The sequence below is a fragment of the Phoenix dactylifera genome, chromosome 13 (genome assembly GCF_009389715.1).
Source record: "Phoenix dactylifera cultivar Barhee BC4 chromosome 13, palm_55x_up_171113_PBpolish2nd_filt_p, whole genome shotgun sequence".
Lineage (NCBI taxonomy): Eukaryota > Viridiplantae > Streptophyta > Magnoliopsida > Arecales > Arecaceae > Phoenix > Phoenix dactylifera.
Window position 1 is genome coordinate 8,346,905 of NC_052404.1, and position 113,612 is coordinate 8,460,516.

Sequence of the window (113,612 nt, forward strand, 5' to 3'; positions counted from 1 at the left end):
GTATAAATCTCTTTCCGACTGCCACGTGGCTGTCTCAGAGCCACGAATCTCTCTTACATTTGAGGCAAAGAAGCACTAGTGGACATTTTATTAAACCCCTTTAAGCTCCGAGAATCTCTAGTTTTAGCAATTGGGCCACTCGCCGACATAACCCCCACCTGCGCGTGTAACTCCAACTTTTTGTAGGGGTATTTTCGTCCATAAGGGGTATAAATATGGGCACTTGAGCTCCAACTGCCCTGTATCGCCAAAGATTGGTAAATATAAAAAAAAGCTCTCGTCGGCTCTTCTTCGAGTTTCCGGCGACCGGAAAACGAAATCCGGCTGTGAATGACGAAGATACACCCAAACGCCTCCTCCGCAGTGGCATGCTCGAGACCGGAGTTCTCCGGCGGATGCTGCTGCTGCGGCGGATTACCGGAGACGACGGTTCTGACGGTCTGGCGTAAGTCGCTGCTCTTCAACGGGAAGGGGTTCACGGTCTTCGATGCGAAGGGCAACCTCGTCTTCCGAGTCGATAACTACGCGTCGGGAAGGAAGGAGGGTATCGTCCTCATGGATGCCGCTGGCAAGCCGCTCCTTAGCATCCGGCGAAAGGTAGATCACCGTCGCCGATCTCCAAATCTGGAGCAACTATTAGATGATGGATCTCTTGATCGGATATTGTTCTATTTTCGAATATTTATCTGGAATAGATTTTATTATTTTGTTTCTTAATTTGAAAAAAAGGAGATGGATTTCGGTGGTTTGATTAGGAGAGCAAAAGGATCGAAGGTTTCCGTTCAAAATGTTTTTATTTTCAGTCATCCTTCTTGTTCTTTACAACCTGCGGTGCTTGTTTTTCAAATCAAATTTTCTTTATAATTTTCTTTTTTCTTTTTTCTTTTTTTAAGAACAAGAAGGTGGATATATCAGACATGGGGAACATGTACTTGTTTTCGTTCTAGAAGTTTCTAGTTTTCGAAAATTTAATTTTTCTGTATATTTTTGTAATTGAAGTCAAATAACTGAAACTGAGTGAAAAAAAAATGTTTACGAAACTAAAAACTCGGCTGACTCGGTGGGGCGCACACGTGCAGAGGCTGAGCCTGGGCGACCACTGGCTGATCTACGACGGCGAGGAGGCGGCGAACCCGCGGTTCTCGGCGCGGAAGCACGTGAATCTCCTCCACTCCAAGGCGCTGGCGCACGTGACCCCGTGCCGCGGCGGCGGCGGCGCCAAGGGCTGCGTCGCGGCCCACTACGAGATCGGGGGGTCCTACTCGCAGCGGTGCTGCGTGGTCTACGACGAGCAGCGACGGCGGCTGGCGGGGATCAGGCGGAAGGAGGCCGTCGGAGACGTTGCATTCGGCGTCGATGTCTTCCGCCTCATCGTCGAGCCGGGCTTCGACGCCTCCGTCGCCATGGCCATCGTCATCCTTCTCGACCAAATGTTCAGCTCTCGAGGCTCGCTGCTCAAAGGCTAGTGGAGGTTGCTGTGTCGGAATTGTTTTCTTGGTGTTTTTTTTTTCTGAATGATGTTCTCTTGGTTGTTGGTGCTGCTCGTTAGCATCCATCTCAGAAAAAATATGAATATTGGCTTGTGGTGCTGTGTGGATTTGCCAGAAAAAATAGAAATTTTGGGTGGTGTCACAGGGTCGAAATATGAATATATGGTGCCTTTTATGGGGTAGCTAGGTTTTGTTTTTAATGAACTGAATTGTCATACGATGTGAATAGTTGTGTTTTTTTATTAATTTCATTAATAGAAAAACATAAACTTTTTTTTTTTTTTTTTTGTTACACCGGCGACATACATTCATTAGTGCGAGTATTACCTAAAAGATCAGAAAACAAAAAAAACGATAAAAAAAATAAGACAGAGGAGCCACCCACTCTGCTATATTGTTAGGCTCTCTATAAACATGACTAACCTAATAGAAGGTGCATTCGCCTAAGAGGCGGTTAATATCAAGCATTATTAATAGGTTGGGACAAATCCACAAGATAAATAATGAATCCGAGGGCCATCAGGCTGAACAAAAAAATACCGAAACAATAACTAGATGGATCAAGTAAGTATAATAAAGAAAAGAATTTTCATGTATCAAAATAAAAAAAAGGAAAAGACTTATAACATACAAAGGGTGCATAAAACAAAATAAGTTTGTTAGCAGAGATAGGATTTTTTTAATCAATATTTGATGCATAAATATTTCTTAGTTGCAATCGCAAATCATTTTCGATGATCCAATCATAATTGCTTTTCAACCATGAGCCAATTATATTTTACATATCCAATCATAATCAATTTTCGACTAACCAGGTCGTGCAATTATAGCCATCTTACCATCATTGCCGTATTTAATCTCCACACAGCAGATCCGAAGACGACCAAGTTCCCAAAAAGAAAAAAACAGCATGTAAAACAAGCAAGATAGCATACGATAACATGACAACCTTTTCTTGCAAACCTGACCGGTAGACATCAAAATTAAGTTCAATACAAAGTTGATGAAGAGCAGAGAGAGAAGAGAGCTACGAAGCACCCAGATTAATTAGCCAACATTGGAAGCTCCTTAATACCGGCAACAGTTTGTCTAGTTCGAGTTAAGCCTAGCCTTAGCCTGGTCCTCGCCATGGATTATGGCTGTTCGAACCAAACCCGATGTGAGAGAATCATCTAGTGCGATTTGGCTTTGTTGGCTTCCTCATACCGTGCCTCTTAATCCTTTCTGTCCAAGCTCTTTTGGGATCTCCCTTAACCCTCTTTTACTTGGCCGCATGCATGGTATGCGTTGAGTTCTATTTCCTGTTCAAAAATGTGTTCAAGTTTGAAGGGATGATGATGGATGGAGTTTGCGATGATGATGATGGAACGGGAAGTGAGTGAGCGATGGTGATGACGGGAGGTGGAAGGAACATGGAGCGTCGTCACCGCTTTGGATTACACCAACATTGTTGTCGGAGCCGGGCCATGATTATGCCATGGACATATTGGAGATGTTAGCCTCCATCTCCATCTAGACACCCATGGATTTTTTTTTTTTTTGGAATGAAAAGATCTAAATTATGCAGGGAGATTCTTTGCCACATCCATCCACTTTTAGGGGCAGGAGTTCGAAAAAACAGTGTCACTCGGGGTTTTTGTTTTTTGGTGCAACAGTGGCTCACACTCGACAGGTGTAAATACGGCTAACAATATCAGAAAATAAAAGACTACATAAGAGCACAGACAATGACACGTGGTTCGCCCAGTTCTCTAGCGTAATAAGTTGCATAGGAGGCAACTTAGTATGCAGCACCATTTGTCTTTCTATATACATGTATAGCTTGATTGGACTCACAATCCTCTAGCAATCTGCAGACATTATAGAGCAGCGGCCTTCCCTCCGCACCACGTTCCCGACCCCGAATTTAGGACAAATGCAATGAGCAGTATTTAGACACCTTATTATAGCAAGGACATGGGATGGGTTCGTTCCACAGGGATACTGCTTTTGGACTGTGTTCAAATTTTATGCCGCCTCCATTGCAAATAGAGCTAGGATATGGCATGGTAGCATGGAAAGACTTTATTTCAACTATGTAGTATATTGATACTACACCGTTGTGGCAATACCTAGAATGGCACTCTATTAACAGTTCCTCGTCTCTATTTTTCTTTTAGAGAAACATGAAGCTAATTCTGGAAAAATATGTTAAAAAAAAAGTTGAAGCTAATTAACTTGAATTAGATACCGAGCAGGTGCTTGCAAGTAGAGGTGGCAATCCAATCAGATTGGATCGAATGTGGATCGGATTAAAAAAATTTCAATTCAAACCCAATTTATTTATTAAACATGTTAAAATTTTACATCTGAATCTGACATATTTATTAAACAAGTAACCTGGCTCGACCCAACCTACATAATCTATTTATTAAACAAATCAAGACAGATTAAACGAGTTAAACAGATTTTTAAAAGATTAAATATATTTAAACAATTTAAATAAATTAAGCAGATCTGGTTAAATAAGTCATAAATAAATCAAGCAGATTCTAAATAAATTAAACAAGTTGATCAAATTATGACCTAACTTAATTATTAAATAAGTAAAAATAAATTAAATAGATTAAAGATTTAAATATGAATTCAATTTATCAATAAATAGGTTTAGATGGTCCGCATTTTAAATCTACTTATGTTAAATCAAAATCTACTTAAAACAGGCCGTCCGTGTATCAGATGTGGGTCAAATCAAAAATTTATCAATTCAAACCCAACCTATTTATTAAACAAGTCAAAATTTCATATCTGAATCTGACATATTTATTAAACAGATAATCTAGTCCGATTCGACCCACATAACTTATTTATTAAACAAATTAAATCAGATTAAACAAGTTAAACGAATTTTTAAATAAATTCAATGAATCAAATTATGATCTAATCTAATAATTAAATAAATAAAAATATATTAAATAGATCAAAGATTTAAATTTGAATTTAATTCATCAGTAAATAGGGTTAGATGAGTTGATCTGCTAACGTTCCAAATCTGCTTATGTTAAATCAAAATTTACTTAAAAGGAGATCGTCCGTGGATCATCAGATTGATCACAGATTGCCTCCCTAGCTGCAAGTTTGTGACGTGCCGGCTTTGGAGCAGGAGGATAAGCTAGAAATTAATTCAATATCGAGCGTGTTTAATATTATAATACAACAATATTAGGCCACGCGGCCCAAGGTTTGAGAGCAGCGTCGTTGTCGTCTCCAGACGCTTCTACTCGCTTTCCGCCATGCCTCTTTTATTGGAACCGGCGATGCGCCCCTTGCTTCCTCCCCAAACCGACGGCGAACATCTACCCCACCGACTTCTTCTCCCATTAAATACTTCAGCTTTCTGGAGAGTGGAGTCCTTCTCGTCTGCTCCTCCTTAGAGGTCTACTGTAAACTACATCGCGTCTAGAGCAAGACCTCGAGAAATTTCTCAAGGTATCGATTTTTTTTTTTAATTGAAAATTCGGGTAGGGGTTTTGATCAAGCTCTTGTACTCTCTCCTGCTGATCTTTCTTTCTCTCTCTTTTTTTTTCTTCCCATTTTTAATGAGTTTGGTGTTATTTTTTAGAGCTTTGGAGGAGATGGATAGCTCGGAGTTCTCATGGAAATTGGCGGACCACCCGAAGCTTCCAAAAGGGAAGACGGTGGCCGTCGTGGTTTTGGATGGATGGGGCGAAGCCAATCCCGACAAGTACAACTGCATTCATGTCGCCGAGACGCCGACCATGGATTCGCTCAAGAAGGTATCAATTCTTTGAGATATATTTCTATTCCGTGTTTGATTTTATTGGTTTAGTTGGTTAGCGTCCATGGAGTAATTTAACATTCGCCTCCCTTGCACTTGTGCATCTGCTTCTAGTATGGCGAGCTTATCATTCTTCTGTTCTCTTAAGGTTGATTGATCTATCTGGCTTTCATTTTGATCTGAATAATCTTAGCTTCATTATTTGGTCGGATAAGAGAATATCAACTGCTAATACAGTGCCACTTCTTGGTGAATTTTCCATGTGTCTTTTCATCATACAGCACGAGGGTTTCTTCAAATTTAGGTTTTTATTGGATATATTTTGCCTCACATGATATGGCAGCGTAGTAGTTGCTAATAGATGTCCCCATGAACCTTGTTGGGTTAGTTATCCGGTGGTTTAGACACTCAATTGTTGTCCAGTACTTACTATCTCATGTTTGATTTTTAACGTGTCAAACGAATTTATGCCATTCATCATGTTGTTAGTTGACATGGAAATGAAGGTCTTCGCCATTTCTGCTTATATTTTGTTTGAGGATCTTTGAACATATTAGATGTGGGCGCTTTTTGCGGAAGGAAAACATTTTAAATTGGTAATGGAGACACTTCCAGGATGAGTTAACAGTGCAAGTGGGCTTGAGAAGGTGTATGAACGAGGTCAGTAAGGATGAGTTAACAGTGCAAGTGGGCTTGAGAAGGTGTATGAACGAGGTCAGTAAGATTGGGTAACCTTGGTTACAGAAAGCTCTCTTTTTCATGTCCAGACCTTGGATATGTTGGTGCCTTGAGGTTGTGTTGCTTCTATTCTTCTGTATACAGCTGCTGATGAAGTAGCTGACCAACTTTCTAAGGAAAGTTGGATAGAGGTGGTGGTGGTGGTGATGCGAGAAATTCCCTCTCTTGATGTGGTTGTAACATCAATCCTTTTTGGTTACTCAACTTGCTGTCATCTGTTTTTTTTTTTTTTTGTGGTACTATTAACTAAATGCCTTAATTATCTGGCAAAAGAAAAATGCTCAGGTGCAAGTTAAATTGTCATTCATGTTGCTTATGGATGCAACTAATATCATTCATCAGTTACCTATGCATAATAGAGTTTTATAAACACACTCCATTTTTTTGTAGGGTTCTCCAGAGAGATGGAGGTTGATAAAGGCTCATGGCACAGCAGTGGGACTGCCTACCGAAGATGACATGGGTAACAGTGAGGTTGGTCACAATGCACTAGGTGCAGGGCGAATTTATGCCCAGGGGTAAAGTGCTCGTCTCACAATGTGTTTCACTTTTAGGACTTCTTTGTATTACATTTTTAGAACTTTTTGCTTGGTATATGAATTTATGTTAATTGCATTTGTTGTACTGAATCCTGATTTTTTTTTCTTTGGAACCAAATTATATCAGTACCAGGGCACTCTAATAAAGTAAACTTCTGTTTGGTTCTGCTTCTTTCTATGTATGTATGTACGGGTGTGCTGAGGAAGATGGGCTTGATGCAAATTATTATGAAATGGGAAAGCAAATATGGTATGCAATTTCGAAGTAGAACAAATGTGTGGCAATTTATTTTGGTGATTCTTGGGTGTGTGTTGAGGAAGATGGGCTAGTAGTGGGTTGGATGGAAATCATATGAGGAATACATCCCTTTTGGTTTTAGTTAACGCTTCTCAGCAATTTTCTGTTATATATCAAAAGTTAGACTTGAGGGATATTATGTTTTCATTCTGTGCCTCCTTGATGGGGAAGTTTGTTGTATTTGATTTATATTTCTGAGGGAAAGGCAATAAAAATGGAAGGAAGGTTATTTTTAGTTTCCGCTTCAATACATGGACAATCCTCTTCTTGTTTTCTTAGATGCTTTTAGGTTGATCACTTCGTCCCTTCAACTGAAATCTTGTTTATTTGTGGTTGGAAGTATAGGATGTCTTTGAACCACTCAATATTTGGTGGTCTCTAGGAGAGCCTAAATATCATACAAGTGACCTAATTTCTAAGAGTTTGTAACAAACAATTTTGGATGTCTAAATAAGAGATTAGCAGGTTGTAAGAACAAGTTGTGTTCCTCTAGTGCTATATAATGAATTGTTATGAGTCCTTTTTCTGGTTTCTTGCCACATATTTACTTCATCAAGACAAATATACTGTCTCAGAGCTTGTTTTTTGGGATCAAAACATGCCCCAATTTTAGGTCATTTATTTCTTCTCTCGTATCAAATCTCGTCAAATTTCTGTTCAAGTAGGGTGTTTACCTGCTTTTCTTACTTTATTTTGTATCAAAAACGTTTATATAGATTTACAAAGATAAATTTGACTGGTCATTTTCTTTCAGATGATTTAAGTCAGCTAAATCAAAAGCATTGTATTCCTTCCTGCAGATTGGCATATGGAACATGGATTTGCATCAGTGCTTAATGAGTCATTTTCTGCTTTTTCTCATTGATTCTGCTGCTATTGGATTTCTTTCAAAACTTATTATTTTTTTAATGCTGCACTAACTGGGATGAACATTCTTTTAACTGCAGTGCTAAACTTGTGGATCTTGCACTTGCCTCTGGAAAAATATATGAAGGAGAAGGTTTTAAATACATTCGAGAATGTTTTGATCAAGGTACTTTGCATCTCATTGGTTTATTGAGCGATGGGGGTGTCCACTCACGGCTTGATCAGCTACAGGTATAGATTAGATATTCTTAGTTCTTGTTTGAATACCTGCTTTGATGATTTTCAATAGCTGATAACCTTTTCTTTTGCAGTTGCTACTAAAAGGAGTCAGCGAGCATGGTGCCAAAAGAATCCGTGTCCATATCCTCACTGATGGTCGTGATGTTTTGGATGGTTCTAGTGTAGGCTTTGTAGAAACACTAGAGAATGACCTTTCAAAGTTACGGGAGAAAGGTGTTGATGCACAAATTGCATCTGGTGGGGGCAGGATGTACGTTACCATGGACCGCTATGAGGTATTTGTGCAATTCTCTTTTCAGAATGATTATGTATTCCTGGTTCATGAGAATATTGTTGGATGCAAAAAATGCAGTGTTTCATTTACTAATTTCTTGTTCAGTCTGTCTGCAATTCTTACATCTCAAGAAAACATCAATTGTAGGGTGTCTAGCATTGGAAAAAGGTTGAAATCATGTTCAACTTCTCATCTCTTCACACGCACGCGCGCGCGCACACAGAGAAAGGGGGGTGGGGGGGTGGGGAGATTACAATGCTGTTGGTATGATGCAAAATGGATCCTGCCGTTGCATGATGGTGGCCATCTAAATTGATGAATCATAATGTTATCATGATCTGAAATTGTGTGCATGTAAATCAAATTGTCAAAAATAGGACAGCTTTCAATAATGAGATGATGCTTTGATGCATTTTATATTTTGGTAGCAACTAGATGAGTCAAAAGTTGCTTCATATGTTATTTAAAATGTGGAGATCATATGATGTTGATTCTTGATATTTATGGTTAGCACTGATTTTCTCACACTACATCTTTTTTCCTTTTCTTTCTTCTTTGTTTTTTCCACTTCAATGTCTTTGTTTGCACCATAGTGTTCTTGCCTGTCTTCATCTAGGATTGAATCACATTTTTTTAATCACTGCTTGGCTATGTAATCTTTGTTTCTCTTGACAATCAATCTTAATAACAGTTCCTTCTATTTTGGGTGGTGCACCCATTTTGGCAAATCTTTAGAAACTCATTATTCCTAAATGCTTCTAGTGTTTTTGAAATACCTTCTTCCCTACATCTGCACCCACAACTGTTCCAACCCTGCAACTGCTCCAGCACCTGCTAAGTAGTCAATGGAGGTTTTTGGCGATTTGCTTCACATATCAAGTTTTTGCATTTGAATAATAGCCAAAGAAATTTCTGGATGTTATGTTTACTTTGTATAGAATGATTTTTGCAGAATGACTGGGAGGTTGTGAAGCGCGGTTGGGATGCTCAGGTTCTTGGTGAAGCACCATACAAGTTTCAAAGTGCTCTTGAAGCAGTGAAAAAGTTGAGGGAGGATCCCAAGGCCAATGATCAGTATTTGCCCCCTTTTGTTATAGTTGATGAGAGTGGCAAGGCAGTTGGACCAATAATGGATGGTGATGCTGTTGTAACATTCAACTTCCGAGCAGATCGTATGGTTATGATTGCTAAGGCTCTGGAGTATGAGAATTTTGACAAATTTGATCGTGTAAAATTCCCAAAGATTCGATATGCTGGAATGCTTCAGTATGATGGTGAATTGAAGCTTCCAAGCCACTATCTTGTTTCTCCTCCAGAGATTGAGAGGACATCTGGTGAATACTTAGCGCACAATGGCATCCGTACTTTTGCTTGCAGGTAATTGTTATGTTAACTTTGACAGACTTGTTCTTTTTGTTTTTTACTAGAAAGGTGGAAAGCCAGCCGAATAATATTTTTTTTATACTGAGCGGAGATTCCGACGGGAAGAAGTTGAAAGCCCCTACTCCTAACAAGTTGGAAAGATAAGCATTCGCTTTATTAGCCAAAGCCGGGACCGGTATAGAGAGATTTATATAGGCCTTGTGAGGAAAAGATTGAGATAGGACTCGCCATAACCCAATTTTAGAGTCGACGCATTCCCTTTATTTCCATGAATTATTGTATTTTGCAAACTTTATTTCCCTTTATCTTGCTTTTTAGTTTGGTTGCTTGTATAGCTGCCCATTTCGTTAATTAATTTGAATGTATGGCATTTAACTACCATCTTTAGTTGGCAAAAGTCTTTGTAGAAGATAATCAAAATTAAATCTTTCAAAGATTTTTATCCCAAACAAGCTTATGTTAAATGTTTTTACAATCTTTTGGGATCCTGAAAAATGCAGTGTAGACTATTGATTAAGTTGATGAGTTGAGGTCCTATGTTGGTTCGTGCCATTATGTTTATTCGTTGTTTTTTTTTTTTGAATGTTATTTGTGTTCTTAGTAAATATTATTGGGATAAATAATCCGTATCATCTATGGCACTTCTATCCAAGTCTGCAGTACCGAAACTGGCACTCGTGCTGTTTGGCCGACGGTAAGGTATGGTATGGTACCATGTCGCATGGTTTGCCGTACCGGTCCGTACCGGCCGATACGTATCGGTCCGGCCTGGGACTGGTACCGAATCAGCGTGGAATCCGGTACTGGTAGTTTATTGTTGGAGAATCGGTACGGACCGGTATGGGCCCAGTACGGACCGGTACGGGTCGCCACCGGTACGCCGACCAGTACCGGTACGGCGGACCTTGCCATGTCGTCTTGTCCCTGTATGTACCGAAAAAGAAAAACCAGAGGGGGAGAGGGAGAAGGAGAAGGAGAGAGAGGGAGAGGGAGAGAGAGAGGGCTCGGAAGCTCTCCAGTGGTCCACAAGCCCCGTTGGGTAGTGCCTTGTTTCGAACAAAACAAAGTCTCGGATGGGGGGGAGGGGGAGAGGGAGGGGGAGAGAGAGATACCGGGAGAGCAAGGGGGAGGGAGATACCGGGAGAGAGAGAGGGAAAGGGAAACCCTCCTCTCCTCCGATCATCCGCAGACTCTATTGGACAAAGCCGAGCATTGTTTCGAACGGAATAGGGGCTCGACCCTTTTTTTTAAAATTTTTTTTTCTCTTCTTTAAGTGAGAGAGGGGGCTCGGCCCTATGCCACTTCACTTAAAGAAGTGAAAATTTTTTTTGAAAAAATGAGTCAAGCTCTTATTTTGTTCAAAACAGGACTCGGCACTGCAGCATGGAACCTGTGGACGACTGGAGGAGAGGAGGGCTTCCGAGCCCCCTCTCTCCCTCTCTTGACATTTCTCTCTCTCCCCATCCCTCTCCCTCTTTCTTCCCCCCTCCCTCTCTCTCGTTATCTCTTTCCCTCTCTCTCTTTCGCTCCGTGGCTGGTTTCTTGTTTTGCTTGCTGGAACCGTCCTGGTCCGCTACCGGTACAAGCGCGGCATGCCCCGTGCCGGATGGTTCGGGATGGTTCCTCCGTCCTTGCTTCTATCCTTAGTAGCAGTGCGGTGATTGAAGAAAATTCAAGTGATAATTCATCTCCCTAGCCTCCGCTTCCTGCACAAATCCTAAACATATGCTTACTGCAGGGACACAAGTAAGAATATCTAACCTGGCCATGTGGAAGATACTTAATTGTCTGTTGCCACCACCTGTTTTTCTCTGTGTGCTTTTACAGATGGTGCAGAGAATGTCTTGTAAGTCGCTGCAGCCATGTAAAACCTTGGTAAAACATTACTAGAATATTCATTACATGGTGAATTATATGAGACATGATATCTTGTTTAAAATATAAATCTTCCTTGTTAGAACCAGAACAATTTCTTCTTAGCTACCTTGCTTGGATTTTTCTTTAATAAATCAACAAACAATTCTTGTTGCTAAGAGTAGATTTCTCATCTACATCCTCTGCGTGGTCTAAGTGGATTTTTTATTGAATTTTGGCACCTTGGTCAGCCAATAAGAAGACAACTGATCTGTGCAATAAGTCAATAAGGCATTCATTTTATTTTATTTTATTTCCAAATTTCCTTCCTGGGTAGGATATCTCATTGTTGTTCAATATTTTTTCATTTGACTTATATTACTGGTTTCTGAGTTTCAAATTACTGTGCACTAAGTTCCTTAAACTTTCATACTCTGCTGCTAAAGTGTGTATTCCGTGTTGAATTTGTGAATCTGGATTTTAATGTTAAATTTTATAATATTTGCTATTCTAAACTGAAATGCTGAACATAAATTATTGTTTAGAATTACCTTTGCTATAATTGTTTATCATTTTCAGTACATCATTGAAGGCACCAAAGTTTAGTCGTGCCTTTTTATCCCAATTATCTATTTATGATGTTGCTTTTATATGTATTATTAGTATGAGCACATTTTAATCTTATTTTATATTTTGTGTAATAGTGAGACTGTCAAGTTTGGTCATGTCACCTTTTTCTGGAATGGAAACCGGTCAGGATACTTCAATCCAAACATGGAAGAATATGTAGAAATTCCAAGTGATTGTGGGATCACATTCAATGTTCAACCAAAGATGAAGGCCTTTGAAATTGCTGAAAAGGCTAGGGATGCTATCCTAAGCTGCAAGTTCCACCAGGTAATGCGTTGGCTGTTAAAAGAAAAAGGATTTCAATGATATAGCCATTATTTAGTAATCCATAAATATATGTAGGTCCGTGTCAACCTACCTAATGGAGATATGGTGGGTCATACTGGTGACATTGAAGCCACCATTGTTGGTTGCAAGGCTGCTGATGAAGCTGTGAAGGTAATGTTTGATATTGCAACTCACTTCTAATACTTTTGTTCAATTTGCAATGGTTGTATTTCAGACTTTTAAGGCCGTATACCTCGAACTGATCCTGCATTCAGTTTTTATTTCTCTGGCCTTTACAAAGGTATATAAGATGGGAGAAGGAGAAAGCAATCGATGTGTCTATTTATCAACTTGACCTGGTTTTACTATTGATTTTACGTGTGGTCCTTATTTCAATTTTATCTCTTGCGGCATTTCACAAAATTTCAAGTGAACATTGATAAGATTAACCTGTTTGGGTAGTGTTTGGGCTTCAAGTTACATTAATCGATGAGCTTCTGCAACCAAGAAGTGATAGGATTTTCTGGATTTGTTCCAGTGATGTATGTCAGCAAACTGACAAACCAACGCAAGCTTTATGACACAGCTCAGGATACTAATGGAAACAATAGAAAATGTGAAATCTTCGGAGCAAAAAAAAGAAGGAAAAAGAAAAGGATATCTTCCAAAAAATTAAATTGGAGCAAGTTTTGGCCTAAAAAGAATTTAGTGGTTTAGGATTCACTGAAATAATAATACAGAATCTCATTCAAAATTTAAGAAATCCAAATCAGATTAAGAAATCTGTAATATTATCCTCCCATGGGAGAACTTTCAGTGGAGTAGGGAAGTTCATCTTCCAACCTGTCTGTCCATTTGAATGGAGAGAGTTATGGTTTTGGGTGGATGAATAGTGGATGAATAGTGTCATTAGGATCTAACTTTAAGTAATGATTATCTGTCTTCCTGGTACATGCCATTTTGGTAAGTGCTGCTTAATATTTTTTGGTATTCTTTTCCATATAATATTCTGATTGTTGCTTATAAGAAAGAGGCTGTCTTTTGCAGTTATATCAATGTAATTTAGACAGGTCACCCCTGAATGAATACCTGACTCTTCCATCATATTGTCAGAAAGAGTCTTATTGGGTTTATTCTGGTGGATCTTTTTTGGCAAAATACCCATTTTTGAGTATGACAATCCAGATTCCTTTCAGGTGATACTGGATGCTGTAGAGCAAGTGGGTGGAATCTATGTTGTCACTGCTGATCATGGGAATGCTGAAGACATGGTGAAAAGGAACAAATCTGGCCAACCGCTGCTCGACAAAAATGGAAATATTCAAATCCTCACTTCCCATACAGTTCAACCAGTATGCATACTGACGTCTTAATTTTATTCTTCCTTGCATCATCGCCATGATCATCTGAATGAATAAACTATAATTGTTAGAGGTTGTTTTTATCTGATCATGGCTGTCATCATTGTCTGCATGTCTAGATTAAACTTTTGGATTTATGTTTCACTTGTGTCAACATCACTTCCAATATTTATACCAATGGACGTGTTTCATTTATGAAAATGTCCAAGGTGCATGGCATAAAATTGCACAGGCCGCTTATGTTTTTAGGATGTCCATATGTTCTAGGAAAAGGTCTACTTTTTGTTGCTTCATGATTGTAGCCTGCAAAAATGCCAACTACACTTCAGTTGTTATGGTTACTATGAATTGAATTATTTGACCATTAATGAGGAGGCCATTAGCTAGTTGCCCGGTTCACCTTGAATCTTTGACTTACGATATCTTTACCTGTTCTATTAGTTCAAGTTTTGATATTGTTTACCTCATGTATGTTATGATTCTGTTAAAAGAGTTTTCAATGGATGTTTGAGCATCCTGTCTTCTAGCTACAGATTTTAATTTCTGTTGGAAACTTCTTAAGGATTGTCTGCATAATATTGTTGACCTAATCACCAGTTTAAGGAGCAAGTATATGAAGAGATGTCTCTTTTGCTATATCCAGCATATGTATTACTTTATATTATTAAATGAGTCATCTGTCAATCTGTTATCACATGTAACTTGTAAGTTCAGTTAACCTGCTATTTCAGTTTACGATTGTGACTAGATAGAAATATGAATGTGGAAATTTTATTTGCTCTAAATTACTGGTACTTCATTACTTTGGCTACCTTGGGGGAGGTTCAATGATTGATTGCTTTCATCTTGTTGTTATGTTTCCTTAAAAGCTTTATATATTTTTCATATGTAAATTAACTGTTTGCACCTTTTGTTATGGACGCACGCATTTACTGTATGAAATGTCTGGTCGATCCATTTGACAGTCCAGGAGATTAAAAAAAAAAAATTTATCTTACCAATGCTTATTGGAATGCTTGTAGTATTTTTCTTCTTATGCTCCGACTTGTGGTAGCTCTGATTTATATAGCAGTGCTCATATATTATTCTGCTATGCGCGGAAGAGCTGGCCATTTTAGTACCAGTTTAAATCGGTCCGAACTGGAATCGTACCGATCTAGCAGGCGACCGGTACGCCTGCCGGTACCAGCATGGCGAACTTTGCTTGATACAATGATTCTATTACGAGTAACACTATCCGTCATCTCCCAACCCCCTCAACCCTCTCCCTCCCCCCCAATCCCCCACCCCAAAAAGAATCTTGTCCTACATGACATTTCTGACCATAATTTCTCTGAGTATTGTTCTTCTCATCACACAGCTGTCATGCGGATAGCATACGGTTTTGAGTGTCAAGAGCTTCAACAGTCAGTTAATTCTGATAATTGCTGAGAATCCCCTAGTCCAATATTGTCACCTACTTTTTATGTAGGTGGGACCTCTTAGGTGAGTGGCTTTGGCGATCTGGCCACTTCCAAAAAAGAAGCGGATCCAGTATAAATGGTTGAAACCTCAAGACACATTTACCCATTGATTAAATAAGAATTCAACTCTGAGAAACACACACACACACACACGCACAGGGGAGCGCACTGAATGGGAGCATCTGTTCTTTGTTTCTCCCTATGGAACCAGCATTAGTCGAGGTGAATGGGAGCAACCAAAGACGATAATTGTTTAAACTGCTATTGTTTGTATTACTCTCAAAAGATGTTAGGGAAGTGCAGTTCAGCCTTCTACGTTCTGCTGATTGAGATGGCAAAGGCTCGTTACTGGAGACTGAAAAAAGTGCTTTTTCTAATCTATTCTTTGCCCAGTGGTACACATAAAGCCGTAACTATCTAATGTTGCCACCATCAACAGAAACCTTGTGGGTTTCATGTTTTGTGATTATTTATTATTATCTTTTGAACTTTTCAATTTTTTTCGCTGTCATTGTTTTGGAAAACTTGTATTTGTTAGGTTTATCTAGTATCACTGATATATTTAAATAATCTTTTCCTTTTAGAACTGTTAAGCCCTTTGTCTTTGTTTCAGGCAACGGTTATTAATCTTTTTCTTAGTTAATCTGAGGTACTTGAGGCTTGTTATTGCCTCTATTTCAAAACCTTTCTCATAAACTCATCATCTGTCGAAATTTTGCAGGTTCCAATTGCCATTGGAGGCCCCGGGCTTGCTCCAGAAGTCAGATTCCGCAAGGATTTGCCCACTGCTGGCCTTGCTAATGTTGCTGCCACCGTGATGAATCTCCACGGCTTCGAGGCCCCCAGTGACTACGAGCCTACTCTCATTGAAGTTGACTGATCTAAGATCCGGTGCCTCATTGTGTCGAGGAGAGGTTAAATAATTTTTGTAATTGGGATCTGCGAATTACTTTGAATTAAGATGCTGGTGTAGAAGATACTTGATGTTGCCGTCAAGTTTGCCTGATGCTTGCTTTATTATCATCGTCGTCTTTCAGGAATATCATGACGACTCTCATGTCTCAACATGCATGCTTGCATGCATAAATGCATGTAAATGTTTTGAGAACCCTGAAGTGTTGTGAAAAATTCAGACATTTTAAAACCATTAAAACGGAAAAATCATGCTTAAGAAACGACAACAATAATAATAATAAAGGGATACTTATCATTTTCCTTCCATTTTATGACCCTACCAAATATTTTCATGCTATACTTAAAGGTCCGGTCGCTCCTGAGAGGAGATTGCAAGAACGCAACACCACCGGAGATCCACATGATTAAAGACATGGTTTCTGGATGGCAGTACAGGTCGCTAAAAGATGGTAGCAGCAGTTAGGAACCTTGTAAGCGTAACAAACCTTGTTTTATACCAAATGTGGGTTCGCTTTAGCAACCCTCATTTGACAAAGATTTCTATCAACAGCAACCTGCGACAAGTTATGATATCCCACGAACAACAAAAAAAATAAAATAGTGCACACCATTAATGGTGGGACATAAGGTTAACCTGCATTGATAGATCCATTTGCAAAGACATACGATACGATTCTTCCGAGTGCTGCCCCAAAACCAGAAATGCGAAAGCTGGAGATCACCTGAAACTCTCACATTGTAAACCCCGGTGTAACAAGACTGGCTTTCTAATTTCTCATGCCCGAATTAAAAAGATGTTATCTAAAGATTAAACAACATATTTAGGATGGTTGGCATCCAGTGAGATCAAACAAATCGCAAACAGAGTTGAAATCGTTATACTGTAAAACATGTCAAACATAAATTTGAAAAAAATAAGCTAACAGCTACTCCAGACATGCATTCTCTCTAGACGTGTTAAACTGCGGTTACAAGAAACACGTTCATGTTCTCAAGGAAATCGTTGAGACTTGAGATAGTTATTACATTTACAGGTGAAACATGAGAATATAAGCTGGGATTACCCAAAAACAATGACACGGCCCAAATACAAGAAAAACTGGATGTGGAAATAAAGTTTTCCTCAAACCAGACCCGGCTTCTACACCTGGTTGAGGGGAATAGTTGATGGCAACCTATCTCCACCATGACCTGGAACAGTGCTCGGCATTATCTAGGCTTCGTCTCACTTGATTTGCTGCTCCTAAACGTTGAGAGAGAGAAGAATGACCTAGAAGCTGGAAGTAAAGAAAGTGGGGAAATTACCTACAAGAATGAAAAGCTGCGCCCAATATTAATATAAATAAGAATACTTATACTGGTCCATTGCAACACAACTTACCCTTAGTTGAGGTGGCCGTCACTGGAACATGCCCTTCGCGCGACTTGTCAGATCTAAGAGATGTAAAACTTCTTGCACTTGATTGAGCTGATCGAACCATTATCCAAGCATTAAAAGCAATAAATGCACCAGCAAATGGTTAGCATATAATTGATTCAACATGTTTTTTGATTTATGGTTCACATGAATGAAATTAATCCGCTCAACCCTGTTTTAGCTCAAGGCTCCACCTAAAGTAGGACGCAGATTGATGGTTGGCAACAAATTGCTCTACTGCAAGTTGAGCTAACTAGACGACTTTGGTAGATCAGGATTATCAATTTAGAATACCAAAAACATGTAAATGTTTATATTATTCATCTGCTATAGGTACGGGATATGGGGAATGTAGCTAATACTTTGAGGAAAATCTCTACCACCATAACATAAATTACTTTGGCCGCCTGTCCATGAGCCCCTGAGCCACCTATCCATGAGTTTTATGGTACAATTCAACCTTAAACAAATACACCCCTTGCTTCAGTGCTTAATCTTCAAGAGACAATTAAGGCTGTAAGCAAAACAGGGGAACACTTAAGAAAACAAAGGAAACAGAAGTGTGCGATACAAATATAGGAGGATACTTTTCAATATAGTTCAATGAAACATAATGACTCAGATTAGATGTCATCATGGCCATCCGTTTTTCTTGTTAGGGGGATCACAAGTGCTCAACACTATTGTAAGCATGGAAAATCTGACGTAAGTGCATTATAACTAGTAAGTAGATAATTGTTTTAAAGAAAAGAATATTGCATTATCTGGTTTTTGTAAGAGTATGTACCGCTTTAAAACGTCCACCAGTAAGGAGAATAGGATAACACCATTGGGTCTCAGTATCTTACTCTGTTTAGGGACAAGTCTATATTTGGTACTTTATAATATTAAAATAAAGTGGTGATATTTTTAATGGAAATCAAGTATACCTGATAAGATGTCATGCATCCCAAGGAAGTCCGCAGTCCTTCTGCTAGAATTCCCACCATCAAGACTTTCACCTAACATGGTCTTCAGCTGGCCATAGCCCTTGCCAAGGCCAGCTTTCCTTGACAAGGAATCCAAATTCTTCTTGTTTGCAGCTTTAGGTTCTTCTGGATCATCCTCTCCTTCAGAGAAAACTGACGGGCTTGCCCAACCAGTCGCATTTGCTTCTTTACTCTTTCGAGCAAATTTTAAGAGCCTTTTCAACCCCTTGGGAGCATCCTTTTGATAGACGAAGGCAGGAGGGTTCTCAGCATTTCCCCATTCAATGATCTCTGGTTCACTACTGTCAGCTTGCAGCATTTGTGATAGCGAATGATGTACCCGGGGGCTTGATGATGTCACTGGGGCAAGCCCAGGTGACGCGCTGATTTCTGACATGTCATTGTCCCATTTAGCAGACACTTCCTGATGCTCTACTTCCACCCATGCAGCTGATGAGATGCCCATATCCTCATCAGGTTCAATCTCAGGAGCAGGAGGTTCTACCGGGCTCTGGAAGCCATTGTCTAATACAGCTAATATCTGTTTTGAGTTTTCTGTTTTTTCAAGAATCAAATCACTATCTAGTGAATTTTCTAGACTTGCATCAACATCATTTGCTGGTTGGGCAAGATCAAGCTCTAGTACCCTAGTGGTTGACTCATCTGTCAGAGGAGCAGACTCCTTTTCTTCAGTTTGAGTAAGATTTCCACTGTTTTTTGCAGAATCATCCGATAGAGAAACTTTAGTTTTGATTGTCGCTGAGCCAGTACCAGGGCCAATTCCAGTTCCTTTTCTCAAGAAGGGTTTTGACTCCAGTGGTACTACACTGCTCTTCTTTGTGACCTTGTTGTAGAAACTTGGTTTGGCTGATATACAATGAGAGACATCTCCAGTAGCTGCTGGACTTCGGGCTTTCGCAACTTTGGTAGTTTTTGTCATTGCTTTCTTCTTCTCTTCTTGACTTTTCATAATTGGTTTGGCATCAGCTGGGGATCCCTTCCTGCCTTTCTGTACCAGTCTTTCTGTTTTGGGGCTTGGTTGAGTCTGTAAAGGTGTTGACTGTGGCTTTCTGCGGTTTGGTGTGGTATTGCTTGGAATCATCCTAGGAGAGGTTTTAGTTGGTTGTGATGCATTAGCTTTCAGGGAAGATCCAGACGACCGCGAGTTACGTGAAGTTGGCAAGGGTGATGATTTTGGTGAAGCTTTTCTTGGACCTGCTGGTTTTGAAACTTCCTTCTTGACTAACACAGGCGAAGAAGACAAATTTCTTCGTGGTCTTTGAGAATTACTTGAATCATGTTTCCCTATGATGCCTCCAGCTTTTGAGGCCATCACTGCTTTGCTCTGTTCAAGAGTTTCCTGCATCACTTTAAATTGGCCTTCCCTTGCTGCACTCTTTCCAGCATTCTCAGCTCGACGTTTTTCATCTCTTTTCTCCTTGTACTGACTACACAACCCCCCTCTCTGCTCACAGGCAACATCCTGGTATCCAACTGTACAAGTAGTAGTCTCTTGGTATCTTCCAGGCTTGCTTTCCATCATTTTCATCAACATCTGATTAAGCTCTGCTTCTTTATGTTGATTCCATTCAGCAGAGGCTGCTGCTCGGTCACTAATTTCCTCAGGTTGGGATTTTACTAAATCAGAAGGATTATTCTTTGGAGGGGATGCCATCTTCACCACTTCCGATGGTTCCCTATCCTGAGGGTTTTCATCTGGATTCAAGCTTTCTGAGAAATTGGATTCCACCTTCACTTCAGTCAATTTCTTTTCCTCTGCCTCAGTAGCTAAATCAATGGAAGTGTTTTGGGATCCAGTGTTTGTGGCACTTTGCTGCGAGCTATGGTTAAAAGAATTGCCCATGCCTGCACTCCATCTTCTTAATACAGACTTATTGGTACTAATAGAAACTCCTGAAGCTCTCCTTTGAATATCCAAATTCTGATCTTTTTGTCTGCTCTCAAAGAGATTGATAGCATCCTGAACACTTATCCTTCCTACCGTGTTGTCAGATTTCCTCTGTGGTTGGTCAGATTCATCTTCACTGTTGTTCCTATCAGCATCCCTGTTAAATGGAATTCTTTCCCTGACAGGAAAGTAACTAAGACTCTTAATGGTAAGTGCAGTAGACCTTCGAGATCCAGATCTTCCTATTTGGATTCGTCGCATGGGGGAAGCAGACCTCCTAGGTGATGCAGATCTTATAAGAGGCCTGCTTCTTTCAACACAAGTCCGATCTTCATCACTAGAGTCAGATGATTCCTCACTTTCTGTTGAGCCTTGACGCTCAGCTTGGGCAATTTTTGCTGGGGAGGCACCGTCGCTGAAAGGTTTTGTTATATCAATTTGTTGGCTTGGCTGACAAATCGCTCCAGTAATATCTTCACAGTTATTTGTTGTATCTTCTGAATGTGTTGTCTGTTCAACTGTAGGCTCTGACAGTTGGTCCTTCGGAATGATAGCCAAATACTTCAACAATGAATTCCTGATTACCATTAAACAAAAAGGATCAACTTGGTAAACCACCAAAAAATAAGTTTAAGAACAATAAGGAAAAGTTACAAGCAACAAAATATGATATTATGCACCCAAAAATGGGTGCAATGTTTTAAAATTAGATGAGAGGTCAAAAGATTAAAAATATTTTTGTCAAACTTTGAAACTGCAAGCAAGAGAGTTAAAAAAATAAAATAAAATAAAAAAAGGAAACTTGAGGAATAGACAGCCTGGTCATCAGCTATATGCCCGATAGGTTAAACCTTTATTAACAGACTACAGGTAAAATTATGCACCAACTTTATGACAACATACCTCAAATCTACTGCTTGAAAATGGCGAGCAAATGCCTCTAGATCAGATATCTGTTTAATGGACAAAGTGGTGCCTGCAGCTCGGTCAAAAGAGGCTGCCAGCTCTTCTCTTAGTACTGTGAACCTTAAGTTGATTGCTCGCAACAACTCATTCCTGGCAGTATGCATCTTAGTAGCTGAGTTACAATTAAGCCAAGAACAGCATCCAACAGAAAATAGGAAAAACTAGAGATCTTACTTTGTAGCATCTGATGACATTGTTTCAACATTTATCTGCGGATGGAGACAAAAATAAGCTTTGAGCAACCATATGCTAATTTTCTGTGTTAAATTCTGGAATAGCGCAAACAGTAACTAAACCAAAAAAGGCAATATGGAGAAAGGTGATTACTTTCTGTGTTAGTCCCACCTCATCCAAGCAGCCATCTGTCAGGACAGAAGAAAATGGCATTTTGAGAAACAAAATGAAAAAACTTGTAAAAATGACCACTAAATATGACCTAAAGCACTAGAAATGGGAATGTAGAAGGAAGAAACATAACAAACAAGGTATGTCATCATGCTAAAATTATGCAGCAAATTAACTCATTAAATATTTTTATAATATGTAGCAGTATGCAGATAGCTCTTATGTAAGCAGTATCGTACGGTTTATGCAGTTCAACCATTAACCAAAGAAAGAGCATGAACATAAAATAAAGGCAGGGAAGGCAAATATGTAAAATTTTGGATAATCGTGGGGGGGAAAAAAGAAGCATGCAGTTACCCACTCAATGTTGGTGACAACTACAGGAATATTTTCTGCTTTTTTAAAAAAAAAACAGAAAAATGGCAGTTTGAAATGCATTAAATGTTTTAAAGAGAAGGTAAAAAGACAGAACTTGGATTTAATCTGTAAACAATTTAGACAAAGTTTTCTGTGCAAAGGGCAATGAAGATTAAATAGGATCAAAATTAAATGAGATGGCTCAAGCTTAATTGAGCTGAGCTCAAGGAAGCCAAGCCTAGCTCTAGTTCAGCTCATTTGTTAATCAAGCAAGCCACAAACCAAATGAAAGCAGGGTCATGAAAAGCTTGCTCTGATCATCCAGTAAGACACATTGATATGTATTTTTTTAATTCTCAGTCAAATGTATCCTATTGGTTGCCTCAATAATTGTCGTCCTTTTATATATTTTTTTCTCAAAGCATCCTTCTCCTTCTCTTTTTTCGATTTTTGGCTCTGAAACAAACAAGACATGCAAAAGAAAACCAATACATACATACATACATACATATATAAATATACACACACACACATACAGAAAACAACCAAGCTTTGCTAATGATACAGGTAGAAGAAAGTAGCAGAGTTCCAAATATAAAATAGCTTGTGGAAACCAGTGCCTATGGTGGGTTAAATTGATCAAGCCATGCATAGTCATACAGTGTCACGATGTTATGTATGTCGATGGTGTAACCAAAATTAGTTCAAAGAGGCCCTTCAGAAGATACCTGCTGTTTGGCTTCCAGGATGATCCTGATAAAGGGGCATATGTTAGAGCTTCGCCGATTGATATTTGGAAAAAAGGAACAGAAAAATGACATTACCTTAACATATAGAGAAAGATGAAATCTTCTGGTATCCTCCAACTGTGACATCTCATTTTCAATTGCATTGACAGATTTTAACATCTCAGGCAAATTGACAATATGTAAGAATCTGAAAAACAAAAATGATGATAATCAGCATGACTACAAAGAAGAATATATATATTATATACTATATATACATACATATAACATCTCTATCAATATAAATACCTCCCTAGAGTGGACTTGGTGAACCACGATGAACCCTTGAGGCTTTCGACTGGTTGTAGTTGGAAGCTTTGACTGGATGACTTAGATTGACATCCTTTTGCTTCTGGCAAATGCAATGCTAGCTGATCCAAAGGACCAGAAGCTAGTTTTTCTGTATTGCCCTTGCTGCAAACAAGTGCCTCATATCTGCAGCTTGGAGTTAAAAAGAAAAAAGAATTAAATATTACATAAGGAAACTCTTAATCCATGTAAATATAAGGTGATAGTGAGACCTAAGGTACATTTTTCAAATGGCAGTCATTCTTAATATAATCTTGGGTTTAGCCACTTTTTCTTGGTGACAGTCATCAAAAACTTGCATGCAACAAAACTCAAACTCTTCTTCATGCAGTGTGTGTGTACATGCCTGTTTCTGCTAATTGGTTAAATTCAATTAAGAAATGGAAGAAAGGTAAATATGATAATAAAATAAAAGCATTTAACCAGGAAAAATATGGGAAATACAGTTGGCCATGTATCACCTGTTTTGGTTTGATGATATCCGGAAGACAGCGTAATCCAGCACTGTGTTTGCAGTTATCTCTCCCTCCATCTTGTTATGTCACTCTAAGAACAATTAATTCTTCTGGCACTCTTCCCTTGATGTCCTAAAGAGTTTCCATTTCAGAGGATGACTTCATGAGCACCAGATATGTGCATATCTCCAGCAAGCTTCCAGTAAGGCGGCCCCAGCAAAACTGTGAGCATCAACAGCATAAGCTGCAATAAATCTGCAGTGACTTGCCAGTAGTAAGGAGCATTTATCAGATCTCATATAGAGAAAGAAAACTTCAGATAGATGCAAGGAGGTTTGAAGATAAAAATGCTTCTAAAAAACAAGTAATTTTATCCTGATATATTTAAATCATCCTAAAATATAATATGCTGCCCCAGTTTATTCAATGTCTGAACAGAACTAGCACAGCCAAATAAAAAGCAAATCCCTCCTACATTTACCATCGATGTTACATCGTCCAAGTGAATACTTTCAAAAAAACTGTGTACAAAACAAGACTTTCCCCATAAACAGTTAAATAATGTTATAACCCATTATCAGAGAGAGAGAGACATTGGGGCCGCGGCGGAGGGGGGGGCGGGGGGGGGGGGGGGGGGGGGTGTTTAAAACGCATTGCCTTAAATGTTGTAATTTAAAACAAGCATTAACGCCCTCAAATATGCCTTAAGTTAGATTAATCTTCTTCAAGAACTGAAATTTGGAAGGAAAGATTATATACGTAAACACGCACATACAGACATATTATTATTTTAAGCACCCTAGCAAAAGTGAAGCTTGCTACCATCATTTCTAGCTCAAGTTTATCATCCAAGAAGAAAAAAAGAAAGAAATTCAGTTCCACAAAAACCGCAAATCAGGCTCATTTGGAGAAAAAGGAAGAAGAAGAAGAAGAATCTTCATTAGCACCGCAAGCAAAATCTCTCCTTTCAGTTCAAACCAATCACATAATAAAAGTGCTCCGGAACATCTTCATTAGCTCCAATAAATCAAGAACCCCAAATCAAACTACTTCACGAAGATTTCTCTAAATTATAAAGAAAAGACATAACCGATCTTAAGTCTAGCAAATGAAACATCATTTCAAAACAACACGGTTAAATAAAAGTTGAAGAATTGGTGCCTAACAAACAAACCAAACGATGGAACCTTCAATTCCAAGCCAAGCGAAGCTTCAGATCTCCCACATTTCGAGCCATATGAAGTCATAACCACGGCACACAATCTGAGGAGCAAACAGCTAAAATCATCAAACCACACATCTCAAGCCCCCGCAACACGAAAAACCTTCGAAGCACCATTACTCAAACCCAAATCCACAACCAAAACCCACGGTAAAATAAGTACAATTTCAAACTTCTATCCCAAAAAACAACGTACAAGTCGAAGCTCGGAAGAAGCTCCAAAGAAACCTATCCTTCAAAATCCCCAGACATCAAGCTAACAGCTCCTATCCAGAGCAAAACAACCCACCAATCTCCAACTTCTGGAACCATTTGCACTCGAATCTCCCCCCAAGTTCGCACTCGAAACAAGCATATTATCCAAAAGAACCCGACAAAAGCAAAGACAAACCCCAGATCCAGCATACATTGCCCGATTAGGTCCCGCACTCAGAACCATGATCAACTTTTTACTCAGAAAGCGAGCCTCTTTGTGCTCCATTCAAATTCCCACACGCTCTGGAAGAAAAGAAAAAACAAGCAAACGAGATCACAAAACCCCAGAAGACGAGCAACGCGAAGATTACCAGATCTAATCCGGGACGAAACCCTAGCAACAGCTCCTCATCCGCTCTTCCCAAGGAATAAAATAAGCCACTGTCAGGCGAAAAAGCAAAGCGAGAGAACGAGAGAGAGAGAAAGGAGGTGAGGAAATAGAGGAGTACGGGCGACAGTACATGGGGAGCGAGTGCCGGATGACGCTTTTGCCACGGTATCTTGTGACATTTGCGGGGATGCCATCGAGCGTAGCGCGAACGCTTGTTAAATCTCGAGCGCCACGTCGGTGGGTCTTCTCTTTTGGTTGACGAAAATGCCCTCCGTTTTGTTTTTTTAACCGAAACGTCGCTTTTACGTGGTGGCCCGCGGCTGCTGGAGAAAACGACCGGAGAGCGTTTGCCTACGCAAAGGTCAGCCAACGAAGCAAGAGGAATATCAGGGAGATCATCAAATATCACCAAATTATTGATTGAAGAATAATATCATAGTTTTGACTGATGATGAATATGGGTGTTATGAAGCCTAAGTTCTTTTTCCCCCTAAAGATAGGGAGAGAGACTACATATTAACCTATACTATAATTATCCATGTTTAGATTTTTGCAAGGCATCCATGTATCCTTTTGGAATATGTAGATTGAGTTCTTTGAATTTCAATCTTCTTTTGCCTTGGGAATCCATGTATTTAGGTAAGATGCATATTTAAATTTGTCAATATCAATCTTTGAATCGGCATACTGGATTATTCCTTAAGAGAAGGTAAATAAACAAGCTAAGTTCATGGATCATCACAAGGGTGCTTAGTAACTAATATTGCATGAAAAATATTAGTTGTAAATATATTTTCAACATTTTGCTTATTTATCATATAAATTCCCAAATGTTCGTCCATGCTAATTAAATTTAGTACATATATATTTGGTGTATTTATGTACGTAACCAGACAAATGGTAATGAGTCCTTGTATCAATATTTTATTGAGCATGGTTAGTTAAACTAGTCAATAAAGCAAAGAATCATCTCAATTATTTGGGATATATTTTATGCTCCATTCTCACAGTTGCTTCTATCATAGATACATCATTTAGCAATGCTATCATTTTCAAACCCAATTCATAGATTATGTTACATCACTATATTTACCTACTCTTGGGTTTTTTTTCAACACTTTCCTATTTTTTTATAAAAAATTGTTGCTCTCGTTGTAGAACAAAAATATGGTCAAGGAGGAAAACTGAATTTGATTTGTGATATTGAATGAAACTCGCACTTTTTTGTTTGATCTATACATAGTATCTTTTTTTGGTGAAGTATCATATTTTTTGTTGATATTTACTTTGCTAAACTTGATATGCAAACATGCCTTATTCACGCCTTAGACCTATATGTGTGTGTTTGCGCGCGCACACATATATAAGATGAATCACCTTAAAGTAAAACTATATAAAATAAAGGGAATTATGATCTATTTTTTAAAAATATATCTTAGAAGTCTAGAGATCAACCACCTAGAAGCTTAAGAGGTTCGATCTTTTTCCTTTTGCCCTCAAATTATTGATGAAATGAATTTTCTTATCCTCGGCTCCAATTTATTTCTTTACGACCTTATTGCACCCTAAAGATATAAGTTTCAATAAGCACATAAAAATTGCTTTCAAAAGTGAGTTGGACCACAACTCTCTACTTCCTCAAAGAATGTCTGCATTTGATATTGGTAAATTCACAAGGGATAAATTATAATTTGATAATAAACAATTTCAGAGCTTCTGTTATATTAAATCAAGAAGTACAACAAAATGCGATCTCTGATGCATAATAAATCCTACTCCTATCTGTCAATCATGCCATTCTCAACCACAACCATAAGCACAAATATAAATATAGCAAATGGGGAGGGGGTTACTCTAAGGAGAAAAAAGATTGAAATACAACATTTCAATGGCTATGCAATAGCTATGGTCACAATAATTTTAAATCATTATAATATTATTATATATAAAAAGATTAAAAAATAAAATTTATTCCAAGATAGAATTATTTATATATGATTATAGCAAGCACCAAAACATATTCTTTTGGTCCAACATTATACTGTCATTCTAACAAATATAGGCACTCATAGGTCCCATTTAATGCTCTATAATATACTATCAAGTATAGGCATGATATTGATATATCCCAAAGATCACATGAAGAAAGTTTATAAAAGCTTCGTATAAGTTGAAAAATATTTTTGGAAAGAATAATAATTAAGAAAGAGCATTTTTCTCGTTAGTAGTTGAAACAGGAAGTTTTTGGAGTTGAAATAAGATAGGAAATGTTGACAAGCTAGCTACGAGAAATTCTAATCCATCACCGCCCATCCAAACATGGGTAAATACACAAGACAGTGTAAAATTACCAGAAACTCGATGGCAAAAGCTAGGAGACCATTAGATCGAAAATTATCAGAGTCACATCACCAACAATTGGATGGTTGGATGGACAACTAAACATGAACAAAAATCATATGTGGCAAATTTCTTGTTTTGTTATATTTCCTCTAACACCTATCTTATAGAAGAAACTCAAAAGTCAAACAAAAATAAAACTCCTGCTACTAATAGAGTCCGTCAATCTCGTAACTTAAAAAAAAAATAAATGCGAGATGATTAATTACTTAGTATGTATTTGATTAAAAAACATATTCAGAAAATTACGTAATAATTTACCTAAAAGTATGTATTAGATTACTGCTAGTTGTGTATCAGATAAGTTAACAGTATGCATCAAAAAATCGACAAACATGCATCATCGACTATACAGTGTGTATTGATGAATATGATATTCTAAAAACTATATATTAATTTATTTAAAAGTATGTATTAGATTGCTAGATGACTAATTCGTTAAGTGTATACTATCTGTGTACTGTATTGACGAATATTATGTTCTAAAAATTATATATTAATTTATCTAAATATATATATATTAACTTATTAAATAACTAGTTTAGTTAATATATATTATTTAATTATATAATATTTATTATATATATTTTTTTAAAATCATGGAGCTGATGCCACGGTCTCTCACCTGCCTGCGTCTACGACGGGCGCGATCTCTGGTCCCTCGAAAGCCAAAGAGATGTCCACCCGCTTTAAGCCAAAGAGATGTCCCCCGGGGGGGGCATTTTGGTCATTACAACTGGACCAGATAAGACGCTTCGCCGGAGGGGCATTTTTGGGATGACGGAACGAAATGTGGTATGTTCCCGGAATCGGCGTTGCCTCGACTTCCCAGAATACACGGCCATCAATTCTGGATTCTCTTCCCATAATGCCCCTGACGTGGGGGAGCCCATGTGCTTTTCTTAAAAGTTCGTTTGGAGATCAGGCTGGGTATTGGTTGTTGGCATGTGGTTGCACGGCAAATGCCCGCACAAAGCGCAAGCACGGTCATCGGACGCTTGACATGTGAAATACCGGTTTAGATTTCTGCAGTTTTAGGTGAGAGGGGCATTCATTCTAGAAAGAGATCGAATAGGAAAGCATCTTGGAGATTCTATTTTTTTTAATAAAAAAGTAAATAATTTATACAATTTTATTATAAATACAACTAAATAAGATCGGAGGACAATAAATCTTGTTTCCGACCTACAAGATGCCTCTAGAGTAACTTGCCACATATTAAACCACCCTGTCCTCAGTTTGTCTCTCTAAACATATTTTCTTCTATTTAATATTATTTTATATTTAGCCTTGCGTTGTATAAAAAATATTTTAATGATGTGCTCATGTAATATTTCCATTTTGTATATATTTACATCTGTTTTATTACGTATAATTAGTTAATTACTTTCATTTTGTTCACAAATATGGTTATGGTTTTGTATGGTATATGTTTTGTATAGAAGTTTAAAGCCTAAATGGTAACCTAATCATCAAAAACAAGAGGTAAGAATAAACTTTTAATGATAAAGAGCATAAGCAAAAAAAAAAAAAAAACCAGCAAATCCAGAGGATGGTTGCCATGGATCTTTATTATTATTATTTTTTTTTTTGTTACCTTGAGCACTATCATCCAAATTAAAAAAACAAAATATAAATGAAAGAGCACATATAAAGCTGATCAATAAAATATTTCCAGATTAATGAGCAATAAAGGAAGTGGCCCAATAGCGATGATGTGAGAGCAGTACCCGGGGGGGCACAGGGCATACCTGGCGTACCGAACGCGGCGACCCATATATGCGTTGGTTAGTAGGAGAAAGATAGAAAGGGAGGCTTGGCTTTCAAGGGTGGGAGGGGATGGAAAAGGACAACAAACGCATACAAAACCATTATGATGATTCCTTCTCGCTACTGTAATATTGTTCTTTTGAGACTACGACGGATACCCAGACAATAAGCTTCTCCCCCTAAATACTGTCTGTACCCATGGATACGTGCCGCCGCCTCAGCAGCAAAGATGGGGTCGGTAATACCTAACAAAATCATTTTCTTTGCCTAGACATGTGGTTTTGTTCTCGATCGCTGCTGCTCCACCGAATATGTCCGAAAGGTTAAAAAAAAAAGTTTTTATCTGCATTCAAAGATCGGGGAAGATAACCCCAAAAAAGTTTAGCTTTCCTGTTCAGGTGCCATGGAAGTAGGAACTGGTGGACCGCTAAAAGGCAAGGTTCGAGCTGGCATGGCTCAAATCTTAGGTCTCTGGGCTATATCCCTTTGGTTGGTCCTGGACTGCCTCTAAAGTAGGCATGATCTTCGAAGGTTTGGCAACCTTCGAAGGTACCTCATTCTCCATCCATAATCTTCGAAGGTACATTGGATGGCTAAATGCTTATCAGCTTCAGTGCAAAGTATCCGTTGCGATCTGAAAAGAGTGCGAGACAAGGAAAAAGAATGAAGAAATTGGATGGACTCTGGAGTAATATTCTGCTGGCTACTCCCACTCATCTTTTCTTCTCTTTACATCCCAAACGACTCCAAATCAGCAGAAGAGTGTCTCATTTATGGCATCCTTGGTCGTAAGGCACTAACGCTACAAAATTACAGGTAAGAAGAGCTATAACTAAGAAGGCAGGGCAGTAGATGGAAGGACATAGATGGCCATGCAGCTATGTGGATGCCCATCCTTGTATGACATGCACCGAGAATGATGACCTGAAACCTCTTACCTTGTTAAGCAGGGATAAGTAAAGCAAGCAGTGAGGGATCAAAAAGGCCGCGGATCCAGTCCCAAATAGAATGTAGCTCGCTCTCTGCTGTTCAAGATAAACAAGCCAATGAAGACTACTGCTCTTGGAGCCACCTGATTATACCAGTACTGCTTAATGCCAATGGATCAACCACCTGATCCCTCATTGCTTCGCCTACTCCGACTCTCCGAGCTGCAATGCAGCATCAACAAGCCTCACACCATGCACATAAAAAATAATAAGTCCATCATGCAACTGATTTAAAAACTGGAATCAGCATTACACAATCTGACTCAAGAATAAACTTTGGGTTCTTTACCAAAAGAGTCCTACATTGCCTTGCTACTAGCTTGGACATATAAAATGCAAAGAACCCACCATGCCACTGCCGTATCAAATATATACCAAACTAGGCTCCTATATTGACCACAAGACTAAAGCTCCAATCTGGAGTTGTCCATAAATCCCCTGTAGAGAACAGAACCTATGAGCTCTTTGGTATAGCAAAATTGGATTCATATGTTTCTGCCATGGTCATACGCTGTTGGAGTTTCATCCAGGCAGCCGCCAGACCAGGTTGGAACTTATGCACAGCAGTTTGGTCTGAAGCGAGGCCATGAATGGACCAAGCAGCCTTCAAAAAAGATTCACAATCAGATGCACTAGGTGTGACTGCAAACCATTCTAGCATCATCAAAAGAGAGATCACAACACAGACTCCACCAATGCATCCATGGCTGCAGGCCCCCCTCGCTCAAGGAGCGAGAGGGCCAAATCATACTCATGCCAACCCCTCAACCCACTGGCCAATTTATGCAGCGTTCCCTGCTTCACCTCTGGCACCCATGTTGGCACAAAGCTTACCAGCAAGCCCACGAAGCAGGATACATATGCTTTCCACGTTGCTGGGTCACACCCCACCGATATGTTCCCCTCCATAACAGCAGCCACAAAATCCATATGGATCCCAATCACTCGGGCCCGCCTTGATGAATACACAGATGTGTAGGCCGGAGAAGTATTTCCAATTCCCCATACAAAGGCCCCGGACAAGATCAGCATATATGCCATCACATAGCCCTCCAGGATATTGGACGCTGGCCCAGCACCAACCAGCTTCTCTTCTCCTGCGGACAGCAACAATGTGGGCAAGGACTCTTCATACAGCACCTGGACTAGCAGGACTCCACCTGCAATACACAGCAGGGTTGCCCCCAGCATTGCCACCTCTTGAACTCTAGAAACAGCAGCAGCAAGTGACAACCGGCCAGATCTCAGGCGAGCAGGTCCACTACATGCCCATTCATTCCCTAGTTTGTTCGCCAATTCAAGGACCAGCTTGAGGATCACTTCAGTGACAAAATTAGTGTCATGGAATGTCCGACATGTGCGGAGGTAGAGAAAACCTGGGGCAATAGGCAGTCGTAGCCCCTGATCGGCCATAGCCTGTCCCAGCAGCCCATGTATTCCTCGATTGGCAGAAAAGTGAGATCCTTCAGTTATAGAGGGTCCAAGGAAGGACGAGAAGCAGCTTCTGATCAGCTGGGCGACAGCATCCTTGTCTCGTGTGAAGGGAGAGCGGGAACATGACAGGACGATGAAGTCATGCCACCGCCGAACCTTCTGGGTCCACAGGGCTCCTATGATGGGCATACTTGGCCATGACGAGCCTGTCGCACAATTTTCCAATGCCTGACCCAGAATACTATGGGTGTATTCCAGGCTCTTGTCAAGTTTAAATGTGATTGTCAAGCTCACAAGGGCTGCCATTGGTAATGGAAGCATCGGTGGCATCCCACCTGCAAAAACATCAAAATTATGAGAATCACCAATGCTGCAGAAATGTGTCACATATAGTAATGTTAGCAATAATCATTAAGTTGTTTAAATCTGTGTTTAAAAGATATACTTGTTCAAGAAATTTGATGTAGCACAATCAAATGGCTGTATCTTTAAGAATCGTTGCATTAAATGTTTACCATATCAAGAAATATTTAACGACAATTTATGATCCTGGCTGGCTGACATTCAGAATTAGGAATTCTTAACAAGTTTTGACCTGGTTAACCAGTAGTTTTCTCATTAAAGCAATGGAATGGAACATCCAAAAGGTGCCAGGTTCAAATAGACGACCTTTTTCCTCAGCTTGAGACTCAACATGAAACTGTTGCAATCCACGAAATGAACCTTTTGTTGACTTGTGATAGCACGTTCCTTCAGATGGCAGGGACCAATACAGAAAGAGAACATGTTTGGGATGATTAAATGGATATATTGGATAGGTAAGTTAATACAGGTATATGTTCAGAACTGTCCTATCATATGAAAGCATCTCCAACTTCCAAGCAGCACATCCTTTTTTTATATATTTGTGAAAACAAGTCCAAGCTGACATTTTTTGAACGATAAATATCACCACAGAATTCAACTCAAAATTAAAAGAAAAAATAATGTAATTCAACTAACTCATTGAATGTATAGAGATATCAGATAATAGGGATGCAAATGAAGCCATTCATAAGCAGCTACGGTTTGGCTCACCAAGTAGCTTGTATAGGAAACAAACAAAACCAACACTCTGAAGCTCGGCTAATAGATAGGCCAAGACTAACTGGCAGCTTGCGGAGACAAGTATAGATAGGCTCACGCCGCCCAACTTGGAAATTGGCTCACTTAAATGACTCTAGAGACTGAACAAGACAACAAATAGATCTGATTTTGCTTCAAGATGAAGCTGAGCCTGAACAGCTCAGATGATTTATAGCAGTCCTGATCATATATATAGAAGTTGACTTGGTGTCTTTGGTGTCGACAATCTTCTGCCTCTCAGAATTTGGCAGGTTGATTATAACTGTCAAGCCGATTAAAAGCATGCTCAATGTGAAATAAGTTTGAGTGATTATGTCCATAATCTTCTGTAGGTTTATTATCCTATGCAAGGTATGTAATTTCTGAAGGAGCCTTAACATTGACTTGTATTTCAGAAAGTAGTCACAGAGATCTACCAAGTTGAGCACATCAGGGTCTGGGCACAGATGCCTGCACACCAGTTTATTTTTGAAAAACAAAGATCATACCGCAAAGCATATGTTAGCTTGTTGGACAAATTCATTAAATTATCTTGAAATCTAGAGAAAGTTCTTTCCCATCAGTTGGTTTTAGGCCAAAAATAGTGTTGACCCAGAATTCAAACTAGTCATTGCCAGTAATATCCTTTTTTCTTTTCTTTTTCAAGTAGGTGGTCAGTTATATCTCTTGCAATGTTCCAACTTGGTTTTTGAAGTTTAATTTTCAAGTCCAAACTCAAAGTAGCCAAGCAATTTTAGTGAAGCAAGATTTCCACCACATACTGGCAGATTAGAGCTAAAGCAAAACTGTAACAACCAAGAGCTTAAACAACTGATATGAATAACAGCTGCAAACAGGAACAAAAATAGACTCGCAAAACGAAGTGGCAAACAAGGGATACATTATCATACGTGGATAACAGCTGGCAATATGAATCCCTGCAGATGCAAGAATTTCCTTTATTTCTGATTCAACCGAGAGAAGATTTCCAGCAGGACTTGGCCAGTCAGTCCCATTCATTTGAACTGGTTTCCAGATTCCACGAGTAATTTCTGCTGAAAAGTAGCTGATAATAGTCGCAAGAGAAGCTGGCAAAAAATCCACGAGATCCCTCAGACCTACAGCAGATTTGAGGTTGTCAAATTAAGAAAGACATTATCCAAGCCTCAATGCAAAATTGAAAATTACACATGACTGCTTATATTTTGAACAATTATCCTAGATATGGAAAGACTAATTCCTGGTACTAATTTATTTTCATAATTTGACCATACTTTGTCGCGCTTGTGTGTGTGTGTGCACACAGGGTAAGACTTGGAATCATCACATAGTTTTCACTGAGGCAAAGGTCAATGTTGTGACCTAGAACTATCATTGATCACGTCTATAGGTATATGCTCAATACAAGGATCTACTTACCCATGTAGCTGATACTGGTCTGACTCACCCAATATATTCTCTCGTGGACTTGATAGGTAATGGGTATTGAAGAAAGAAATACAAAAACATACATTTGAGCTGGTACAATGGAGCGATGAGTAACAAGTCACTCGCAATGACCATGAGTACTTTTTAAAGCAAAACCACATTCGCTCATCTCCACCTTCCTCAGGTTAGTAATCCCTAAAAAGGCCACCATTAGCATTTATGGCCTCATAATACATATTTTACCTACATTCAAAATGAAGGAGCTGGCTTACCAAAAGGTTCCTATTAAATTTTGGTATGGGTGCTCAAAGATTCCTTCTCTTGCACCTGATCATCCTGCTTGCCAGACTTCAAAACCGACCCTGCTCTAGATACCACTCTTGAGCTCGTTACTAAAATTTTGGACTTGGTTTGTGGTTCCACACAAGGAAGCCACATATACTGCTAGCACTATTGATATGAAAGAATGACTCCTTCCCTATATGGCATATAAAAGATGATAAGTTAGGTAAGAGATTAGTACTGCCTCACATACTATGTAGATTGCTTTAGGTAGCAATCAAAGTGGCAAAACTCAAAGGGCTGATCCCTCTTCAACAACTACCAACAAAATGAATAGTTGAGTACCTAATATTTAAAATCAAACCTAATAAAAATTAATAATCAGGTAGTTCTACAGCTTGTTTAAATTAAGCAATGACAAACGAGATGCCTCATTACCTCCCACCTTCTGATATTCTTGAGCATCCCTTATCTTATTGATTTTCTTATCCACCACCATGAAAAAGGCAGCACTAGAATATCAAATTAGAGATGTCAGATCATCAAACACAGGTGCAGAGGCTGTACAAAGGAAATTCAATTAAATAAGCATATTATCATGAACTAGGACCAGATCATATCACCAATGCTCTCCCAGGTATGTAAAATATGTGATCTGCTTATTTAAAATTCCTCTGAACCCAAGGGTTGCACCATAAAAAGTTCTTGTTTGTCCAGAAAAAGCCTACCACAAGAACACCTTAATTTACTTCTAAAGTACTAGTCAAAGGAAGCAGGATCTACCAATAATATCACTAAAAAAGATCTTCCAAAATTTAATTTTACGCATGTAGCCCACACTGATTACAACCAAATCTCTCCCTCACACACTTCTGAATCACCCAGCTTGTCAATGACCATACCAAACTTCACGTTACCTACTCACTCCAAAAAAAAAATTCAAAGTTGTGTTGAAAGAAACAAAAAAGAAATAGAAGGAACAGCTGAATTTATCTTGCACCAGATATCCCCACGACTTTCTTAAAGAAGCCCTTCAGCATCATCCAATGCCTTCCTGCTTTCCGCACCATTTAGGCATGTCGCTTGGTGAGTTATAAGTAAACATGAAATGGAGCAAGTTCCTTTTTCTTAATCGACAGGCCCCAAAAGGATTGGTGCATGATCCAGCATAGGTCATAAAAGTTGCAGCAGCCATCTTCCAATTAGCATAAATGAGAAAGCATCTAGTCTTTGAAGGCTGCTTTTTAGTGGATATTACAAAACAAAATTTCCCGCATCGAGGGTCAAATTAACAAGATCAAATGTCACATAAAAGTAGCCTCTCATAAACTTAGTCACTTCAAATTAACCTATTCTTTCAGACAAGAATCTAGAGACATCACGACACTGCAATGACACCAGAAGTTGTTTCATACTTTCTTTTACCTATGACATCCTTGAGATCTCCCCAGAAAAAGAGGCTTTCACTCCAGATACTAGGGGATTCGCGCTAGGAAGAATGTTCACAAACGCATAGCTGTCAGATATGAAATAAGGAAGATCATAAACTGTCAAAACCACTTTCCTATATATGCACTTTGTCAACATTTCTAGTTGAAACCATCAGCCTGTCCTATGGCATCCTTACAGCTCCTACAACAAAGAGATTCCAACACTAACTGCACTATGTGGTCTATATATTCTTTAAGCATAATCAGAAAGTTTTACTCAAAGAACAGGCATTCCTTAATGACCTTTTACAATCATTTCATCGCATACTTTGAACTATTCAAATAAATAGGACAGCTATAATATGCTTTTTAGGTTTTTCTTTAATCCTGTTTAATGATCAGTAAATATATAACATCCGAGGAAAGCTGTGGCTTAAAATTGCATCCAACCTGTAGTCAAGTCCCGGGATGAAAGCCTTCCATGGGCACATGCAGTCAATACAGCTTCAAGAACAAAGGGAACAGCTTCCAGAAACTCCCATGCAGGAAATGTGGGCCTTTGATGAGCATCTTCTGTTGTATTTACAGGTGATCCACTTATAGTGTTACTGGAAGTTGACGAAGGATTACCAGAAACAGTTCCAGCTTTAGTCATTTTTCGATAAATCATCTTCAAAATCTTATTGGCAACTTGATGAACTGGATTTTTATTACATAGGCCAGAAAGAGTTGAGGCTATGCAAGCTTGATTTTGAAAGTACCAAGCTCGTAGCTTTGGAAATGAGTCGATATACACAGGCTGACTTGGTGTTGAATGACGTGGATCTGTGATACCGTCCATCCTACCCACAGCACTAGAATTTTGCAAAGCAATGCGACTGTTGCGCATCAACAAGAGACAGTCCAGAGTCAATTCTGACCTAACAGGGCCTCCACGACCAGCCATACAGTGTTCCTGAGGAGGTTTATAAAATTTCCATAAGCGAAGGAGAAAGAGAAATGCACATGAGAAGACCGCATAAACGGAAGTCTCATCAGACATGCTTGATCTATGATTGGGTGGGGGTGGTAGCGACCCAAAGGCCTCACAAAGTGGCATCAAAGCGGCTGCAACTTCTGGAATCTGCAGATAGCATCGATCTATGTCACTGAAGAAGAAGAAGAAGAAGAAGAAGAAATTGCAAGTTCACAGTTGAACAAGAAGTTGTCATTCTTCTTTTGGGTATAAATCACTTGACACGAGAGTATGAAATAAAAAAGGTGGATGACATAATTAGGACTAAATTATGCTTATAAAGGAATGTCTTGTTAAGTTTGTCTTACAATAAACTTGGAGGTAATTGATTTATATTGTCCTAACCTAGAGCTAACTCAAATAATCCAATTACATTTGTGGAAAGACAGTATCCAGAACCAATACATGAACTTCTCACATGTTAAAAAAGATTGCATGAAATATTTGTAACTAGACCATATACGAGAATACAAACGAGCAACTCATTAACTAAAGACAGCAAAAGTTGCATGCATTTTTATGTAAAATTTAAATACTGAGAGAAGCATATGCATAATAAAGCAAAACTAACCGGAAACGATGAAGAATTATGAGAGTAGCATATATTGCATAAGAGTGCTCTACTTACCATGCCAAATAAAGAGAGGATATGAACAATATCTCCACAAGATACTCCAAATAAAATAGCACTAAGCATGGGCATGTGACCAATTAAATGACTCCCACTTCCAGATACTGAAGGATTAGGAGGCACAGATGGAGACAGTAACTTGATCACAATGTGCACCACATGCTCCTGAAACATAAAAGAGATTGGGTTAATAGAAATAACAAGTTAATAGCTAACGACTAAAACTGCCAAAGAAAAATGGACGACATAACTTAGTGCAGGTTATACTGCATCAATACTATAAGAGGCTCCAAACTGTAATAATGCCTCAGATTTCGAGGATAGATCAAGATGTTGAAAGATGAAATCACCAGAAGACGTTCACAACTAGAAGGCATCTTAAGGTGTAACCATCAAGTCTTGATTCGGATGATTCGGAGTTCAATACTAAGGGAAAAAACTAGAAACTATAATGTTTACCATGCAATTTCTAGAGTTCAATTTGGAAGGCCATATTTCATCAAAACAATACATAGTGTTCTACCTGAATATTCCAGCCACGAACAAGGGATGCACCACATAGAATCTTTGCAGCAGCTGATTTTTCTTCTTCTGATCCATTTAGTGCTATATTGTACAGTTTCTCCAGTTCCACCACACTAAAGCAGAAAAAAAAAAATCATATATCCAAGTAAAGGTCACAACCATAAGATCCATTAAACAACCGTGTGCATAGTTAAAATCCAATAATAGAAGTATGCATGCCTATTCTGTACCAAATCTATCTTGTTAGGATTCCTTTGAAATACCTTGTAGCAGGAGTTACCATAAGAGCATTTTTAAGCGAACCATTTAGTGGAGCTCCCTCCATAAAGGTTGTCCAAGGGGACTCTTGAACTAACAGTGAATCCTTTGATGGGGCAGAAGGAACCACATAGCCAGGCCAAAAATAAGCAGATGTATCGATCAAGTTTCTTGCAATGCAGGCTTCAACTATAAGATGCAGCATGTTTCCAACTGAAAAGGCAATAAATTGTTGGTTACAAGCAAATATTTAGAACCTGTCCAAGGAGTATTTAGGAGATAACAGGTAGCATAAAAGATTTTAACCAAAGTACTCTAAGGAAAAGCAGAGCTATTATTCTGATATATAGCTCTATGCAAGGTCCATATTACCGGTGTGTAGCACCGCGCATCAGGCGCACCATACAATACCGGTGCCAAACCAATACTCAATACCAAGGGTGCACCGAGTGTCGGTACACCAAACCGATCCCTATACCGGCCGTACAAAAAGCTAATCAAGAAACAGAATCAGGTGCTTCATGGCATACAAGAATTTCCTTACCTAGAGGAAACACAATTCTCTATTCTCATTAAAAAGTTCTACCTATTCCCAAGCTCTCATGGTTTGCCAAATTGACCATTACAAACAGAGATTAAAGAGAGTTTTGCTTCTCACTAAAATGTTGGTTGATCAATTGATGAACTTCACTGGCATGACTAGACTCTTTTCTGCAACCTTGTCATTTATATCTGAATGTGTAAGTTCATATATGGATCTACTTATATGGAGAAAATTTGATGATACAAAAATGTTGTATTAATCAGAACCAAGCAAGATTCCTGCTAGATTTATCTAGCGAGGAAAAGAATAGGCATAAAGAAAGTCTTAAGTTTCATCAAGGCAACCAACTCATTCATGATTTTCTAGATATATGAATCATGTTTCCCTTTCTTTCCTTTATTTATTATTTTCCGGTCTAGTAAAAGCCTACTCACTGACACAAAGCAATTCAACTCCATGACCAAAAGAATTGTCACTTCTACTCAGACATTTGTCCTTCTTTCAACTACAATTTTCAACAAAGAAAGATGCAAATAAGTCAACCTTACAAAACAAGCTAACTTGCTTTTACAGAAGAATTTTTGTAATTGGGAATGCCGAGATTACCACATCCTGTCTTTAAATTAGAAACGAAAGCTGCTGCTTTTGAAGCTGCACTGTTAGCTGCATTGACCACTGATGGAGGCGGCAATAGAAGCCCAGAAAACAGGCCTAATACCTGAAGAGAGGATACTAATCCATGTTTTCTAGAAGCAAGATTATTTTCTTCAGCTCCATTTCCATAGCTTCTGGTTATGCCTTTGCTTATAAGAGATGGCATTTCATATTCCTCCTTCACAAGAGGAACAATTGACAAAGGGACAATAGACAATAGCATGCATAGTCGTGCATCAAGATGAGGTATAGGTCCTTCCAAAGGCTCGCGATCCTGCTTGTGAACAAGAAAGATAACAAATATTGACAAATGGATTAATACATTATTTAAACAAATCACTTTGCCATGAAGGCAAACAAGCATAAAGAAAGAATCATCTCAACTCGTTGTATAAGTCGAAGAGATGAAATCCAGAGAGCTTGAAATGTCTCTTGCCAGCTTGCTTGATTAATTACTTTGAGTGACTTGGTCAGCTCTGATCAAAAGAAGAGTACAGGTCACTTCTGCTATAGAATAACTTAAAAATCCTACAAGTAGGAACACTAGAAAAGAAATAGCACAGAACAAATGTTAAACAGAAAACACCTGTAAGTATTTCAATGGCAGAAACAGTATGGAGTTGCCTCCCATCCATTGCATTCTCCATAAACATATCAAAAGAAATCCAACAAGCAGCCCTACTGGCTCCAGAACTGTTGCATGAAAGGTAGCTACTGGGCCCAGCATCAACCATAACTCCAAGAAGCTGATGCTTATTTAACTGGTATTCCCAATCCATAGCCTTCTGTACATTTGCAGACAAGCTATCTAAAATATGATTTGCAGATAGTAAAGCCTGTGAGGCCGATTTATGTGATTCAATAAACTGCAGTCTCTCCAGTAGACCATTGAACTTTTCAGGCCTAGGCTTGCAGGAAAATATTTATTAGTAACTTCTCTTAAAAATTCATCATATAGAATCAAGTTGAAACAAGTTAAATGGGTTAAACAGGTTTTGAACGAGTTAAACAGTTCTTAAACAGATTAAACTGGTCTAACGGTTTAAGTCATGACCCGACCCAACTATTAAATGGGTCAAAATGCATTAAATGAGTCAAGACTCTAAACCTAAACCCAAATTGTTTAATAGATGGGTTTGGTCAGGTCGCCCGTTTAAACAAAAACTATTAATGCCAAACTTGAACTTGCTTAAAACGAGTTGATTGTGGTTCAGGCATAAATTACCACCCCTAAGATACCGGTACAGAGTCCGTTACCAAGAGTTAGAAGTTAGAACATTGGTAGATAGCACATATATAGCCCTGAATTTCGATAAGTATGCAAGCAATAGTATTACATATCGCCCACAATACAATAAATTAAATGGCAAAAGTATAGTATGCAAGAAATTCAGTCAAGTTATTTACTATTATATATATATATATATATATATATAGACACACAAATTTGGTCACCACGCCCAGCTATAATTTAGGTGTTCTAGGATTTTTAATCGTTGTTTCAATGGCATACATATGGTTTATTCCATATGCTTAATTTCATGGAGGTCATGATTCCATCTCAGTCATCCAAAACAATGTTTCAATCTCTCTTCCCGTTTTATCAATAGTGCAAGACATATATGCAGCTACTTTACCAATTACTATTATGAACTAAAATGTAATAAAACTAATGCCTAAAGAGATATAAAAGTTTCAAATCATCATAATGAACAGAGATACTATGGGAAGGAAAAAGGCACGCGCATGCACAAGAGCGAGAGAGAGAGAGAGCGTACATATTGAGATAGATGAGACGAAGAAAAAGTTTGGCCCTTTTATTTGAAGTAATTTTTTCAACCACCTCTATAGCCAAAAGAACATTAGTTCTACGTAACTGTTCACGATGCTTGTTCCGCTTCTCATCTGAACTTCCTCTAACATCTATGTCCATAACTTGATGTCCTTCATCAGCATAAAAGTCGCCATGTTTATATCTGAACGTCAACTGCAAACCACAATCTTCTAGCGTGCAGTCAATCAAACTTGTTATGACACTCAAGATGGACAAAACCACCATATGTCCAAAATCCATTTGGTGAACCCCATATGCATGCGAAAGCTGTAGAGCATCATCAACAGATTTAATTATCCTGCAAAAGAGATAATTATTGCATAGGATCAATCTGTCACAGGATGCAGCCACACCAGCTATGGAAACCATTTAACTAGAATGCTAAGCATTTCTGGATCAAACAAATATGAAGGAGAGTAAGATATATGGTAGCCAGGAGCTGAACAATTCATGAACATGAAATATTACGTTTCGAGTGAAAATGCAGTCCCCAAACATTGTCAAGAAGATATAAGCAAAAAAGCAGGCATGCGAAAGCTGAAGCTGGCTAAAATGGTAACAGGTTTTTTTAAATGGAATGCTCTCAGATCTCTCTCTATCAATCTCTCTCTCTCTCTCTCTCACACACACACACCTAAAAACACTTCTTTTTTCTTCTTTTCTTTTGGCATGAGTGGCACCTGTGAATTTGCAAAACCAGTTCACTCACCTAGATAACGGGGTGTCTTTCCACTGATGTAGCCAGGACTTTACACATTTCAAGAGCATAACTTGAAGCCCAAGCAAACTCTACTCAACTTTCTCTTGCAAAGTATGCGTAGTATTAGTTCCATCACAGGCCTACTCCTCGGACAAATCAAGTACTAAGGGTACTTTATCCGGATTGGGTTGGAAGCAGGTTTTGAAAGTCCTTTGTTTTGTGACTGATTGCGAGTTTTCACAAGGATAACTATGATATGGAGGGGACTTCATATTTATCAAGTACAGCATCTAAGCAAACTTTGACATCTCCACCTATGACTAGCGATCAAATGATTCAAAATTTATTACTGCAAGGGGCAATGGGGTGTTTGACCATAAATATAGAAACTGTCTTCTTGAAGCGATTATGCAGTTCCATGAAAACCAATTATATGCTAGATCTTAACCATGTTGAAAGAAGAGAGTGGATATGGTCTTTTGAAAATCTGTCCTATTGCCAAATACAACTCACATAGATGAATACTTATCGGAAGATAGCATCTTCCACCACAACTAGTCCAGAGGTACATCCTTCTACGCTGATTTGTTTTGCAAATTTGCAATTTTGCCTCAGATGTTATATTCTTGACAATTATGGGCCCTGGTTTCAAGCCTTCTATCCCCATGAGTAACAGTTAAACCCCAACAATGCCTAAGAGCACTTCTTGGAAAGGTTTACAAACACTGGAAAAAGCATGAACTATTGGCTCAGATTATTTTTTTTTTTAACGATTCTTCTTTGTTGAAGCATCACCCAATAAGTAGACTGAGTAAATTTAACAAAGCAGAATGTCCTGCAAAGCTTATGAGACATGATTGACTTCGATGCAACCATATCCTAACTGCACTTTCAAACACCACGACATCAACCATTACACAACTTGAGGTAGCAATTGGAAAAAAGAAAATGAAAATTTGGGCAAAAAAATATCAGTAATAAAAAGCATCATAGGGAAACATTAAGCACAGATGGTGGTGGCTTCTAGGTGTATCCACTAAGTCAAATCATCTCACTAGAACTTACTCGATGTAGTGTGGAACGAGTGGTCAAGTTACAAACACTGGTAGTTAGTTAAAAGCCTCCATCACTGAGGATATACCTCATTTCTTAGATATAAGCAAGATTTTCCTTTTCGAGTACCTTAGGACAATGCTTCAAATTAGAGGAGTGGCTAAGGTAAAATTGTAGCAACAAATAGATTTTTAAAGCAATCAATTATTATGAACCCAAACCTTAGATCCCTGAGTTCTGAGAAACTAGTGACTTGCTACATTTGTGAAAAAGCAAGGACTTGCGATCAATAAATACTACAGCATCAAGAACATACACCAAAAGCACAAAATTATCAAAGGATAGAGTGGTGCACCAAATCCCCACAATGACCAAGCCAGCCTCTGATAACGTGTTTGAAGGGTAACTAAACTCTAATTTATATTAGAATACTGTGATTGTTGACCAACTGGTGCAAAAATAGCAGTGCCCCATCCACATCAACTCTAAATGGTCCACCTTTTTCAGGTTTCACTCAGGAAGGAGAAATAAACAAGAACATTGCAACCACAGCAGTCAATGGCAGAATACAAGTTGACTTCAAGAAGAGGGTCTTGAAGGTACAATGACCCATAACTAAAGCAGTGATCATGAAAAAAATATTGAAAATATCTTTTTCCTCTATTTTTGTACAGCGAACAATCATGTACCTAAAACACACTGCTCATTTAGAACCCTCCTTCCTTGTACCTGAAAAAAAAAAAAAAAAAAACCCTCCTTCCTCGTACCTGAAAAAAAAAAAAAAAACCTCCTTCCCTGCACAAAGTTTCTTTGCTTTATTCATTTTCCTTAAGTTCCTAAGACATCTAAAGACATGTCTTGTCAGTTTCTTCCATTTCGGTTGGCACTTTTCTTCGAGTCTCCTAGCAATCTAAAAACACCGATGGTTGGATTCATGCTTCTTTCCTAGCAATCTAGGCCCCGCTTTGTCATGCTTCTTGATATGTTGCTAGCCCTATTTTACTTCTCCCGAAGGGGCGTCTTCTGACAGACCTTAACTAAAGCCAAGATGGGTATAACTCACCCCAAACCTACTTTTATTTCCAAAAATAGCTTATCCACAAGAAAATATCATTTTTTTCCAGGCAAAAAATTTCGTTCCCGTCTATGACGAATTAATCAAGGGGGCAGATCACTATGTGAACCAAAATCCATCCAGAAGAAGCCAAGAACTTACTTGTCTCTGCAAGAGCCAACCTCGATCGAAAGAGGCGAAAGCGCGTATCGACTCAAGAGCTCCAGGTACAGCCTGTACGCCTCTGGCTCTGCCCGGCGGTTTGGAATAACCCTGAATCCAACACCGGGAGTCAAGTAGAGCAAAGGAAATCGAGAACTAAGAATAAAAAAACAAAAAAGGAGATTTGAGGAGAAGTAAAAGGGGTAACCGGCGTACCTGGGGGTGAGGAGGGCGAGGGCGTGGAGGGGGGCGATGAGGCGAGAGGCCATGGCCTGGTCGAGAAGCTTCCAGAGGGAAGGCATGTTGTGGGAGAAGCAAAGATTGGAGACGAGGACGTGCCCTAGCTCCGGGCTTGGGAATCCTAGCCCCTTCTCCTGGACGCACCGGCCCACCTCCACCGCCCGCGCCAGCGGCGGGTCCCCCCGCTCCTCCGACGCCTTCACCGCCTCCATCACCCGCCTCTCCAGGTCCCCTCCGCCTCCCTCCGCCGCCTCCTCCGCCACCGCCATCTCCGCCGGCGCCGGCGCTCGCTGGTTCGCTCCGCCCGTCGCAGACGCGCTGCCCTGTTAAATTAACGCTAGAGGAGCAGGAAAGGCATCCCACGGATGTTACAAATTATCATCCGTTCCTTCTTAAATTATCATCCGTTCCCGTTAAATTATCCTCCTGACGATCTTGACCGTTGGATGAGATCTTCGTATTCGTTCCGAGAATCTGGGTCGTTCCTTCTTGGTTTTCTATGTAAGTACGTCGTTTTGATTCCGAAAAAATTACAAAAAAAACCGATAACAACACCGGAATTATACAGAGGACAATGTGTGGCCGCGGGGGGAGGATTTTGCTAATTTACACTCGTGTGGTTCAGAACAAATCTTTTTCTAATTAAAATATTTTTTTAATATATAATATTTTTAAAAATAATTTTTATATATTTGATTAATTATAAAAATTGACATAATTCAGAATAGATGTTCTTTTAAAAAAGTAATATAAAATATTTGTTATATTTTTTATTAAGAAAAAAAATCTTATTTATTCTATCCAGTATATTTAAAAATTATTTTTAATTTTCAGTTGATGAAAATTAAATCTTTTATATTTATGTAATTTTTTTATAAAATATGAAAAAGTTATTTGTATTAAAAAAATTAAAAATTTGAATTAAATTTGAGGTCCTCCTATGATGCTTTTGTTGACTATATTTTTCACCCTTCCATTTTTATCTGTTATGTGTTTTATGACAGTTAGGACTTACAATAATGGTCTTTTCATCTTGATGTGATATGGAAAGACTTTGACGCCTAGTTTGCCCTACCCTTTTCCGTATATCCTTTTCACTATGTACGTTTGATTTTTACATGGGCGGACTAACCTCTGATCAAATTATATGCATCGAAGACTTTGACATAGTAATTGGTTGATGCCCTCAGCAATATAATAATTTAATAGCATAATCATGTTAAAAAAATAATTTAGTTGACGATGACTGTAAAAATAATATTATTTGAATGTAAAAGATTATCATTGCAATTTTATTTTTTTACTTGAAATGATTAGAAGCTTTGCAAGTTTTCCCTTCAGGACAAGCATCACATGACGCCTTCCTCGGTTTCGCTTTTGGATATTCCTTCGGAGCATTCATTAAAAACATGGGCGTCGTTGTCCCGATTCTTGAACGGCTCAGCATCGGATTGGATGTTGGAATGGGCAGTTGGAAGATTTATTTCAAAGCTTCCAACGACGACCTAATATTCCAGCGGTAAGTTATTTTATGCCGGATGAGGAGGAGGAGGAGGAGGTGGAGCAAGATGTAGGACTTTTAGCTAGAGACAGAGCCCGTCTTTGGATAAGTCCTCCTTACAAAAAGATTGCTCTCATTGAGGCGGAATCGTTGATAATAAAGTTTTCAGAAGTAGAACTTTTATGAAAAGCTATTTGTTGTTTGACAAATATGGTTTTAAAGTGTCGTGGAACTTTAATATATATTTGGCAAACAAACTAAGAAAATACTTTTGTTATGATAAAATGACCATAAAAGAGATTACATAGTATTATACCATATGGCATAATAAAATATAATATATATTAGTACATAAATATATAATATAGTATAATATTATTGTAATATAATTCTAATATAGTTAATATAATATTATATACTATAGCATAATAATATAATATTTTGATATAAATTATGAGATAATATAATATTATATTATATTTACAGTGTAATACAATATTTTGATATAAATTATTTATTATTATTATATATTAATATTTATTAATATAATATTTTTAGGAACTAATTTTTGAAAAAAAAAATATAAAGACCCCTTTACTATAATTATATGATTTTATCATAGGTAATTTAGTTTAAAAAAATTATAAATTTAAAATAGCTTTTCGATGCGTGCTAAAAGTACTTTGAAAGTTTCTGGAGCTTCTTTCAAATAGACGTTTTCAGCATTCCAACAAAACTAAAATAGCTTTCCGATTTTTTTACCAAACACTACTATACCATCCACAAATATTTTGAAGGATCAGAAAGTAATTTCTGGCCCATCAAAAACTTTGCCAAATGAGACCTAAATAGCCCTTTTGGATCACCAACAATTATTCACTAGTTTCTTCTTAACAAACAAACTTGTGATAATTAAAATTCCGCGAGGCTATATTTTGATAAGGAGTGATGGACTATTTTTACAAGCTTTCCAAGGGTTTACTTAGTTTCTACAGAGATTAGTTTCTCTCTTTATGGTAAACAATTGATTAACTTCATTTGTTAGGCTAACCCAACTCAAAGTTTCGAAAACAAATGAGGCTCAATAATGATACATGACTTAAATTATCATTAACCAGCCAAACGAGGCACCTAATGGATTCTTTACATGGCAACATATTGATATAAAATCTGTTTAAACTTAATTTAGTTTCTTTTTTACGATAAATTCTCTTACATTTTGCCTAGTGATCTTTACTTGGATAGGAACTTACAGTTACAAATTAGCAAGAATGTGTAGCTTAACTTGCCAAGATGTCCAACAGCTCAACTGTCCTGAGCTCAGGCTGGCTGGGTCAAAAGAATCCAACTCTTTGGATGAATCCCATGCATCCATGGCGCCGCCAGCTCTCTTATTCCGAAGATAGGAAGGCTATGCCACAGTGAATTTACAATATTATCTTAAAGTTTTCTACTCAAATTTTTCATAATATCAGATCTTGCATACAAAATTTGACAATGACATTTAAGAAAAATCCAAAAGGATAAATGCCTGACATTGGGCCAGTACTAAGGCTCACAACATAAAATGTCAACAATGCGAAAACTAATCAAAAAGCATCTCTATATATATCTGCTTCCGAATAAACATCTACCAGAAGCCATTTTATGGATGGCCTTTAGTACGAGGTATAAAAGCAGAATTGCTCCTAAGAAAAGTTTCCAAATGCACATCGATCTCTTTCCCCATGTCCTAACCAAAAACTCCATCAACAGCCAGCAGCAATATGACATCAAAGATGAAGAAAAAGCTGCAGCATATTACCGGAGAGTAAACCACGAGGAGTACTAATTCTTCTCAAAGCTGCTTCTTAGCAGTGAATGGCCCCCTAGGAATCTTCTGGAGTACTTTCTCATTGAGTACAGCATAATGCTTATTAATTTCAACCATTGCCTTCTCTGTGATGGTATCAACTTGATCCTCATACTTCTCATAGAGTGCTGGCGCGGTGTATGTAATAAGAAAAACTGCAGAGACATATATAATGCCTTAGTTTCCAAATGTACCAGGATAAAATCCAATATGTTAATAATTTATACTTCCAAATATAAAAGGGTTTGTAAAAACTTTCACCTTGATCATAGATAAACGTATATGAAGTTCACAAACAATTTCTGCATGATTTAGCAGTCCTAGTTGATAAACGAATTCAAGATAGTTCTCGAATTTTCAGACTTCCAGACATTTTCTTTAAAGATTAGCTTGTCATTCTAAAATCACTAAACAAATAAGACAAACCGAACAATCTGCATTGCAGATGGAGTGCAACTGATGACACATTTACCAAAGTGATGAAAAATGAGTCAATATAATAATGATTTAAAAGCGGAAAATATTCAACCATTCATATTTGATATGTTTAATGAACATCCGGCTGCACTTCTTTACCTACGCACATCAAAGGGACGAAAACCTATAAAATAGGTTTGTACCAAGCAAACACCAACAGGACCTCAATCTGCACAATGGCACCCCTCTTCACAGCATATGCGCTGAGAGGGGTTTTGAATTCAAATCAGGAAGATAGCATTCCCACCACAATTCACAGTACATTCTTTCATAAAAAAACTGTACTTCAACATTTCAAAAAAACTGGTTTCAATAGGCATGCAATATTTCAATTTTCTTGGAGACTTACTACATCATCATGATAAGAATATATGGCAAGCTTGTCTAATAGAGCAATAGTTGCACTCACTACATGGGATGAGGTTACGGGTTCAAATCTTGGTGGGGTTGTTTCCCAATTATTCATCAAATTTAATGTGGTGAATGCACCATTACTCTAAAAACATGTGTATGCATGAGTGAGTGAGAGAAAGAGATAGATAGAGAGAGAGAGAGAGAGAGAGAGAGAGAAAGCATCCTGGAGCATCAAACTTTTTTTTGAAAAAAAAAATCATAATATCATGAATTATCTACTATAATATTTTATTTATCATATTAAGCATGTTTTCTTTCTTTTTCTTTAGTAGAAAGCCCTTCAGCTGTTGTCTTTTCAATAAACCAACATATGTCTATTATGGCACAATAGCTTTATAGGCCCCTAGAAGAATTGAAGGCAAATGAATGGCCATATCATAAAAAACTTGATGACAAATAAAAAGTGATATCATGATCTACAAGGGTGCCAACTAGCTTGATTGGTAACGTCACTAAGTGTTGATATCAGTCACCTGGGTCCAAATCCCGCCCTAACCTGATTTTGGCTAGACTTACCCATCTTAGTACCCAAAAGAATAAAATAAAGAGAAAAAAAGAGTCGTCATCATCTAAGAACTGAGCCTTTCCACAACAAAAATTGGAGAGAAAATACTATTGCTTCTTTTTTAAAGTGAAGAATATCCAATATTGGAAGAATGTATCTATGCATATCAAAAGACCTAAGAAGATTGTAGTCAGCCATGATGGTGCAACCAAGAGATGAAAGGGAACTGACCAACATAGAAGAGTGTCAAGAAACTGAACCAGCTGCCAATTATGGAAACAACCCATAAGCTTGCAATCACCTACATAACAAATTTAGATGCTAAGATTCTGAGCCCAAATATCATGAATAAAACTATAAAGTACCAGAACTTTACCATCAAGAATTGCTTCAAATCTTTTCCCGAAGCAACATATATAAAAGTTGCAAAAGCTTCATTACTCTGATATCTTACTGCATGAGCTATGCTCAGAAACATGTCCTCAGGCAGGATAACCTCTGGAAATTTTGGAGGGGACCTGAATTTCAAAATTACAGGAAACTAAACTCAAAAAACATATTTACTAAAACGTAAACTATATACAAAGATTAAAAATAAAAAAAACACTTTTAAATAACTCTTGACAAGGTAGTCGCGTGGAATAAGCTGAAAGACATGAAACCAGTTCTAAGATATGATATCCTATGAATAAGCAATTATTAGATAACCTAGGACATTCTAGGTAGCAAATAGGCTCGCAGCGTTACTTCTAGAAAGGGCCTTTAAGATAATGATATGCCAATCATCTCAACTGTTTAATCAGATTAGTTTTTCATTCTTTTTCAGTCTCAAGGGATCTCGGAAGATTGGAATCATAAATCAAATGAATATTCTATGGTTAAACTTCTTTCGAGTGTATGGTTGGAACAAGACCATTTCTTGACGTTAGTATAAAAAACACCATTTATAAAAGAGCATGAATTTCAAGCCAGGGTCCAAAAAAAAGAAAAAAATTATGTTACTTCAAAAGCAAGTTATATGGGAAATTTTAGCCAAAGAATACTAGTCAGTCAGCAAACTAATGTGCAAAGATAGTGAAAAGTCCTTACCTGTTGACAAAAGAAGCTGCATTAGACCAAATAAATGATATTGCCAGTAAAAATATAAGCGAGTGACAAATAAATGTGAGTAGGTGATAGCCCATCCACTCAAAGAGAAGCCAAATAACAGTCACAGCAGCAAGTATGCCAGCTGACATCTGCTTGTTTCTCCATAATATGATATCAGCAGCTGAAAGCACAAGAAAACAACCAATGAAGGGCATAAACATATATTAAACCAAACAAACAATACAAGCAATAAATATACTCAAGCAAATATGCTAACTCTAGAAGATGGCAAGATGACGCGATCCTTCCTATGACCTTAACTAATATGCAGATGGACTTGACTCCCGAGTTTACAAAATACCATCTTCATAAAATAAAAAGATCATCTTTATCAGCAAGAGACATATTTGCTTAATGAAAGTTGATAATGTATCCATTAAACATACAAGCTAACAGCAAATTCCACATGTAGGAACACATTTGTGTTCTTACATATATTTACACAAGAAATTGAAGCACATGTGCATCTTCCAAAATGATTGTTTAACATAGGTTATTGAATTTGAGGAGAAAACAGCCAGCTTGAGAATCTTAATCAACAAAAAATAGAACAATGAGAAACATTTGGCAAATAAATTAAACCTCTTTAAAGCTTATGTCCAGAGTCTAGACACCGTACATCACTTTCCATAAGAATGAAGGAACATTCGGAATTGACTTGATAAAACCAAGGAAAAATAACTAGAAATCCAAATATATATTAATATTTATAATAACTCAGAATCCACAAACTCTAGATATTAAAGATAGATAGCAGAAGAGTCAAGACCCAGTATGACTCAAGTAGAAATTTTATTGCAGTAGGAAGTAAGCTTGGCAGTACTCAGAAGAAAAAAATAAAGTCAGATGAACCCTTAAAAAAATCAATGTGGAAAAAACATTCAAAAATATTAGTCAAAGCAGCATAGGGAAAAAGCTAACAGATGTACAACAAGCAAACATCTGTAACATTTGATATTTTTGATGAAAATATAACTAATGATATGATTCTATATATATATAACCAGGAGACACAAGAATATATATTTAAACCAGAAAAATCAATATATAAACATAAAACAAATGATGAAATGCTAATCTTTACGCACCTTATTTCAGAAGGATGTTCAAGCATGACAAATGTGTCTGACATCAAGGCCAGAGCATAGAAGCAGGGCTGTTCAGGGCCAGGCTGCCATCACCTAATTATAACATTCGACTGCTCTATGACAAGCTTTAAGTTCATTCATGGGTGCAAATAATAGCTGATTAGCTTGGTCCACTAAATAGATGGTCTAGGCTCCCGCCTATGACCCATCATCTACCAAACCCCCAAATTGCATTTTGGGCAGTTTAGAAGATCACCGATTTGCTTTGAATTAATATATATATATATATATATATATATATATATATATATATATGCCCGTACTTTCCATAACTCCACTTGACACTTGAAAATTGAAATACATGGCACTACTGAGAACCTACTTATCTCAAAAAACTATACATCTCTTCCACCTCTCCCTCTGCAACCCTTCCTCAATCTACTAATTTTCCCCTTTAGATTCATTTTCATTAACACTTTACAATATCTAGAACATAACGATAGTGACAAGTATCCTATTTATATTGGCTGGTGACCACATGCTACTAAACAACCCAACATTGTTATTTTCGTCAATAAAATATATATAATTACACATAAAATTCAATATATACAAAACCACTAGGATTATATAGAGTTGCGAAATACACTATTGCTATCCCTACGGACAAGTTTCACATGAATATGAAAGTAAAAACAGAGATATAATGTACTTAAAACAATGCCATCCTAAACAAACGATGAAAATGATAATTTTGAAAAAGAAAAGATTTTTTATGACAAAAATTACATTTTCCTCCACCAAGAACAGTGTGCACCGGATCCCTCCTTCCGAACAACCGTTTCTTCAGGGTAATGTGAGAGGAGGGTTTCTCGTTATCGGAATCCGAAGAAGAAGAAGAGGACCCTCTGTATTCATGGATCTTCTCGGTGATCCTCTCCGTGATGGAGGGGTGCTCTCCGGCTTCTTCTGACATCTTCACTCAAATCCCTTCCAGAAAAAAATAAACAAATAGAAATCCAACCCTTAGATCAGATCGAAACTCCCAAAAAGGGATCAAAAATACCCAACAAAAAAAAATTGCAACTACCATCATTCCATTTAAAAAAAAAAAAACAAAGACAAAGACAACAAGAAACTCCGATCAAAGAAGTTTAACGAAAGAAAAATAGAATCTTTTGGACTTCTAACGCATCAAAAAAGGAAAAAGATCGAGAAAAAAACTCGATCAACAAGGAGGGAGCGAGGATTTTGATCTTACTGGGTTGAGATTAATATTGCGATTAGTACTAGGGTTCTTTCTCTCTCTGGCTTGCGTTTCCTTCGCTCCCTCTCTGTCCGTCCTTTGTTCGCTTTCCTCTCAAACCGAAACAGAAAGCGGCAAAAGACGGGGATCTTATATAGCCTGGGCCTCGAAATTCGGACGGTTGGGAATTCCCCGCATCTCGATCCAACGGCTACTGGGGGTTCACCGTTAGAGGTTCTTGACGGAGCCGTAACGTCATTGGGTTTATTGCCTTGCCACGTGGAATGAACGGCGGGACCCCAGGAACGGTAAGGAGGCGATTTCGAATTAAAAGGTGGAGTGCTTAAATTACGAGAAAGACCATAAAGCGAAAGAGGAGAGTAGAGCAGATTAGCGGAAATTATGCCGATTTGATGAAGCTATAATAGTAATTTCGTCCCTGCATACAAAACGGCTCCGTGAATGCCTCGTAAACCGAATCATCGAGAATTATTAAATTTTGCAAAGGAACTGACCGTTCGATCTTTCTCGTTTCTTTCCGTGAATCCACCGTTGGATCGTGCAATAACAGCCCCGAGATCCGTAGAGACGGATGGGTGAATGAGTTCGGAGTGTTTTGAGATTTGTGCAGGTGTGATCCAATGGTCATTATTATTAAAAAAAAGATCGCGCGAAAGATACGATCCGAACCCTTTGTTCGGTGTACAAGAATGGAAACATGTAGCAAAACGTTTCGATCTGACGTGGCAGAAGGGTGTTGGTGTTTCATGTGGGACAAGTGAGATTGGCAAGAAGCTAGAGCCATTTGGCATCATAATCGCCGCGGAATCGGGAATCAAAAGGCTTTCCTCGGACTTGGTCAATCTTAGATTGCATCAAACGCGGATTACCTTATTTGGAGACTTAACTTGTAAGGTTAAGCTTTTTTAAAAAAAATTGGAGGGTCTTTTTTTTCCCCAAAAATCCTCTTAAACAATGAATTAATTTTTTTATTTATTAAGAGTATAATAAATATTTTATAAAAAATTTTAAAAAAATGCTTAACCAAATAAAAAACTAAAAAAATATTATTTTTTTATAATCAACTAAATATACTAAAATTATTTTTTAAGCATCATATTTTAAAAATTATTTTTCTAAAATAATATTTTGATAAAAAAAATTGTAAAATTCTTTACATCTACCGAACGATCCTCTGTAACCACTTGCAAAGAAAACACAAGAACGATAGGAGCATTGCTAATGCCATCCCCTTGTTCTCCAAAACCACGCCCTCATCATCGTTAATGGCTCATAACAGAGAATGGAAATTGCAAAGCAGGCTGATGAATTAGCTCATCAAAAGGGGAGTGAATTTATCACAATTAAAAGGTTTAGAAACTCATGACAGATTTTTTTTTTTTTTGAAAAAGGACACATCCAGGCCCATCAATCAGGCGCTCCGGACGGAGATCCCCTGCATCATATGCTTGAACTCGCCGAAATCCACCCGTCCGTCGCGGTCCTGATCGACGGAGCAGATCATCTCGTGGACCCTTGCGATGCTCCGCGCCTCCGGAAGGCCGAGCTTGGCCAGCACAACCTGGAGCTCCGCCGCCGAGATGAAACCATCGCCGTCCTCGTCGAACACCCGGAACGCCTCCCTCATGTCTTTCTCCTCCTCCGCCGCCGCCGGGACTTCGTCACCGGGTGCGGCGGCGCCGAAGAGAGCGTCGCCGAGGGAGCGGTGGAGGGCCTCGAAGTCGTCGAAACCGAGGCCGGCGCCGCCGGGGGATATATAGGCGGCGACGGTGGAGCCGAGCTCGTCGCGGTCGGCGCCCAGGCCAAGGCGGTCGAGAGCAAGCGCGAGCTCGTCGACGGTAATCTCGCCATCGCCGTTATGGTCGAAGAGGTCGAAGACGCGGCGGAGGCGGACGGTGTTGAGGCTGGGGCTCCGGAGCCGGAAGGAGGACGATGGCCGGTGGAGTGCCGGGCTTCGGCGAGGGCTCCTGCCTCCTCCCTCCATTCCGGTCGGGGCGGTAGGGAGAGAGAGAGGAGGCGAAGGGGATTTGGGGCGGGGAGAGAAGGGGTTGGGGAGATTCATATATAAGCAGGAGAGGAGCCGCCTGCGTACGGTGAGGGAGGAGCGCGCGCGGAGGAGGCGGACCGAACTCAAATGGGGAATTTGGTTGGCCAGTCATTGCTTTACGCCAAATAACACATACTTTTCGTATCCTTGGAACGTTCGTTAGCTTTCTGTTATTTACGCATGGATCCTTGACGATACCGTTATTGGAGATAGATCTTGTCGTGCAGGCGTGGCAAGAGAAAACTAAAATAATTTAATTTAACTTGAAGTCTCTTCTAGAGAGGAGACATCGTCGGTAGTAGTAAAGACCCGATGTTCAAATTTTGTGACCTCTTTGAATCTAGCTGAGTCTAATTTTTGGTAGTTGACATTTTGTCTAAATTAGTCCATGTTTCTAAAGTAGAAGGCTGACCAGTCAAAAACATAGACTTTTAATATAATTTCTGTTACTATTGAGTCCAAGACTCCAGCTTAATGCGACTCTGTTATTTGGTAGAGGTTGAGTTATTTTCTTAATGATGATGACATATAATGAAATTAGCTGCAGGGAAAAAAGGTGATAGTTTTTTCCTTTACTTGACATATACCAATCTATTGGTCATTGGCTTATAACCATCTTGTACTTGTAACCTAAACCATCCGCAATCATGTTATATTTGCAATTTAAACCATTTATAGTATTTTGTGATAGAGGTTGAGTTATTTTCTTAATGATGATCTTATATAATAAAATTGGCTGCAGGAAAAAAATGGTCATTTTTTTTTTTACTTTTGCTTGGCATAACCCAATCTATTGTCCATTAGCCTACAATAATGTTGTACTTGTAACCTAAGCCATTCCCTCTATGTTACACTTGTAATCTTAAACTATGTACTATAATTTGTGGCTATGGATTAGACAAGCCTACGGATAGATATTGATATTTTCCTTGTCTGCATACAAGATCTCATTGTCTGTGTTCTTGTGTATGCATATATATGAGGCCACCATCATAGCAAAATACAATTGCATAATCTAACTTGATGAGTATACAACCTTATCAATTTCTCCATCGTCAAATGTCACACTTTCGAATGAAGTGATGTAAATTGTGCTCATGTAGGTTATCATGAGGACCACTGCTGTCACTTTTTGCGGAGTAAATGTTTTTCCAGAGAAATGGTTATACCATGGGCACATGTAGAAAGGTTAACCAAGTTACCTAAATATTCAAATTATGGAATGTGATGTTAGTTGATGGCACTATCATTTGATTGAAGAGAACGAATTCAACCTCAATGTTTCTTTTTCTCCACAACAAAAGATTTTTTATGGAACTTTGCCATTGTTTACTCGAGTTAAAAAGAAACAAGATTTTTATGACAAATTAGAAACAAGAATCTAGCAGAATCTCGACCGGCCGTTTTATCTACGCTACGACTCCTTGGGAGCACGCAACGCGACAGAGACCATCAGTTTGGACAAGAGCTGGAACAACCCGGGGCGGCCGGTCCGATCGGATCAATTCGCCAGCAAGAAACGCTGTTTGGTAGCGGAAGCCGGTCGCCGACCCGCCGGTCTTGGGTGGGCCCGACTATTGGCGTTCATACCCTCGGTCCGATCCGATGGCTGGGAATTAGATATTGGCCATGATCGCCTTTCAGGCGGGTGGTTGTTATAAAAAAGCAGGCATTAGGACGTGATTAATTTGAATAAAAATATTGTATCCTTATTATAGGTTGTAGATGGAACTGTTGTGGGAAGGGCCTGAATTTAGTTTCATACCGACTAGGCAGCGGAAAGGTCTGTGCCTTATACGGAGGGGAAACCTTTTTCTTCACGAGACGTTTTTTGAAGGGCAAAACCGTGAGGGTATCCTCCTGTCAGCGCTGGACGCACGGGCCGGAGAAAATTTCCCCCGTAGTGCTGGACGCGCGGGCCGGAGTCCTAGATCGGACAATACCTCGTGGGGGACGCGGGCGGTTCTCCGTCGTCAGTTGGTTGGGACTGTGCTGTTGTCGGGTCGGAAGGCCCGCAACAGGAACAAACTATTATCGCCATGTGATGCCATCTGATGGATAAAATAAGGAAGAATAGGGATCCTAGCAAAGAGCTTGCATGCTTGGATTGATGCCGAGATATTTATCTCGGTGATGTAGGGTTTCTGCTCGAGTGCTCAGCCTGATCAACCCAATGTATTTGACAACTACCTATATATTTAGCAAGAGTCTTCTATTTTTTAGATGGTTGATTTATCGAAATCCCATTTAAATCTATTAAACCTATTTGAAGACATCTAGAATACTTATCAGCTATGCATTGCTAGATCCTCAATTACATTTTATTCATACCCGACATGTATTAAATTATGGATTCAGCTTATATCTTTTCTATGAAAAATAATTAACATTCTTCTGCAACATCGATCATTGGATTATACTCTACATGATCTCAAAGTGTTCTGAAGGCCTCTATTTATCTGCTCGTATGGATTTCAAAGCGGTCATTGCACAATCCAATAGTGAATTCATGAGAAGAAAAATAAATACTTGTTTTGTATAAAAGATACAACCAATACGTCATCGCCATCGAACTTTTAAACTTGGCCATGTCACTGCATGTTAGGCTCGTTTATATCGCTAGGCCGCTTTTTCTGCCCTTTTCTGAGAGATACCGAGTCGACTAAATTTTATATGGTTCATTTATTCAATTAAAATGAATAAACTATTATTGTCAGTACCTAATATTCGATCAATCAACTAACATTTCTTTCACATTCTAAATTATGCATATAAAGAGCACAAGGAATAAAAAGTAATTTCTGATAGGCTCTTAAATAATATGAACTCTTTGATTTATATATTTATTTCTTTCAAATTAACCAGTTATTTATATTTCTCTGTTGTAGTGTCCGGCAACCAATAGATCAACAGATATTTTTAAATGAATTATAGAATAAAATTAAATAAATATTGCTAAAAGCACATGGCCAAGATATAATTGAGCAATTGATGCAAAAAAGCAAGAGAGCTTGGTCCCTCTCAAGTCGGTGATTCGATTGCAGACGTCCAGCCCCCGTCCCTGGTCATGTACTGGGGGTTTGGATAGAATTCTGCAAAATATAACTGAGCTCACTCAAACATTACTCTTTTTTTTTAATGCATACAAATGACTCAAGATGGGAATTTTTGATTTATTTTAAAAGAATATCATGTATTGATCCAGATAAATCTATTATTAAAATGATAAATTAATAAATAAGTCGAAATATTTCATGACCTTACTGAATGGTCCAGAAAAGAAAGAGGTAATCCTTTTTTCTTGTATATGATACATTCTTAATTGAATTAAAACTTTTTAAAGGTGGCTCTATACAGCTTATATACAGCTAACAATACAGCTTATATATTTAATGATGAACTGTTGAATTGGATAATTCGCAGCTGAGGAATGCTAGATTAAAAATTAAATTCTCTCCCTGTAGATTGCTCAATTAGCACTTAATATATTCAATACTATGAAGCCTGTGCAAAATTATTTTCATATCAATGATCTTGCTTGTGCGTGTGCGTGTGCGTGCTGGATGCTCAAGGGAGAGGAAATTATAATGAAAAATTGGTCGAGCTTTGTTGACTATTGTAGGTTGAAGATGTGATTTTGTTACGACACTGGCCTGATTTCATTATTTAGACAACCATTTTCAATCACAAGATGAGGGTTGCTCCGAGATGCTGCTGAAAGCAAGAGGGCAATAATGCAGCAACACAAGCAAGAAGCGGAGTTTGCGATCAAAAATAAGGATGCATTTGAAAACAAAAACAAAAAAAATGTATTAGAAAGCAAGCACGGGAACTGGCTTCAAAATATTATTGCAAGAATGATTAGATTTGGCAATAAAAGGCAGGTGGGAATTTTTTTAAAAAAATATGTCTATTTTTTTGGTTTTACAAAAAAAAATCCAGATAAAGTCGGCCGTTGCCCGAAGTTCGGTTAATATCGAGGTGAAAAAAAGGTCAGCCCAAAACCGAGGAAAAACTTTAGGATGTTGAAGCAGTTCTTTGTGATGCAAGCCTGACTTGAAAAAAGGCCTAGTTGCCAAAAGTTATTTGGCGAGGGACTATCCGAAGCTTAAGTCAGTAAAATTCTAGAATAATAGAGAGGGAAAAAAAAAAAAAAAGTGACAAAAGGTTTGAGTATACTTACTTAAAGGCCCTCCAATTGCCCAATATATAGGATGGGGTTGGGTCGATTACCTTAATCTTCAAGAGATGCAATAATTGCACGATAATGAATGATATTATACATTAACTGCATGGTAATAGCTTCTTACGATGTGCATGCGACGATAATCATGCCGATCGTGCATCTATGGCCGAGTTGGCGTAATCGTTGCTGAGATCATAGCTACAGCCTCTTTGGTGATCCTTGGTGTTACTCCGCTGTTCATCAACCCCGACTAATATAAAGGTCATTCACCTCGGGCAAAATGGAGGTCAAGGACTTTGGAACAACTTGATGTTAGAATGGCCAATATTCTCTCTATCACCAGGAGGCCCAAACCAGATGAGTGGTTTGGCACTTTATTCTGCATGCACATTTGGTACGCATGGTGCAATAAACCTGTGTCAGCCCGTGTATAACATCTCAATTTTTGCAGGAGGGAGGCTAATCGGATACAAAATATATAGAGGTTGACACAACTTGAAACCACTCTCAGCCTCGGCCATTTGGCTCGAGAGGATTGGAATTTTTTTGTCACAACCCAGTATTTATTGCACCAATCCTTTAATTATTACTACTTCTCTCCGGAGTACAAGTTTCCATGTGAATTCCCGATCTAGCGTCCGCTGCTCTTGCACGTATATTTTACTGCTTTATGTGGCTTTTTGTTATGTGTGACACCACGCACGAGAAAATAATAATTTTCAGTTAGCGATATACTAAGGTCCTGTTTGTAGAGAGCCAAAAAGTACTTTCTGGCCCTTCAAAAGTATTTTTAGTTAAAAAATGATGTTTGGTAAAATTTTGAAAAAGCTGTTTCAGCTTTTGCGGGAAGCTGAAAACAGCTTTTGGGGGGAGAATTGGAGCTTCCCCCTAAAAGCTGTTTTCAGCTTTGTCGAAAAGCTGTATTTTTGACCAAAATATCCCTATTTAAAAGTTCCTTTTTCCTCTCAAAAATCTCAATCCCACTGCCTCTTCCTCTCTCTCTCCATCCCCTCTCTCTCTCCCTCTCTCCTCAATGCCGCCGACCCTCTTTCTTTTTCTTTTTTTTTTTTGTTTTGGGAGGCAGCCTGTGGCTACCCACGGTGGCAGCCACCACGCCGGCCACCCGTGGCCGCGCTCCCCAGCCGCCGCTGCGACCCCCCACAGCAAAAAAAAGAGGAAGGGGAGGAAGGGGCAGCCATGGCCGTCGCCTCCCCGGCAGGCGCTGCGGCCCGTCGTCCCGGCCCCCTCCCGAGGCCTCCCCTCCCCTGCGGTCGCCACGGCCCACCGTCCCGGCCCCCTCCCGAGGTCCCCCTCCCCCACGGTCACCGCGGCCCGCCGTCCCGGCCCCCTCCCGAGCCCCCCTCCCCCCGTGGTCGCCGAGGCCTGCCGTCCCAGTCCCCTTCCGGGCCTCCTCCCGCGGCCGCCACGACCCGCCGTCCCGGCCCTCCTTCCGCGGCCGCCGCAGCCCGGCCCCTTCCGGCGCCGCCGGCCTCGCGGGAGAAGAAGAAAGAAGAAGAAGGAAACAGAGGAAGGAAGGAGAAGAAGAGAAGAACAAATAAAAGAAAAAAAGAGTAGAAAAAGGAAGAAAAAAAAGAGAAGAAAAAAAAAAGAAAAGGAAAGAAAAAAAGAAAAAATAAATATGTATATAAATGAACAAATAAATAAATAAATATATTTTAATGAAATAAAATAATAACTAAATAAATAAAAATAAATATTAGTAATTATTTAACCAATTTTTTCATCTAACTAGAAAATTTGTTAGAGGAATAAATGGTCATCAAAAGAGTGAAAAATTAATTTATACTAATAATTATAATATTTTATACATTTTTATTGTATTATACTATAAATATAATATAATATAATATTATGTTATGTTAAATAATTTAATATTATATTAAATTATTATCCTATAGTATACAATATTATAGTACTATATTATAATAATATTATATTACATTACATTAATATTATACTATATCATATATTTATGTATTAATATATATTATATTTTATTATGCACTATTGTATAATACTAGCAATGTCCTTTATGGTCATTTTGTTATGCAAAAGTACTTTCTAAGTTTGTTTACCAAACAAATGTTAAAGCGCCACAGCATTTTAGAAATGTAATTACCAAACAGCAAAAAGCTTTTTATAATAGCTCTACTTCAGACAGCTCTACTTCCAACAGCTTTACTGCCAACGGCTCCTAAGGCCCTGTTTGGGGGAGCTTTTGGAGGGCCAATACTTTTAGTTAAAAAATGATGTTTGGTAAAATTTTGGAAAAGCTGTTTCAGCTTTGTCGGGAAGCTGTATTTTTGACCAAAATATCCCTATTTAAAAGTTCCTTTTTCCTCTCAAAAATCTCAATCCCACCGTCTCTTCCTCTCTCTCCATCCCCTCTCTCTCTCTCTCTCCCTCTCTATCTCCTTCTTCTCCTCAATGCCGCTGGCCCTCTTTCTTTTTTTCTTTTTTTTTGTTTTGGGAGGCAGCCCGTGGCTGCCCACGGTGGCAGCCACCATGCCGGCCACCCGTAGCCGCGCTCCCTAGCCGCTGCTGCGACCCCCCACAGCAAAAAAAAGAGGAAGGGGAGGAAGGGGCAGCCATGGCCGCCGCTTCCCCGGCAGGCGCTGTGGCCCGTCGTCCCCCCCCCCCGAGGCCTCCCCTCCCCCGCGGTCACCACGGCCAGCCGTCCCGGCCCCCTCCCGAGCCCCCCTCCCCCCGCGGTCGCCGAGGCCTGCCGTCCCAGTCCCCTCCCGGGCCTCCTTCCGCGGCCGCCACGACCCGCCGTCCCGGCCCCCCTTCCGCGGCCGCCGCGGCCCGGCCCCTTCCGGCGCCGCCGGCCTCGCGGGAGAAGAAGAAAGAAGAAGAAGGAAACAGAGGAAGGAAGGAGAAGAAGAGAAGAAAAAAGAAAAGAAAAAAAAAAGTAGAAAAGGGAAGAAAAAAAAAGAGAAGAAAAAAAAAGAAAAGGAAAGAAAAAAAAGAAAAATAAATATATATATAAATGAACAAATAAATAAATAAATATATTTTAATGAAATAAAAATAATAACTAAATAAATAAAAATAAATATTAGTAATTATTTAACCAATTTTTTCACCTAACTAGAAAATTTGTTAGAGAAATAAATGGTCATCAAAAGAGTGCAAAATTAATTTATACTAATAATTATAATATTTTATACATTTATTATTGTATTATACTATAAATATAATATAATATTATATTATGTTATGTTAAATAATTTAATATTATATTAAATTATTATCCTATAGTATACAATGTTATAGTACTATATTATAATAATATTATATTACATTACATTGATATTATACTATATCATATATTTATGTATTAATATATATTATATTTTATTATGCACTATTGTATAATACTAGTAATGTCCTTTATGGTCATTTTGTTATGCAAAAGTACTTTCTAAGTTTGTTTACCAAACAAATGTTAAAGCGCCACAGCACTTTAGAAATGTAGTTACCAAACAGCTAACAACTTTTTATAACAGCTCTACTTCAGACAGCTCTACTTCCAACTGTTCTACTTTCAACAGCTCTACTGCCAACAGCTCCCCCAAACAGGGCCTAACGCTACCTAATTTGATGCTGTTTCGTTGGCCTCACAATATACATATTTTGCTTGTAGTACTATCCCACTACTAATCATAGCCTGAATATTTTTGAGCAATGAGTGGTGCTCGCCCACCCCCTGAATTCACTCTTTAATGGGATAGAATAAATGTTGCAAGAATTTACAAGAATGCAGAGCTATTAATAAATATTTCATATTGTGTGTATGATTTTGGTGTAGACTCTAGGTTGTCACACTTACACCTTATTTAGGTTAGAGTTTGTTAAATTCGACCAAATCTTAGCAAACTTAATTCCATCTGTTTGATTGAATCTATCAACAACTAATAGCTCCAAGAACCTAGCTAACCTCATCTAGTACCGGAGAAGGAGCTAAACTCGACGCGAGTTCATCCAATGAATGAATTAAATCTAGATCTGGGCCAAAGTTACGTTCTAATTAAACTCAGACTTCAGTAATGCTAAAATAATAGCCATCGGGTGAACTCTCGTGAGCCGTGGAAAAATATATAATGTATGGAGTATGTGGAACGATGATTATGTCTAAAACTTAGCGTGTATTGAGGTTTTAAATTCTGACAGAATGGAGGATGTGGCCTTCCTATCCTGTTTTTGTGAAAAAATGGGGTCGGAGTTGGGTTGAAATTTCAAAACCCAAACACATTAGAAGAAAAAAAAGAAAATATAAAAAAATAATAAAAAGGAAAGAAGAAGAAGGAAATAAAATAAAAAAAGGAGGTGAAAAAGGAAAAAAATAAAGAAAAGAATTAATACGAAAAAGAAAGAAGAAGAAAAAATAGAAAAAAGAGTGCATGAAAAAAAAGGGAAAGGAAGAAATAAAGAGAGAAAGAAGTTAAGAAAGACAACGAAGCGTAGCGAGATAGTGAAATGTCTTCTTTTATGGAGCATCTCATCTCGTAGGATTTAAAACTATGGTGGATACTTTAATAATTTGGAACCCTTTAAGCTTGTTCGCTCATGGCATCATAAGAGTATTGTTAACACTTATTGGGTATAAAAAGAAAAACCATGAGCCACATGGCAACTCATTATTCAACCATATGCACTGAACAAGGGCATATGGCAGGAGAATTTTTTTTAGCATTACTCTTTATTTAAATAGGATTGAGATGGGATAATTGAATCTACGGATATTTGTAGATAAGGATTATGATTAAAATAAAGGAGTAGTGGGGTGTGAGTTTATGAGCGCCGGGCCCAATCTCTTCTAGTAAATGACTAAGAATCCACCGTCGTCCTCCAACACCGAATGTGGCCTTCTTTACACGATTTCTTTCGAATAAAATAGGATAAGGTCCGCATCAATTAGCCTTCTCGCCTAAGAAAAGAGTAGCACTTTGAGGTTCTTACGAATGGATGGTTATCCACCACCAGGGTGGTAGCACGATGGGAACAGATTTTGATTTTATCGAAGTGGCCCAAATTTGAAATGCGTAGGCCGTCTGGTTTATCCGATGAAGTCGTTATCTGGTCTGCTATTACTTAGATGGTACTGATGTGACGTACTCACACGGAGATAAAGCTGCCATGCTGGTGGAGCTTTGCCACGAGTGGAGAGAGTATAAATAAATAATATTCTACCTGCATCGAATATTTTTCAATAGGAAAGGAGCCCAGTGGGGATTGCTACGCGGCGGGGGAGATTCTCCTCACCCTCTCTTCGTGGCAAAAAAAAAAAAAAGGGGGGGGGGGGGGATGGTTATCCTCTCCTACCACTTGCGAGTTGCTGACGACCACAGATAGAACATTAAACCTCTCTCTCTCTCTCTCTCTCACACACACACACACACACACACACACTAGAGCAATGGCCAAAAGGCAAGAAACTTTCTTATAGGAGAGTAGAAAAAATACTTTTGCGGAGGAATGACATGACACTGGCTTCCTTTGCTGGAGAAGGAATTAGAAGTTTGATGGGCAAGAATTAACCAAAAGTAGCCAAGGACTTGAGAATGCGGGTTTCTTCCATTAGAAAAATGCTTTAGTAACTAAAAAATTCGCTCCCACTGCTCCCTTTGAATTGGTAGTGCAAGTTGTGACATTTATTCAAGAAGATACACTTTTTTGAGAGATTTTTCTAAGTTATCGAACCATTGCTTGTTCCATTATATAGTCTTTCATGTAGGAGGGCAATCATAATAAGCTATTACCAGATAAAAAAGAACAATTGACCTTCAATTACGGTCTACATAAAGAAAATACATATGTAAGATTATTAAAGACATTAACTTTAAGTTAATTATCATCCATTTAAGAGAAATACCTAAACTAAGAATAGTTTGGGCCAAGCTCCGCGCCTCATTTTCCTATGCTTGCTAATTTAGTAATGCTATAACACAAATCCCTTTGGAAAGAGAATAGGCGAGCTTTATCATCAGAGGTCTGGATTCCAGGATGATTGCGGATGCTAGATCTTTTACATCTTGACCCTAGAGGCGGAGTTGAGGGCAGCTTGGTCCGGCTTGAATTATGTACGATACTTATTGCAAGCATGTGCTATAGTGCTGGAGGGCGACTCAACGACAGTTATTGGCTGGATCTAGCAGAGTGTGGGTGGAATGAGCGACAATCACCCGCTGTTCAGGGATATACGGGCGATGGTGAGTGGGGGATAGCCTTTCAAGTAAAGTATGTGTATCGTGAGGCCAACGAGATAGCAGATTGGGTAACCTCCTTTGTGGCTAACTATTTTAGGGAGACCCTTTAGCTGGGGGAGAGGAAATTACTTGGTACGCTCTGGGACTTGTTATCTTTTGAACTTTTTGGATGTATTCGAACCAACTCTATATGATACATCCCTTCAACAAAAAAAAAAAGAAAAAAAAAGAATAGGTTTAGAGTTTTAAATTCCTACATCTCATGAATTCTAATGGCCAGGAGGTAATACTAAGAAAATGAGATAATTTCTCTAATTATAATGAATAAATATATAGTCACACAAAAATTATATAGTATAAAAGTCATGAAATTGTCAAGACCCAAGGCATTCATTCCAAATCCAAAAATTATATCAAGTAACACACAAGAGTCCTCCTTAAAAGTATTTATAAAAATAAATTCAACAAAATTTGTATTATATTACTCCCCACCCTCAGCCCTAGGGTTTACATCCAAGAAAGAAGTCAGTCGCTCTAAAATTCCTTCTTCAACACCGTAGAGACCCATAAATAAGTCCAGAGCTCATAATTCTGTGACTTGAGGCTTCGAGAGCTCATAAATAAGTCCAAGTACTTGAGCCTGGATTCATTGTACGGTCCAAGGTTCTCACCGGAATCATACGTCGCAACGAATCTTAAAGTCCTACCGTGCAGCACAGCCCGCGTGGCAGTTAGAAGTTGCCCATCATGGAACGTACCGTGATCGCTACGGTCGCGCCCGGTCGGTTCGTGTGAAGGGCGAAACCGGAATTCTGGGGAAGTCCGGGGCTTATTTTCCTCGCAAAGTCCCATCGGCTGCGGTGTTCCAAAGAGTTCAACCGTCGGCCTTTTTGGATTTCGCTGGAAGACTAGAAGGTGTGCGCGTGTGAGAGGGGGAGAGAGTTTATCTCGCGGTTCCCAGACTTTGCGGACGTTCCTCAATTTTCTAGGGTTTCGGAGTGAAGAGAGAGGGAGAGAGAGAGGTGCAGGTTCGAGTCTTCTTGGAGGTATCGGATCTAAAGAGGGGAATCAAAGCTCTGGTTTTAGCTCTGCTTCGAAATAGATACCGTAAGTTGGAGAGAGCTAGCGTTTTATTTATTTTTTTTTTCTTGGAAGAGATCGTGAAATCTAGTGTCTTTCTTTTGTCCTCAAGCGTTTTATGAACTTTTGCTACTAAATCTAAATTTGTCGACGAAGTTGGGAGATTTGATTGTTTCGCGTTTAGAGAAAGCGGAAGAAAAAGAGAGATCTTGGTCGCATGTGAATATTTTTGGTAGAGCAAAAGGTTATTTTCCAATTTAATTTTGTAGTGTTCAAGTCTTTTGGCTTCTTTATTGAGAGAGAAAAATTCTTCATTCTTCTCTAGAGTTCGTCAACTGATAGACTACTGGGTTTTGACCTAAATCTTTTTTTTTTAAAAGTAAATTTGCATTTCGGGTGTCTATTTATTATGCAATTTTATTCCTCTTCAAGAGTAGAGGGAGTTCTTTTATGAATTTATATGATTTTACTTAGATGGATCCTCTTAATTTTGATAACTTTCTTTATTTTCTGAGAAAAAAGAAGAATCTAATTTCCGCTTCTTCCTCTTGTGGTCTGCTGCAGGATCTCGGACTCATTATATCCAACAATAATCGGTTTCTCTGGAAGCTCGAATTTTGGAGGAGGGAACATTCTTCCGTTGTTTTCTTCCCTCCCTTCAACCCTTGGGATTAATTTTGCGGGTGATAGGCCTTAATAAACAAAGTTGGTGTAGTTTGTCCGCAGAGGATTTATAATCTTGATTTAGGGATCTGGCAGGGAAATAACAATGGAGCGGTCTATGTTGGAATTTATCATGGACGCCCAGAGTGGCAGAGGCGAATCGATCTTTGCATCGATGAAATTTGCTGTTCTACCAATTGCAAAGGTCTTCACCATGTGTTTTATGGGATTTCTAATGGCCTCCAAGTATGTCAACATTCTTCCTGCAAATGGCCGGAAGCTTCTTAATGGGGTGAGTTAAAGTTTATACAGCATCACATCACAAAGTTTATACCCCTAGCTTTTGCTTGTAAAAGGCTAAAAGCTTCATATTCATATGCCTTTTGTTTGCTAAGTGCATGTTTGGCATCACGTTCATTTCTTTTTAATTTTTTTTTTCAGAAACTGAGCAAAAACATGTTTGGTATTACTGTTTTTATTTTCTATTTTTAAATTAATTTTAGTTATTTTTAGAAAAAAAAATGAAAGAACCTTTACTTTCATTATTTTCAAAAACTATAAACTCATGTTTTTACCATCGTCTTCTCAAATCAATCCAACAATATTATCGATTCTGTCGTCAACACTTTGACTGTATAATGTTCAATCTTTATTGAATTGTAGAAAGGGTATGAAAGATGAATAAAGGGGATGAATTGTCCAAAATAGCTTTTCATTTATAATAGAAACTGGGAAAAGAAACTATTATAGGTATGAACTTGTCACTTTTAACTTCTGAACACGTGTGTTGCTTTCTGAGCAAGGGAAAAAATTAAAAGGGCACCGTGTTAGTTGCTTGTTAGCTTATATCCTTTTGCATTTTTCACAGAATTCTTGCAAAAATTATTGATTCCTTGTTCCTATTATTTGTTGCAGCTAGTTTTTTCTCTTCTTCTTCCTTGCTTGATATTCTCTCAACTTGGACGAGCAATCACTTTGCAAAAATTGGTAGAGTGGTAAGAGCTCTTCAGACTTTCTTTCCAACCTGTTGTTGGGACGCAAATAAGCTAGATATGCATGTGGAGTTGTTTGTCTGATATCCATATAATCATCATTGAACATATTGAGTGTAAACTCTTCCTTTTCATGTTTCTATTTTTTCAATTATGTAGCATTTTCACTTCTTGCTGAATATTGACTGCTTTACCACTTATGATGCAATGAGATCCGATGTGAATAATGCTCAGTAGACCCTATAGATTGGAGTCTTGGTGGCGAATATGATTCATATAGGCCATATTTGTAGGCCCATTTGGGTGATATCTAGTTTGTACATTTTTCTTTTTGGATTTTGACCTCTGGTACCTGATGCTTCCAAGGAACTTTTCAGGAGTCTTTTTCTTTTTGCCAGCAATTAAGGGTTTTCCTTGTGTCGAGTTATTTTCAAAATGTAAAATTTATTTGTCTCCCTGATCCTACATACATTGCTTAGATTTCATTTCAAAGTGTTCTCATATCACTTCCTGGCTTGCATTTTGGAGCATGAAAGTTTAAAACATATGGTTACTCTTATACTAGTATGGAGTGCATTCAGCCCATGCGAAGGAAAAACAGGCGGACTGGAGAAACTGATGCTGGAATACCCCTCGAAGGGAGGCCATGCAGTCCCAGTAATTTTCATGTTAAACATTTTGAGGTGTGAAGGGATTCATGGTTGTGCTGGACTCTCTTCTTGTGCGATAAGGGAAGTGCGAGGAAGGCCTCATAGTCCAGCACGTGCGAGCTAGACTCTAGGGCTTTTCCATTATATATTAGACAATATAGAACAATGGTTCATCGTCACCTTCCTTATCACACAGGAAGGGAAGCCAGCATGTGCGAGTTACTCTCCAAGGCTTTCGCATTTATGCTAGATAATATAACACATTGATTCATTCACATTTTATGATATCGTAATTTGCACTTTTTTCTGATTTTTTTTTGAAACTAATTATAAATTCCTTGCTCACTTTCCAGTTGAAGATGGAAAAGATAGACACTAATATCTTTGTGCTTGCAGGTGGTTTATCCCTGTTAATATCATTTTGGCAACAATATCAGGGTCGCTAGTAGGTCTAGTTGTTGCGTCGATTGTTCGACCCCCATACCCATACTTCAAGTTCACTATTATACATATTGGTATTGGTAAGTTACCTTATAAGATTCTGTGCTAGTAGTTTTTCTACCTTTTACAATTCCCTTTTCTGAGAATTCTATTTTCATCTTACCCATGTGGCTGCATATATTATTTCTGGAAGTGCGATGATGCTTGTTTATTACATACTAGGATACATGCGCTGTAATGTGCATTAAGTTCATAAAACAAGACTTAATTGTAACTATGAGAAACTTGCCAAAATATCATATATCCATAAGAGGAATTATTATGGATAATGAAATTTTAGGTATAAATTAATGAAGCAATTATGTATTAATGGTTCCATAATTAATGGAATTTACTGCAAGAATGCAAATGAGATAGTAGAGAGGGCTTTACAAAGAAAAGATTAGTAGGGAGGATAAAGAGAAAATAAACTGAAAGGGGGATTGCTGTTACAGGTGGGTGTGAGATAGGATGGGGGAGCGCTGGTGCTAGGGAGGGGGGCATGCAGCAGGGTGGATGGAAGGAGGGGCCAGGGCAATTGATGCTGGAACAGCAGATACAGTGGTTATATAGTTATGGATGCATACCTTATGTTTGAACCTTGTATTTCAAATTGGTTTTATTTGTTTTTGTACGCTTATATCTTGGAATGATGGTCAAAGCTTGTCAAGTTTCTGTTCATGGTTCCCATCTATGCTAGCTCTGTGTTTTGATCTGGGTTTTTGAGATGGATGTGTAGAATTAATCTCTTTTTCTCCATATCTTGTTTTGATGCCTATTTCTTTAAATGGGAAATGGAACTTGTAAGCACCAGTATTGCTTTAATATCATCATTATATTCTGCACTGTTGATGCCTATAAGTAAGTTGCTAGTTTTCTGAAAATTTTAATCTCATGCCAGTGCTTGTTGCGCTGTCAATGACTACATGAAATCCCATGCTACTGATGCCTCACAACAAGCTGCTTCTGTAATGTATATCTGACGTGGTCTTGCATACAGGGAACATTGGAAATATACCTCTTGTTCTGATTGCAGCTCTGTGTCGAGACAAATCCAACCCTTTTGGTGACTCCAGCAAGTGTAGCCAAGATGGAAATGCTTACATCTCTTTTGGTCAGTGGGTAGGTTTTGGTACTTATGCTTGTTACAAGTTCCATGGTTCATATACTAATATTTGTGATGTTGATTATGGAGGATTAGAGACAGTCTCAGACCTCAGAGTAATTATTAGGAATTTCAAATTAACTCCATATTTTTTTATTATTTGTTTATAAAATGTAAAAACAACCATTTGTAGAAACTGCTTTTATATTTATTGTCAACATTCAATCAGTCATGCACATGCAACGCACCATCTTGAATAAAGCAAACACATAAGCTGTTTTGTGATTGTTTTAGTGCCCAGTTCACTAGAAAGTGTCAAAACTGATAAGATACATCCCTTTATGTTTGTCTGATTGTCTCTATTCAAAGCATTACCAAATTTCCATGAGGAAAACAAGGTCGATTATCAATTGGAAATGCCATCATTTTGGTTGTTACCATTTTATTTTTTGGTTATACAGTTATTTGAATTGTTAAAACCTATAAATTCATTTTTGGCAGGTTGGCGCAATCATTCTGTACACATATGTGTTTCAGATGCTTGCACCACCACCTGGTGAAACCTTTGATGGCATTGAAGAGGAGAAGCTTCCAACTAAGAACCCTGTGAACAATGCTGCACCTGAACAAGTGTCTTTGCTAACTTCTGAAGAGCCTGGAACAATAGGGCTGGAATCTTCAAAACGAGGAAAAGTAGGAATCAAACTTTTCTGTGCTATTATGTCTATACTTCTCATTATTTCTTGTGGGAATGGCTACCAGAAAAGAAAAATTAAACCAGAGCTTTTTCTTTTATTCATTTTATGTGCTGGTTGTTGTAAATAAGCTATAATCCAAAAATTGGAATTGTACCTGCAACTGCACGGAAAAATGGCATTCATTTGCTGTATATTGTTTACAAAAATCATAAATGGAAATCCTCTACAAATTTTTTTTTGAGAAACACTTTCAGATCATCTCACTGTTATAGGAAGTGTTGAAATAACTTTCATGCTGTAGGTTAAATTTTTTTTCCCCCCATCAAATGACGCATGATAGAATTGTGATTCTGACTGTAGATATTAGGTTCTTAGAGGTCTTTCAAAATTTACTAGCTATAATTAGAGGTGAATGCTCTTTCTGGAATTTACTTTAAAAGATTGTTTTGGTCTGTCTCAGTTCATGATGTTTAGTTTTCTTCTAATAAGCCTTGCTTTGCACTGTATATCCCTTTAATCTACAAACTGAATATTTGGTAGATCTCATTTATAGTAAGCGTCTTGGAACTTTCTTTTAATTCTCTCTAGAATGTACAGATACATACACATGCCTATACATTATATGCATGCATGTATACCTATATGATATATATATGTACATATGTACTTTATGAACGATTGAATTTTAATATCGTTATACTAATTTTATAGTTGTTTCCTCTGAGCATATATCCACCAGCATTTAGTACATTAAGTAAATACATCATGTATATGAAGATAATAAATGTAGCATTAAATTTATTGTCATGCTCATAGATAAATGATTAAGGATGGATGAATAAATTTTAGTCGAACTCAAGTGCACTTTGTTACCACTTTGGCTGCCACAATTTCAAAATGGATGCTTCATTTGCTCTATTTTCCTTCTTCTGCGTGCAATGTTTAGAAATTTATGCTACATGGTTTGATAGATCTTCAGATTTCATGATCAAAATAGGTAATTTACAGTTGTCTTACTAGAGTTTCTTCAGAAGATCAGTTGTCCTGAAAAAAGAAGATTTAGCGGTTCTTGTCCGAAACTAGTTGTTTTCTCAGCTGACTAACTGCAATGATCCAACCAGTTATCTGGTCATTTATTGGCTGATGAATTTTGGAACCAAAGCTGCCACGTTATGTGTCTGCACACTTTATTTAGAAGCTTTTATTGAATATTTAGGCTATGAAGCATGAATTTTTGGAAATGGCAACATATACTGAGAATTTCATATGTTAATTGTTGATTTTTTGGAGGTTTAGGTTACATTCTTATCATAATGTTTCATTCAATTGGATTAATTAAATTAAAAAAAATGTAACTTAAAATGTATGCTGATGTAACAAAACTTATGCCATAGGTGTGTATGCGTATATAGATTTTTATTTGCAGTTGTAGTAATGCGATACTAATTACGATATCACTTCAGATGCACTTTGAAGTTTACATCCCAGTTTTTTTAAAATGGCTGCCTCCCTGCCTTAGTTTGTTGTCCAGCTTTGCTCTTTAATGGATTTGTTTGTCTTACCAAAACATGGAATTGTTTTTATTATTTGGAATCTATGGTGATATTGAAAGAATCGACTTAAAAGCTGTTCCCACTGTAATACTTGTTTCTCTTTGTTTTATTACAAAGAGATTTCAGTTTTTACAAAACTTATGTTTTAGGTTGTCTGTAACTTTTTGAAAGCATAATTTACTGAAGTAAACAATGACCAGGCTGAGAGAGGTTACTCAGATCTATTATACATGTTCTTGTCCAGGATATACGTAAAAACATAAAAAAAAAAATAAAGAATGCATTTAAGTACAGCACATTAGGCATATATGTGTTGTAGTATGATATTGTAGGGCAATGTTTGAAATACTGTAGTACAGGGGTGTACTGGTTGTCCTGGTGTGGTACATTTTGCAGTATATGCCCCCAAATCTACTCATGATTTATTGTTGTCTCTGTACGCGGTATGGTACAGTCTCAGTATGCCCCTTGATACACCTCATCATGGGAAGTATTGTACTGTGGTACGGTCAGTTTTGCAACCCTGCTGTGGAGTGGGCTTCTTTGTTTTATTCCTTTGTTACTGGTGCATATCGGATTTTGCAGATATGAATCTCCCATATGTATTTGTAATACTAGGTTTTAGTTGTGCATTATATTGGGGGCAATGCAAATTGTCATTTCAGTAATAATCCTACTGGAATTAGAATCAGCCTCACAATGTTGTATGTGAACTTTCTTAAGATGTATGCCGTGGGAAAATTGTCCATGTGATATTAAAATGTTTTTTTTTATTTAGAATGCTGCTAGATCAATCATAAACATGGCTCTGCAGTTACTGAACTTTGCTTATAATATGATGTATAAACATTAAAATCATAATTATTCTGAAGAGTAGTTAAGGGGCAAAGGACAGATCCTTAATGGTTACTTTATGGATGTCATATTATTTTGTTTGGGTTTTGGATAGATGATTTTTTCTGAAATTGTTTTTGGAACTGTGTTTGGCTAAATGTTTTCTGATGTTCTTCTTGATGCAGCTAATCAACCTGTTATGGTATTTTGTTGAAAGATTGAAGTTAAAGCAAATTTTTCAGCCCCCAATTATTGCTTCTGTAAGTATATTCATTTTGTATTTTTATATATATGGTGTGTCCAGTACTTAACATTTTGAAACCTCCATGGTATTGAGTACCTGTTTAAATAGTCTGAAATCTGAATGATATGTTAGGAATTAGGTTCTAGTATATTGCTTAGAATGACTGATGTGTACCAGCTTACTTGAGCTGGCTCAGATTCCTAACACATACATGACAATCCATTATAAATGATAAGCCTAACTTTAGATCATAATGCATCAGCTTTTTAGTTTGATTTGGTAATTTCAAGAAAGTTAAAATATTCAGTTTATTGAAAAACTGTCCTGATAGGGCAACTAACTTTTGTTCATATGCTTGCAACAGATACTGGCAATCAGCATTGGTACAGTACCATTTTTAAAGCACTTCATCCTCATGGATGATGCTCCGCTCTTCTTCTTCACTGACAGCTGTCTCATTCTTGGGTATTATTCTACACGGGCCTTTCATTTTTCATTTTTCTTTTTTTTAAAAAAAATAAAGTCATGCGACCTGTTCTGCTAGTATATATACTTGCTTACAAATTATTTTACATTCTTAATGCATTGAAGAACTCCATTATAATGAATAGTAATTCTGATTGGTTTGATGAACAGCGATGATTTTTTTCACTTGGAAAAATGCCATTATCATTGTATCATTGTTCACAAAACAATAAAATTGATCTTCTTGGATGAACATTAGGGGTTTGTTTTGAAAATGCAGTTGTGTTTCTTGGCTTTTCATGAGTCCTCTCCTGTCTTGGAAGAATAAGAGAGAACAATGTAAGGTCGGATGTTGTCAGTCTGTCAAGTATTGTTCAATGATAAAGGGTAGAGGCTTATCTTTAATTATATTGTCCTTATTAGCGGCGAAGTTGCGCACTACAAGTCTCATGCAAATGACAAATACACATGGAATATTTGAATGTATATATGTATATGTATATGTGTACATGCCTTGTTTTTGTGGGGAAAATATTTGGAGGATGTTGTTATATATTTATGCATGTATATACGTGCTATGCTAGTCTGTTCCAAGATATGTCATTCAGTGATGCCACAGTGCTGGAAACATGTGGAATTGACGGCGAGCACCTTTTGTGAAACATGTTCAGGACTGGAATGGTCTACAGCAAGACTAAATTTTCTTCCAGTCGCTTCTTGGGATGTTTGTTAATTGCCCAAGCTCATAGATAAGTTATTTGGGTGCTCGGGGCAGCACCTGGTGAAGTGATTATGGAAATCAAAGTTTTTCCCCCCTTGTTTGCTTGATGGAATGCATTGGTAGGTTGATCTATAAGGAGTGCTGTTAGGTAATTTGGTGTATATTTTCACATAACCAAGGCAATGCATGCAATGAAATTACAGAAGAAATATGAAATGAAATTACATAGGAATCATGGGCACAGAAAATTCTGATGAAGGTTTATCCTGCATTGGAATACTGTGTTTTCAGCACCTATTCACTCTTCCATTTTACATATAGTTATGTTTGTTTGACTATCATCTTTTGAACTTGTGAACATATAGTTGCTCTCCTCGCATTTTTTTTTTGAGTTTTCTATTTTTGGAGAGTGAGACTATAAAATCCGAAAAACTTTTACCCAGATGCTCATGTCAATTATGAATGCTCGTATAGTGGTTATTGAAATGTGATGTGCTTTGCTGCATATTTTCTGTACCAAGAATGTTTTTGTTGCTGTTGTTGTTAGTTATTTTGGTGCATGGTTTGCCTTTTCTTTTGGAAGTACTTTCTTTTATTGTTAAGTGAACGACATGGGTTTTTTGATGATCCTTGAAATTTCTCAGTTTCTTCATATTCACTGAGCTTTACAATTCATGCCTTTTGTTAGGGAAGCGATGATTCCTTGCATTTTGCTTGCTTTGGGTGGTAATCTTGTTGATGGTAAGTCTTCTATTACACTTTGTTTAGTATTATTTTCTTACTTTTGAATCTTGCATCAACCCGATATTTATATTTATAATGCTGCACATCATAATATTTCGTGGTCACTGATAAATTACTCCATTCTAGAACCTTGCTTGGTCTTGCATGCATGCAATTCTAACAACGTAATTATGAGTGAGTGAGAAAATGTGGCTTAGAGGTTTGATGTGCCATGATGTTTGTTATATTCTATATGACTACTTTGTACAAAAGTAAACTATCTATATATACTATACAACTCTGCTCAACTAAGCCTTAATCCTAGACCAGTTTGGGTCGGCTATATAAATTCTTTTCCTGCACTCCGCACAGTTTAGGGCCATACCTTCTGAAAGCTGTTGAAATATCAAGTCATTCCTTACCAGTTTATCTTATGTGATTTCTGGTGTTCATCTCTCTCTTCATTCTTTCTATATGTATCAAATCACTTCTTCATACTGGTGCATTCTTTGGCCTACGTTGTACATATCGAAACCATTTAAGACGTCCTCTCAATTTGCTTTCAACTGGTGTTACTTCCATCAATTGACAGTTTTTTATTCTATCTTTTCTAGTATTGCTACACACCCATCTCAACATTCTCATTTTGGCCCCATTTGTTGTGTGCACATGTTGTTTTCTTTACTCAGCATTTTGTGCTGTAAAATATAGTTGGTCATATGGCTATCCTTCAAAATTTTCTGACAACTTGGCAGGCATCCCACGCTCACATAATATTCTAGTTGCAGTTCTCCATTTCTTCCAAACTGCATTAATCTTGTGATAAAATTCTTTTCAATCTCCTCTTCCTTACGAGTAATTGTTCTTAAATACTGAAAATGATCACTCTCAGGAACTTCATGATTTTTAATTTTCACTCCATTTTCATCTTTATTTCAAATTTTACCGAAATTGCTTTCTGTGTACTCTGTCTTGGTGTCAACAAAACTAACAATGGTGCCACCATCATTAGCATGAGGAAGGCTGTTTAAAGACCGTTGGAGTCCTCTCTACACTCCCTTACCCTCTAGCAGCCATGGCTGATGCTTCGGTTAGGCGTTGCTAGAGATTGGACTACCTCCCTGGAGTCTGATCGATCAACTCGTCATCGTCGTCGGGCCCATGGGAATCCATGGCGGTGTTGGAGTATGATGGAAGAAAAGGGGACCAAGTTGGTGAAGCCGTAGTTAGTAATCTCCCTTCCTCTTTCCCACTATGTTTTCAAGCCAGATGGGGCCTAGTTTGGCCTAAAACATGGTGGCGTGGCTCGGCCTGGCCTGCTTCCAGCCTTTTCCTTTGAGAAATCGTATGAATCTAAGAAAAGTTAATCAGATTTTAGGAAATCAATTTGCTTTCATGATAGGATGGTCAAGCGAAGTGGGTTCAAGCATATTATAGTCCCCAAAGTGGCCTTTGATGTAACTATTTTACGTCTTGTGGTGTCAAACATGTTCCAAATTTTTGTTCCTCTTCTCTCCCGCCGTGAGGTTCTCTTGGGTTAGAGTGCGGGCAGCATAGGTCTTGGCTTGCAGCACATTGAATCTTGTTCCTGCTCTACATTGAGCTTTTAAGGTTATTTTCTTTCATTTACAGTCTCGTTCTTGTTATAATTCTTGCAATATGTGCTACATGCACACCTTAGGCCCAGTGGCAGAGTCAGGATTTTAGTTGAGGGGGAACAAAAATAGGCAACTACTGATCAGTATGTATATTTAACAGTCAAACAACTTGTCCTTGATTAAATGTGAAAGCAAAATTTTGCCAACATGAAGCACCGCTCTGAGTAGAGTGCATGCAAGAGGAAGGGAATGCTAGATAACAAATATAGTTTATTTGTAAGGCCTGGTATGAGCTAATCCATGTGGCCTTTGTCTAACATCAGTCTATAGGAATTGATGGCCGTTGAAAGAAATTACAGCTTACATTCAAGGACAAATTATCTTATTGTTCTGTAGACTAATCTAACTTGACGCACAACAAACAAACAAATCAACAAACAAATTGTATGTAACAGGTACATTTACAAAAGAAAAATTAGTAGCCGTTTTAGAAAACTAATAGTAAACTGCGAAGCAAAGTCATCAAGATATACGAACTTGTTTAGATGTCTTAGGTGAATAGAATTGAAAAAGACACTGATTGGATAAAATAAAAGACAGTGAAAGCTTTTGGCATGAGAGTTATGTAAAATTATGTAGAACATAAATCTTAGACTTGAATGTGTTTGATTTTAGTACATATTAGTATAGATAGGAAAGTATTGGGGCATGGTTATGCACCCGTGCATGTCCATTCAGGTGTGGGCATGTAGGTTGGGTGTGCATGTGCATTGTGTATATTAAGTAGCAATTACTTTGACTGGACTTATTCACCTAATATTTTCCCTTGAATGTATACCTGCTTTTCCAGATTATCAAGCATTTCTTTTGTATAATTCATCTTTCTGATCTGCATTTATTTCTCTCTCTGCTTTTTCCCATTACAATACACTATGTTGATGCACCTATTACGTGTACCAAGGGCTTTCTTAAAATTTGCTTGATTATTTCAAAGAACCTTAACTTCAGCATTGTATTTCTATATGATAGTCTAAGATAATTTTTGTATATGCAACTGGAATTTATCGAGCAGCATAATTTTAGTGTATGCTGTTATTTTTAGACAAAATCCTTTATTGTCAGATGAGACCTGTCATCATAACAGAACATATGAGATGCCTACCCTAATAGAAAGTATGAGATAATGGCAAAATTCAAGCTTTGGTGATTAATGGTTGCCAGTGAGCACGCGCACACACAAAAAAGAAAAGCCTACTTGCATGGGTGGTAGTGCCAAAAAGGAGGAATGTTGCAGGAATTACTTACCGAGAGCTAAATTTGTACTACTTACTGATAAATATGGCAGATTACACCTTGTCTACTCTCTGGACAGCAGTGTCCACTGTGCTGAACATGGCAAATTTTCATAGCGGGCGGTTCTTCCATTGAATGTGAAACTTTGTGCACTTAATCTCACAACGTAAATGTGAGATTTCATTTTCGTTTTCATTGCCTTCCAGGTCCAGGTGCAGGGAGTAAAAAGCTTGGATTTCGAACAATGGTTGCCATCATATTTGGGCGGTTGGTCTTTGTTCCTCTGGCAGGGCTTGGCATTGTCACTATGGCTGACAAGCTTGGATTCATCCCTAAGGGTGACAAGATGTTCAAATTTGTTCTTCTACTGCAGCATTCAATGCCTACTTCTGTGCTATCTGGTATTATACCTTACCATGAAGCTTTACTATTTGGTGACTGGAAACTTCTTTTGAATTGTAGCGTAGCAAAAATTGGTGATATCTTTTCCTGTGCATCAAGCTAATAATGATGGGGGTAAAAGATGCTACTAATACTGGGGGCCTGATTTTGTTGAAAGCTCTAGCTTATCAGATTCTATAGTTCCATTTGTTCTTGAGACCTTTTGTTCCGTTGGTTATTAGGAGAAAAGATGTGCATTTCTATGTTTGGATGTGGAATAGCTTACCGGGGTGGACAGATTTAACTATTTATAATCACTCTATAACCAGTTAACTAGTGAATAAAGTTATTGATTGTTTGGTTGGGTAAGGTGAGAGATGGTAAAAAGTAATGGTACAAATGGAAGAAAAATAGAGAGTGGAGGGGATGCTGGCCTGGTTAACTTTATTTCACCCTCGTGAAATAAAATTATCCAGCTGGGGTATCTTTTTCACCCATTGACTGCATAACTTTATCCATCACATTTTTGCTCCTATTTTGCTGGTTAAACTGATAACTTCTTCTCGTCCATCATTTAACCAGCAACTAAACCATCTTATTAAAATTCAAAATCATGTTTACTACTTATTTTGTTAATGTAAATAACATTTAAAGGCAGAGTTGAGCAAATTGTGTATTTCTGTTGGTTACAGGTGCGGTGGCTAATTTACGAGGCTGCGGAAAGGAAGCAGCTGCTGTTCTATTTTGGGTTCATATTTTTGCTATTTTCTCCATGGCTGGATGGATTGTTCTTTATCTAGGCATACTTTTCTAAAGGCCTAGTCCGTCATCGCCACGGCACAGCTCAAATCCTTTCCTTTTCTCCAATCATTCCATTCCATCATCGCCATTGGGAAAGTGGATGCGATCACAAGTACATCACTCCATTCTTTTTCTTGCACAGTTGATGCTTTTTTTTTTTTGGGGGGGGGGTAGAAGGGTTTCCTAATTTTCTGCATGTCTCTTGCGTTCATTTATTGTGTAAATATTTATTTGGACATACGTTCTGGCGGGGTCTGGTGATTATTTAATAGGTGATATCATTTTGCTACAACAATTGCAATGTTGTATCAGGTGAGTGATGGCAAATAATAGAGGTAGAGAAGTCGGTTGATGGCTTTCTGGTTGAGTCCCATGAAGAGGCGCCTTGTCCATTGAAGGACAGTTCAGATGGAGGCCATGCTGATCTCGCTGTCAGAGGAACTGAAGTTCATGGCTGCGAAAGGAGAAAGAGGCCACAGGTTTGAGTTAGAACAGCTGTGCAATGGAAGTGTATGGAAGTGTCTCTGTCAACATTTGGCTTCAATCATGCAATGAGAAACAAAGTTATTTGGACAATATATTTTGTGTTTGGAAATATTATGTTATTTAACTTTTATTATGTTTTAATGATGCCGCCTTGTGGTCCTTCTCGTCCATACCCTCGCTGTTCTGTACGTCTGTTTGGTGTCTCCACGAATCTTTCCTTGCCATCTTCCCACTTCAGTTTGGACTGACTTTTCTCAAGCACGGAACAATTCCTACACACCGAAACTCTAGAGAAACGTTGAAAATTAAATTTTTTGATTCTCTTCTATTTCAGTATAAATGTAGTTTTTAATTATTAGATACTTCTTGTGCACTCAAAGTGTATAATTGTTAAAAAAAAGTATATTTTAAAACTTGTATTGGTCAACCTGTATGAGAAAGGGAACTTTGTATCAAAATTATTTGATTATTGATTTTTTACAACAGTATATAGTTCCTTTTCTAGAGTGATGCATTCATTGGTTTATATACGATTTTAATATAGTATAATACATACATTGGGAGCCATCCAAGAGCCCAAGTGCAAAACCATCGAGACGCTTAAATTTCTATGGTTCTATAAAAGTAAATCCAATCTTTTTCTATGAAATCAATATTTAAATGATTTTTAATGTGAAGTAAAATAGAAAACGGTGTTTGTAAAAAACAAATCATGAATCATATTACTACTTTGGAGAGTTCAGAATGAGGACTTGAATGTTGCGTGCTTCTCTCTGACGAGTCACCCTATAGAATAAATGTAAAAGGAGAAAAAAGTTTTGAATGTTGAGATGAATAAACCATGCACCTTGCACCAAAATTTAGGTTGCCGCTTGGCATTATGTCATCTTTTTCTAAAAAATATTTGAAAACAGAAATTTATTTTTATTTTTTTAACTTTTTGATAATAGAAAAATATATTTAATTTTTTAGTTTTTATTTTTTATAAATAGGAGCATGGCCGGTGACGAGAAAGAGAAAATAAAGTTTGATATCCAATCATGATAGGGGTGAGGCCGATAACGAGACGGGAGATATGGTCAGAGATAAAAGATAGCTAGGCATTAGACGAAAAGATGGCCCATGAATCTTGAAGAGTCGGTGTGTTTGGACGGAGGCGACGGAGTTGAAAACGGTGAAAATCTACTTTCAAAAAAATTTTAATTAAATTTTTTTATTTTTCAAAATAAAAAATAATTTAAAAAATAAAAAATAGAAATATGATAATCAAATATATTTTCTGTGTTAGATACCATTTTTTTATTTTTTTCAAAACTCCTAAGTAACAATTTTTTTTAATCAGTGGACATAAGTCGAAGGTCAGACCTGATAAAAAGATGGGTTTTTTAATAAATATCCTCCTAAATTGATATCTGCATATATACCTTTATAAAACACTTGTTTTGCTATTCTATTCTTTTTTATCCTTACTTTTGTATATATACTTACACCATCTAATGCCGTTAAAAAAATAATAGTTTTAAATTAAAATGACTAAAATATTTTTAATAGATAGATGTATAAAAAAATATTTATAAGGCAATCGCGATGGAAGACAAAAAAATAATTTTAAAATTATATTTTATTTTTAATTAAAATAAATATGATTTTTATTATCAGTGTTAAAAGGACTGTTATATCAAGAGTATTTATAAAAATAGTATTTTATGGGAATACAGAATTAAATATAAATTTGGAGAGAATATTCACCTAAATTTAAATTTCAGAAAGATATTCATTAAAAAAACCCAAAAAATCTCCGCCCCCGACTTGCGACCGCGTACGGCGAATCGTCTCCGGGGTCCGCACTCCCAAACGCATTTAAATCTCAGCAAATAAATAAAAAGAAACTAAATTGACAAGGAGGTAAACCCTCGCTCTGGTTTCCTTCTCCCGTTCGAGTGCTCGAGCCCTGTTCCTGGCCCCTCTCCTCGGTTCTAGGGTTTGGCTCACCCCTCAAGAGCGTCGCTTTCTTCGAGTCTGGTCCGCCGATGGTCAAGTCATCCTCATCGATCGCTCCGGGAGGAATCTAGCCTCTATCCTGTACGATTTCGCCGTTCTTGATCGCCCCGGGGAGTTGCGATCCCGGACCGGCGACGATGAGAGCTGTCTCGAGGTGCCGCGGCGCTTGCCGGCTGTTGCAATGCGGAGGGAAGCTAACCGGCGGCCGCCCCAGCATCTCTCGGAATCTTGACCCGTTGATCTGCCGGTTGGATCGCTCTCTGATCTCTGGTCGCGCTCTCTGTGAGAAAGGAAGCAGGGAGTTTCGAGACGATAGAGTTGGAGCGTTGAAGAGCGCGAGCACTCTGCTTGCAGGAGAAATTCCGCTCTCCGATCGTAGTCGGGTGGATGTAATGAGAAAGAGCAGCTCCTTTGGACGCATGCGTTGTTTTCTATCGGATTCTTCTCCGCCGATAGGGAATAGGCTTCTTAGAGACTTCGTAATACTTCAGTTCTTTCTTTTTTTTTTCTGCCTCTTTATATTACTGTAGATAACTAGCGCGGACATTCTGAACTGCTCCGAGGTTTTGATCTTGAAAGTTTTCATGAGATAATACTTCACATGCTACATTTTAATAGCATTTGCATTGTAAAAGATTAACCTTGGATTTCAACTTTTTTTAGTATGAATATAATTGTTAGGAACTAGTAGGTCTGTGCTGTGAAGTAGCTTGCTTTTAGTTATTGGTATAGTAGTTAAGAATTTGATTTAGGGTAACCAGGAGAACAAAGTTTTTTTTGATACATATTTTTTTTATAAATGTTCTCCGGTTATGTTGGTCGGCCCTTGGTCATAAGTCTTACCCTGAGAGCTTTCAACATCGATGCCATCTGAAATTTTCCTAAAAACAAGAATTTTTTTTTTTTTTTTTTTTTTTGGGGGGGGGGGGGGGGGGGGGGTGCTGATCAGGCTGATCTATCATTGGACTAGTGGTTCTTTTTATTTTCTACTTTCAGATAACAAATGCTGTTTGGTTTGTATGAGATCCAGAGACCAGTTAACATCCATTCTCTTCTTTGCAGGGATATTTGCAAAGAAGTCGTGCATTGTTCTCAACATCTGCTAGTGAGATAGAAGCAACAAAGAGACTTGGTGGAGCTGGGAATAAGATACAGAATGATGTGACCAAAAAGGAATCTGCAGATGAACAAATTGCAGACATGACAATCCTGCGTACTCTTGCGAAGTACTTGTGGTTGAAAGATAATATTGAGTTCCGGTTTAGGGTATTGATGGCATTGGGACTTCTTGTTGGGGCAAAGGTGAGGACAAAGTTTTAGGCTGTGTTTTATTGTTCACTTCTTTTTTTATCAGTTTCTCTATGTTGGTGTTGGTAACGAGCACTTCATATGAAAGTTATATTACACCGGGCTTTTTAGGGGTATCACTAATGCAGCACAGACATGGAGATTGAAAGAGGATTAGTATCCTCTCAAAGGATCACAAAGAAATCACCATGTCTATGGGCCTCGTGACAAAGGCATGTTGAATAGAAAGAACATTAACTAGAGTAATTTTATTACAATCCTTCAACCCTCTTTATATAGACTTAACGGCTGTACTCCTATTTCCTTGAGACACTCAAACTTCTATTCTGGTCATGATAACACTCCTAGCTTGTGGACTCTCGTGTGAACTCTCCCTTACTTCACACTAATACAGACTCAAACTAAGAAAAACACCCCAAAGCAAACAAAAGACGACCTAGCCTGTGAACTAATAAATGTCATACGTGTAAATTCTAGAACTTTTCAAGCAATATCAGCGAACCATAACTCTAGTCTTGGCTCACTTTCAATCGATCCTAATGACTCAAATTCTTCCTCTAATTGTTCTACATCAGTCACTAACATGTGTCTAATGTTTCTTCCAATCTCTGATAGTGAAATAATTAAAAATTCTTTGCAATCACTTAATTCTGTTGTCATGGTTGGCTTATTCCCATATTGCTTTTCCTTTCTCATGTTTGGAAAATTAGGGTTTCTTAAGACTATGTTAGTATATATATTCCATTTTTCCTACATGTGGGTGTTTAATGTACTTGCCATTTTGTATTGTTTTTTTATTGATTAATCTGTACATAAGGTGCATTATATAGTTTATTTGTTAATATTTTTCTTAAGCCTATTTATGCATTTTTCTCACTCTCACTAACTGATTTTTTTCCCCTACAATTGTGTGTATAATTTAACTTAATTATGTTATCCATTCATTGTTTACAGTGTGATTTCATGATATAGTAGTAGTAATCACTATCCATGCCGCCATTACCAACTTCAAAAGTGTTACGAGAATTCCAACCTCCTCTTTCTGATCACCCTTAACATCACCCCTCTCTATTGTCATACTTTTGGCAAAACATTTTGCCGAAATGCAGCAACTTGTAGTTAGCTGATCCGTAAAGTCCAAAACCATAAGGTTGTCAAGGTTATGTACTAATGTTGATGATTTACATCCCACTGTCCCGAGTGTCAGGACGTGGGGTGTCTTGTTCTACTGCGATGGCTCTGTTCCATGGTATATAAAACCTTGCTCTTAGTTTTTTTCTTTTTTTTTTTGAATTTTTAAAACCTCTATGGGTGGGGCTTCCTCGTCCCTACAAATCTGAAGTATTGGTTTATTTTCTTCTAAAATTTTGAACTACATTCTTGTTCTTGCAACCTTTAGGTGTCTAGGGACCAAAATGCCGACTTTGATAAGGCCTATTCTTCCTGAAGTTGCTTCCCTTGTCTTTTTTCTCCTCCCTCCTGTCTAGGACCAAAATCTAGAGATACTAATCCATTTTATGACCACAATGCATAAATACAAAATTTCACTAACATTTAGTTTTTAATTTCTAAGCATGATACATGTTATAAATGTGTTTATCATCTGGATTTTCAATTTAAATGGCACATATATTTGAAATCAAAAGGATATGGTTGAAATTCTGTGAGCAAGATTCTACATCAACTCTCTGTTTTAATCTTAATAAGTGAGTGTTGTCTTATAGTGTCATATAACCATGAAATATGTCCTTTTAAAGTTGGTTTCTAAATGTTTAACCATGGACTGGTTATTTGTGCAAGTGCCATATTCCTCAGATTGAATTTATTAAGCATTCTCGTAATTTATCTGACTTTTTGACCTGTAATCAATATTAGGTTATAAATGTTCAAGTACCATTCTTTTTCAAGCTTGCTGTGGATTGGCTCTCAGCAATCACTGGTTCTGATAATGCGATGGCATCCTTTTCTGATACTAATTCCACTCTTTTGGCTCTTTTTGTGAGCCCAGCTGCTGTTCTAATTGGATATGGAATAGCGCGTACTGGGGCATCAGCTTGCAATGGTAATTTATGCAATATGATTATTAATATTTGTCAAACCTTTCTATTTCTATTCTCTTATACTATGTTCATGTTGTCAGTGTCTATTCTTCTATTTAATATATGATGTCTAAAACAACCTATGGTCAATTGTCTTTTGACAGAACTGCGAAATGCTATATTTTCCAAGGTAGCATTAAGAGCTATTCGTACCGTTTCTAGAAAGGTAAATCTTCTTCTTCGGTACCTCTACTTTTCTTTTTCCATTGGCTGGTATTATTTGAATCAGTGGTGCTAGTTGGACATTTTTTATACTCGACTCTATCTAAATCCTTATAATTTATTGCCACTGGGTGTTTAGAATTATATGATTTTTCTTCTCTTTTTAAAACAAAGTCTCCAGCAAGTGAAATAAAATTCCATCTTGCAGAGGACAACAGCCCTCATGTGTCATAGTTATTGTTGCAGTCCAATAATGTCGAGATGTCGTACATTTTGTTCAGAATCAATAAAAATATGCTGTCTCATTGATTTAGTCTAACTACCTCAGTTGTGTCCTTTCCCATTGTTTCCATGATTTGAAACTCCAGGGAGATTGCCTTCCCAGTTCCATTGATAGTATTCTCTTTAACAATTCATCTCAGTGCATTAAGGTGGTTAGAGGTACTTGGACAATCATTTTATACTTTTATTTATAGGCATAATTTTGCATTATTACCTTACAGTTTCTTGTTAGAGTCATGACGTATTCATGCGGAAATCCATACTCAAAATAACTACGAGTTGGATGAAGTTGAGTTCTTTAAATAATTACATGCCTTTTAACACTTAAAAAAACCAGGCTAAAATTGTCAATTTGGGTCTTAAGTTACGCTGGTGAAGTGTATCTTGCTTTTTGGATGAGTCTTGACGATATTAAAATGGTAAGCTGAGTGCTTGGTAAAGATTAAGAAGTTGCAGTGATAGATAAATGCGTAGTACGTATCATAGGAGTTGCCTCTATTGAGAATACTGGTGGGGAGATGATTAATGTAATAAATGGATGAGCAACAAATATTTAATACAAGGAATGAGGAGACGGTCATAGCTCTATTTAGATGTTCTAGAAAGGATTAGAAACAACTTTACACTTGGCATGAGTGCAAGATTTCAGTTTTCCAAGTGCCCTGCATTGCAACCTTTAAAAAACTCAATACAAGGTCACTTGTATACAGTACAATTATTCTAGTAAGAAATTTATGTATGTATGCATGTACATATATATAAATTTTTTACTTCTAGACTAAGTTCACTAATCAATAGTACTTGTGAAAACGAATACTTGCATTTTATGTCATGCTTCAATTGAAAAAAAGAAACTATAGGACTTTAGTACAAATGTGTTCATATTTTAGACATATTGCAGGGCACTCCAAAAAGTTGACATATGCCAGCACTTCTAGCTAATGTAGGGATACACTGTCTTCGTCATGGTACGCCGAATCGGTATTGATCGGTGACCGGTGGAGATCCGAACCGATTTGGTATGCGAACTGGTCTACACGGTTCCGAGCGCGCGGGCGCGTGCCCACGTAGTTCCCCCGCGATGCCGCGCTCGCCGTCGCGCTTCCCAGCTCGCGGGCGCTTTGCCGCGTGCCCGCGTACCGGTGCGAACCATCGGTACAATGCAGTACCGGACTTGTACCGGTGCGAACTGGTCCGGTTCGCACCGATACGCCTCTGTACTGTTCGGTTGCGGCCTCTTTGAGGTCGGAACCGTTTTCTACCACTGTACTGGACTGGTCCGGTACGGGTTGAACCGGCCGGTGAGGGCCGGTTCAACATACCATGGTCTTCGTGGTCCCAAGAAGTGTTGTGACTGACTGCCTGTGTCTATGTGGCCATAAAAATATTGGCTTGTCAAAACTCATCATGAAGACTGACATATCTAAGAAATACTGAGTAGAAGACCTAAATTGATTTGAATGGTAACTGTGCCAAATTTTTTAAACTCATCGCCTTGTGCTAAAAATGGAAGTAACACTTAGATATAAATGAATGATAAAAAAGGATTTATAAAGCTAACCCCCCAAACGCTAGTATAATATGGTTGATTTTAGTTGCTACATGCATATTAAAAGGATCAAGTAGTAATCAGATGGAGAAGTTGCCACCAAGGTAGTAGCCTGGTGGTAAGGGGGCGATAATTCCGCCCAAGTTGCCCGGGTTCGAAACGCACGGGCGTCGATTAAATTAGGGGACCGGATGCCCCACGCCCGGCTGGCTTGTTGGCGGTTATGCTTTCCTTCCACTTGTACCAAGGTGGCACTGGGGTGACGTACCCACACGTGAGGCGGTGAACCCAGTGGGGTGAGCCCACGGGTCGGGGAAGGCACGCGAAACCTGCGACCTGTATCGAACATTCCCTAGTGGAAGGGGGGCTCAGTAATGGGGTTGCTACGCGGGTGGGCTGGTCCCTCCCCCTCCCCTCCTATTTTTGACCAAAAAAAAAAATAAAAAAAATCAGATGGAGAAGTTAAATAGGCACGAGAAGGAAACACACCACTTTATCTTATAATTAACTACAATCTTGCCTGACCCCTACCGGGGTATTGATCATCTTGCTCACCAAGAATGCATATAAACTTCATCCTCTAGGGATATGGAAAATCACTGTGGAAAGATTGAGAACTATGCAGTGCCATATTACTTTATGACAGCTTGAACCCCCCTGCTTTTTTTTTTCACTTTCTTGGCTTGATACAATTGTCTCATAATCATTATGCTTGAGGTATCATAACTTCTGTTTTTATTTTACTTATTCTTCTTTCAGGATCATAATATATGAGCTATTATAGTCTAATAATGTTGCACAGTTTTCACTTTCCGAAGAACTTGCATCCATAATATGATTTTAGCTGTAAAATGGTACGTTAAATCCGGTATTATAGGTATTTTCAAATTCTTAACATATTATCCGGTTGTTTGCGAGACTATTTCCTACTTTTGTGTAAGCATAGTTTTGCAGAATAATAAATAACTAACATTCATCTTTGGTTTCCATATCATCATGGGTCCCTTATATATAATCCAAAGCCCCCATTGTCTTGGTTTTATTGCAAGAATTTTATTTTGTTTATATTTACGAAATTTACACCTTCTTTTGCAGGTGTTCTCGCACTTGCATGATCTTGACCTTCGATATCATTTAAGGTATTGTTTAGAATTCTGGGCCAGTCCATTTCTGCAGAAAGATAGTATTGATGATATCACTTAACAATGCTAATGTCAAGACACCATTGGCTTACATGCTTCATAATTAATTGGTAGAGGTATCTCTATAATTCCTTCTATGCACCTGTTATGGAATCTTGTCTTATGACTTATTCAGATCTAATAGTCATAAAATGGCATGAGATTTTTGCATGGATATTCAATGTCTACGATGTGTCATCAATGTTATATGGTAGTGGGTGAACAGAGGAATGCAAACAATTTCATTAGTGTTACCTCAGCTAAAACTGATTAACATAAATCATTTTAATGAATTTTTGTTGTATATTTAACTTTTTAATTTGAGAAGAAACAATGGTAATCGTACAAAACTAAGAAACAAATTGCTGGTGTAAAATTCTATAGAAATCCTTTGGATGTTAATAACTCACATTTTGGGATCTTTATTGCATCTTCAAGGCTGATTGATCTATGTAGCACCACAAGAACTACTGGAGGTAATCCAGTATTTGTTATGATACTTACTATATGCTGTATAGATTAGTTTAGGCATAAAGAATATTATTTTAAAATTTAGAACTTTTAGCTCTGTTAAAAGTAGATATCGCATAATTATGAAAAATGGTAGAGAAGTGCTTCGAAGTCATACACCAAGAGTCAAAGTAGACTGCTTATGAGATAGCTAGGTGCATGAGATATAATAAACCTGCATAAAATTAAGAAATGAAATAAAAAAATTCTTATTGGAAGGGGCCAGGTTCTTGAAGAATTTGATGTGACATAGAACAAGTCTCAAAAATCCTTTTGAATATTTTGAATATTTCGAAAATTTTGCTGCTAGTTCCATTAGAGATGCTGAAGAATCGAGAGGCAATCAAAACAGCTTCATGATCTCAAGCAAAATATTATTGATTTGTAGCAATGATTGGATTATAAATGAAGTAATCAAAAATTTTATCAGAAACACTTTATGGGACTTAGAAAAGCTAATTCTTGACAACTTTTTTGGCCTTTCTGTGTGTTTTTATATCCAGCCGGCAAACAGGTGCACTGAATCGCATAATTGATCGAGGTAGCCGTGCAATAAACTTTATTCTTTCATCAATGGTATTCAATGTTGTACCCACTATACTAGAGGTATGAACTAGTTATTGTTTAAGATTAGCCTGCATATTGTTGAAGATATTTTGGTTCTACTGACTAGAAAACTTTGTAGTGTAGAAATTATGTACTTCCTAAGTTCCTCCTTTCCTGAGCTTGTCTTGATTTAGTGGAACTCCTGATTGCCTGGACTACTGCACCTTTTATTCTGTACTCTAGCTTCTTTAGTTATGTACCATTTCATCCTTTTTCATGGCTTTTCTATTCTTTTTCCAGATAGCTATGGTGTCTGGTATTCTTGCATACAAGTTTGGAGCTACTTTTGCTTGGATCACTTCACTTTCTGTTGCTGCATATATTGCTTTCACTCTGATTGTGACACAGGTGCAATTCTTCGATCATAACCTGCTACCTTTTTTCATGGTTTTCTTTCAAATTTCTTCTGTTTTCCATTCCATTATCCTTTTAGCTTGTTCTACTCTTCGTAAATATTTGATGATGACTTTTTTTTTTGAAATATTCTTTTACTAACACTCAACAGTTGCTTCTGGAAATTTGAAGTTGTTTGTTGATGCTATTTTCTATAAGCAGCTTTTCTTCTTCATGACAGTGGCGAACTAAATTCCGCCAAGCCATGAATAAAGCTGATAATGATGCGAGTACCAGAGCAATTGACTCACTGTTAAATTATGAGGTCAGCTTGTTGATGTCTATTTGCTTACTGGTTCCATTATTGGTTTTTCTCACTTTTAGTCTGATTATTTTTTAATATCTTTTCTTTTGCTATATCCAGACTGTCAAGTATTTCAACAATGAATCATTTGAAGCTGAAAAATATGACACATATCTGAAGAGTGAGTTGAGATCTTAGATTTTTTTCAAGAGAAGGGTGCTCTGATGAGGATATGCCATAGATATCACTTTCTGCTTTGCCATGCTATGTAATTTGTCTGTGTTGAAAGATAGTGAATCACCTAGCCTAGAATTCCATGGCATGCATTTTATTTCATCACTATCGCAAAAGGTGATAGAATGAAATTTAAGCAAAAAAAAAAAATCTCCTTGAAATGACTCCATGAGAAGAAGTCCACTGACTATTTTTCTTTGCATTAGAAATTGATGAAAATCATTTGCATGAAGAGAAAATCTGAGGATCCATATGCGGTTAACTTTTATTGCATAAAACATAGCATAAAATTCTATAAGGTATGATGATTAAAACACAAGAAGACATGCCTATTGAATGTGAGCAGCGACAAATGTGAAAACCAGTTTCTTTGTTACTAGTGTTCCAGTTGTTAGGGTCTACACTGAGGTTTCTTGAAGCCCATTTCCTTATACTGACTGTATGCACACTGAATTATTTCATAGGTTTCTTGTTATTACTTGCTGATATGCCCATGTTAGAAAAATGAGATGCTCATGAGTGGATGTTCTTGTTGGTAAGATAGCTCTCCCCATGTTAGAATGAATATAGTTTAGACAAGGTTCATCATTATTTTTGCATATGAGAACCTTGGCACAATTGTCTTTGGGTCCATCAAGGACCCATGGCTTGAAATATAGCTGCTTGTTCTAGTGCTATGATTCATTTCACACACTTTTTTCTTTTATCTTTGTTGAAACTAGCTAGAATAAAAAACCTTGATGAGATGAGTGCCATCTAATGTCTTGACCTACAAGTTCAATGAACCTGACCGCATGTGTAAGCTTGTTTTTGTCCACGGTTTTTAGTCTTAGTATTGGACCTGTATAGGAAACTTACCAGTATGGGTCAGATCGGTATGACCTCTAGAAACATGCCATTATCAGTATAGTAGTATATCGAGCCCCCATATCGTATCGGTACCTTATCAGGTCGGTATAGTATGCTCATTAATGGGCAGTATTGTGGGTAAAGGATATCTTGATTTTGTTAATGCATATGTTCATGACCCATGGAATCCTCTAAAAGAACTCTTCAGCATGGTATGCTGAATTGGCCCGTATCGGCTGGTTCAGCCTGTACCATACCGGTTCGGTCCTGGCCGGTTCGGTATAGTAGTGGAAAATGGGCCGGAACCGAGCGGTACAAAGGTGTATCGGTGTGAACTGGTCTGGTTCGTGGGCGCACGGGGCAGCGCATGGGGAAGCGCGCTCATGTGCGGGGCGCAGGGAAGCATGTGAAACGCGTGGGGAAGGGCGCTCCGGGGGGGGGCGTGCCCACGCTTTGGGAAGCGCGCCCACCGCGCAGCATCGTGCAGGGCAGGGGGACCACACGGGGAAGCATGCTCGTGCGCGCGGAACCGCGCGGGTGCGCTGGAATGGCGCGGGTTAACTTGAGTCTTATGACTTTTGATGCCTCATTTCCTCTTTCTTATTCCTCCTTGGTACGGTGGTTGCTAGTAGTCATGTTAGGTGAGTGGAGTTATCTTATTTTGTAAAGTCATCTAATTCAGGTGTGGCTCCAGAGGTTTCAATGGCTTAGACTTAATAAATAATTAGCCAGTTGATCCCTTTCACGAAGTGCTAGTTTGAAGGCTTTGTCTATGTCTTGCATGATAAAAATAAGTGTCTAGCTTCAGACTGGTAACCACTTCATTGTTGTGCACCAAGCATGCTGTAATCAAGTCTTCAACAGTTTCCATAACTAGTTTTGGAAGTTGAAATTTGAAGTGCTGAGCCTAAACAGAGAGCCTTTTTGTTGCTCTCTTCTAAAATTGAAACTATTCCTTATTCTTAGCAAGATCCTCATTGAAAGATAAGAAAGATAGGGAGTTGAAAGGATGCTATTAGATGGATGATCCAGACACTGAGTTAATGGTTCCCTTGCATGGATTTGGTTGAATCTTTGCTGGGGGCTTCCAAGTTGTGAGTCAAAAAGTACCTACTGCTTCATTTTGGAAAGTAATCTTAATGAATAATCTGTCAGCAATCATGTGTGTTATCTATGTAACTGGAGATTTGGGTTTGCCAGGCTCAATATATTCTTAAATTGGCTAATACCTGCACAGGCCAGATATTAGTTTTGCATAGATGAATAAGAATTATGAAATTTGTTTTTTAGTTCCTTTTTGTTGCCATAATACAGTTTTCTTTGCCAACCTAAAATTTTATCTACCACAAGTTTTAAGAATTTCAGCAACAACTTTGGTGCTTTATAATCTTGATTATCTTTTTGTCCTTTATTGTTATTTGTTATATTAGCTAATCTGTCTGAGGGAATGCTATTTCTCAGGGTATGAGGATGCTGCATTGAAAACTCAAAGTAGCCTTGCTCTTTTGAACTTCGGCCAAAATGTTATATTTAGCACGGCTTTATCAACAGCAATGGTTTTATGTTCATATGGAATTATGAATGGTGCAATGACAGTTGGCGACTTGGTAAGTTGCTCTTTTAGCTGGTCTCAACTTTGATTTGTATATGCTTTTGATTGCATCACCTGCATTGCAATCATTTAAAATCATTCTGCTGTGAGAAGTAAATTCTTGCGTCTGCAGATGATAAAGATTTTGCTTTGCTGCACAATATCATATGGAGAAGTAAATTCCTAAGATAGTTTTGAGTTTCTTTTCTATTGCCATATGTTATATTATATCAAATAATTTTTAATTTTCAAAGACTTATATGAGCTTTAACCTTTTAGACAAAATAACATGAAAGTTTAGATTAAATACCATGCACAAGAAGGATCTACAGACATATTTTACTTGATGATTATCTACTCTTATCTGATTAATTATAATTATCAGATAATTTATTCTTTTTGATGTGTAATAAAACTGAAGATGCCTGAACAAGTAATGTTCAAACTGTTTTTTGCTTAGTTAAATCCCTCTGTTTGTTACAGGATGCTTAAATGGGCAACTACATGTGATATGATGCCTCCATGTTGTTTTCTGAAAGGAATATTATCATCTGTGATAGCAAACATTGATTTATTGTTTTCTCAATTAATATATGTAGTGTGTTATTTTTCACTGATTACGGTTCATTCAGAAATATGTGATTCTAGAAATTCCTCTGGAACTTTTCAGGTTATGGTTAATGGGCTTCTCTTCCAGCTGTCTTTACCTCTTAATTTCCTTGGAAGCGTGTATCGTGAAACAAGGCAGAGCCTTATTGACATGAAGTCCCTGTTTCAATTGCTTGAGGTATATTTCGTGACAATTATTATAAGTGTTTTCTTGTTTTTGCAAAAGTTAAATTGCTTCAATTGATTAACCTTTCCGAATTCACAAATTTGGAAACTACGTCATGTCAAAATGGATGTCAGCCACATAAAAAAATTGTATTATTCTATTGTGCATACTCAATTTCACAGGAAAAAAGTGAGGAATTTGTAGCCTGAAGTCTTTTTGCCTACTTCTTAGACCTGGAAATTTGAAATTTTTCTCCATACGAACCTTTAAGTAATTGATGTCTGGTTAATGAGTTAATATAATAATTTCTATTATGGTTATGATTGTGTTGCTTTTAAGTATTTGAGTTAATATCTGTTATTGTTATGGTTGTAAGGCTGTTGAATATTTTACTCTCTCTGCATAGTTAGAATTTGAATCATATAATGCAGTAGTCTTTACCAAAGGAAACACTAAAACTGGGAAACAGGGGTATCTGTTTATTAGGGTAGTGAACATGATCATGATATTTATTCCATTTAAGTGCATTATCATGTATTTTATTGTAAGTGTTAATTCTGGTATATCTGACAGTGTATAATCATAGTCCTCAAATCTGATCTTTGTATTTGCTCAAAACAACTAAAATTGTACAAGTATTGTTTGTCTTTTTTTTTTTTTTTCTGTTTCCTTCCCTCGCTTCAAGGCAAAATAAGTCTCAGTTGTCTTCTCTCGATCTTCTGTTCTACATTATTTTTTTAGCCTGTTGTAAGTAGTTTACTTTACTACTCAATATTGTGGAAAAATGAACATACTGTAGTGAAGATTTCTGATCCAAATACTTGCAGGAGACCCCAGAAATACGAGATGGGCACAAAGCAGAACCATTAAAATTTAGAGGAGGAACCATCGAATTTAAAGATGTATATTTTGGGTAAAGATGTCCTTTCTACTCCACATCCATTTCAATATATTGTATTCTTTTAATTCCCCTTGCCTCCTATTATTCTAGTTTTAGATATACAGATGAAAAAAACTTTGTTTATTGGTTCCTGTTCATGTGTTGAACATGATGTACAGCAACAATCATTACCATAGGTAACTAGTCACATCCTGATCATTTTTGGCCATCTTTACTACTTCTTCTATGATCCTATTAAGAGTAGTATCCTTTGTGGTATGCAAACTTTCTTAGAATCCAAATTTGTTCTTTTTATTGAACATTAGTTAGTATAACAAGGAATGTAAAGTGACCTTTTCCAACAAGATTTATGCCATTTACTTGGGCTTAGGTCTATGGACCCTCCTTTGCCAGCACTCTCCATCAGTTTCCATCAGTGCTACACGATATGAATAAAGAGGAGAATTCAAAGAGACAAGGAGAACGCAGTAAACAATTTTGTCAACCTTCTTACTTTAATGCATTGTTTACAATGAAAAGAAATGCTCCTGGCACTGTGCTCTTGAACGAGCATGTAAGCCACATAATACAGCTCAGGACAGCTAGGCTAATGCTCCCAAACCTAGGGGTTGGTCTGTTTGTCCAGTTCATGCTGGACACTGAGTTAGACAAAAATTTTGGTCCTTGCTGGCTATCTTCTAACATTTTGAGTTATGCTAAATCGTGATTATAATTTATAGATAAGATTTATTTTTGAATTACTTGTGAATTTGAAGTGTGCTACTGTCATCATTTCATTTTGCTGGATCACAAGTGAGTTTAGTTGATTTTTTATGGAACAACATTTCCTTTTCAAACATATCTTTTATTGGTTTCTTTTTATTTCAGATACCTAACAGACCGAAAGATTCTTGATGGAATATCTTTTGTTGTATCGGCAGGAAAAAGTGTGGCCATTGTTGGAACCAGTGGCAGTGGTAAACTATACTGATTTGTTTGTCATACTAATATAGCAGCATATTGTTTTGTCCTAAGCTATGAAATGTTTAATACATAAACTGTTTACAAACTTCCTCATCGAAACTCTTCTCCATATCGACATGTTTGGTACATTGATCCTACATATTTGTGCAGGGAAGTCAACCATACTTAGATTGATCTACAGATTTTTTGATTCAGATTCAGGATCAGTAAGACCCATAACCTTCTGTTCCCCTGCTATATGAATATTATTTTTCCTGTTTCATGCTTGTCACTCCCATGCATAAAATAGTATTGCATCTTGTTTTCTATGATTTAGGAACTTATACTTTCTATGATATAAAATTAATTAATCTTGCAGCGAGATTCTGCTTTCTACTATCTTATACTTCTGTTGATGAATTATTGTATAAAACAAGATAAATAACTTTCGTTATAATTAATCATCAGATAGCATGGTGCTGAATTTTAGCTTCGCTTGATGCTTCTAAGTTGTCAGCTATGCTTTCTTGCTTATGGTACTCCACCATGTAGTCTTGGGAATTACATATCAGAGAAGGCACTGAACTAAGAAATTGATATTTGCAAAGTTATCATGGCTTTCCTTAATAGTTAGTTGTTTCCCTCAACAATATCATAAAGTCGAATGGCAATTTTTTGTAATGAATTTCCAATGGAAAGTATACTTAAAGCTGTTACTGGGATATAATTGCTATTTATGCATATTTTGTTGTTTTGTTATCAAATGAGTCCTATTTTCTAAAATTTATATCTTGCACCCTTTGAGAACCAAATGATATGAAAATTTTGTGCTTGTGTAAAATATTTCTATTGCCAATCATAAATTTTGAGTCTGCAGTCATCTTTGTCACCGAACTTTTGGTGGATGTAGTATTAGTGTTTTACACTTATCCTCCTCTACTTTAACCTCAATTTGCTGTTCCTATCAGGTACGAATAGATGGTCAAGATGTAAGAGAGGTAACCATGGAAAGTCTTCGTAAGTGTATTGGTGTTGTGCCACAAGACACTGTAAGTCTCCACGAGCAATTTTATTTATCTGTTTTGGTTTTTCTTTTCTTTGATGCATGTTGCAGTTGTTTTAACTTTAAATTCTTAAATTATTGTATATGTTTTACGTTATTACAAAACCTTTATTTTGATTTGTGCCATTGCAAGATAAAGAAACTGAACTCACAGATATTTGCAGCATAATAAGTTGGTTTCTTTTTAATATTACAAATTGTGAGGGTTAACAAAGAAGTTCTATTATCATGAACCACATTGCATCATGCCCACACCTTTTTGCCTCCTAACTTCTTCATTGATAATTAGTAACTATGAACAGTAAAAGGCAAGCATGAAGGTTATGCTTCCATGCAATGTTAAGATGTCTGTTAATCATTGGTTTTGTGGCAGAAGGCTTTCGAAATACATGCTAATGAAACTATTGATCTTCCGAAATCAATCATAACTCCTCTCATGGGTTTCATGATAGTATTTGGACCAATCCTGCAATCCTTGTCAGATATACAATGGTCATCTTAATATCTCTATACAGGTTATGGTAGAAGAAACATGGATCAATTTTCTTCACTCCTTAGTTACCTTTTGTTAGCTTTCAGAATGAGAACCTTGTTTGCCATTGTCTAACAATAGTTATATCTGCTCTGTAAAGCTGAATCCCTTAATTATGATAAAAAAACTTTTTTTTGGAAGATAGGGTTTGAGTGTTTCTTTTGTAGAAAATACAGGCATTTGAACCATCATTTTTTTTGACAAATGATGCCTCTGATACTTGAATGAAGGAGAGCACTAATGAAAAAATGTCTAAAATAAATGCACATCTTATTTGTGCTTTATTGCTGTGTCTTTTTACAAATCACTATCTTACTAAATGATATCTACTATATACAGTGCAATCACCCAGCATGGCTGGATGTTTGTGCGAGACTGTGTTGTGGGTGAGACCTTGTACCTCATGTCCTTTGTTCTTTTATTAAATGTTCTCCATACCAGCTCTCTAATAAATGAGTAAAAGACAAAGGAATAGACAAAATAAGACAGATTATATCAAACAAAGTTATGTCAAATCATAAACTTCGATAAAATGCTTCTCTTGAATGAACCATTTGCACTGCACATGGCCAGTGCTTATTGTAGTAATGCTAGTTTATCTTGTGGATTCACAGAAGATTTTAAACCTTGCTTCAGGGTAACACAATTCAGTAATTCACCTTGCATGCCCAATAATATCCCTGCAGGTACTTTTCAACGATACGATATTCCACAATATACATTATGGCCGGTTGTCAGCAACAAAGGAGGAGGTTGGTTAGGGTGAATTAGCATTACTACAAGCAACCATTTCATCAAATAATAGTAAGATTCTTGACAATTTTTACAATTTTTTGTATTCTTTAGGTCTTTGAAGCTGCTCGACATGCAGCTATTCATGATACAATCATGAATTTTCCAGAGAAGTATGCAACTATTGTTGGAGAGCGAGGACTAAAGGTGAGAAATAACTGTTTTCTAAGCAACTATTGAATAGCAGATCTGTTTAGCTAAAGATGACAGTTGCACATGTAAAGCAATAGCCAATAAGTAGTAATTTTTTTTAAGAAAATTGTCTTAAATGGTGGACAGATTGGAATCTCATTGAATGAATTCGGTTGGCTGCCCTCTGGACATCAAATTCTAGACATCTTTCTTGTCAAGAAGTTTACTCAAATTCTTCAAAGAGATTATAATGCGAGTTCAAAATAATGTTCCCCAATATCATCTGATTAACCAGTCATTGTGCTCGTATGCTTAGCATCTAGTGTCATAACTCATAAGGTTTTCTGAAATTTTGTGTCTAATTTTTTGAGAATTTAGATTTCTTAAACTGATATTTGACTTAGAGATGAACTTTCATATGTTTGTGGCTACATTTTGTCTATCAGAATCTTCTTATATTGTAACATAACTTGTATAATCTGGTTTGACAGCCCTAGACAATAAGGAGATCTTTTTCCATATTTCATTTCTGATGTAGTTCGTCTGATGAAAAGCTTGTATTTTCACAGTTAAGTGGTGGAGAAAAGCAGCGTGTGTCACTTGCTCGTGCATTTTTGAAGGCACCTTCTATTATGTGAGTGTTTGATTTGCATGCCCGCTAGTTTCAGCTATAGCTTTATGCTGCTTTCTCGCATCAACAAATTTTAATGTTATCAATCTTTAAATGCACTTGGACATTCAGTGTGTAAGATCACTTAATTTTCTAATTGCGAGATTTTTGCGGAAAATATTGGTTATATGTTGTTGTTGTTCTTTCATATGATTTAGATTATGGATCCCCTTGTTATGGCTAAAAGTGAAGAGCTGTTAAAATTTAATTATATATATATATTGACTGAGCATGGTCGAGTCCCCTTGAAATAATTAAGTTTTCTAACTTCGTCGAGACGTCTATTTCCACTTTCTTTATGGCTTCAGGAGTATAAATGTTCATTATACAAATCTTGCATTCACACTCTTTAGTGATTTTTTCTTTAAAAAAATTGAAGTATAGGGAGATGCCGGGAGGGGGGGGGGGGTTGCTTTATAAGCGAATGAGCTTAAATGATATAACCAGTAAGACATGTTTCTGTAAATTTGAAGTGGCCTTCTAGGTTTCATGGTAGGTCCCTTTCTTGCCAAAGAATTCAACCAACTTTGACATGCATCATTTTTTTGAGTCAATCATCAATTGTATCTTGATCATAAAATGAACGCATATAGACTAGGTAAAAGATGGTGATTAGAATTATGGTTAGGCTTCCAATTCAGGATTTTCTTTGTGGCTGTTTTTTTCCGTCTCATCTGACTTGTCTAATCTGTTTTCAAAAGGGTACTTTCCACAGGAAGTTTCTTTCTGCTTTGAAGTTTTTTGATAGCTTAAATTGGTTTGCTCATCTAGTTTCTTCTGGATCTCTTGATAAGCCCAAGTTTTAGCTTTTCTGCAATCATGTGTTTGAAAAGCATGGCACCGTGTGATCTCAGGATGTATGGAGCTTTGAATTACCTGAGAATCTTTTTTCCCTTTTAGAATTTTTGAATGTTGATGGTGTTCCAGCATGCTCTGATATATCTGTTGAAGTGGGCAATATGAATTTATCCAAGTTCGGACTCCCCATATGCTGTAGAATTTTGCGGACTTCAGAATCTATTTGAAAAATAGATGTCTTTTACATTATGCTGGAAGTGTTCTCAAGTCCAATGTTCATGAGACCTAGGAAACCTCTCTGTTGAGTTCAAAATTCTGATGGCAGTTTTTACATGAGAAAAAAATATTTTCCATGACAAGCTTGTGAACTGAGCTGTTTTGAGGTTTCAGGCTTTGTGATGAAGCTACTAGTGCACTTGATAGCACAACTGAAGCAGAAATCTTGAATGCATTGAAGACATTAGCGAACAATCGGACTTCGATTTTCATAGCTCATCGGCTAACTACTGCAATGCAGTGTGATGAGGTAGCAATACTTTCTATAGATCAGGAATGTGCTTTGCTGTTTTTTGTCAATTTTCTTTTGCTAATAGGACTTTCTGTACTGCTGTTTTCTTATATATGGAACCTGAACTGATATCCAACCACTACCAAGAGAGAGTATTTCCATTTGATAGCTCTGTTTCTAGAGACTTGCCCGACATTCAGTAGTTTGATTTTGGTTTGATATTGTCATGTTAAAAGTTTGGTCTGAATAACAAAGTTGTTTATTAAAAGGTTGCATGCTTTTCTGGTATAAGTAAAACTGAAATTTCAGTGTAAGACTTTTAAATGCATGCATTTTTAAGCAGTGCCATAAAATGGAATGGAATGGGAAAACAGCAGCGTCAAAATCATGCTCTTTTTTGTAGGCACACTTTCATTGGTTGTATATCTCTTAACATGATCTAGAGAGAGACACAAGGAAAATACAGCTATTAAAAGGGAAGAGTATTTAAGAATTCATGAAAAAATTTTATGACAAAGAGAAGCTTCTTCTACCTTTTTTTCTCCTTTTATATAATATGCGTGCTAGACATGCTCCATGCATATTGTCAGAGATTTACTCTCTCTTCTGTAAACTGAATTCACTTCATGTTATTTACAGAATCTGGAATGTAAAATCTGTTTAATGGTCTGTTTAGATGTTAAGATTTTTTTTTTTTGACCGGCCTTATTTCATCTCTTGATGATCTGTTTAACAGGATCAAGAAAGCAATACTTTGTACATGGCAGAGTCAATAATTTAGCTTCTGGTGATTCACTTTTGTTTGGAATTTTCAGATTATTGTTTTAGAGAATGGAAAAGTAGCGGAACAGGGTGCGCATGAAGTTCTCTTGACAAGGGCAGGAAGATACGCACAGTTATGGGCCCAACAGAACAACAATGATGCTGTGGATGCTGCTGTCAAAGTCGAAGCTTGAAACTCGCGTTGGATTGCCAAACATACAAGCGAAATTCTACTTGGGGATGGTGAAGATACAATTTTTTTATGTTTATACAACATAACGAATTATATGGGTAAGTATTTGTTCGGTGTTGTAACATAAGCCAATGTGCTGCATTGCAACATTATATTCAGACCGTTGTAATTGATGCTGTCTGAATGCAGCTAATAGCTATTTGCTTTTGCAAATTGATGGACCATGAATGATGTATTGTTAGTTTTTCTTCATTTATTGCAATATTTTTATCAAGTATGTTCACCTCATACATCGCAGTTGCAACTAACATTCCTGTGATCGATGAAATTCGCCGCTATTTGCTTGGGTCTATCTGCAATAATTAGCAGCCATCGACTTCTCTTAAACCGAGATTTGAGGTCAGATTATCTTTTTGCAGGTAGCCCGGCCATACCCTGGTGCTTTGATACCAGGGTTTCATTTCAGCAAACGACCCAAGCTATGTTCTCGTGGCTGCTCAACGTACATGCCACGAGCGATGAACATTCTGAAACCATTTGCATGCGTCTCCCTAAAGGGCATGATGCTAACAAGAGGGTTATGGCAACTTAATAGAGCTTTTGACTATAATGCTAACCTTTTGTAGAGATTTCTTCTCAAAGAGCGAATTGATCCTGTAAGATTCTCAAAATTTTTTTTCAATTTATTCGAGAAGTAGATGATTATTCAACTGCTTCTCACTTGGCACACATGAGCTTGGACTTGCTTGACGCTGTCGACGACTCTGATGCTCAAGACAAATCTTGTGCGCTCTTCAAAATAGATGTTTTAAGAGAATATAGAGTATCAAGATTCTAAAAAGGTGATTATCTTGAAAGAAACTGCATTATTGAAGCACCACATTAAGAGGCTTTGATTTTTGTATAAAAAAAAAAGACTTTAATTCCAGGACTAAGGAAGCGTTCATATTTCCAGGAATTTGATATTACATATTTGGATCACTCATCTCCAGCATTTACTCTAAACTTCCAGACCACCATGCTAGCAGCGTTTCGGTAACACTGCCAATTTTGAACTTCCATAACTGCCCAAAAAAACTAAAAAGAAATCTTTATAAGCAATCTAAAAGCCTATATAGGCTGTGAGTTTCATTTCTTACAACATTTGGGCCTATCAGTGATGGTGTATTGATCAAAAAACAAACGAACAAACAGATATACCACATAAACCAACCTTCTTGTCGCCTGCTAGTTGTAGTCCCAGATTTTGCATTGTTATGAGCGGGCCGTAGAGATTTCTTCAGAGACGATATTCAAACATGGATCTCACACAAAATAGTTACAGTTGATGTATTAACTTTAGTGCTGGTCTTGCTTTCTCAAGGACTAGAAAATCAGGTACAGGCTGCAAGCAGGAGACCAGAAAAAATACCCCCCTCATCGGTGTACCCTTTCTGTCACTTTCATGTTCCTCCGATTTCTTGTCATCCTGATACCTCAGGAACCAGAACATTAATATATGGACATGGTCAAACAGTTAGATATGAGCAAATGGACCAAGGCAAGATAACTCAAATGGTGATAAAAAGACTACATGTGCAAAATAAAGGTATTTGCAAACGTCTTGATTACTTGCTGCTTGCATCAAAAAAAAAAAAAAAAAAAAAAGTGGCGATGGTAAGAATGAAAGAGATACCACCAGCAGTCTGGAAGGATGTCCATGTATATCGGGTTCAAAATTACGGTTGGCTACAAAAATCAAAAGACCATAACCTTTGGCAATGAGTTCATGCAACAATCTATTAGCATCCAAAGTCTAAAAACAATTTCCACCCATATGAACTCATAATATTACTTTCTAATACATAATGTACATTCCTATAAACTAACTGATATAGATACAAGAAATGGATTATACATCTAAGCAGGTGCCTTGCAAGTTTGCTTATTATGCCCAAATTCTTTGCACCGACTGCAGCGTACTGCTCTTTTAATTGCAATCCTTGGGTCAGCTGGCTTTTCTTTTGGCCGGCCAGCTAGTCGACGGGTGCGAGGACATGCAAATGTACAATGAGAAGGATCAGTACACGAAGGCCTACCAACATCAGGTATTGGATTGATGGACAATGAATATGTTAGACAGTAGCATTCAGTTGTGAAATATTTGGAGCAGTAGTCATACATGCATCTATCAATGTGTTGAAATACTGCAAGAGCATGCATGCATGGCAAACCAGTAACTTGCCACCTCCTGCAAGTGCATTCCCAATTTTCAATATTCACAACATTGATTGAATCATCATGTACCTCAAACACGTTCCCCATTGAGCATATGACTTTAAGGTTCCGTGCCTTGATCATCTCATCTTGTACCTTTTGATTTATGGATGGTGTGAGTTGCTCAGCCCAAGTGTTAGAAGTCTGCCTACGAGTATACACCATCTCCATCAACTTACACCTGATCATATCGACCATCTGGACTAACGATAGCTCATTTCTTTCTGATACCCAGCCATTAAATGTTTCCACAGTTCTGGAGGAGTAACAGCCATATCTCAAACCCTTGAAAAAGGCATCTGACCAGCGTTCAGGTTTTGTATCCAGAACCCACTCAGCAAGTTCTTTAGATTCAGCCTTGATGCCTTCAATGCATTCATTAAACTCATCAGCTTTGCAAGCATATACAGCTCGGTTGAGATGATCAACCATTGCATCTTTTATTTCCTGTGTCCATGAATCCTCCAACTGTGTCTTAAAATTCGCAATGAGGTGATGCACAGAATAACCATGATTACTATCCTCAAACACTCGAGGGATTTCCTCCAAACCATCCTGTCCATTTGATATGAATGTCAAGTTATGTGGCATTGTCAAAGCAGACTTCAGCTGCTCCAAAAACCAATGCCAATTTTCACTAGACTCCATCTCCACTGCAGAAAAGGCAACTGGGAAAATATCATTCTCTCCGTCAACTGTGGTTGCAGCCAACAACTTCCACTGCTTGTTTGCTTTTAGAGATATTACATCCAGAAAAATTAAGGGGCGACAACCATGCTCAAAACCACTAAGAGAGGCATGGAAGGCAACAAAAAGACGAAATTTTGAATCATCTGATGTCTGTAATGTAGCCACACTCCCTGGATTGGTTTCGATAATCCTATTGCAAAACCAAGGCAACTGATTACAAGCCTCTTCATGCGAATTGTAAAGCTCTTTCCTGGCAAGAAATTTCCCACGCCATGCCTGTGCATAGTTCAAGCTAAGTCCATATTCACGTTGGAGATCATCTGCAACATCCCTTGGCTTATAATTCGGAGTATAACGCAACTTGTCCTTTATGATACTAGCAACCCATCGTTGAGATGCTAGACGATAACATTTTTTACTCATTTCCTTTCCACATGTATGAGTGCCATTCATTTTCTTAATCATAAGTTCTTGCTTACCTGACAACCTAGATGCATGTACCCGCCATGGGCAATCCTCAGCAGTACATTCAGCGGTTACATGACACCTGTCGTTTTTTATGAATCTATACATAAAACTGTTTACAATAGCATACTTGTGCAGTGCATCCCGGAAAGCCCTTGAACTATCAAACTTTTGCCCCACACCAGTGATCATCCCATCCCAATTGGCGTACAATTTTCGTCGCTTGGCATCTTCATAAGTAGCTACTGTGGCAGTCATAGTATCAGTAGGGGTACCTGAGTCAGCTACAACGCTCCTAGTTGTCCTAAAAAAAGTGCTTAATGTAATTTTGGAACATCATTTGGTAATGTAAACCAGAGAAGTTCTAAACAAATACCTGTTCTCAACCTTCTTCAAGACATAAACAACTGTCATCTCTGAATCTGCATGGAAATCGACCATGCGCTTTAGGTCTTTGTCATTAGATACTGTGATGAGAGTTTGCTTGTTGTTTGGAAGGCAGTATTTGATCGAAAAGGAATTTGCATTGTAGTTAAACATAACAGATATCTCAGACTTTAGATCCTGCAGGGTGACTTCATGATCAATATCAATTGCATGTGCTTCTCCACCAGAATAAGACATGGATCCATCACTATTTGTTACAAAGTCTCCACCTGACTGGCAAATGGCCAAAATTTTTCCCCTTGCCATCATAAGGCACAACCCCCTATAGTTGAGTAAGGAATAAAAGATTAATGACGAACACACAGCATAGAAGTGCAAGCAAACCTTATGATCAACCTTATGTTATTAATTAAATACATCAAATGTATAAAAATAAACATTTATCAACTAAAAAAATAAAGAAGAGGTAATTGCTGGTGCATTTAATTTCAATAAATTTCCAGTGTTACTACATTTGTTCAAGCAGAAAAGCACTTGCAAGTATTGAAGAAGATAAAAAAAAGAACAGAGGGGAGAGGGGGAAAAAAACCTGGGATCTCTTCCTCTGAATCAGCGTTTGCTTCTTAATATCCGGCCGCCGAGTTTAGTCGCCGAGCCCTCTCAAGAGCTACGACTGCATCTGATTCTGATCGACCCAGGCAACGATTTCAAATCAAATCATGATATAAAGCTTCGAATCAAAAGTAAAACCAAATCCACAGAGACTGACAAAGAAATTCACTCGCCTTGGAACTTGGGAGGCCAAGATATTGAATCGGAGCGTAAGTTTCCTCCCAGAAATCGATCAAAATAACATAACCAGAAAACAAGGAATCAGCTTCGGAATAGGTACCTAGAAATTTTCCGCGGTTTGAAAGCATGGAGAGATCGACGAGGGCTTGCCGTCGATATTTGGGTATGGATGAGAAGGGGAAAATCTCCTCCGGCCGGGCCCGAGTTCATCGGTAGGTCTCCCAGGCCCGGTCCGTGATTGGTTTACTCTCATATATATTCTCTAAAAAATATAAAAAAAAAAATAGTTGGAAACACGAAACCGTATTCCCCCGATGACTGAAAAATTCTCAAATTGGTCTTGAATGAATTTGAGATTTTTTCAGTCAATAATTCATAACCCCACAAGACTGAAAAATTGTTTTAATCAAAACTAACAAAAAGAAAAAAAAAAAAAAGAAAGGTTAGAGACTCCAAATCTTGCTCACCCACACATACACACTTGTACATAAAAAAAATAATACAAAGTTCGATTAATATTCTTTTTAAATAATAATGGAGTAAACTAGATGTTGTTTTTTTGCTCTTTTTTTAAAAAAATTAGAGACAACCTTGCTTTGATATTGGGAAATTTCAGTTGCACGAACTATTTGACAAATTGATGAGAGCTCTAATTAACAATACATATACATAGTGCCTAAAATAACTAGCATTTGCTTTAGATAAGTTAAGGACTTTAGTGGTGTTTATATGCTCATGGATTTATCAACCTACTATCTTAATTTTTTGAGTAGGATTTTAACATGGTATTAGAACCCACGATCTTTCTTATCTACTAATATCTCTAAACCTTAAACCAAAAATAAATATTTAGTTCATCATTTATAATATAATATCTAAATTTATTCATGTAGATATATATTCTCATATAATATCTTTATATTCTTTATTTTTATTATTTTCTGTTTATTCCTTTTATATTGAAATTTTTTTCTAGAGTTCAAATTTTTATGTTTGCCCAAATTATTTTCAAACTTGTGATGACGATTAGAACTCAGTCGAAGAAGTATGCTTATTAAAATACAAAATATTTATATATAATTTGCCAGCTTTTGGCTTTGAGATAGGCCATGTCTGTAACCTGCCATGGATTCCAAGAACCATGAACAGCCGTATAACAAAATCGCTGAAGGTTATGTTTGGAGATTTCTTGAAATAATAGGAATCTTTGTTCTTCGAGTCATCGTGTCATAGTAAATCATGCTATAAGTATAGGCTTTAGTATGGCTTATTACTTAAACAGGATGAAAATGAAACTTTTAAATTTATGGTGGAGAATGATTAGGCAACAGTGCTTACATCACAAAATGATTCATTATAGCAAGTTATAATGGTTTTATATTAAAAAAAATGCTGTACAAGAAACTGTTCTTCCATTACCATTTAATATATATATATATATATATATATATATATATATATATATATATATATATATATATATATATATATATATATATATATATATATATATATGAAAAGATAAGCAACATTGTTAACTTTAGCATGGTTGGCAATATGAAGAGATTTTTAAGTGTCATGATACCGATGCTTGATATATAATTCACTTGAAGCATGTGGTTTGCAATCATCTTATTTCTTGAAAAAATTTAAATATTTTCTTCTATTTTCAGCACAATCATACTACTAAAATCCAAATATCCAGAAAGATGATTTTTAAAATTTCTTTTTCGTGTTGAATGTTAGGAGGTCTATTTTCTTTAATTGATTTAAACATTTGCTTTTGGGAAAAAATTCGAATTTTCAAAATAAAATGCTCATTAGTAACCTTTATGATCTTGATGCAAGAAGTCTTCTCAACTCATATGCAAGCAATGCTATGTGACAAAAAATGCATTAACATATTTATGTGACTACTGAAGCTTAACAAATTTTATTATCATGGTTATCCCTAACTTACTAACAATCTCAATGATATATATAAAATCTAGGAATTGCTAATGCTTTAAATATGAAGTATTATCATTATTACATTCCCAGACAAAATTTTTATATTTAAGATGTGTCCCTGAGGGGAAAGTTTTTCTAAGACACATAACTGCAAAAACATGATTTCTGTAAAACATATTTTATAAAAAAAAGAGAACCCATTTTTCATAAAAATGCATTATCGTGTTTTATGACTTACTATTTTTGCAAAACAATTTTTGTAAGGGTTATTTATTTTAAATTTTATATAAAATTGTTTTGGTAAATCTAAATGCATAATTTAAGTGCTAACCAAGCTAAGATAAGATTACTGAAATATGGAACATGTCATAAATTTACAAATTTTGTTTTTTTTTATAAATGAGTTTATAGAAGATAAGAAATTAGAAGTCAAAAATGAAATTTGACAGTACAAAAGAGAAAAAAAAACTCATAAATCACATAATTATTTATTGTGCCAACTATTTTACCTAGTAATGTGAAAGGAATGAAGTGGGAAAGTAATTTAATTAAAACTTAAAAAGATCAAGCCTATACAATGGACATCTAATAGGATATCAAGAGGTTTCGTGAATAATACTAGCCTGCCAAAATTTATAAAGTTTATACTTGAAATATTTGAAGTAAACTTTTGCCTGGATTGCCACCTATTACAGTCACAATAGGTGGCGAGGGAATCCTTCAAATCCAATGCCCCACCTACAAGTCTCCTCAACCTTCATATCTCATTGTTCCTCCTAAATGCACCAATACCTGTTGCAATTACAAGAAGTGGCAAGTAATTTTTCACATAAGAAATTGATTCTTACCAATATATGATACCAGGGTGCACCAGTTCAATCATCTAAAAGCTTCATATGACTTACAAAATTTGGTATTATATTTGGGGAATGGTTGAATCATGAGACACCATATAAACATCATTTAAAACTGAGGAACTTATCGAATGACTGGTCAGCACCCAGTAACATTTTTCTTATAATTATGTTGATTATCACTCGGATGCATTTAATTGGATTATTCAATATTTTTTTCTTTTATGTAGCCAAACTGTGTTTCATTTAGTAGCTTGACTCAGGGTAGAACCAATATAGATAAGTTAGTATGTAATATTTGGACCAAATACTATTTCTATGTTTCTAATCTGATTAGATTAAAATGTTCAATAAAATTGGCAACATTTTTTGGGAAGTTCTTATTCATTTTAAAAATATTGAATTATCCGAGACCTGTTTGACAATTACAAAATAGATAGATTTTTGCAAATAAAGCAGTAGAAAGCTTCTGCATTCTAATAAAACAATTATCGGCATATTTGTTTTTTTTTTTTTTTTTGGTCCTACTACAACACTTACATGCTGTGATAGGGAAAAAAAGATTTAATGCCTACATCTTAAATAGTAATATCATCATATACATGCATAAAATTTTGTTTATTCCTAGCAGTCTAATAAGGTATACCACCATCAATGTCATTGAGTGGCACTCAAGTCAAGTTGGCAATCTGAGTAGATGACAATACCTTTCGAATTTTAATTAATACTAATGACTATTTAAGCTACATTTATATGAAAATTATTAGCTTAGAATTCATCATACTTTATGGTTAGAATTGAAGGTGGTATCAACTCCTATAGATTATTTTACTGACAATATTGGAAAACTCATGCATACAGTCTTGTCCAGGTGTCCCACACACTTGGAAAGTGCATCTCATTCACCCTTATTTGGCTTTTTGCTTTTATCTCAGATATTTTAGATTGATTTCTTTTATGTGTTGCTCCATATGTATTTTGTCAAAGAAGCTTTAAATATATTTAAAGTAGAAATCAACTTGTTTATAATATAGGCGTCTTGCTCTGTGTCTACAGCACTTTGACAATGGTGTCTCTCAGGTAAAGCTTTTTTTGTCACCAACTCAGGCGATTCTAAAGTTCTTTTCTTTCTCTTTACTCCTTGTATATTTTCAGCCTTCTTCCTCCATATATTTTTCACAAAAATGAGATATTTCTGCATGAATAACTCTTTTTTTCCCTTTTTATTACTATAGAATGCAAATCTAAATTAAGAGTTCTGCTTGCAAGTTGTAGATACATTTGAAAGGGGATGCTAGGAATTATGATCTTGATGTTCTTTGAACGAAATAAATTAAATAGATACATTGTATCCACCGATTTTTTGGTGAAAAAAGCAATCATTTCTTCTTATTTATTTGTTCTTCATGTCTTAAGAAATCATGTATATCTTATTTTAGTTCTAATTTCTCTATATTTCTTCTTTTTCACAAGTCTATTGTCATGCTAGGTGCATGATAGGGTGACATCCAGGAATTATAAGAATGCTTCAACTAAAAATTCACACTAATTTTATCGCATGGGGAAACAATGCATGAACCAAGAAATGTAATTTTTTTTAACATTGGTAAGACAGACTCACAGCAATTATTTTTTATTTTGTTTCTCTTCTCCTTTCCTCCACAGAAGAAAGAAGAATACAGTAACAGTTGAGGGAGGACAAAGAAGAAGTGCTAGACTATTGGCTCTCGAAGAGCAGAAGAATGAAAATGCAGCACATACCATGCCACCAATGGATGCTTGGCAGTCATCAAATGATGGACAAACAAGCACGCAAAAGCGAGGTCGTAAGAAGAAGGTTAGAAAGGTTTACAAGGTAATTTGTTAAAGGTCACAGTTCATAACTCTTAACATCATCAGCATTCTAGTGCGTTTCTATGGTCGGTCAGTCAAATAGCAGGTTATTTCTACCACTTCAAATCACTGTAATTCCTTAATCTGATCAGGGCCATGGCTTAGGTTTCTTTTAGAAGTTGGCAGACTATGTTACAGTTTCATTCTTCATCATAGTAATAGCTTGCATATTTAACTCCCGGATGAATATTAAAATGATGTTTTTTGCAGGAAGCACAACATCCAGAAGAAGTTGGTCCAAGCAGTAATGGTGACTCCTTTATGTTACAAAGCCAAGAAAATATAGATCTAGGGCTTGCCAATACAAATATTTAGTAATGATTGTGAGGCCTAAACTAGTTTTATTTGATCAGGTAATACATCAACCACTGCTTCTGCATTACAAAAGCATACAGACCGAATCATCGAGTATATTCTTGACGTACTGGAATTGTAAGTTCTACAGTACTTTGATCTATTCAATCTACCACATCACTTCAGTTGGTTTTGTCTCTCTTTAACTAACTAGACATGAAACGGAGATGATCAATTATGAAGGTCTGTTTTTGTTTTTGTTTTTCTTTTCTTTCCTTTATTTTTTTTAAAACAAAGCTTCATAGATGATATATGCAATGCAGAGTGGTGTTAAAACATCTGAAATTTATTTTGCACCCTTGTTTTATCACAGAAACGATACAAACGAACTGTTCACAATGCCTGATAATGTCCAGGTTGGTTATCACAGGCTTTGATACCTGTCACATTTCCTTGATATTCTTAACCCGACTGATCATAGACCAAGTTATTCTTCTTCTAGATAAATGATTACTCTGAGAGGGTGAAAAATCCTGGTGATTTTGCAACATTAAGGCAAAAACACAAGGATGGAATGTACAAGACACTGGAGCAGTTCGAGGTTTGCCAGTCTTTTCTCAGGCTTAAGCATGCTTTGCTTCATCATGCTCACTTCTTTTGATTCTTATACCTGCAAATCTTTTCTTTAGCAATGCATTATTACTCAATCTTGAATTCACATATTGCAGAGTGATGTTTACATGGTATTTCGCAAGGCAATAGCTTCAAATGCCACAGATTCTATTCCTCATAGAGAGGTAAGACTTCCATATGTATCAATAATTTAGTGTCAAACATTTTAAATATGTTCATGAAACCATCTACTTAGTATTTCTACTTCTCTTAGTCAACTGACATATATAACTCTTGCAATTGTAGGCACTATGTCTGCAAGACCAAGCAAAACAAGTTTTCCAATCTCTCAAAAACAATCGAACATATTCTGAGTTAGAACTATCAGCTTGGCATCAAAAATATTTCAATAATAGGAAGAGGGCAGCAAGAAATGATGGAAATGTCCGAGCATCTGGTCATGCTGCCCAATTACAAGGTAGCTCACGTCCATGGATTCACGGTAACATGAAACAAAGTGGTATGGCAACCAATGTTGCAGCAAATGGAAGAACACGAACTTCAAATAGAAAACCAAGCCCAATGAGAAAACCCCAATTTAAGGCTAGTTCAAAGCCTCGTACTGGAAAAGGTAATGGAAATTTAGTTGGCATTAGAGCTCATGTCTAATAATAAGTAACAAAATTTGAAAGTAATCCCATGTTTCTCTCATTTCAAATGCTACAGCACCAATTCATAAATGTATTTGTTCAATTCTCCACATGTAAATGTCTATCCTATATCTGAAAAAAAAATTATATAGTTAAGCTTCAAACAACTGACATACATTTATGATTTGGCTCCAGACCTAGATGCAGCCACCCATGTATCATTGTCTCATCTTAGTCAGCTTACATTTACAAATAATTTCTCATTAATTATAATGTTAAAAGCATTCGTATGAAATCTCATTTGATTAGATTTTTGGTTACCTGTACCAGATTCTATAGAATGCTCTACATCATGCACTGAGCAACGAAGATGCACCTACAGGTTTGAGAGTGATTCAAGTGAATCAATATTTCCAATGGTTTACAAGCGACCTGCACAGCTTATTTTTTATGTAAGTCCTAAGATCCTTTACTCTTCTATTAAATCCTCGCACCAAACTTTATTGGTAGTAAGAATCTACGTTTGGGCAGCTTAAAGATGCCTATTTGCCAGCAAATTCCGGATAAGCTCATGGTTTCAAACTATACTGCAACCAAGGAAAAAAGAACTGCCATAACATATGGAGTTTTCTTATAATAGATTCTTACTGTGTTTTCATCTTGGTTTTGAAGTTCTCACACAATTATGGCTACAGATGTTCTTTACGAGTGGCCCGTTACAATTCTATCACATGACGAGTTCGTCATCTCTGAACATCTTGAACCATAAGAAGAAAGTTCAAGTGTTGCATCAAGTGCTTGCTACTATTTAATATATATTGTCAAACATCACAGCATGCAGTAATATGACTGGTATTTGGTTACTAATTCCTCTTTCTTCCCTTCAGAACAACAGTGCTCCAAGTTACAAAGCGAGCTTGATGCATTTTGTAAAGGATGCGGGCCCGTTGGCAAGGAGGGCAGCAGAGAACAAGTGTCAGGAATATGCCCAAAGACAGAAGTCCCAGTCAGTGCCACTTCAACAGAGACCATACACTTTGACAGATAAGAGTAGCTCTTTTCCCACTTTTGGCAGCTGGTGTAGAAATCCCAACTCTGGAACAGCTTCAGCTGTCAGCAGTGCAGCAATGGCCGGTACTAATGAGAAAGAACCCACAATATTCAGTGGCATCGATTGTTCTTCCCTTGGTGCTGATGACATGCCGGGTTCTGGCCATGTTGGAGGTCCTGACTGCAAGCTCGAGACTAATGAGTTGCTTAGATTGTTCTCTCTGATTGGCACG

General features: G+C 37.4%; 9 protein-coding genes across 23 annotated transcripts; 4 read left to right on the top strand and 5 right to left on the bottom strand.

The window, feature by feature from the left end:
• Positions 1-227: 227 nt before the first annotated feature.
• Positions 228-1,710, top strand: LOC103709699 (protein LURP-one-related 8-like). The gene is made up of 2 exons (XM_008795171.4): positions 228-597; positions 1,080-1,710. Exons 1-2 carry the CDS (start codon positions 331-333, stop codon positions 1,464-1,466), a joined length of 654 nt encoding a protein of 217 aa, XP_008793393.2. The 5' UTR covers positions 228-330; the 3' UTR covers positions 1,467-1,710.
• Positions 1,711-4,713: 3,003 nt separating this feature from the next.
• LOC103723177 (2,3-bisphosphoglycerate-independent phosphoglycerate mutase) lies at positions 4,714-16,302 on the top strand. Its single transcript, XM_039132956.1, has 10 exons — positions 4,714-4,958; positions 5,092-5,266; positions 6,397-6,524; positions 7,791-7,941; positions 8,022-8,225; positions 9,177-9,601; positions 12,166-12,358; positions 12,434-12,529; positions 13,555-13,710; positions 15,904-16,302. Exons 2-10 carry the CDS (start codon positions 5,105-5,107, stop codon positions 16,060-16,062), a joined length of 1,674 nt encoding a protein of 557 aa, XP_038988884.1. The 5' UTR covers positions 4,714-4,958; positions 5,092-5,104; the 3' UTR covers positions 16,063-16,302.
• A 644-nt stretch (positions 16,303-16,946) lies between these two features.
• On the bottom strand, positions 16,947-25,545 carry LOC103709700 (COP1-interacting protein 7-like). 6 transcript variants are annotated; one of them, XM_039132953.1, is made up of 12 exons: positions 25,030-25,393; positions 24,799-24,874; positions 23,618-23,866; positions 23,097-23,282; positions 22,884-22,995; positions 22,788-22,812; positions 21,685-21,719; positions 21,532-21,566; positions 21,295-21,447; positions 18,444-20,968; positions 17,479-17,565; positions 16,947-17,374 (listed from the first exon to the last, which is right to left on the bottom strand). In XM_039132953.1, the coding sequence occupies exons 3-12, from the start codon at positions 23,686-23,688 to the stop codon at positions 17,307-17,309; spliced, it is 3,297 nt and encodes a 1,098-aa protein (XP_038988881.1). In that variant the 5' UTR covers positions 23,689-23,866; positions 24,799-24,874; positions 25,030-25,393; the 3' UTR covers positions 16,947-17,306. The 6 variants fall into 6 exon arrangements, with proteins under 6 accessions (XP_038988881.1, XP_038988882.1, XP_008793394.2 ...); XM_039132954.1 differs by having other exon boundaries at positions 24,786-24,874; XM_008795172.3 differs by lacking the exons at positions 24,799-24,874; positions 25,030-25,393 and adding an exon at positions 25,400-25,545.
• Positions 25,546-30,777: 5,232 nt separating this feature from the next.
• On the bottom strand, positions 30,778-45,286 carry LOC103709702 (mediator of RNA polymerase II transcription subunit 33A-like). Of its 2 annotated transcripts, none has more exons than XM_039132957.1 (12): positions 44,903-45,286; positions 44,687-44,797; positions 41,662-42,015; positions 40,470-40,786; positions 40,268-40,359; positions 39,836-40,157; positions 38,691-38,898; positions 38,426-38,540; positions 37,900-38,067; positions 36,707-37,211; positions 34,028-34,234; positions 30,778-32,347 (listed from the first exon to the last, which is right to left on the bottom strand). In XM_039132957.1, exons 1-12 carry the CDS (start codon positions 45,193-45,195, stop codon positions 31,254-31,256), a joined length of 3,786 nt encoding a protein of 1,261 aa, XP_038988885.1. In that variant the 5' UTR covers positions 45,196-45,286; the 3' UTR covers positions 30,778-31,253. The 2 variants fall into 2 exon arrangements, with proteins under 2 accessions (XP_038988885.1, XP_017698949.3); XM_017843460.3 differs by having other exon boundaries at positions 36,707-37,379.
• Positions 45,287-47,858: 2,572 nt separating this feature from the next.
• Positions 47,859-53,399, bottom strand: LOC103709703 (reticulon-like protein B1). Of its 2 annotated transcripts, XM_026805671.2 has the most exons (7): positions 53,174-53,399; positions 52,702-52,902; positions 50,765-50,945; positions 50,052-50,193; positions 49,907-49,976; positions 48,232-48,434; positions 47,868-48,159 (listed from the first exon to the last, which is right to left on the bottom strand). In XM_026805671.2, the coding sequence occupies exons 2-6, from the start codon at positions 52,886-52,888 to the stop codon at positions 48,265-48,267; spliced, it is 750 nt and encodes a 249-aa protein (XP_026661472.2). In that variant the 5' UTR covers positions 52,889-52,902; positions 53,174-53,399; the 3' UTR covers positions 47,868-48,159; positions 48,232-48,264. The 2 variants fall into 2 exon arrangements, with proteins under 2 accessions (XP_008793405.2, XP_026661472.2); XM_008795183.3 differs by having other exon boundaries at positions 47,859-48,434.
• Positions 53,400-54,414: 1,015 nt separating this feature from the next.
• Positions 54,415-55,285, bottom strand: LOC103709704 (probable calcium-binding protein CML32). The gene has a single exon (XM_008795184.4). The coding sequence runs from the start codon at positions 55,239-55,241 to the stop codon at positions 54,591-54,593; it is 651 nt and encodes a 216-aa protein (XP_008793406.2). The 5' UTR covers positions 55,242-55,285; the 3' UTR covers positions 54,415-54,590.
• Positions 55,286-66,531: 11,246 nt separating this feature from the next.
• LOC103709705 (protein PIN-LIKES 6-like) lies at positions 66,532-80,579 on the top strand. Of its 5 annotated transcripts, none has more exons than XM_026805674.2 (13): positions 66,533-66,749; positions 67,287-67,405; positions 67,482-67,677; positions 68,301-68,380; positions 69,424-69,548; positions 70,508-70,629; positions 71,114-71,305; positions 73,883-73,957; positions 74,306-74,406; positions 75,816-75,868; positions 78,948-79,142; positions 79,815-80,035; positions 80,175-80,579. In XM_026805674.2, the coding sequence occupies exons 3-12, from the start codon at positions 67,492-67,494 to the stop codon at positions 79,934-79,936; spliced, it is 1,251 nt and encodes a 416-aa protein (XP_026661475.2). In that variant the 5' UTR covers positions 66,533-66,749; positions 67,287-67,405; positions 67,482-67,491; the 3' UTR covers positions 79,937-80,035; positions 80,175-80,579. The 5 variants fall into 5 exon arrangements, with proteins under 5 accessions (XP_026661473.2, XP_008793407.2, XP_026661475.2 ...); XM_039132960.1 differs by lacking the exon at positions 66,533-66,749 and adding an exon at positions 66,818-66,966; XM_026805672.2 differs by having other exon boundaries at positions 66,532-66,749; positions 67,287-67,677.
• A 1,713-nt stretch (positions 80,580-82,292) lies between these two features.
• LOC103709706 (ABC transporter B family member 25, mitochondrial) lies at positions 82,293-101,774 on the top strand. Its single transcript, XM_008795188.3, has 20 exons — positions 82,293-82,889; positions 83,473-83,712; positions 85,594-85,780; positions 85,922-85,983; positions 88,906-88,949; positions 90,005-90,107; positions 90,348-90,455; positions 90,682-90,765; positions 90,865-90,925; positions 93,289-93,434; positions 94,089-94,205; positions 95,021-95,106; positions 95,962-96,050; positions 96,208-96,263; positions 97,005-97,085; positions 98,318-98,383; positions 98,478-98,570; positions 99,125-99,189; positions 100,414-100,549; positions 101,347-101,774. The coding sequence occupies exons 1-20, from the start codon at positions 82,548-82,550 to the stop codon at positions 101,485-101,487; spliced, it is 2,307 nt and encodes a 768-aa protein (XP_008793410.1). The 5' UTR covers positions 82,293-82,547; the 3' UTR covers positions 101,488-101,774.
• A 1,395-nt stretch (positions 101,775-103,169) lies between these two features.
• On the bottom strand, positions 103,170-106,314 carry LOC103709707. 4 transcript variants are annotated; one of them, XM_039132963.1, is made up of 4 exons: positions 106,177-106,314; positions 105,874-105,969; positions 105,274-105,461; positions 103,170-105,201 (listed from the first exon to the last, which is right to left on the bottom strand). In XM_039132963.1, the coding sequence occupies exons 3-4, from the start codon at positions 105,435-105,437 to the stop codon at positions 103,386-103,388; spliced, it is 1,980 nt and encodes a 659-aa protein (XP_038988891.1). In that variant the 5' UTR covers positions 105,438-105,461; positions 105,874-105,969; positions 106,177-106,314; the 3' UTR covers positions 103,170-103,385. The 4 variants fall into 4 exon arrangements, with proteins under 4 accessions (XP_038988891.1, XP_008793411.2, XP_038988889.1 ...); XM_008795189.4 differs by having other exon boundaries at positions 105,274-105,606; XM_039132961.1 differs by having other exon boundaries at positions 105,274-105,606; positions 106,070-106,309.
• Between the last annotated feature and the right edge of the window lie 7,298 nt (positions 106,315-113,612).

What these genes read in the sequence shown, in the direction of transcription:
- LOC103709702 (XM_017843460.3), bottom strand. Translation starts at nt 45,195, where the DNA reads ATGGCGGTGGCGGAGGAGGCGGCGGAGGGAGGCGGAGGGGACCTGGAG. An exon ending in CGTCTCATCTATCTCAATAT is followed by an intron (nt 40,787 to 41,661) that starts GTACGCTCTCTC and finishes CTGCAAGCCTAG; the next exon opens with GCCTGAAAAGTTCAATGGTC. An exon ending in CTCTTCGACTTATACAACGA is followed by an intron (nt 40,158 to 40,267) that starts GTTGAGATGATT and finishes GTTCACAAGCAG; the next exon opens with GATCGCGAGCCTTTGGAAGG.
- LOC103709706 (XM_008795188.3), top strand. Translation starts at nt 82,548, where the DNA reads ATGAGAGCTGTCTCGAGGTGCCGCGGCGCTTGCCGGCTGTTGCAATGC. An exon ending in GACTTCTTGTTGGGGCAAAG is followed by an intron (nt 83,713 to 85,593) that starts GTGAGGACAAAG and finishes AATCAATATTAG; the next exon opens with GTTATAAATGTTCAAGTACC. An exon ending in CTGCAATGCAGTGTGATGAG is followed by an intron (nt 100,550 to 101,346) that starts GTAGCAATACTT and finishes TGGAATTTTCAG; the next exon opens with ATTATTGTTTTAGAGAATGG.
- LOC103709700 (XM_008795172.3), bottom strand. Translation starts at nt 23,688, where the DNA reads ATGGAGGGAGAGATAACTGCAAACACAGTGCTGGATTACGCTGTCTTC. An exon ending in ATCTTTCTCTATATGTTAAG is followed by an intron (nt 22,813 to 22,883) that starts GTAATGTCATTT and finishes CCCCTTTATCAG; the next exon opens with GATCATCCTGGAAGCCAAAC. An exon ending in TTTCAAGCAGTAGATTTGAG is followed by an intron (nt 20,969 to 21,294) that starts GTATGTTGTCAT and finishes AATGGTAATCAG; the next exon opens with GAATTCATTGTTGAAGTATT.
- LOC103709703 (XM_008795183.3), bottom strand. Translation starts at nt 52,888, where the DNA reads ATGTCAGAAGAAGCCGGAGAGCACCCCTCCATCACGGAGAGGATCACC. An exon ending in TGTTCTTGGTGGAGGAAAAT is followed by an intron (nt 50,946 to 52,701) that starts GTAATTTTTGTC and finishes TTGTGCTTTCAG; the next exon opens with CTGCTGATATCATATTATGG. An exon ending in ATTTGAAGCAATTCTTGATG is followed by an intron (nt 49,977 to 50,051) that starts GTAAAGTTCTGG and finishes TTTGTTATGTAG; the next exon opens with GTGATTGCAAGCTTATGGGT.
- LOC103723177 (XM_039132956.1), top strand. Translation starts at nt 5,105, where the DNA reads ATGGATAGCTCGGAGTTCTCATGGAAATTGGCGGACCACCCGAAGCTT. An exon ending in ATCCGTACTTTTGCTTGCAG is followed by an intron (nt 9,602 to 12,165) that starts GTAATTGTTATG and finishes TTTGTGTAATAG; the next exon opens with TGAGACTGTCAAGTTTGGTC. An exon ending in CTGCTGATGAAGCTGTGAAG is followed by an intron (nt 12,530 to 13,554) that starts GTAATGTTTGAT and finishes GATTCCTTTCAG; the next exon opens with GTGATACTGGATGCTGTAGA.
- LOC103709699 (XM_008795171.4), top strand. Translation starts at nt 331, where the DNA reads ATGACGAAGATACACCCAAACGCCTCCTCCGCAGTGGCATGCTCGAGA. An exon ending in TCCTTAGCATCCGGCGAAAG is followed by an intron (nt 598 to 1,079) that starts GTAGATCACCGT and finishes GCACACGTGCAG; the next exon opens with AGGCTGAGCCTGGGCGACCA.
- LOC103709707 (XM_008795189.4), bottom strand. Translation starts at nt 105,593, where the DNA reads ATGATGGCAAGGGGAAAAATTTTGGCCATTTGCCAGTCAGGTGGAGAC. An exon ending in TTGAAGAAGGTTGAGAACAG is followed by an intron (nt 105,202 to 105,273) that starts GTATTTGTTTAG and finishes CACTTTTTTTAG; the next exon opens with GACAACTAGGAGCGTTGTAG.
- LOC103709705 (XM_026805672.2), top strand. Translation starts at nt 67,492, where the DNA reads ATGGAGCGGTCTATGTTGGAATTTATCATGGACGCCCAGAGTGGCAGA. An exon ending in TTGCAAAAATTGGTAGAGTG is followed by an intron (nt 68,381 to 69,423) that starts GTAAGAGCTCTT and finishes TTGTGCTTGCAG; the next exon opens with GTGGTTTATCCCTGTTAATA. An exon ending in TATTATACATATTGGTATTG is followed by an intron (nt 69,549 to 70,507) that starts GTAAGTTACCTT and finishes TCTTGCATACAG; the next exon opens with GGAACATTGGAAATATACCT.
- LOC103709704 (XM_008795184.4), bottom strand. Translation starts at nt 55,241, where the DNA reads ATGAATCTCCCCAACCCCTTCTCTCCCCGCCCCAAATCCCCTTCGCCT.